Source organism: Onychomys torridus, chromosome 2 (assembly GCF_903995425.1).
Source record: "Onychomys torridus chromosome 2, mOncTor1.1, whole genome shotgun sequence".
Lineage (NCBI taxonomy): Eukaryota > Metazoa > Chordata > Mammalia > Rodentia > Cricetidae > Onychomys > Onychomys torridus.
In genome coordinates this window covers 163,426,300-163,555,257 of record NC_050444.1, presented here as the reverse complement: position 1 = coordinate 163,555,257, position 128,958 = coordinate 163,426,300, and the positions used below count along the sequence as shown (strand labels likewise).

The following is a 128,958-nucleotide window of genomic DNA, read 5'->3' as shown; positions in this document are numbered from 1 at the left end:
TTTGGCAGTCACAGTTCTTTTGAGTGGTGATGCAATGGTAGCTGGATGGATAGAGGTAAACGCAACTCTGGGAAAGGGAGCCTACACTTGGAAGACATGTGAGTTTTGCTTTGCTTGGTTTCAGGGAAGTGTGGAGAAAGAAACATCAGGGGTTTGCTAACTAACTGTCCCATACCTCCTTTCTGAAAGCATTCCAACCTCAGGCCCTGCCCATTGCGCCCCTAGGGGAGGCCAAGCACCTTAAAGTCAATCCTTTGTGATCCTTGAGCTGCTAGGTTGACAGCCTTGGCAGGACACATTTTGTTTTATTCCATTTCTAAAACCTTTCAGGCTTCCTCTTCCACTCAGGAACCTCACCTCCTTTTCCTCCGAGAATGCATCTGCTCTAAATTTCAAGGTCAGCATGGTTAACACAGATTCTAAGGACGAAAACATGCAGGTACCCGGGCAACCGCCTGTTGCCCATAGAAGGATTGTTCACACTGCTATTAAAGGCAGTACAGCATTCCTGGGCCCAGGAGCCTAGCCAATAGCTTACAAACAGAGGCCTTCCGACAGTCTGAGGAGCCAGGAAGTGGAATGCTGGTAGAGGGAAGTACTGCAACCCCTCGGAGTCGGGGCATGCTATAGTTCAGGACTGAGTGTGGATTTTCTGTCCGAGATAGAATCCAGGGCCTCAAACACTCAAGGAAGGCACTTTATCCTCTGAGATCTCCTCCTCTGCTCCCCACACTCCTAACATCAAAGGGCCAGCCTGCTTATGTACCCTTCAAGAATGATCGGTATACTGAGATGAGAAGACGTGCTTGTGTGCATGCTAGATCTATCCAGTCAGATCACACATAGTGGGATCTGATTATACAAACTGAGCCTTCTCTGTTCTTGGAGTTTCTCAGGCTTGTGCTTCATTATTATATAGCTATATTAGCAACCCTAGATTTCAGTTTCATTTTGAACTTTTGTGTGTTGGATGTGTGTTCATTCATGTGCCACAGTGCTTGTGTACATCAGAGGATACTGGCCTCAGGTGCTGACCCTTGACTTTACCTTGCTTTTCTTTGAGTCAGGGTCTCATGATGTAACCTGGCTGGCCTGGAACTCACAGAGATCCACCTGGCTCTGCCTTCCGAGTGCCACCACCAACCAGCCTGGACCAGGCCTTTAATCCCAACACCCAGGAGGCAGAAGCCGGTAGATCTCTGTGAGTTCCAGGTCAATTTGGTCCAGGCCATCCTGGACCACCAGCCCCCAAAACAGAGACCCATTATCAATGATGAATGCTCCACCTTAGCTTAGGCTTGTCTCTAGCTAGCTTTTTTTTTTTTAACTTAAATTAACCCATTTATATTCATCTACATGCTACTCTGAGACTTATTTACCTCATCTATGTACTGTCCATCCTCTTTCCTGCTTCCTCCATGTCTGTCTGTCTGGCCCCTGGCTGGCTCCCCTTTTCTCTCTGCCCTCCAGTACCACTTATCCCTCTTCTGCCTAGCTATTGGCCATTCAGTTTTTTGAGCTGAGGATCGAACCCAGGGCCTTGTGCTTGCTAGGCAAGCGCTCTACCACTGGGCTAAATCCCCAACCCTTTTTTCCTTTTCTTTTATCAAGACAGAGAGTTTCTCTGTTGTAGCCCTGGCCCTCCTAGAATTAGCTGTGTAGCCCAGGCTGGCCTTGAACTTACAGAGATCTGCCTGCCTCTTCCTTCCGAGTGCTGGTAAGGCTTGTACCACAACACCACTGCTCTTTATTAGACCAATCTGATGCCTTAGGCAGGCAAGGTGAAACAGCAACATGTATTTACATAGTTAAATGCAGCATAAACAAATGAAACACATCTTTACATAGTTAAACAATTATTCTGCAACAAATGAATACAACACATCTTTATTTAGTTAAACAAATATTCTATTCCACAACAGTCTACATAGCTAGTTCCACAACAGGTAAGGTTACAATGAGACCTTGTCACAAGCCTTGCTCCAGACAAATGCTCACAGACCCTCCTAGTTCCTGAGCTGCTGTCTGTTCTGGGGAAGTGTAGTATCACTCCTGTAAGAAGTTTCCCTTTACAGAAAATGGAGAGTATCCCAGAAAACTAGACACAACACAGAGATCAGTAGCAGGTTGTGGGGAGCCCAGCCGACTGTACAGCTAAATCACAGCTGGGGAGCATCCTAGAAGAAGAGGCAGGGGGATGTTAAGAGCCAGCACACAGGAAGTCAGCTGTCAGTGTCTCCGAGGAGTGGCTACGTCAACGCGACTGGAACAGTGCGACAGGCTAATATGGAAAGGGGAAATTTCATGGGGTCTGATTCTTGGACACTACAGGAGCTGATGGTGGTTTAGAATTAGTCCTCCCCAGCAGTGCCATGGTGACACACGCCTTTAATCCCAGCATTCTGGAGGCAGAGGCAGACAGATCTTTGTGAGTTTGAGACCAGCCTGATCTGCAGAGCGAGTTCCAGGACAGCCAGGGCTCCACAGAGAAACTGTCTCAGAAAAATTAAAAAAAAAAAAAAAAAAAAAAAGGAATTAGTTCTTCCCAGGGATGGATGGGCCCTGTTAACTGGTTGTCCAATACAAAAGTGGTCAACCCTGAAACCATATCCACACAATCAACAAAAAACAGACTCAACCAGTCGGTGGTGGCGCACGCCTTTAATCCTAGCACTTGGGAGGCAGAGCCAGGCAGATCTCTGTGAGTTCCAGGCCAGCCTCATCTCCAAAGTTCCAGGAAAGGCACAAAGCTACACAGAAATCCTGTCTTGAAAAAACAAAACAAAACCCCAGACTCAGCAGGTTGTTACATTCATGTATTTTTGCATGCAGGTGCACACACAAACCCACACACCAATAATAACCAAAGAGGAGGCTATCAATTTGAGAGTAGGGGGGCACAGGAAGTTAGAGGGGACATGGGAAGATCTGGAGGGAGGAAAAGAAAGGGAAAAGGAATATAATTAGAAAAATTAGGGGCTGGAGAGTTTACACAGTGGGTAAGAGCACTGGCTGTTCTTGCAAAAGTCCAGAGGTCAGTTCCCAGCACCCACATGGTGACCCACAACCATCTCTAGTGGGATCGGATGCCTTCTTCTGGCATAAAGGTGTATGTGCAGATAGAACGCCATATACATACAATAAATAAAAAATCTTAAAGAAAACCAATATAGTTGGGTATTTAGCTCAGTGGTAGAGCACCCTGGGTTCGATCCTCAGCTCAAAAAAACAAAAACAAAAACGAAAAAGAAAACCAATATATAAAAATTAATTAAAATGGTTTTTTTTTTTTGCCAGAGCTGAGGACTGAACCCAGGGCCTTGTGCTTGCTAGGCAAGCACTCTACCACTGAGCTAAATACCCAACCCCTAAAATAGTAATTTCTTAAAATTTTGTTATTAAGTATGTACAGTTTTGTTAACTATATAGGACGTTTTCTTTTTTGTTTACATTTTTATCAAACTTATTCATTTTATATGTTTTGCCGTCATGTCTGTCTGTGCATCACGTACTTGCTTGGTGCCTGAGGTGCTCAGAAGAGAACATGAAACGCCCTGGAACCAGAGTTACAGGTGGCTGTGAGCCACCATGTGGGTGGTGCTGGGAACTGAACCCAGCTTCTCTGAAAGAGCAGGCAGTGCTCCTAACTGCCCAGCCAACTCTGCACCCACACCCTGAGTTCTGAGTCCAGCCTGGGATATATATATAGTGAGACCTTGTCTCAAAAATAAACAAAAACCCTTGTGACTTGTCTTCCTTTGGCTGCAGTGCTAGGCACTGGCCTGCAGGCCTTACATTTAGCTGGACAGCATCCCTACTGAGCTCCACCCATAGCCCTTTCCTTTTCTGCTAGGAAGGAAAGTCATTAAGTAGCTCAGGTTGGCCTAGAACTTGTGTACTTCCTACCTCTGATGGTCAAGTAGTTGATATTATAGACATCAGCCATTACTATTGGCTGAAGCTAACATTCTCAAGATTTTTAGGTCTGGTTTTTTTGTTTTGTTTTGTTTTTCGAGACAGGTTTTCTCTGTATAGCTTTGGAGTCTGGCCTGGAACTCACTCTGTACCCCAGGCTGGCCTGGAACTCACAGAGATCCTCCTGCCTCTGCCTCCTGAGTGCTGGGATTAAAGGCATCACCACCGCCTGGCTTTGTTTTTTGTTTGTTTGTTTTTGTTTTGTTTGTTTGTTTTTGAGATAGGCTTTTTCTGTGTAACAAGCCTGGCTGTCCTGGAACTAGCTTTGTAGACCAAGCTGACCTCACGGTGCACCACCACTGCCTGGCTTAAATCTGTTTTTAAAATTATTAACAGTTTAGGGGCTGGAGAGATGGCTCTGGAGATGAGAGCACTTGTTCTTCAGAGGACCCACATGATGGTTCACAACTGTCTGTAACTCCAATCCTAGGGATCTGATGTCCTTTTCAGACCTTTGAGAGTATCAGGCAAACATATGGTACATATATATTACATACATACATGCAAGCAAAACAGTCATACATACCAAATACTAAATAAATCTGAATCTTTTAAAATAAAAAATGGTGACACCCTCAACTCCACAGGCAGGCACTTGAGACCATCCAAGTCAGTGCAGGAATGCGGTGAGAACAGAAAGGCCCAAATTTAGACCCATCAGCTGTGTATGGAATTTTGAATGGCTTACTAACCCAGGCATGCTAGCTGGTTCCTCCTCCTTCCTTGGAGGCTCAAAGGCTCAACATGGCAAGGTGGGACAGTCTCTCTGTGCAGTGTAACAGTGACATCACACAGTGAGACTGAATCTGAGGCAATGCTGGGTTGTACTAAGGTGATTTAGACCCCTAGTTATCCAGCACCCCATGTGTTGCAGGCTCCTGTTTAGAGAGAAAGGTGTTAAACTATCAGATAAGCAGGACTTTAGACATTTTTTTTTTTTCAAGAACTGAGGACCGCACCCAGGGCCTTGTGCTTGCTCGGCAAGCGTTCTACCACTGAGCTAAATCCCCAACCCAAAGATTTATTTATTTTATTATGTATGCAGTGCCTTTACACCAGAAGAGGGCACCAGACCTGGTTACAGATGGTTGTGAGCCACCATGTGGTTGCTAGGAATTGAACTCAGGTCCTCTGGAAGACCAGCCAGTGCTCTTAACCATCTGAGCCATCTCTCCAGCCCCGAGTTTAGACATTTTAAAATCATGAAAATTCTAGTTCATTTAGAATAAAATAAAAATAATAAAAGATAATAAATTTAAAAAGTACAGGGCTGGGAGTGTATTTTTCAGTGGGGAGAATGATTGTTTAGCATGCATGGGCCCTGGGTTCAATCCCTAGTGCTGGGGGAAATTATAAGAGCAGTCTGTCCAGACTGCTGCTGCCTTTTCCTCTTTCTTTCTTTTCCTTTCTTTTTCTTTCCCTTTCTTTCCCTTTCTTTCTTTCTTTCTTTCTTTCTTTCTTTCTTTCTTTCTTTCTGTGTCTCTCTCTCTCTCTCTCTCCCTTTCTTTTTTTTTTTTTTAAGATAGGGTCTATGTAGACCAGGCTAGCTTTGAATTCATAGAGATCTTGCCTGCCTCTGCCTCTCAAATGCTGAGATTGAGGGCATGGTGCCCCCATCCTCCATACCCCAAACACTCACTCATTCACATACTCTGAACTTGGAGCTCAGCGCAACCTGCTTGGCTGGCAATCCCTGGTTAAAAGAAAAATAAACCAATAAACCACTCCATTTCGGTGTTTGAATTCTTTGTTTGTTTGGTTTTTGGTTTCTTTTAGAGACAGGGTTTCTCTGGGTAGCTTTTGTACCTTTCCTGGGACTCACTCTGTAGCCCAGGCTGGCCTTGAACTCACAGAGATCTGCCTGGCTCTGCCTCCTGAGTGCTGGGACTAAAGGCGTGTGCCACGACCACCCTTGAATTCTAATTTTAGATAGGCAAGAAGTAACCTGGGTCATTGTGAAAACTGTTATCTTCATTTTTTTGTCTCAAATGTTTATTTTTTTAAAAAAGGGTCTCAGTTGGGCGGTGGTGGCACACGCCTTTAATCCCAGAACTCTGTAGGCAGAGGAAGGCAGGCCAGCCTGGTCTACAGAGGAAGTTCATGGACAATCCAGGCTACACCGAGAAACTGTCTTGAAAAAGAAAGAAAAGAAAGAGGGTTTCCTCATTCAGTCCTGCTTGGCTTGGAGGTAGACCAGGCTGTCGCCAAACTCACAGAGATCCCCTTGCCTAGGTCTTCAGAGTGCTGGGGTTAAAGGTGTGTGCCACCAGCAGCTTTTTTTGTTTTTTGTTTTTTCTTTTTTTTTTTTTGGTTTTTCAAGGCAGGGTTCTCTGGGTAGCTTTGGAGCCTGTCCTGGAACTCACTCTGTAGACCAGGCTGACCTTGAATTCAGATATCCGCCTGCCTCTGCCTCCTGAGTGCTGGGATTAAAGGTGTGAGCCACCACTGCCCGGCTTTTTTTTTTTTTTTTTTTTTTAAGGGCTGGAGAGACTGCTAAGTGGTTAAGAGCACTGGCTTCTCTTTCAGACACCAAGTTTGACTCCCAGCACCCACATGGCAGCTCACAACCTTCATTACTCTAGTTTCAGGGGATCTGATACCCTCTTCTAGCCTCCAGGAGCACCAAGCACATGTGGTGCACAGAAATACACAAATACAATACTTATGATTACACATATAATAAAAAATAATTTTGTTTTTGTGCATGTGCATATTGGTGTGGGTTGGAGGAGGCCAGAAGAGAATGGCAGTCCCTGGAGCTGGAATTACAGTGTTGGGAGCCATCTGATGTAGGTGCTGGAAACTGAACTCTAGCCCTCTGTAAAAGCAGCAGCTTTGAGTCACCTCTCCAACTTTTCTATCTTTGTAGTCTACTAGTATGAACCTAACGTAAAGAACTGATTTAATTTCTCTATGCCTGTGAAAAAGCTGATGAGGCAGTTTGCAAAGTACTGATTTTAAATTATTCACAGACACTCTCATCCTGTAACCCAGGTACAAAGCTAAAAAAAAGTATGATTGGGATGAGTCTATACCTACATCTACATCTACATCTACACACACACACACACACACACACACACACACACACACACACAATCTCTCTCCTGAGCAAGACAGGCAGGAGGATTCCTAAAAATGTACTTTAGCTGGAGCAAGTACAGAGCTCAGAGAACCACCATGGGCAGAATAAGCCGCTGGTAACATTTACGCCCACTCCAATCTCACAGTAAAACGGAGCAGAGAGTCTTCCCCCAAGTGAAGGTATTAGAGTAGTGAGATCCAGGTAGGTGAGGCTATACTTGGAAACAAAATTAAAATAACCACATCCTGAAATGACTGGGAAACCCGGGTATTCCTAGTATTTGAACTTGTCACAGCCTGGGATAGTGTTTGGTCTCTTCCCCCTCTTTCATGAGCACTTACAATTGTCTGAGAATTGGCATTCAGCAAGCAGACATACGCCCCTGCCCCCACCAGTAGAAAACAAGAACGGTGACTCGTGGATCTGAATACATGACTAACATTGCTACTCAAGGAGCTCTAGGTCCTCTTGTCCATGGGAGCCAAGAGTAGTAGTACAGTACACCTGAAAAAAAAGGCATGGCAAAAAGCAGACTGTTTCCCAGAGAGAATGAGCCTCTACCACAGCATGGCAGTTTGGGTCAAAACACTTAAAATAAATTTAGGGAACTGAGATGCAGCTCAGTGGTTGAGAGCTCTTGCTTGGCTGGCAGAGGACCAGGGTTAGGTTTCCAGCAACCGCACCCTCTCCTGACCTCTAAAGGCACTGTACACATATGGTGCAGATGTCCATGTAAACAGAAAACACCTATAAAAGTAATTTTAAAAGGTTTAAAATATCTTTAGTTAGGCCGGGTGGTGGCGGCGCATGCCTGTAATCCCAGCACTCGGGAGGCAGAGGCAGGTGGATCTCTGTGAGTTCGAGGCCAGCCTGGGCTACCAAGTGAGTTCCAGGAAGGGTGCAAAACTACACATGGAAACCCTTTCTCGAAAAAACAAAACAAAACAAACAAACAAACAAAACAACAACAACAACAAAAAAACCCAACCAAAAACAAAACAAAACCCAAAAAATATCTTCAGTTACATGTATGTACCTGTGTGTGGCTAAGTACATTGTGTGCACACGCATGCGCACACACATGTATGCAGATATTCATGGTTGTGGACGTCAGAGTTGTGAGCTTCCTGCCTCAGGTCCTTACTCTTGACCACTGAGCTGTTCTTCCAGTCCCTAGGATGTATGTATGGGTTTGAAAAACTTCAAGCAGTTTTTAGACATGAACATAGGATTTTATTTCACGCATACTAGGAAAGTACCAAGGACCTACATCCCGAGCTAGAGACCAGGGTTTTGAGACAGCATTTTGCTTCGTAATTCAGGCTGGCCTGGAACTAGGGAAATTCTCCTGCCTCAGACTTCTCAGTGCTAGTACTTTGGTGAGCCACTATGACAGGCTGAGAACCATTTATCCACTTATTTTTAGGCAATGTTAGGGATAAGCTCAGAGCTTTCTGCATGCTATACTGCCATCTAATAGACAACAACTTCCTGTTTATTCTCCTTGAGAGGGAGGGTATGAAGACAGCCTCAGTATGTAAATAGTCCAAGCTGTCTCAGAACTTCTGACTTGTTTCCATTCTCCCGGCTCAGCTTCCCTAATGCTGGGATTATAGCTATGAGCAACCACAACTGGCCTCAACTAATTTTTTTTTTCCCCGAGACAGGGTTTCTCTGTGTAACTTTTATGTGAATGTATGTATGTATGTGTGTGTGTGTGTGTGAGTGTGTGTGTGTGTGTGTGTGAGGATGTCCTGGAATGGGAGTTAACAGACAGTTGTGAGCTGTCATGTGGGTGCTAGGAATTGAACCCAGGTCCTCTGGAAGAGCAGCCACTGCTCTTAAGCACTGAGCTCTCTTTCCAGCCCCCTAATTTTTTTTTTTTTGTTTGTTTGTTTTGTTTTGTTTTTCGAGACAGGGTTTCTCTGTATGGTTTTGGTGACTGTCCTGTATCTCACTCTGTAGACCAGGCTGGCCTGGAACTCAGAGAGATCCACCTGCCTCCCGAGTGCTGGAATTACAGGCGTGGGCCACTACTGCCCGGCCCGCAACAAGTGCTCTTAACCACTGAGCCGTGTCTCCTGCCTCTGGTTTTGATTTTTAAGAGATTTTATTATTTTTTTTTTTTTTTAGGTTTCTCTGTGTAACCCTGCTGTCTTGAACTCACTCTGTTTTTTTTTTTTCCCCCCTGGAGCTGAGGACCGAACCCAGGGCCTTGTGCTTGCTAGGCAAGCGCTCTACCACTGAGCTAAGCTAAATTCCCAACCCCTTGAACTCACTCTGTAGACCAGGCTGACCTCGAACTCAGAGGTCCATCTGCCTCTGCCTCCTGAGTGCTGGGACTGGAGGCATGCGCCATTGCCCAGCTCTAATTTGATTACTATTAGAGACAACATAATAGCTCTAGTTGGCCTCACATTCACAGAGATCCACCTGCCTCTGCCAATAGTGCAAGATTAAAGATGTTTGCCATTTAGGTTTACTTTACTATTATTTTATTTATTATTTATGTTCTTTTCAAGACAGTGCCTGCCTCTGCCTCCCAGTGCTGGGATTAAAGGCGTGCAGCACTAAGCTCCACTTATTCCTACTTTAAAATATGTGCATATGTGTGTTTCTGAGTGTGGGTTTGGCATATTGAAAGTATTACCTGTGGAGGCCAGAGGAGGGTTTTGGATCCCCTAGAGCTAGAGTTACACTCAGCTGTGGAGTGTCTGATGTGGGTGCTGGGGACAGAGACTGAGTCCTCTAGAAGAACAGTACTTGCTCTTAACCAATGAGCCATCACTGCAGCTCTTCACCCCTTTTCAGGATATGAGAATGGCTTGATATGAAATATTTAACACAGGAATAAAGGTCAGACATATTCAATTACTTGGTTTGTTTTTTGTTTTTGTTTTTTTTTGAGTTGTATCTGTTTTGAGATAGGGTCTTGGTCATCCATGCTGGCCTCAAACTCATTACATAACCACGATCGACCTTGTTGTACTGCCAATTTGTCCTCTATCTTCCAAACTCGGGGATTACAGGTGTGCATTATGCTAGTACTGCTCTCTCTTTTAGATTTATGTGTAGGAGTGTTTTGCTAGTATGCATGTCTGTGCACTATGTGTGTGCTTGGTGAACTCTGAGGTCAGAAGGGGTGTTAGGTTCCCAGGAATTCAAGCTGCGGAGGGTTGTGAGAGCCCATGTGGGTGATGGGAATTGAACAGTCTTCTGCAAGAACAAGGAATGCTCTTAACTGCTGTTGGTATCTTTGAACTACCAGAGATACCACATCCTAACCTAGGGCCTTGCACATTATAGCTAGGCAAGTGCAAAACTTCTAGCCACAACCCTAGGTGCCCTACCCCCAATCCCTTGACGGGTTTCCCTAAACTGTTCAGGTCAACCTTAGGATCTCTCTGTAACCTAGGAGGGGGTTTGAACTTTAAGCAATCCTGCCTCAGCCTCCTGACTGTGGAACTGCAGACACCACACCTGACTCTTAGGTGTTTTATACAGGAAAAACTAAGTCACATCAGGTGAGTCTGACCATGGGCAAAACTAGTCAATCTCCAGACATTTCTCTGGACACAGATTATGTAACATCCTAATTCTTTATCTACTTGACCACTCTGAAGGAAGTTATTAATGAGGTCCTATGGGCTAAGCCCACATTTCCAATGTAGTAATTTCTTCTGTGCATTACTTCAAGGCATCACTTCTGGGGAGCCCTCAGCAGGGCTTCAATATTGCAGAAATCAACAAACAACAACAGTAAACTACCTTTATTGAGTGAGTCACTGTGGCAGATTTAGGTTTAGAGAATTGAGGCTGGTTTCTGAGATGCACTCCGTTTTTGTTAGGGTCTCATACTGCTCGGGGTGGCCTCCAGTTACGTAGTAACTCCGTGTCTTTCCTTCCTTCCCCCTCCTCCCTCCCTTTTTCACAAAGTCTCAGTATGCAGCCCTGACTAGCCAGCAGTTCACTGTGTAGACCAGGCTGGCCTTAGGTCCCTCGGGCTCCTGCCTGCTGGGTAAAATGGGTTACCACACCTGGCTAAACCTAGTCTCTTAATCGCTGTTTACATCAAAGTTAGCTTAGCCACGGAAACAGCAATGAGCGCAGATAGAGCTATCCACAGGCTCTCCATCTCGCCTTTCTCATGTGGATTTAAAATGTTATGTCGCTCTTTTGACAGCTTTTAAAGGCACCACATAGATTACGGAACGAAGTGCAGTCTGCACATGTCCCTTTCTCCTTCTACAGGATTATTAACGTGATATAACAGTAACAGCCTTACGGTAGTGTCACGCAGGCACTCCACGCGGCGTTCCGGGTCCATCTTCCACACCCGCTCTGGTCTCCGTGCACTGCCCACTCACCCAACAACACGGCCCCCGGAGTCGGCGTGGGCACCACGCACCTCGCGCGTTCGCACCGCACCCGCCGCCTCTCGGACCCCAGGAAAAGCGTTTAACTCCGGAGGGCAGCGAGGAGGACAACAAAAAGCCGGCGCGTGTGTGGCGGCGCTGCGCCGGCCCGGGGCTCGGGTCCGTCTATGGCTGCGCGCACCGGGTGCCCACAAGTGACCCCTCCAGGCCCAACGCCGCGCTCGCCCGGAACCTCCCGCTAAACGCCCGCGGCCACGAAAACAAGTGCGCTCCGCCCCCGCCGACGTCAGCGGCCCGCCCCCATCCCGCCTTAGCCGCCCGGACACCCCCGCCCCACAAAGGCCGAAGCCCAGGCCCCACGGGAGAAAGCGGAGCTCGGGCCACCGCCCTCCGAGACCCAGGCCGCTGCTCGACCCCGCCCCCGCGCAGCCCGCGGGCTGCCGCCCCTCCCCCACCAGCCGGGAGGTGGGAGCCCCCGCACCTCCCCCCGTCCTGAGGCCTCGGGAGTCCTGTCAGCGCCGCCCCGCACCCGTCCGCTGCCGCAGAGCCTCTTGGGAGTCGGAGTTCTGAGACAGCCTCCATCCGCCGTCGCGCCGCTCTAGGGACTACGATTCCCACAATGCCACGCGCCGCGCGCGCCACACCCCCACACTGACGAAGTCCAGCCACCCCGGACTACAGTTCCCGACGACCCTCGCAGCGCTCCCGCCCTCCCTCCCGAGACACGAGCCGAACTGGGCGTCAGGTCGGGGAGCCGGTCGGGTTCCCGCTCGCTGTCGCCGCCGCCGCCCCCCTCAGTGTCTCTCCCGCCTCTCCACAGCCTCGGTCGTGGGAGCTGCATCCTCCACTCAGTTCGCTGTGGAGACTCCGGTCCGGGATCGGCGAGCCTGCGACGCGACACGCCGACACCCCCGTCACCTCCAGCCCGGGCGACCCCTCCCTGGACGGGTCCGCCCTCGCCCTCCGCGGTGCCGGAGCCCCCTGGCCCCGAGCGCCCTGCGGGCCCGCTCTCGCACTCCGGCCGGCCTCGGCACTCCCACGGCCGCCGCCCCCCACCCGGAACATGGACTCCGACTCCTGCGCCGCCGCTTTCCACCCCGAGGTGAGTGCGAGCTTCGCCTCGCCGCCCCTTCCCCGGCCGAGCGGGACCCCGGGCCGCCGTCTCGAGCCCGGCCGCCCTCCCTCCCTCCCCCGCGTTCGCCCGGCGCCCCCAGCTCGGGCCCGCGCTTGTGCTCCCCGCCGGTGCGCCCCGGGCGCCGCGCCCACCCTCCGCCCCGAGGACACGGCCCTCCGCCGCCCCGGCTCGGGCTCGCGGGGTCTCCCCCGGCTCCCCGGTGCGGCCCGGCCCCCTCGGAACGGCTCTGCGCGCGGCCCCGCCGCCCCTCCGCCGGCCAGGCCGCGCCCCGCCCCCACGGCGCCCGCCCCCGGGGTCCGCACTCGGAGCCGTCTCCCGCGCGCCCCTCCCCCTTCCGGGGAGCGGCCCCCGCGCACGCCTCGGGGCCGGGGTCGGAGTGCGGGGCGAGCGGCGGGGCGGGGCGGGCCGCGGGGCCGCAGCTGCGGGCGGGAGGCGGCGGGGCCTGCGCGGCGCCGGGACACTCACCCGGCCCCGCGGGCGTCCCGCACCCCACGGGTGGGCCCCGCACCTTCCGGGGCCTGCGCGGGCGGCGGGCGGCGGGCGGCGCGCGCCATCTGCTCCGGGAGGGAGGGCGGGTCCGTGGCCTTGGCGGCACCGCCCGCACTCGCGTCCGCGGCCCTCGCCGCCCCCCCCACCCCCCGGCTGCGATGTCCCTCGGGGCGAAATTAAAGTTCTCCCGGAGTTTGGGGCCCGGCTGCGCGGCCTGGTGGCTGCCCGAGTGCCGGGAGCGCGCGGCCAGCTCTGTCGCCTGCGGGGCTGGCCGAGGGGCGGGAGCGAGCGGCCTGCCGGAGCAAGTTGGAGCCGTGTTTGAAAGTGCGGCGTTGCGCGCCCCTTTGCGGGAGGCTTTCGGGGGTGGGCCCCGTGCCCCTCTTGTAGGTGGCCGAGCACCTGAGCACGGGTGGGGGTGGTGACAAGTTGCGCGAGCAACCGCAGGGAATGTTCCCGGAGCCTTCCATGCTCCGCCTTCTGGGGAGAAATCCCTTTCTGTGGTGGGTGCTCTGTGGCCGTTGAGAATGGCCCCTGAGCAGGCCGATTGGGCATTTGTCTTAAGTGCAGCACCTAAACGGAGCAGTACGCTCTCCGTTCTGACTCGGTGCAAGGGACACTTGGGTGTCCGGCACCCGCCCCTACCGGGAGAGGAGGATGCCTCCCTCGCTGCCTTGGCCTCATGGGAGCCAGGTTTGGAGACCAAGGAGAGATTAAGCAGCTGGTTTTTGAAATCACTTAATTTTTGTTTTGAGCCACAGCTGCAGTTTGTTTTCAAAGTGGAAAATCTAGCAAAAATGTAGATATTGGAGCTCCTGATAGGCCTGCAGGGACAAACAGATAAGGCGAGTGCCAAAAGGTGGACTGTAGACAAGCTTTTTATCTTCTAGCTAGTTTCCCAGTGTTCTTGGCACAGAATCTTAAAACTCCTCTTTCTTCCTTAAGAACACTTTGTTGTTTCTTGACCCCAACTCACCTTATCTTGTTTCTAGACTGTAAATTCTGCAGTGTTGTGTGAGTTGGCAATAAAAGTTGCAGCTTGCTTTGTTTTGGTCAGCTTCCCCCCCTGGAGGCTCCTTCACATACCCTTTGTTCCCCTCTACAGGAGTACTCCCCCAGTTGTAAGAGGCGCCGCACTGTTGAAGACTTCAACAAATTCTGCACCTTCGTCTTGGCCTATGCTGGCTACATCCCCTATCCGAAGGAGGTAATTACTCTAGATTTGGGAGCATCAGACACCAGCACCTTGGTTTCCTGATACAGGTGCTTCACCAGTAGTGGGTCTGGAAGTGCTTGGTGCCAGAATCGGGTGGTAGCCTGGCTTGAATCAGTTCTTTGGGGGCCTAAATGCGCTCAGGGAAGTGATTCCAAAGCTTTAGGAAGCTTGTCTAGAAATGATTTAACAAATAGATTTTTTAATTTATTTATTTATCTGGGTTTTTCAAGATAGGGTTTGCTTTTGTCATCCTGGCTGGGTGCTGGAACTTGCTCTGTAGACCAGGCTGGCCTCTGGCTCCCAAATGCTGGGACTAAAGGTGTTCCCTACCACACCTGGATTTTTTTTTTTGTTTTGTTTTTTGTTTGTTTGTTTGTTTGTTTTATTTATTTTTCAAGACGGTTTCTCTGTAACAGTTCTGGCTGTCCTGGAAGTCACTTTGTAGACCAGGCTGGCCTAGAACTCAGAGAAAGATCGCCTGTCTCTGCCTCTTTGAGTGCTGGGATTAAAGATGTGTGCCATCACTGTCTAGTGATTTAACAAACTTACAATGTTCATTTACATTCACTCTAGTACTCCCTACACTCAGAAAGATGAGGCATGGGAGGTTTGTTTAAAAGTTTGGAGCCAGCCTGGGCCACATAGTGAATTCCAGACCAGCATGACTTAAGAGACTCTGTTTCAAATAGTAAGCAACAACAAAAAGGTATTTGTAAAAGCTAGGGTTGGTTGTGTGCCTGTGTTTTTTGTTTTTGTTTTGAGGAGGGCCAATACTTGAGTGACCAGGCCAAATGTCTTTAGGAAGAATGAATGAAGTGCCATTCTTTCTCCCCTCTGCCTTGAAGATGAGGACACCTAGGCCACAGAGGGGACAATCTCTTGCCCTAGGATTCAGATCTTGCCTAGTTGCTGGAAATACCAGACAACTGAGTCTTGAGAATGTACATATTCCCCATATTCTGTGTACATGGAGGATTTTTTTTTTCCTTGCCAAGGAAAGGCAGAAGGGGAGTGGGTATGTCAGCCTCTGTGGGGTTCAGACTGCTGGGATCCTGTGTATATCACACTAAGCTACAAACAGAATCTGGTAATTGGGGAAATAAAATCATGGCATGGATTTATTCTTACTGTTGTACAATGCATACTTTGTACCACATAGAATGCTGCCAGTCTTGGCAAATAATTGAATGGTACGAACTGCAGCATTTAGCTTGCTGTTTGGGGGCACTAATTATCTACTTAGGTTTTGCAATATTTTGGGATGTTTCCAGGGTTTTTTTTTTTTTTTTTCCCCTTGTTTTTCCAGATAGTTTCTCTGTGTAGCCCTGGCTGTCCTGGAACTCAGTCTGGAGACCAGGCTGGCCTTGAACTTAGAGATCTGCCTGCCTCTCTTAAAGGCGTGTGTCATCATGCCCAGCTGTTTTTGTTTTGCTTTTAAAGAAGGTCAAAAGTTTGAAACTAACTTAAATTCATTTAATTATAAAAGTACCTGTTGGGAGCCAGACATAGCAGCATACACCTTTAATCCCAGCACTCAGGAGGCAGAGGCAGGTGGATCTCTTGTGTTCAAGGCCAGCCTGGTCTACAGAGGGAGTTCTAGGACAGCCAGGGCTATACAGAGAAACCCTGTCTCAGAAAAACCAAAAAAAAGAATCTGTTGGGAGGATAAATGCAGGAGTACTTTTGCTTCAGGGAAGACTAGCACTGAGTGGGTGTTGGTAGCAGTTTTTGTAGGCTCTTGGAGGGTGGGAGTCAACTCACGGCCCCTTGCATGCTAGGCAAAGCACTCTGCCACTCCAGCCCCCAGTTGCTCCTTAGCCTTTAACTGTGACTTTGTCCTGACTCTGTGCAGGAAACACTCAGGAGGGAAGGTGTGTCCTCCTGGTCTGCTGGCACTTTAGAGTTGTTACTGAGGTTGTACCAGTTTGATGCTGGTTAGAGCCCCCGGTCCAGTTGTACTTGATCAGTGCAGAAGGACTGATCTCCTGGGGGAGGGGGCTCCTTGCCTCGGAGACTGGTTAAGTGACCAGCCATGCCCTTGTTGCTCTGTTTCAGGAGCTCCCCTTGAGGAGCAGCCCTAGCCCTGCCAACAGCACTGCTGGCACCGTTGACAGCGATGGCTGGGACACTGGTTTCTCTGACATTACGTCCTCAGTGCCCCTGCCCGTATCCGACCGCTGCTTCAGCCACCTGCAGCCTTCCCTCCTGCAGCGAGCAAAGCCCACTGACTTCCTGCTGGACAGGAAGAAAACGGACAAGCTGAAGAAGAAGAAGAAGAGGAAGCGAAGGGACAGCGACCTGCCTGTGAAGGAAGGGTACAGGGGGGCCTTGCTGAAGCTGGAGGCTGCAGACCCGTGTGTGGAGACCCCCACAAGTCCCACCATACAGGGTATTCCCCAGGCCTCTGCTGACCCCTGCTCAGGCTGGGACTCTGACACTCCCTCCAGTGGCTCTTGTGCTACTGTGTCCCCTGATCAGGTTAAAGAAATAAAAACTGAAGGAAAACGGACTATTGTCCGGCAGGGAAAGCAGGTGGTCTTCCGAGATGAAGACAGCACCGGCAACGATGAGGACATCATGGTGGACTCAGGTGAGTGGTTCAAGCAGAGGGCTAGGCCCTGGGGGTCGGATCAGGGTGGTTTGGATCTTTCAAAGGAGAAAGTGTGGAAGGGCAGATAGGTGCTTTTCCTGAATACCAGGTTCCTTTGTGTAGCCCTGGCTGTCCTGGAACTCATTCTGTAGACCAGGCTGGCCTCGAACTCAGAGATCCATCTGCCTCTGCCTCTTGAGTGCTGGGGTAATAGACATGCGCCACCTCTGCTCAGATAGTTGCTTTTAAAAGAGTTGTTTAGCTCCTGAATACAGCCCAAGACTTCTCTACAAGTCTGAGTGCAGATATGATGTAGCCCCCCACAGGGATCTCAGCATCATTTGGGATGCAGTCACTGCCTTCAGAGAGAAACACTAGCTCACCTAGTTAGGCTGGGGTGACGGTTTGGCCACACTCAGACCATTAGTGTTCTGAATGTGCAGCTTCAGGTAGAAAGGCCTCAGGAGGTCCCTACATCTGAACTGTTGTTTCCTTCCAGATGATGATTCTTGGGATCTTGTCACCTGTTTCTGCATGAAGCCCTTTGCTGGTCGCCCCATGATAGAGTGTAATGAGTGCCACACCTGGATTCACCTGTCCTGTGCGAAGATCCGCAAGTCCAATGTTCCGGAAGTGTTTGTCTGCCAAAAGTGCCGGGACTCGAAGTTTGATATCCGTCGTTCCAATCGTTCCCGAATGGGCTCCCGGAAGCTGTTTCTGGACTGATTTGGAGCTGGCAAGGAGAGGCGGGACTGGAAGGGCCTGGGCTCTGTGGCCTCCCTAGTTGAGCACAGAACTCCTGGCTCTGGTGCGGGCAGACCCTGCCACTCAGGTGCCTAAGCAAAAGACTAGCTGTCCAGATAAAACTGTACATAGCCAGTGAGCAGATAAAATGGTGGTCAGAGCTGCTGCTCCGGCTGTGTTCTCTGTTGGAGGCAGACTGAGCACCAGGTCTGCCTCCGCTAAGAGTGCGGGCATAGTCATTGTTAGCCAGCTCCCACTGATGGGAGCTGCTGCTAGCTGTCAGTCCCGCGTCTCCTCTGTGCTCGGGAGTGGTTCTGTTTCCCTGGCCTGTGTTTATTCTCCAGTGTTGGTCTTTTATCACAAGTGTCTATACAGCAGCCGTCCAAGTTGCCTGCCCCTTTGTGATCTTACTGCCCCTGCCTCGTACTTGCTGGGCTAGGGAGCTGCTTCCTTAGTGGTCTGGTGTCCCCAAGAGGAGCCCTTGGTGGTGGGTGAGTGGTGAGTCTTTTGGTTTTTCACTGTTTGTTTGAAGGGACAGTATGTAGTCACTTCTCCACAGAGCAGGGGTTGGGGGTGGAGGTGTCCTGTGTTCATAACTCAGTTTCTTGTTTTGCACGATGTAAAAAAGCAAACCATTTTTTCCGCACGATACAGCCCAAAGTATTGGCCAGTGTCTTCCTAGATGCCCTTTCTCTGCCGTTGCTCCATGCCCTAGGGTGCCCAGCGCTATCCTCTGGAAGCCCTTGGTTCTCTGTTCTTCAGCTGCTCCAGTAGCAGCCTACAGATGAAGCTGTCCTCGGGATCTATGTGCTGTTCATTTAGATAGTGGTTCAAAAGAGACCGCTCTCCACACAGGCTGGCCTGCTGGGTTCCTGGGGCAAGGCAAGGGTTTGATACCACTGTATGTCTGCAGTCTCCACAGTGTGAACAAGAACTCCAGCCTGGTGTAGGGCTGCCTAGGCTCCTGGGACACTGGTGCTCCTAGGGTTGAAGGAAGAGGGTGCTCTGGCTCTGCAGTGGTCTCCTCAGCAGGACAATGCAGTTCTCAGGAGAGCTTGACAAAGCAGTGGGTCCTGTGTCTTTCCCCTGTGTAGCACCTGTGCGGGTCATCTCTCCCACAGTCTCTTAAGACCAAAGGAGCTCAGACTAACTGCTAATCAGAGCCTGGGGAAGGGTGGGGGGAGTGTCTCAGTATCTTTCACACTTGCCCAGTTTAAGTAACTGTCTTAGTTCTTTGTTTGTTTTTAAAATCCTGTTGCTCATATTAAAGTACAGAGAAATACTCATTGCTGAAGCTCTGTTGGTCCCACAGACCTCAAGGGAGAACTTTGCCATAGAGAAGGAGCTGTTTCAGAAAGTCCTGTCCCCAGGCTATTGTCTGACTCTGAGAGGAATAAATACCTAGGACAAGTTAGAGGAAATTGCCAAAGACCTGCCCCATGACAGTACTTGTCCAGTGTCTTCACCTTGACAATAACCAAAGTCCAGTAGTTGTTTTATGTTTTTAAGTGCATTTAACAGTACGTGGTTTTGTTGTGGACCGGTGTAGCTGGCCGTTGTTATGTGTGCTCAGAGATTGATGTCTCTGAGATACATGGACTCTCATCTCGGTCTGTTTGCTTGCTTTGTGTTTTTAAGGGGCTCTTTCCCTGTGGGTGGTGTGCAAAGGCAGACACCTTGGCTTGGGGGTGGATTGAGCTGGGCAGCTGGAATCAGCTTCTTTATGCAAACTGGGTATGACCCTTCTAGGGCTCCTGGTTGATGGCTGATGATGTGAGGGGAGGGAAAGGTGTCACCCCCAAAGTAGACCCCTCCCATCGGCTTTGGCCAGGCCAGAAAACATCGTTTACATGGTTCTGTGTAATTATAAAGTTTATGTGTATAAAGCAAGCTGTTTCTGTGAAACTGTATATTTTGTAAATAAAGATATTGCTACTTTGAGGTTTGTGTCTCCTAAGGTGTCCTGTGCTGAAGGACACGGGCTCTCTCCAGTCACCAGCCCAGGTGGTGGCTCTAACAAAGCTGAGTCAGTTTTGGCATTTGGCACAATGAAAAGGATCATGACCCCTGGCCCACTTGTCTGGTTAACTCCTAGACCCCCGTGTGCACTTATTTGAAAGGCTTCCTGTGTTCCTCAGTCACACTGGCTCTGCTCAGGTGTCTTGCCCACCCCTGACTGATCTGTACTCTCAAAGCCACAGCTTTTAGGCCGCGAGTTTGGGGTTGGGACTTTACTTGGTCTTGGCATGGTGACAGGCCTTTAATCCCGGCAGAGGCAGACAGATCTGAGTTTGAGGCAAGTTCCCAGTTCTAGGAATCTTCTGTCCACCAAGCCAACTGGTGGTCAAGTGCGTACCTTATCTGGGAGGCTGATGGAGCAACCTCATGAGTTCAGGCCAGCCAGGCTCTGTTCCCGTCCTTGACCCAACCCCTACCTGCCTATCACCTCGGGGAGCTATAAACTATTTGCCGAGGTGGGGGTTGACACCTTTTTTAGGTTTCTTTCCAAGGTTCATTGGGTTTAAACTCTTGGAGAATCCCTAGGCTCCAACTTCTTCAGGAAGCGGAGTAAGCCAGGTCCAAGCACCGGGAACCTTGCAGACCCCGCCCCTCAAGCTCCGCCCCTGAGGCCGCGTGCCGCCATCTTTGTTACGGGCAGTGGGCCCATCTCCGACATGCCGAAGTCGTGCGCGGCCAAGCAATGCTGCAACCGCTACAGCAGTCGCAGGAAGCATCTCACCTTCCACCGGTGAGGGATGGGAGGCCGGGACCCGACATTATGGCGCTCTCACAGGCCCCAGTGCACCGGGTGGGAGCTCCGGGAGGCCCAGGGTGTGCGGGCGAGGTGGACCGGGACTGCAGGGAGGGGACGTCCAGGGTGTCAGCGGTGCTCTCGCAGCCTCAAAGCCTGAGCCCAGTCGGATCCTCTCGGTGCAGGCTTGGGCTAGCACATCTCTCCTGGAAGCGTTAGGTGCTCAGTGTGAACAGGCGGAGAGTGGGTGGCGTCTGGCCGTGTCCCTGCTCGGGCACATTGCTGCCTGCGTCACTTCGGGGAGGCCCAGGGAGGTACATGGTCTGGAGGAATGGGCGCCCTCCAGGATGGCCAGGCCTCGTGGCGGGGACTTTGGTCGTGCGAAGGTGGTGGATACCCAGGCCTGTAGTGCCAGGCCTCCTTTCCCAGCACAACTCGTGCGTAGCCCCTTCCAAAGAAGCACCCGTCAAGGCTTTCAGCGGTGTGCGCGCCTTCAGGCCTGGCAGCCTGCTCGCACCGGGTGTTCTCCACACATCAGTTGGCAGTCCACAGCAGACTCCACTGGCAGCCACTTACAGCCTCTTCTCACCTGCCCGCAGGGAGAGAGCTGTGGCCAGGTTTGCCTTGAGTAATGGAATCACAGCGTGTGCTTTCCTTCCTTGGGACACTGTTGTCAGAGTCCCATCCTTGCCACCACCCCCCCCCACACACACACTCGAGTTCTTTTCTGCCCAGTAGTCCATTGAACACGTGTCAGAATTTATGTCCTGCAAATTAATGGCCTCTTGGTGGCTGCATGGGCAGCCAAGGGACCTGTGTCTTCTGGTTATGTTTCCATATACCCTGGCATAGTCACCTCTATTCACTCTTGCTTTTTGTCCTTACCTGTTTGCTTATTTATCTGTGTGTGGGCACAGATGTCACAGTGCATGAGTGGAGGTCACAGGACAACTTATAGGAGTTGTTTTTATCCTCCCACCATATAAATTCTGGGGATCGAACTTAGGTCATAAGGCTTGGCAGCAAGTGCCTTTTCCGGCTGAATCATCTTGCTGGCCCTAAAATGTGTTTATTGACATGTAGTTACTGCACATATTGCTCGGCTTCCTAAGGACATTTTTCATGTGTGCACTTTGTGCCTTGCCTGCTCACCTGTGTCCTTTTCCCCAGGCAGCGTTGCTCCTACTTTTTTGTGTAGCCCAGGCTGGCTTTGAACTGGACCCTCCTGCTGGAATCTCAGGCATGCACTGCCACGTCCAGTTTTCGCTTGTATGGCCCTGTCATCTGCCTTTGTCTTACCTGACTGCTCACTAGCTTCTGACCGCACTGGTCTTTTCCCCATGTCCTGGGGCACATCTTGACCTCTCTCAGACTCCCTGTCCTTCTCCTTTGCCGAGTCCTCTCTACTTCCTAAACATGCGCTGACATGTTCAAGATGGAGCCATCCAGAGCGTATCCAGAGTGCTGAAGGCTCCCAAGCTGTCAGGTTCTGTAGGGACGTCCCCAGGCACGTGTGCCCATCTGCCACTCCTGTACTTGGTAGTCTGAAAAGCACCCTGAACTTGACACCTAACATTTCAAACTTCTCTTCACCCAAACCTCCCCTTCTCTATGGCAAACACGAAACTCCTTTTCATTGTCCCACAAGCAAACCTTGACACCTGGCTTTTCCTTTCTTTCCTCTTTTTTGGGGCAATTAGGGGGAAGAAGAGTCCTTGCCTGGCCTGGAACTTGCTGTGTAGATGAGGTTTGGAACTCATAGAGATCCACCTCTCTCTGCCTCCTGAATGCTGTGGTTAAAGAGTTTGCCATCACACCTGGCCTTTTTGTTTTTGACACAGTCTCATTGTGGTACACCAGATTGCCCTTGAACTCAGTTGCCTCAGCCTTCCAAGTGCTAGGGTTGCAGAGTCAGCATGTTCTCCTGCTCAATCCTGGTTCTCCCTGCAGCCTGGGTGGACACAGGCCCTCCCTTTCCCTTATCCAGAACCTACAGAGACCATCTATCTAAAGCCCTGCGTCATGTGGCCGGGCCGGTCCTTCTTCCTCTAGGTCCCTCCCTCGTACCCATCCTCTGCAAAGGCCACAGGGTTTGTCTTCCACTTGCTATTCAAATGTTACCTTGGCCAGCTCTAACTACCACAGGGCCCCTCCCGCTTCAGCCCTCACAGTCCATCACCGCTTGGTTTGCTGCTGTTCAGGATGTAGGCTCCTGAAGGGCAGGGACTCGGTGCTGTCCACTGCCATGTTTTGGAAGGAAACCGTGGCTTGGGAAGTGGTGAGTGACTGCTCCTGCACGTGCTCTGGAAGGATAGCCTTCTTGGGCTCTTTCACCATGTTCATGATCTTGGGCTTCATCTATATGCTGCTAACAGCCATGTGAGTGTCTGGATGTTAGGTAGGAGTAACAAGGTGGATTACTGAGTTTACAAAGCTGTGCCTGTAGGTTCCCATTCAGCCGCCCAGAGCTGCTGAAGGAGTGGGTACTCAACATCGGCCGGGCCAACTTCAAACCCAAGCAACACACAGTTATCTGTTCTGAGCACTTCAGACCTGAGTGCTTCAGTGCCTTTGGGAACCGCAAGAACCTGAAACACAACGCTGTGCCCACCGTGTTCGCTTTCCAGAACCCCACACAGGTATGGTGCTGGTCTGACTTCCAGCCAGTGGGACTGTGTGTGTGTATGCTGAGTGAGGAGCTTGAAAAGAAGTCGGAGCTGGGCTGAAGGGGTTGGTGAGAGTACTGGCCCACAATGGAAGCAGCCCTGGGTTCAAGCCCTCATACTTGTAAACTATGGTGGTACTGTAATGTGGAGCCAGAGGCAGGAGGGTAAGGCCAGCATGGGGTACATGAGACCCCTCCCAAGAGATTTAAAGCTCCATTAACACTAAAGCATGTGTGCTTGGGCCTGGGATTGTTGTTCCTTTGGCAGAGGTGCTTGCCCGGCATGCACGAAACCCAGAGTTGGATCCCCAACAAGATCTGGGCTGTGTATGTGTGCAATCCTGCCATTCCAGAGGTAGAGGTAGGAAGAGCAAAAGGTCAGTCATTCTTGGGGTTTGAGGCCAGTTTGAGGTATATGAGAGCCTGTCTCAGAACAAACCAAAAAAGCCAGGTGTGGTGGTGCACGCCTGTAATCTCAGCACTCAGAAGGCAGAGGCAGGATTGCTACCATCCCAGCCTCAAGTGTATTTGGTACATTCTAGGCTGTGCGAATAGTGACAGTTCCTTGGTGGGAGAACCAGGGACAGTGGACAGGGGCTGGAGAGGCCTGAGCAGGTTTAGGAGGTTCAGGGCTTCACTTCAGTCCTCAGCGCCCCCCCCCCCCCAAGGCTAAAGTGGCATTAAGAAGCTGCAGATGGCCACTGTGGGCACAGCCAGCAGCTAACAGGGACTTCGGATCTGCATAACCTTCTGATTACACGGCGATGTAGGGCCAATGTTCACTGAGGATGGTTGCTAGTCTCCAGGGTGAAACAAATGATTCAGGTCCTTTGGAGCCATGGGGATTATATCTAGTGAAAGCAAGAGTGGCCAGAGCTGGATTCAGTTGATAATGTTAGGTGTGCCCCACTTCAGGCTGAGCAAAGGGACTTGGGTGTCCCAGGCCACTGTCTGGCCCAGTGTTAGGTCCCACTGTGTCCTGCCTGAACCAGAGCTGTCTTGCAGCTGGTGAGGGAGGAAATGCTGGGCGCACCAGCTCTCCACACATCCCAGGGTTGCTGTGGAGGGCAGCCTCCAGTCAGGCAGTACACTCACAAGCTTGAGTTTGGTGAACTTGGAGCATCTAGACAAAGCAGTGTTAGGTTTGAGTTCAGAGGGAAGCCGTGGCCTCAGGCTTCCGTTCTCTGGCGTCAGACCTCAGTGGGTCACAGGCTGGAGTCCTGGAGTAGGTAGGAGGATGAGACAGGGCTCTTACTGCGGATGCACAGGACTTGGCTGCAGCCCCCATGCAGGGATTACTCAGGGATGGACAGTGGCAGCTGTGCGAGGATCTGGTGTCTGCCAGCTCAGCCATCCTGACTCCGCCTGCTGTTCCCAGGTTTGTCCTGAGGTGGGGGCTGGTGGGGACTGCACACTGGAAGAGTTTCAGCCTCCAGACACCGAAGGCCCTGTGAAACAGGTAAGATCCGGGGTATAAGCTGGTCTCTGAAGTGCCCCCAGAGGACCCCAGAGAGTAGGAGCAGAGGGATAGGTGGCAGACTTCAGAGTTTCTCCTGAAACCACCAAGACGGTGGGCAAGCACCACCAGGATTTCACAAGGGAGTGCGGGCTGGGGCTCAACCTGAAGGGTAATGGGCATTTACTTGTGACCCCAGCTCAGATGCCTTCTTGCTGGGGACACTGGGCCACCTGGACAGCTTTTCCTTGGCACTCACTGACCTCTGTCCTCAGGTCTTACCAGAGAGAGCAGAAGCAATGGAGGTTCCTGGACTGCCAGCCAGCCCCACCGGGTTGAGAAGGCCCCCGCTGGGACAGCCCTCTGATCACAGCTATGCCCTTTTGGACTTGGATACCCTGAAAAAAAAACTCTTCCTCACACTGAAGGAAAACAAGAGGCTCCGGAAGCGCCTGAGGGCCCAGAGGCTGCTGCTTCAGAGGACATGTAGCCGCCTGCGAGCCTACAGAGAGGGACAGCGGGGACCACGGGCCAGACGGCCAGCACAGCGGAACTGAGCCCAGGCCGGCTCTGGGATGTGCGGATGGTGGCAACACCCTGGCAGGAAGCGGTTTTCAGCTCTGCTGTGCACATTCCCACTCGCTGCTGATGCTGCAAGGTGCCTTGACTGGTGGGATGGGATGCCATGACAGGCAGTCATCAGGGGAGGGGCCGGTGCTGGGGAACGGGAGGCACAACCTCAGGTCTGCTAGGCTGAAGATGGCGGCCATGGGGCCAAATGTTAGGAGTTGTCACGGTCCTGCCAGAGATAACTCCGAGGGAGAGGTGGCCATTCTTGCAGCCCACCTCAGCCTGTATTTCTGAGTGACTCTTTTTGGCTTGGTTTGTGTAAACATGGAATAAATTATTTGAACTCTCAGTTTAGGAGTGCTGCTTACACTCTTTCCCTGATTCAGGACAGACAGGGTGCGACCACTGCTTTACAGAACTGACTTAAATAAATAAATATGGGGTATGGGCTGCAGAAACATCTCTCTCTTTTTTGGTGTTTCAAGACAGGGTTTCTCTGCATAGTTTTGGTGTCTGTCCTGGATCTCACTCTATAGACCAGGCTGGCCTCGAATTCACAGAGATCTGCCTGGCTCTGCCTCCCAAGTGCTGGGATTAAAGGCGTGAGCCACCACCGCCTGGCCCAGAACCCCCCCCCCAGCTGGGGATCGAACCCAGGGCCTTGTGCTTGCTAGGTAAGCGCTCTACCACTGAGCTAAATCCCCTACCCAAAACATCTTCATGGTTAAGAGTACTTGCTGCTCTTTCAGAGGATCCAGGTTCAGTTCCCAGCACCCATATCATCACATGTATTGATGGCTTACCACCATCTGTAACTCCAGTTCTAGAGGATTTTCCTGCCCTCTTCTGATCTCTGAAGGCACCATGTAAACATATGGTGCACACATGTAGGCAAAATACCCACACACATGAAGAATGTGTTAAAAAGTGAAAACAATAAAAATATCTGAGGAGAGGCACATACTTGTAACTCCAGCACTCAGGAGGCTGAGGCAGGAGAATCAGGATTTCTAGGCCATCTTGGACCACACAGCCAGACCGTTTCCTCATTTTGAGGTTCTGTATCTCAGGCACATACTTAGCACAGAGTGGAACCACAGCTTCAAGCTGCAGCCAGTGGTCTAACTGAAGCAGCAGGATGGGAAAGGCCTGGGTCAATGCGGCCATCTACTGTCCCTTCCTAAACACACACACACACCAAAGCGCCTCAGCTTTCAGGTCAGGTTTATTGTTGGGCAGGGCTGCCTCAGTCAGCGTCACACAGAAGGGGCAGCAGTGCCGAGGGAGCCACAGCACTGAGTCTGGCTCATGCAACAGTTCAAACTGCACATCAGTCTGTGGGGCAAAGAAACATCCTCTTAAAAAAAAGGGAGGGGGATAAGCACTACAGAATTGAACTGCTTACAAACTGAAGGGTTACGAGCCTTCAGCAGTGACTGCTGTGGGGCCAGGTGCAGAGCTGAACTGCTGGTGTCACACCTGCTCAGAGGGGTAGAGCTTGCAGCGACAGCTAGCAAGTGTGCAACAGAAGGGCTGGGAACTGAGACTCCTTAGAAGGGACCCTGGGAGGGCCTGGCCCGGCTAGCAACAGCGCCACCTGCCGGGCACTCACTAGAGGTGCAGGCACCTGGGCCAGCCTGGGTCCACACCCAGGATTTGGCAAACTTGCAAAGTTGCCCTCCTTCCAACACCGTCTTCTAGAGGAGCGGTTGTAGGCAAGGCCAGACAGGTGTCTCGTGGTGTGGGGTGAGGGGCCACTGGCAGCAAGGTCTCTTTTCTTAGCAGTGTGGGCAGTGTGCCTGGACAGTGCACCCTGAGACCTGGGGTCTCCCCATTCTGTCCCAAGCCAAGGCCTGGGGGAATGATTAGAGAAGTTCTGAAGTGGGAAAAAGAGACTAGTTTCCAAAGCCGTTTTTCTCAGATAAAAACAAGTTTTATAAACCCACACTCCTCTCCAGTCCACTCTGTAATGTCCCAGAAGAGATAGGTGGCTTGTGGGGAGTCTACTGAGCAGCACGTGACACACCTTCCCTCCTTTCCATGTTCCCCATGTGCAGCGTGGACTTCAGGAAGGACAGTCTCAAGTGTGAGGGTAGAATGTTCCAAACACCTCCAGAGAGTTGCTGTGCATGGCCACTCATGGTGAGGACCAGGACTGGGTGACCTGAAGAGTCAGCTTGGGCCCTGCCCTCCAGGAACATGATCCTTGGGGAAAGATATGGCCGTGCTGTGGTCTGGCCAGGGTGGGGCTCCTCAGTCCTTACCCACAGTACCCATGAAGCTAGGCTGCCTGCATGTCCCTTCACATAATTGATACAGTGCCACCTTCTTGAGGAATAAACTATAAAACTCATGTCTGGGTTTTCCCTGCTTCCAAATTTGTAGACTCCCAGGAAAGTATTTCTGTAGCCTTTTTGCTCAGGTTCTCAAGTAGTTTATCCATCTGTATCAATCCTGTGAGCTGGAAAGAAAAGCACATGTCAGGGCAGCGAAAGGCCAAGTGAGCCTCCCCCACACCTCTTCCACCAAGGCTGGGCTAGGAGCACCTGTGGCTGAGTTTCCTAGGTTTTGAGGCAGGGATTTTCTATGTGGCCCTGGCTGGCCTGGAGCTCAGAGCCTGCCTATCCCTGCCTGCCACCTCCCACTACACTCAACTTGAAGCACCTGCTTCTGTACCCAGGAGGTGCCACTCCCACACAGCTTTTCTTCTTTCTTTCTTTGTTTTTTTTTAAAATTTAATTATTTATTACATATACAGTATTCTGCCTGCATGTGTCCTTGCAGGCCAAAGAGGGCACCAGATCTCATTACAGATGGTCATGAGCCACCATGTGGTTGCTGGGAATTGAACTCAGAACCTTTGGAGGAACAGTCAGTGCTCTTAACCTGAGCCATCTCTCCAGCCACCCACACAGCTTTTCATAGCTGTGTCAAGAATGATCCTCCTACCCTGTTTACAATTTCTGTGTACTAGTGTTTAGCCTATATGTATGGATGTGCCCCACATGCATGCCTGGTGCCCATGGTCAGAAGAGGGCGTCAGGTCCCCTATAACTGGAGTCACAGATGGCTGTGAGCCACCATATGGATGCTGGGAACTGAATCTGGGTCCTCTGCAAGAATAACAGGTGCTCTGAACTGCTGAGCCATCTCTCCAGACTTTTTGTTTTTCAAGACAGGGTTTCTCTGTGAAACAGTCCTAGCTGTTCCAGAACTCACTCTGTAGACCAGGCTGGCCTTGAACTCACAGAGATCTGCCTGCCTCTGCCTCCCGAGTGCTGAGATTAAAGGTGTGCGCCACCACCACCGCCGCCTGGCTAGACTTGCCTCACTATGTGGCCCAGGCTGACTTTCACAACCTCAGCTGTCACTGATGAACTTGGAGAGGGAAGCCGACACCAAGGGGCAGCTACTTACACTGCTTTGGTATCCTCAGGGCCTCACTGTCGGGCACCATCACCTGATGCAGCACACCTCGGAACTGGTAGAGCACTCGGAGGCTCTTCTCCTCCCCAACACATGGGTCGTAGAACCCTGGCAGCCCAGCCTGCAATAAACAGAGGGTCAGCCCTCAAAGCCTGCTCTGCTCCCCTCTGCCAACAACTGGGCACAGCATGGAGGAGGAGACGCACTGCAGAGCTGGATGAAGGACGGAGGCTCGTTTACTCAGGTAGTGCCAGACTGGCCCTCAGGGCCCTTTCCTCATGTCCAGATAAGTCCACACCCTCTTTCTGGAACTTGCAGACAAATGAAATGCAAGTGCCAGGAAGAGAGGTGCTGTTGCTTGGTGGCACCTGGCAGCTCAGTGGAGGACACTTCTCAGGTGGATCTCAGGGTCCATGGAAGCAGTGGCCCCAGCACAGAAGCCATCCAGACACTCTAAGGAAATGGCCACTGCGGGCCTCATTGCCCTTGGCACATGGAGCTGGAGCCCAGACTGCTTCTGCTGTGGATCCTGGGAGCAGGCAGCCTTGGTGAGCCATCTGTGTACCTTGGAGGCCTCAGTGAGGATGAGCTTGGAGTCCTTCACCAGGCACTGCAGCGGCACAGTCACATCGATCACCTTCACCTTCTCGTTCCTCCTGCTCTTGTCATTGACAAATTTCCCGTACCAGGCGTTCACAATGATAAGCCCTGTAGACAGAGCAGCAAGGGCTGCCACAGCTCGTCCGGCCACTTCGCTTTGAAGATCTGAGACCCCCCAGTGCCCAGCCCAGCCCGGAGAGGGTGCGCATTCTCACCCATTCTGGACTCCTCTGCTTCGATTATTCTTCGGACAGATTCCTGCATCAGTCGAACCTTTGAGAGAAGACGAACATGTCGGGGACCCTGGACTTGTTTTGGTCAGAGAACGACAAACATCCAGTTTGTGTCCGTGTCAAGATGCCTGCTCAGGGACTGCAGGGAAAGGAGCACATGCCTTGAGCTCAGCTCACCCATCACAAAGTTTGAAGCCCTCAGCCCTACTTGAGGTAGTGTTGGGGAGTCACCTGACAAGGCACACCCCCACACTGTGGTGATACACTGTGTACCCTAATAAACTTGCCTGAGGATCAGAGGATAGAGCCAGCCACTAGGTTAGACACAGAGGTCAGACAGTGGTGGCACACACCCTTAATCCCAGCACTTGAAATCTCATGCCTTTGCTTGGAAAGCATATACGCCTTTAATCCCAGGAAGTCATGTCCAGGCACAGAAAGGTATATAAGGCATAAGGAAACAAGAACTCTCTCTCTCTCTCTCTCTCTCTCTCTCTCTCTCTCTCTCTCTCTCTCAAAACTCACTTGGTAGCCCAGGCTGGCCTCGAACTCACAGAGATCTGCCTGGTTCTGCCTCCCGAGTGCTGGGATTAACAGCGTGTGCCACCACCACCTGGCAAATTTACTCTCTTTAGGTTGAGGATTTCGTAGAGGTAAGAACTAGTGGCTGGCTGCTCTGCTTCTCTGATCTTTCACTTTCACCCTGATATCTGGCTCTAGGATTTTTATTAGAAGACCATCTAAGATTCAAAGACCACCACATGATGACCCCAGAGGAAGGGACAGCACCTTTCTCCCTTCTCAGTGATTCTGCACATGCAGGCGATAGATGAGAAATTACAGAACACATGGTCAGTATTTAAGAACAGAGATACATAGTGATGAATTTCAAGGCTAACTTGGGCTACATAACAAGTATGAGGTCATCTCTAACCCATAGTAAGATCCTGCCTTAAAACAGACACTTCAAGTGAGCAGCTGGAGACCCTACTTTTTTTGAGAAGGACCTGTGTTCTTTGTGGGGAGGGCCATGTGCTGGCCCCCAAATGAGCATGTTTGCCCGGGGACATGCATGGCCTCGTGTCAGCCATGTGCCTTTGCAGCCTTTCCTCTGGTCACAAGAACCCCACGGCACCCTGCTGTTCAGCTGGGACACTCTGCTCCCTCAGCTCTGTAACAGGCAGTACAGCGCGGGAGGGAGGGAGGGAGAAGACAATGCCTGCTGCACTACAAAACCTCGCGAGGCCTTCGGAGGCTGTGTTCATCTCCAGGCACAGACCAGGCTCCAGAATGTGCCCCACAGGTCCCAGAAAGGCTGTGAAATAAATGAGGCTGTTGGAAAGAGAAGCCCTTAGGCTCTGGCCTGCACCGCGTCAGTGGGACACTCACAGCAGCTTCCGCCTCTTGCTTCTTCTGCAGGATGTCACTGGCTGTGCTCTCCCTTTGCTTCTCCAGCTCCCTTTCAGAGAGAAGCAGGTACAAGTGACTCTATGGTGGACGCACTGCGCCCCCTGCTGGACTGAGCCCAGTGTGCAGTCTGTGATGGTAACTTCCAAAAACAACCCCAGGCCAGCCTGCACAGCTTCCTTTAGTTTGGGATTCCCTTCCCTGTCCACCTCCTCCCTGAACTTCCTGAACTGTGATCTCCTTGGGAGAAGACTCCAGCAGGCAGACAGCTCAGACTACTTAGGATGCAGAAATACCGGCTCCTACAGCCAAGGGAGGGACTCAGGGTCAGCCCACAGAGAGCTGTCAGATGGAGCACATTCTTTGCTCTAGGACTTAAACATCCATGGAAACTGGGTCCCTACACTGCAGTAATAACAGAGGTCACAGGCAGCTCCCAGGCTAACAAAGGGCCTCTCCATCACTTGGGTGTGTGAGGGATGCTTGGACTCAGTTTTGTCTGAGGGGTTCTCTACAAGAAACTTCAAAGCTAGGTCTGTTCTGTGGTTTCCATGACTACAGTTGGTGTGCATCACAGAACAGACCCACTCCACTTCAAGTCCCGTGCCAGGGTGATGTCTACGAAGGAAGAGAGGGAGGCGGCACTTGTGCTGGTCCTGTCTGAAGCCGATTTTATAAAGCAAATGGAGTCATTTTTGGGGGGTGGGACTGGCTGGCCAGAAGGGAAGGAATATAGTTCCCTGCTGCTGCAGCTGGCTAACAGTGACTAGGACCTGTCAGGACCTGGACGCCATGCTTAGCACTTTCCCAGCATTAACTTGTCTTCTTTTTGCAGGGTAGACCCAGTCATCTTTCCAGTTTAGAGGAGACCAAGGTAGAGGTTCTTAGTGCAAAACTCACTTCTCCTTCTGAGCCCTGAGGTATGGTTTGATGATTAAACGGTGCATTGCCAAGTAGATCACCAGTGGCCCCACAGTGGCGTAGAATACGGCACTAGGGAGCAGTTGATCCGTCAAGTGAATAGGGAAGAAGTAGGTCTGACTGGCCCTGTTCAGCCTGTGGGAAGCAAGAACAAAGCATACAGGGTGTGTCAAGACTCCCACAGAGGAGTAGTGGGGTTTTAGCCACTGGGAGCCACTTCCAGAAACCAGCACACCAGCTCCAAAGCTGACCTCAAGGGCAAATGGAGAGTGAATGCTCAGCTGGAGTCAATGTCCCTATAGCTGTGCTTTGCTCCAGGAGAGGAAAGCAGCCCTGGAGACAGCCTGTCTGTCTCAGTAAATGAGGTGTTCTAAACAACCCCAGAGACTTTAGAGGCCGAGGGGTTCCTGATTAGTGGCTCCACAGAGGACCCACTTTAGTTTCCCAGAACCCCACACTGTACAGCTCACAGCCGCCTTTAACTCTAGCTCCTGGGGACCTGAGGCCCTCCGTTGACCTCCAAGGGCACCTGCATGTATATCGACATATATACAAGACATTCACATATAAAACATATAAATCTTAAAAATAAAGTTACACGACTTTATTCATGTTTTGAGATGAGGGACAGGGAGGAGGTTTGTCTTACCACGTTGCTCAGACTGTCCTTGAACTACTAGGCTCAAGTGATCTTCCTGCTTCAGGCTACCACAGTCAGTACTACCATGCTGGGCCTCAGATTAGTGTTTATTTTATTTTAAAAAAAAGTGTTGTGGAATTATCTTTTTGTACACTGTGAAGATGTGTCACTCTGATTAGTTTAATAAAAAGCTGAATGGCCAATAGCTAGGCAGGATTTTCGGGCAGCGAGGGCACTGGGAAGAAGGCAGGGACGCCTGGAGACGCAGAAGCAGCAACATGGGTAGTACAGAGTAAAGGTAACTGAGCCTTGAAAAAGATATGGGTTACGATGTAACAAGCCATGTAGATTAAAAGATGTGGGTTAAGTTATAAGAGCTAGTTAGTATCAAGCCTAAGCTATCAGCTGAGCATTTATAATTAATGTCTTGGCTCGTTTTTTTTGTGAGCTGATGGTACAGAGAAAGATTCACCACAACAAAGACACTGAAGCATTGACCAACGGTAGGACAGGTGAACATGAGCACACGGGACTGGCATGTTCCCATTGTATTCCCGGGGCCTTGTGTGTGTTAAGCACATGCTGTCCCATTCAGCTACCACCTCATTCAGGTATGAATGCATGAATGCATGAATGCATGAATGCATTTGTTTAAGACAAGGTTTCCCTGTGCAGCTCATGCTGGCCTAGCAGTATGCAGCCCAGGCTAGCCTTAAATTTGTAGCAATACTCCTGCCTCAGCTGGGATTATAGGCATGAGACACACTTGGCTCAAGCAGTATTCATCTTTCCTTTCTTCCCTCCCTCCATCTTCTGGGCTTATTGTGTATTCGTGGCTGGCCTACTGGAACTTGATATGTACCTGCCTCTGCCTCCTAAGGATGGGATTAAAAACATGCACACATCAGCAAAAGCAGAAGCATGCGACAGCACCATGCACAATTAAGCAACACACTCCTAGTGAAACTAGAAAACAGCTTGAACTAGACAGTGAAAATACAACATCAAATTTGTAAGATGAAGTAGACTGTAAAATGTTCTTATTAGAAAGGACTCAAGTGTGGCATGGTGAAACACTCCTTTAAGCCCAGCAGTGGGGATACAGAGGCACTCGGATCTTTTCGAGTTTGAGATTGGCACTATCTAGTAAAAGCCCTGTCCTTAAAAAAATAAATAAATAAATAAAGGTGGGAAGGATGTACCTTGCCAATAGGGTGACCACAGAGGACAGGCAGGTAAGAGGAAGAAACCAATGCTAAGAAGTTTCACCCTTAGAGAAAGAGATACACTCCTTCAAACACAAAATAGCCAAGTTGACAGAGGTGAAATAGAAAATTCTTAAAGCTCTATGTTTGTGAAAGAAACTGAATTCATTTAGATTTGGGTCCTATCCCCAAGACTCCTCTTTATATACAAATATTTGAAAATATGAACTCTAACATTTATGTCAAGGGTAAGGGACATCCAACCAGTATAAAAATTTAGTTTGAAGGAGCCAGAGAGGCAGCGCAGTAGTTAAGACCATATGGAGGACATGAGTTCAATTCCCAGCACCCACATCTGGAGGCCTACAGCTGCTCCAGGGGATGTGAGTGAGCCTCAGGCCCCTCACAACACTAGCACTCATGTGGACAGACCCCCATATACTATTAAAAACAACAAATCTTTAATAAGTTTAGTTTGGGCAGCCTACTACTGTCACAGAAAACACAGGGGACAGGGGACATACCGTCCCGGAGAAGTCAGTCGTCATCACAAGTGCTCAGACAGAATCTGGCAGAGCAGGGGGCCTCGGCCTCATCAGTGCTCTCAATTCAGATAAAAGAGGATTAGAGTGCAGGTAATCACCGGTATCCAGGAATCCCAGCTCAGAGGTGCAAAATGGTATTGCGTCTGCAGAATCCTATGCAATCTCACCAGTATTATATTTAAAAAAAATTATTTGATTAATGTGCATGTATGATTGTATCAGATGCATACAGTACCTGCAGAGGCCAGAGGGGGGCACTTGATTCATTAGAGGATTTAGTTCTCAAACTTTTTGGTGGATACATGTGCACATGGAGGTCAAAACAACCAAGTGTTTTGTGTTGTGGAATAATCCTTCTGTACACTGTGTGACTATGAGTCACTATAATTGGTTTAATAAACAAGCTGGCTGGCCAATAGCTGAACAGGATAAAGTTGGGTGGGAAAGCCAAACCGAGAATGATGGCGTATGGAAGGGCCGAGTCTGAGGAGTTTCGAGCCAGATGGAGAATGAGTAAGACATACAAAATGAGACAGAGGGCCTCAGTGTAGTACGTGGATTAATAGAAATAGGTTAAGTTGTACGAGCTAGTTAGTAATAAGCCTGAGCTATTGGCCAAGCATTTTGTAATTACTATAAGCTTCCATGTGTTTATTTGGAACTGGGCGGTCAGTACAGAAAAACTGTACCTGGGTTTACAGAGTTGTTCACATTTTTGTTTTCTTAGACAAGATCTTTCATTGGCCTGGAAGTTGGCTAGCAGGCTAGGGTGGGTCCGCCAACAGATCCCAGGAATCCGCCTGTCACTGACTTCTCAGCACTGGGACCAGGAATCTGCTGCCACACTGGACTTTTCATATGGGCTCTGGAGTCAAACCAAGTCTTCCTTGTAAACACTTTCCTGAGTCATCTAGTCCCAGGCCTCCCTGATGCTAGGATTACAGACCTGATTGCCGTGCCCACAGATTTAAATACCAGCTTTTTATCGTGTCTAACATGAATGCTGTATAACACAGCTGCCTTACTGCACTGTCTGTGTCTGTGCAACTTTTCCTCCATGATTTCTGATTCAGGGTGGCTTAAATCCACACACGTGATATCCGTGGACAGAGAGGGGACACCTGCATATAAACTAGAGATTTAGGAAGTGGCCAGGATGAGCCCTTAAGGCAAGGCATTGGAAATACAGTACAGCCATTTCTTGGGAGTCATGGAGCACAGGTTCTAGGACTCCATCCAGATACCAAAACCTGCAGATGATGGGACTAGGGCCAGATTGGGCTGCTGTGGAAGAGCCTTCCCAGACAAGGTTTGTGCCTCCCCACAGAGCTGCTTCTGTTTGCAAGGCAGACAGAGATAGCTAGGAAGAAAAGCACAGCTCCAGTGGGCTGTCCAAGAAGCCCAGCACAGAGAAGCATAGGGTGGGATGGAGAGGCAGAAGCTATCGACTCCAAGGCAGAAGAGGACGGACAGCTGCCCTCTGCCGAGAAGGAAGAGCCAGGTGGTCAAAGGCCTCTGGAGAGGGCTAGAAAGAGGCCAACTGCACTACAACAGAGAAGCAAGCAAATCTAGATGCCAGATGAGTCCCAGATGTGTCCACGTCTGAACTCTCAATACCGAGGAAACTGAGGCAGGAGGACCCAAGTCTGAGTTCCAGGACAGCCTTGGCTATGTGAGAGAGACTGTATCTGAAATGAAACATCCATAGCCCAAGCACTCAGACAGCACTTCTGAACAAGGAGGCAGCAGAGAGACAGCGTGAACGTTGACATGCTATTAGACAAGAAGGAATCTGATGCTGTGGATGCCTATGGTGGTCCTGGGTAGGGACAGGGCCACTGGACAGGGCTGCTGAGGTGTGAGGGACCCAATGATCAGCACATTCCCAGGGAAGGTGGGGCAGAAAGCCTAGGCCTCCACCAACTCACGGCTAGGTTTATACTCTCCTTGACCTCTGCTCATGCAGCTCAGAAGCAATGGCACACTCAGGAATTAAACCTCAGCCCCTAGTTAGCAAGAGTCAGGCTCAACTTACTTGACTTTGAGAGACACACCCTGTGGGACGCCAATGCTCACAGCAGCACCCAAGACACTGTGTCGGGAGATCTTCCTCTCAGCTCCATACTCCACTATTGTCCCAAAGAAGCCTGCCCTGTGGGGGCAGAGCACAGCTGCTGGTACATGTTAACCTCCAGGCCACTAGCCCACACACAGGAGCTGCTTGAAAATAAAGTCAAGTCCCTATGCCTCCCCCTTCCCCCGCCCATTATCCATGGGAGCAGATGCCATGATGCTTCCGTGGGTACCAGTGGCTCTGGGACATCGTGGAGGTTCTTTAGCAGCAGAGCCTCTCAAGGCTGGCTACAAAGCAAGGGGCAGCCAGGAAGCATCCCAGGAGGACAATGACAGAGTGCCCAGCATGAGGGTCCACCCCGAGGGTCTTCCACAGATCTGGCTCGTCTCTGTTGAGCCAAGCTGAGACTTACTTGAGGGATCCTTTCACACGTGTCTGGTCATCATCCTGGAACTTGTGCTGATAGCTGATCAGTGCAAAGGAGTGAGGGATCCCCAGCTGAGGAGAGGGGAAAGGGAGGCAGGTTCAGCCTTATCATCTGGAAGAACGCTTGCAGTAAGCTTCATCAGGGCAAGTGTGTGAACATTTACCAGCAGCCAGTACAGCCTCTATTGTGTAATGACATGCTGAGAGATGATAGTGATTTGCAACTGTGTGAATCCTGTACAAGAGATTCCAGAGAACCACAGGGTGACATGGTCTCACTATGAAATCCACCATTAATAGGAACGTTATGAAGCACATGACTATAAAAACCCTGAGATTTCTGAAAATGAAGTTTACTAGCCTCTCACGAGAAACAGAAATCTCCGGCAACACTGAGCTAGGACAAGGAGCTCAGGAGCAGTCACTCTCAAAAGACCTGCTTCCCACCAGCTTCTCTCTCTCTGCCTAGCCACAGTACCCAAGAGCACCATTCTGATATAAGGATGTGAAAATGCTACTTTCCTTTCAGATGATCGGAACACAGCCACCTGGGTGCCTGAGAACACCCTCCTTCCACAGTGGAGCCAAAGTCACTGCTGGTGTACCCAGAGCTGCTCCGCAGGATGGAGGTTATGAGACAGCTGCCTTGAGATCATCTTCAGGAGACTGCAGCTCCTTTCCTCACCTGCAGGGCCACAGTGAAGTGGCAAGTCTTAGTGTCCCGGACGATGCTGGTGTTCATGGCCGACTGGATGCCCCACCGCCACTGCAGGTAGCCCACGGTGTTCTTGTCCAGGTTCCGAGCTAGGACAGTGGTAAGGCCGGGCCGGATTCCGCGGGATGAAAACTGCAGAGCACAGTTTGTCGTCACAAAGCTGGGGACAGACAGAAAGGGTCCAGCTGACAAAGGCTCTGAGCGGTTCTACTGTGTCCTCTTGCCAAGCTGAGAGTCACTCCAAAATCTCTGGGCCGGCTCTCAGCAAGGAAAGGAGCAGGGCAAGGGGAGAGAGGGGAAGTCTGTCTGTCTAGGACCCTCCCTGGTGACTCCCACTCCCTGCCATCCACTCTACTGGAGTACCTAAATGCTGTGTGCTAAGCCAGCAGAAGGCAATCTTGGTGACACTTTCAAACACAGTGCCTCAGGACAGTGGTCCCCAAACCCCGCTGAATGCTGAAGTCACCTGGCTGATCTGCAGCCACTGACAGCTGGCTCCTATGCCAGGCATTCCAGTTTCTTGAGCACGGGCTTGGAGCATGAACAGCCTCCAAGTGCTATCAACTCAAACAAAGAGTAGAGCCACTCCCTTCAAGCATATACCAGACAGGTCAGAACACCCCCACCACACACCCCCACGCACACATACACTAAAAACCATTTATGGGGTTGGGGATTTAGCTCAGTGGTAGAGCACTTGCCTAGCAAGCGCAAGGCCCTGGGTTTGATCCTCAGCTAAAACAAAACAAAACAAAAAAACCCACAAAAAACAAAAACAACAAACAAAAACCCCATTTTCTTTTAGTATATGAATATTTTGTCTACAATCAGGTCTATGTGCCATGTGTGCGTCTGTCCGGTCCTCTGGAACTCGGGTTCCAGATGCTTGTGAGCTAATATATAGGTGTTAGCAATCAAGCCCAGGTCCTCCACAAGAGCAGGAAGTCCTTGTAAATGTCAAGCCATCTCTCTAGCCCTTATTAATTTTTTAAAAATGCCCAGAAATCCTGATGTTCATCCTGCTGTTGAAAATCAGCTTTCCAAGAAGGGCTCTGAAGTCAGCATCCAAGGAAGAGTAGCCCCACCTTCTGGTTAGAGAGAGCACTTCACCAGTGCCACCTGAAGGAGGACAAATAACTGGTATCTAGGAGATAGCCCAACATTCACTGTGTTGTCTAGTCATTTCCTTCTCAAATTTCTAAGCTCTGGAGATAATACTTGTGCCATTAAAGTAACCATGACACATCATCATCATCATCATCATCATTATTATTTTACTGAGACAGGGTTTCTCTGTGTAGCCCTGGCTGTTCTGGAACTCAGAGGACCAGGCTGGCCTCAAACTCAAGAGATTCTTCTTAAAAACATGTGTCATCATGCCCAGCTAACACACTGATGTTGTAGAATATTACTTTAAGGTGTGTTACTTTTGTTCATGTTGCATTTGTTTAACTCTGTGAAGCTGTGTTACTGTGCCTGTCTAAAACACCTGATGGTCTATAAAGAGATGAATGGCCAACAGTGAGGCAGGAGAAAGGACAGGTAGGGCTGTCAGGCAGAGAGGATATACAGAAGAAGAAATCTGGGAAGAGAGGAAGAAGGAGTGAGAAAAGGTGAGGAGGACATCAGGGTCCAGCCCACCCAGCCACAGAGAAACAAAGCTATATAGGAATAGAAAAGAAAAGCCCAGAGGCAAAAGATAGATGGGATAATTTAAAGTCAAGAAAAGCTGGGGGTTGGGGATTTAGCTCAGTGGTAGCCCTGGGTTCAGTCCTCAGCTCTGGGGAGGTGGGGGGGGGGGGAAGAAAAAAAAAAACTGGCTAAAAACAAGCAATGGCTGGGTGTTTAAAATTAAGAATAAGCCTCTGTGTATGATTTGGGAGCTGGGTGGCATGCACCACCAAAGAGCAAAAACAACTAACAACATTTTGGTACACTAACTTGTCGCTCCAATTTCCATACTGCCTGAGAAAGCTTAAAAAGGGGGGGGGGGGCACGGCTCCTTTAAGTGTTTCTGCCTTCTGCCCTTGAGCAGCAAGTATATTAAGTAGGAACAACAAGAAAAAAAACCTACGCTGGCGGTGGCACACGCCTTTAATCCCAGCACTCAGTAGGCAGAGCCAAATGGATCTCTGTGAGTTCGAGGCCAGCCTGGTCTACAGAGCAAGCTCCAGGATAGGTAAGAAAACTACAGAGAGAAATCCTGTCTCAAAAAACCAAAAACCAAACCAAAACAAACCAAACCAAAGTAAAAATGCCTGTCACAGTGCAAGCCCAGGCAGGCATTCTAGAGCTTAGGAAGGCTGAATGCAGTTCTCAGTCAGGAACCTCTGACCAACTGTGAACTTTGGGCTCATGACCCGAGAAGTCGGCAGAGGCAGCTGAGAGCCGCATGCAGAGGATCCAAGTGTAGGTTAGAAGTTTAAAGGTTTGCTTACACAGACCAAAAAGGCTAAGAAATATGCACTAAAAGAAGTTCAGATGGGAAAAACCTCTGAACAGGTTCCAGTGTGTTTTACAATGTGCGTAGACTTAACAAAGAATATGGGTACAGACAACTATAGAAAGAAATAGTCTAAAAATAAAGTCTTTAAAGAGAGAGTAAAAGTAATATAAAAAAGCCACATAAGATGGGAAACATATAGGGGAGTCTGGATCCTATATAGTATTGATTTTGAACTTTTTGATTGTTAATTAACAAACAACAGCTGCTAAGAGACAAGGGGTTGAAAGAGGGACTGAAGAAATAAACCAGCCTACATACATTAGGAATGCTGTAATTTTTAAAAAGTTAAAAATGAAAATCAAAAATGCTTTGGAGTTTTGTTCCCACAGGAGATGAGAGGCTGTGGATTCCTTCAGGGTTAATATGGATCAGGTTTGATCAGGCGAGACCTCCTGAATCTTGACAGGTAATATCTATCAGCAAAGGTTACTGCTGGTCTTCCCAGGACTTAGTCATTATCTCAAAATTTCCTCTCTGGAATCCTAAAGATACTTTGTCTACAGAGAGCAGGAAGTAGTTTGGAGACGTTATGGATGTTTGTTATCATTTAGGGGAATATATAATATTGATACAAATTTAAAGTTATTTTTGTCACACTGTATATGTATATACTGACAAAAATTTAAGGTTATTTTTGTTTTACAACATATTATGTTTCTATTTTTGTTTGAAGTATTGTGCCTATGCAGTTCACTGGAAATGTAAGGTGAAGTTCTAGTTTTTGAAAGCTATTATTATAAAGTATATAAGAGAATCAGGAAAGGTAGGTTAGTAGTTAGTCAATTATAACAATCAAAATTGTAGACATGTTAGGTATGCTTTCCAGATCATACAGAGATATATTATAAATAGACGGTCTTCAAACCTTTCAAAGAATATGGCATTTAAAATATTTTGTTAATATAGGCTTTTCATGACAATGAGACACACATATGGCTGGCAGCACCAATTTACTTCAGAGAAGATGATGGGTATTGAAGAAATCCCTTATAGAGTTTGCTTTCCCTGTGGCAAGGTTAGCCACTGGGCAAAGAAACTGCTCTTGCCTTTGACTGCTGACAATGTGCTGTGCAGACTGGACACACAGGAAAAAGACAGTTGAACTTTGTCAAAACAAGGCAGGACAGTCTTCAAAATTCCTGCTTCACAGAAGAATCTGCCAGACATTCTGCAGAACACACAGGAAAGTGACTGCTGAACTTTGACAAAACAAGGCAGGACGGTCCTTTGAATTTCCTGCTTCACTGAGAAGTCTGGCAGATACTCTAGGGCTGTAGGCTGAAGATGGATGCCCCAGTGTTGCAGAGGAACTCTGGGTGACTGTCCAGGCAGTCAGATGTCTCTGTCATTTCTAGAGTTTTTGGAAGCTGTTTGCAATGCACTTAGTAATATTATAATCTGGGTCTTTGATGGAGTTGAAGACTCGATAGTATAGTTGCAGTTTTCCTTAGTTATGATATAAATTATGTATAAAACTTTGGAGTTACTAAGATGAATGGATAGTGGAGTGCTTTCTCTGAATTTGCTAAATGTAAATAGACTGAACACTGGAAATTAATTCTTAATTGATAACTGTTTTTGTTGTATGTAGTTATACTATGTTAAAGTTAAAACTTTTCTTTTTTATTTAGACAAAAAGGGAGAAATGGGGACTGGAGAGATGGCTCAATGGTTAAGAACACTGGTTGTTCTTCCAGAGGACCCAGGTTCAATTCCCAACACCCACATAGCAGCTCACAGCTATCTGTAACTCTAGTTCCAGAGGATCAGACACCCTCACACAGATATACATGCAGGCAAAACACAAATGTACATGAAACAATAAAAATAAATAAATAAATTATAAAAAGGGGAGAAATGCTGTAAATATTGTTTAAGGTATGTTACTTTTATTTATGTTGCATATGTTTAACTCTGTGAAGCTGTGTTACTGTGCCTGTCTAAAACACCTGATGGACTAATAGAGAGCTGAACGTCCGAAAGCGAGGCAGGAGAAAGAATAGGGGCTGGCAGGTAGAGAGAATATACAGAAGGAGAAATCTGGGAAGAAAAAAAGGAGGCAGAGGAGGAGGACATCGGGGCCAGCCATCCAGCCACACAACCAGCAATGGAGAAACAAAGAAAGGTATACAGGAACAGATAAGGAAAAGCCCAGATACAAAAGACAGATGGGATAATTTAAAGCTAAGGAAAGCTGGCTAGAAACAAGTCAAGCTAAGGCTGGGCATTTATAAGTAAGAAAAATAAAAAGCCTCTGTGTATTTATTTGGGAGCTGGGTGGTGGGCCCCTAAAAGTAAAAAACAACCAGCAACACACTAACTTTTAATCAGTATTACTTTATACTCCCTTCTAGCAGCTTCCTCAGCCAAATGAGTGCCCAATGTCTCTCATTTGTCTGAGACTCAGCCATGCTAGAGAAAGGCTACATTTTCCTGCTTCATCTACACGAGCTAGGGGAGCCAGCAGGGAGGATGTCATTAGTGAAGTCCCCAGAGAAAGCTCAGAGAAGCTGAAAGACAAGAATGAGATCCCAGGTTCTGTCCCAAAGGCAGGGAAACAGTGCAGATAAGCAAGGCAGACACTGGACCAGAGAGATGGAGTCCATTCCACAGGGCTGTCTGCTTTTGGGGCCAGGGTCTCATGTAGGCCAGAGGTTGGCCTCTGACGTGCTATGCAGCACAGACTGGCTTTGAACTCCTGATCCTCCTGATTCTACTCCCTCAAATGATGGATTACAGGTGCTTACAACCATGCTTGCCTGTCCTATTTTCTTTTTGAGACAGGGTCTTACTATATTGTTGACACTAGTCTCAGATTTGTAAGCCTTCTGCACCAGCCTGCAGAGTAGTGGGATCACAGGCACATACCACTAAGCCTGGCTTTTCCATCAATTTTGTTTGTTCTGAGACAATAGTCTTCTGTATCCCAGAATGATCTCAACCTCTCCACAAGTAGCTGAGGATGACCCTCAACTTCTGATCTCCCAGCCTCCACCTACCTCTGCACCACCACATACCTGGCTCTACATAGCAACTTTAGGGCTGAGCTTTGATTGGTCCTGAGTAGAGACATGGCTGATCTGGATGCTGTGCACCAATGAGGACAGATTATCTCTGGCTGCCCTGGAACCTGGTATGTAACCAGGCTGGTCTCAAACTCAGAGACCCAGCTGCCTCTACCTCCTAAATGCTGGCGTTAAAGGTATGCACCACCACACCTGGCCTCTCTGTCCTGATTATATATGTGATGTGACCAATTCCCTCAAGGTTCAGATGCTGTGACTCCCACTACAATGGACTATGATCTGGAACTGTTTCCCTGTAGTTAGAGTTTTCCTACCTGGCCCAGAGTCAGGACAAATCTCTCTCACCCACCAGTCCCACAGTCTCTCAGACCCAACCAAGAAAGCATACAGAAACTTACATTGTTTAGAAACTGTATGGCTGTGGCAGGCTTTTTGTTATCTACTTCTTTTATTTTAAATTAACCCATTTCTGTTAGTCTATACTTTGCCACATAGCTTGTGGCTTACCAGTGTCTTTACAAGTTGCTTTTCATGGCGGCGGTTGGCGGTGTCTCTCTCCAACCTTCTACTTCCCAGAATTCTTCTCTCTTGTCCCGCCTATACTTCCTGCCTGGCCACTGGCCAATCAGAACTTTATTTACACAGAGCGATATCCACAGCATTTCCCTAAGTTGCTTTAAGCAGGGTAAGCTGTGTTACTAGCTGGGAAGAAATTAGGACCAAACCCTGGAGGGTGCGTCATCACTGCAGCTACCCAATCACCAGGTAGTACCAAGGCCCTGGGAGAGACACCAACAAATCCACAAATGGCCCCAAGTTGGAAAGCTTCTTCTCAGTACAGAACAAAGTCTGGTGGGGCTGGGCCTGCTTCCCAATGTAGAGCTCTTTCCAGCTTGCAGGCTGCCCACAGCATTTGTCCTATTGTGCCCACACAGCACAAGTAACTTCAAATGTCCACAATCACAAGAATTCACAGGCTCTACTATAAGTTATCAAAGATCACCAAAAAGGCACTGTCTCATATATTTACCATCTTGGTGTGAGATTACGGAACAGTTTGAGACCAAATAAAGGGCCCTGGAGGTCTCCAGCTCCAAACTCCAACTGTTTAGAAAAATAAACACAGAAGGCATTACTGACATTCTTTCTACAGCAGCAACCAGGTCTCAGCACAAACACGGCCAGGCTCTTAACAGAGAGCTGGCAGGTCCTAATGTCTCAGCATCACCACTGCCCCAGATTCACAGGCAGCCCAGACTGTAGATAGGGATTCCTCCAAAGACAACGTCAATCCTGCATTCTGATCTCCCTTGGCTTAGGCAGGAGAGGAAGGAGACTGGTAGTCCACACCCTCCCCACTGCAGAGCACCTGCTGCACGCTAGGTTTAGCGGCGCCCGGTACTGCTGACCCGACAGAAAGGTGGTCTGACTGCCTCGCTTATTACTAGTCTGGGTGACTAGCAGCATTCCCCTCAGGCAGTGATGGTTAGCTTGCCCTACAGGACTATTCAATAATGGGACCATGTACGGACACCAGACTCCAGCTGGTCTTACCTCTCCCCATCCCTTTGCAGAAGTAACTCGTCGGAGTGCAAAGTTAACAGAACCACCGCCATTGCCATTCTGGGTGGAGAGACTTCCGGAGAGGATGGCTGTGTCTGTAGCTGTCAAGGGTGCCTAAGAGAAGAAAGCCCCTGGTAGCAAGTGAACAGAGGCAATGGGGACACAGAGACAGGAGGCCGCCTCTCACTGACATCAATGGCATGTGGCCATGAAAGTAGTAGTTTATTTTACAAAAGTTTTTTTGAGAGGGTCTCACTACGTCACTCTGGCTGTGCGGCTACAGGGAGGAGGCTAGCCTCCTTGTGGGATGATGTTCCTGCCTCTGACTCCTGAGTGCAGGCATGTGCCATCATGCCCAGCCATGCATTTATGTGTGTATATGGCACTGGGGATCAAGCCCATGGCGTGCGATTATCAGGCAGATGCTCTACCTATGAGTTACCTCTTGGGCCCTGGAAGTTTCAAGGGGAGAATCTTCAAAACCCAAAGCTTCTCCAGTGGAGATCCCTACCATGTGCTGTCCTAGCTCACTACCCCCGCTGACACCGGGCTCTGGCTGTACGAGAGAGCTCGTCAAGGACACCACGCTTCTTGGCATTAACTCCATGGGGCAGGCTCATGCACTTGATAATAAATGAAGACGCTGTGGTGTCCTAAGTGGAACAGCCTGCATCCAGGGACGGGAGGGTGGTGTTCGAATCCCTGGCTCAGGACCAGAGCTGCTACTGTCTTCCACAGTCAAGTACTTAGAACTGAGAACTGTCTGCCAGCCAGGGCTGCTTTCTTTCCTAAAATCACTGTGACCTTGGGCATCTATACTTACACCATTAGCATGCCTAATTGGCAAGACCTGGGACCTTGGGAGTTGAGTGCCAGCACTCAGCCACATTGTGTGTAGGGGCAAAGCAGTAACAGACAAGGCCAAATGGAGCACGCTCGCATGTTCTCTCACCCTCCTTTCCCCCTCTCTCAGTGGCTAATTTGCAGCCAGCCTTTCATAAATAAAGATGAGGAGACCCCCCCCCCCACCTCCCGCCTCCCAGCCAACTTCCATCCAGCTGCTCCAGCACTGTGCCTCATTAACTCAGGCCCAGGCTGTACTTGGAGAGGGTGTCTGTGCTTTACCTCAATGGACTGGGATATGTGCATTTTATTAATCTCAATCTGCGGAAAGCCGCTTCCAGACACATCTTCATATTCCTCATCGTAGCGATCAAAAAGGTCAGTGGCGTCTACTCCAACGCTGATGGTTCCCTGGGGCAGAAGAACAGGCATCAGCACCAAGTGCTAGTGTTTTGTGTAGTGAGAACATTGAAGTAGAATGCTCAGGCATCCCACTTCACGGAAGGACAGTGCTCCATGAAGACCACGAAACATGGATGTCATAGTCCAAATCAAAAGCTTCAGCATGCCTGCGACTGTTAGAGCCAGAAAACACCAGCTCTATGGGAGGAGCCTGTAGAACTAGCATGCAACAGAGGAAGACATGGGAGAGAGAACCACATGACTTGACCATGCAGGGACCACACAGGACCCTGGCTACATCGCCCAGACATCAGCCAAGTGGACTAAGAACCTTTACTTCAAAACCACCTCTTCATCCCACAAGACCCAAGAGTGCCCTCCAGAGCAGGAAGCAGGTACATGATGTGCACACAGGGGATGCCACACACTGTTCTGCCTTTGAAAACTAAGTTGAGCAACAGAAGGCAGCATGTTCACACACAAGATACACTAAGCTAAAATTCTGCTGTCTTCATTAGGGTTCCTAGAGCTCTGGTGAAACACCATGTCCAAAAGCAAGTTGGGGAGGAAAGGGTTTATCTGGTTCACACTTCCACATCATAGTCCATCACTGAAGAAAGCCAGGACAGGAACTCAAACAGGGTGGGAGCCTGGAGGCAGGAGCTGATGCAGAGGTCATGGACGCACTGCTTACTGGCTTGTTCCCCATGGCTGGCTCAGCCTGTTCTCTTCTAGAACCCAGGACTACTAGCCCAGGGATGGCACTGCCCACAATGGGTCTCGTCCTCCCCCATCAATCACTAATTAAGAAAATGCTCTACAGGCCTCCCTACAGCCCAGTCTTATGGAAGTATTTTCTTAACTGGGGCTCCCTCCTCTCAGATGACTCTTGCCTGTCAAGTTAACATAAAATCAGGCAGCACATTGATAAAATCCTTCACAGAAAAACAATGTTTAATATCATTTTCTTTCAAAGTTCTAAGACTTCTCATGGTTACATATCTTAACTGAATGTATGTACAAAATCATGCAATTTTTATTAATTTTTCTTCAGCCTATTTAATATTTACTGGCATTGAATTTGAGGCGCTCCTTACTCTGTTTCTCAGGTGCTAGAATTACAGAAGTACATCGATGGATCAGCCCAACTCCATCTCAAGATTAAAAGCTATCTTGTTACAAGGTCAAAATAAGTTCATTCCTGATTTCTGTAAAACTTGGGTTTGACTGTTTCTTGACACTTTCTGGAATTTGACATGTTCCACGACCTCCACCCTAACCTCCACTGTGATGAAGTAAGATACTCTGCCAAATTATTTTGAAACGTTCAGCCAAATTCCTATATATATAAAATCAAAATTTTTCTGGAACCGCCCCCCTCCCCCAACTCAGTCCTGCAGTTTTTGGGCATATAGCTTATATAAAGCTTCACCTTTCCCTGTGTTTGATGCTATTTTCTCAAACACCATTTTAGGAAGACAGCCGTCTGACAGAAAATAAAGCTTGTCTAATTTGACCAAAGAAGTGAGGCAATGGTCTTTACTCTTGGTTGGGATTAATGAGCCATCCATCACTCCAGCTGTGCAAACCCCTTTCTGCAGGGTGCTTAGACAGAGTCTCATGCAGCTTAGTCTGGTTCAAACTCATTATGCAGTCAAAGGATGACCTTGAACTCCTGATCCTCCTGTGTCCACCACCTCTAGGGGCTACGATTATGGGTATGCTACCACTATAGGTATGCTACCACCCCTGCATGACCAATGTTTGGACAGATGAATATATTCCTTAAACAATGTATCAAGAAGTAATTCAGCCAGTTGTGGTGGCGCATGCTGGTAGGATTTGCTGAAGGAGGCAGAGGCAGGAGGATAACAAGTTTGAGGCCAGCCTGATCTACAGAGTGAGATCCAGGACAGGCTCCAAAACTACACAGAGAAACCCTGAAAAAAAAACAAAACAAAACAAAACAACAACAAAAAGTAATTCAGTGTCCCCAAGAAGGGGAGATACGCAAGCACAGACTTATGACAATGATGGCTTCAGGGGTACCTAATTAAGGAGCCAGAACAGAGGCCAGTAGGGGCTGAAGAGAGCTATTGTTTGGAACTGGAGCACAACTACAGCCTGATGCTGGGAGGCTAAGGCAGGAGTTTCCTTTGAGCCCGGAAGGTAACACAGTGGGCACCAGCCCCTGAAAAAAATGTCTGTCCCTAGCTTTGTGCTTTCAAAGTGGGGCCTAGTGTGACTTAACTCCACTCTCTCTTCTTGGCTAAAAGGTAAAGGTCTGCTATAGGATGTGCTGTTATAGGCCCCCAAAGAAGCTTCCACAATCAACTCTGGACAGATTGTTCTCTTCCTTTCTTTCTGAGACAGGGCTCTGCTTGCTATATAGCCCTGGCTGGCCTATTACTTGAATGGCAGCCAGGCAGTCTCAGAGGGTATGCCACGTGAAGTTTGTCTAGGACCATACCACCTTCACCTTGTTTTTGTTGGCTTAGCTATTAGCCAAGATTTCCCACACAGTATCATCAGCAGTAATAGTTGCGTTGAATCAAGTTTCCAGAGTGGGGGCTGGCAAAATGGCCTAGAGGGTAACGCGTACTGGCCACCAAGCCCAACTATCTGAGTTCCATCTCTAGAATCCACAGGACAGAAGGAAAGAACTGACTGGAGTGAATCACCCTGCTTTTCACACCATGCACCACATCCTCTCTAAATAAAGTTGTAATTTAAAAGGAAAAAAAGACAGCAGAGTGGGTCTGATGGTCACCCTCACCTCTGCATTCGTGGACAATGTCTCTCCCATCTAATACGCAGGGCCATGAAATGCCCAGCAAGGGCCTCACTCTTCTCCTATCACCACTGTCTCTTGGCTTTAAAAAGGTGTTTATTTATTCATCTGTGTGGCCACACATATGCATGCACCTGGTCTCTGCACATGAAGAAGCCAGAAGAGGGCATCAGGTGTGCGTCCACCTCTATTTCTCTCCACCTTCTCCTCTAAGGCAGGGTCTTTCCCTAAGCCCAGGACTGGCATTTTTTTGGCTGAGCTGGAGGCCAGCAAAGCTCAGTGACCCTCCCCTTGCTATCCTCCTCAGAGTTGGGGTTACAGGCATGTTCAGGATACCCGGCTTGTTATATGGGTGCTGAGATCTGGAATCCAGTATAACTTTGAAGCAGTGCTCTTAACCCCAGCCATCTGTGATGACCCATAGAGGCTTCCTAGTGAGACCTTACTCAAGGTCAGAGAATCTGAGCTTGCTTTATCGGGCAGGGATGCATAATGGGATAATTTGGCCACAGGAGTGGGTACCAACTGTTTTAAAGGATCTACACTTGGTTGTACATTGTGCTTTGATCTTGACAGGGAGAGGTCTTTTGCCTCTCCCCTTGACATATTATAAAAAGGCCTTTTGAATAAAGCTTGGCCCGGCTGGGTATTGACCCAGGGCCCTCCCGAAGCTATCTTGTATCTCTCTCTTTCTTATCATCTCTTTCTGCCTTTCTACCTAACATTTCCTCATTCCCCTTTCCTCCCCTCAAGAACCCTTTGACAGGTTGAAGCTGGTCTCTGACAGGTTCTCTCCTCCCATCTATTTCAAGATGAAATGGAACAGCATGTTCTTGCCTCAGATGGCCCACATGGTACTGGCCCATGTGGTGCTTACTGACAAAATCGCTTGGTACAGCTAACTGCTTTCAGGCTCAGTGGGTGGTGGGCAGTCTTAGATGTGCCTACTGGGTGGCCAGTATGTTAGCCTGTACGATGCAGGAAGTTGTCAAGCTACTGTCAGCCACAATCACAGGACAGTGATGGTAACTGCAACAGGTGGGCAATGAGGGTGGGCTTGCTCTGCAGTTGGACCTACCACAGTCTATTTGTGATCTGCGGATGATGTCATCAGGACTGGCATTTCCAGTGAAGGGCTGGAGTACGTAGTATTTCTGTGGTTTAGGCCACATGGCTGCTGTCCTCAGTGTTCCATTATGCTGTGTTGTGAGAGCAGCAGATAACAGCAAGTAACTGCCCGTGGCTCTGCTCCAAGAAACTTCTGTCCATGAACCTTGCAGCCTCAACTGCACACAATTCTTATATGTCCCTAAGCAGCAGTCTTTTTTGTGTGTGTATTTTTCTGACAGTTTCTTACCTTGTAGGCCATCAAAAATAAATAAAAGTCAGCCGGGTGGTGGTGGCACACGCCTTTAATCCCAGCACTGGGGAGGCAGAGGTAGGTGGATCTCTGTGAGTTCGAGGCCAGCCTGGTCTACAGAGTGAGATCTAGGACAGCCTCCAAAGCTACATAGAGAAACCCTGTCTCGAAAAACTAAAGTCACTAACTGTTTTGTCAGTTCCTGAGAAACATACAGGCTTTTGCCTTTTGGCAATGCTTGATGTCATGACTGTCGTGACACATTCTTCAGACAATGATGTAATAATCAAACTGTGTTTCATTAAGAAGAAAAACTAATGGTGGTAGCACACGCCTGTAATCCCAGCACTCAGGAGGCAGAGCCAGGTGGATCTCTGTGAGTTCGAGGTCAGCCTGGTCTAAAATTGAGTTCCAGGACAGCCTCCAAAGCTACAGAGAAACCCTGTCTCGGAGGAAAAAAAAAAAAGGAGGAGGAAGAGGAAGAAGAAGAAAAACTAAGCATCTCATTTCCGGTTTCTCAGAAAGATGTACTTACAAGGCCTCTCTCTTCCTTCTCTCTTTTCTAGTACATTCGTGGCAAGTTCTCTACCACTCAGCTATACCTCAATACCTTGGGACATTTTTCAAGACGAGGTAAGTTGTTCAGACTGGCCTTTAACTTTTGGTCCCTTAGCAGCGCCTCCTGTTTCTTCTTTCCAAGTGCTGAAATTCGAGGTGCTTGCCCCAAACCCCACTATTATTACTGTTGAGGTGGGGCTCTCACTGCCTTGCTCAGGCTGGCCTAGAGTTCCTGGTCAAACAACTTTGGCCTTTGAGATCAGTGGTGTGTGTACACCACTCACTCAGCCCAAAGAGCTCACCAGCCTTGAAACACCAAAGGGATTGTAGTCACTGAAAGTAAAGGGACATCCCCAGATGCATCTGCTCATGAGGGAAAACCTAAACCAAATATGTTCTCCAATGGTCTCAGTGGTGTCTCCACATCTACTGATGGCCTTTTGGCATGTCAACTTTGGAAGGTGGAACTGGCATTTTCTCAATTAGTTAAACTTACATACTCCATTCTGGAGTGGAATGGAAAGGCTCCAGGTTTAGTGTCTATACTTGATGACACACTGAAAAAATCAGAAATACAATTTATTTAAAAATCATCGAAGACAACAGGGTGGTAGTGGCACACACCTTTAACTCCAGCACTCCAGAGGCAGAGGTAGGTGGATCTCTGAGTTCAAGGCCAGCCAGCCTGCTGTACACAGGGAGAGTTCCAGGACAGCCAGGGCTACTCAGAGAAACCCCACCTTAAAAAATAAAAATCAAAGATTGTTCTGAATGGAGGCAAAAAGAAAATGCCCATGAGCAACACCTCCATACTATAATATGAAGAAATTTTAAATGGAAAAAAAAATTTTTTTGAGACAGTTTCATGTCACCCATAATGGCTTTGAATTTATGTGGTTGAGGCTGGCTTTGAACTCCTGATTCTCTTGCCTTATCTTTCAAGTGCTGGAATTACAAGTGGGCATCACCATGAGTGACACACATATACCCCACCTCTCCAGAGCAACATATCCATAACCACGATTTAAAAATCAGAAAGAGGAAGGAAGGAGGGAGGGAGGGAGGGAGGGAGGGAGGGAAGGCATGGGTGATGGTGCTGACTTCAAGATCAAGTCTGAGAAACTGATTCACTTGGGTCTCTGGACTATCCATTTGGGGAAGACCAGCTATGCAAATCAACGCAACTACCCAGGGACTTATCTGTTGGGAGGAATTCCAAGCTGGCTAACAGCTTCTTGGAAAAGCTATCAGGCCAGGGCATTCTGCCAGCTACCCCAGCTGAAGAGGGACTTACTTGTTTGCAGAAGCTAATGTCCATGGTTTGAATGCTGGAATACTATCACTTTGGAAGCTGAGGCAGGGGGATTGTTCTAAATTCCAGACTAGCCTGAGTTACATACTGAATTCAAGGCCAACCTGAGATACCTAGGAAAACCTCTGCTCAAAAACAAACAAACCCAATCAACCAACCAACCAAGCTTTCTTCAACACCTGGCCCAGTAAACCTCTGAACGTTAAGACCCAGCTGCCATCGAACTACACCTGAGGGAGGTTGTCAGTCTAGAGCCAGCCAGCAGAGTCTAGTCAGCCTCAGAAATCATGAGAAGATTCAAATTGTCTCAGGCTGAGGATGTAGCTCACTGATAGATCCTGGTGTGCAAGGCCCTGGTTCCTTCCTCAACAATTCTACAACAGAAACAGGTGCAGGCCAAGTGTGAGGACACAACTTTAATCCAGCACCATATCTGCCTCTCAAAGTTTTGTAATAGTAAATATTCAGCAAGGGATACAGGAGGATCACAAATTCCAAACCATCCCAGGCTACAAGCAAGACCTTTCATAAACAAACCAACAAAGCAATGACACCAACTCCACCAGACAACCAAGTGATTGCCTCAGCAAAGGACAAGTGGCCACTGCAGATCTGAGACGATGGTCTGGTCATCACTTTTCAACCACCCCACTGGTTTTTTTTGGTTTGGTTTTTCGAGACAGGGTTTCTCTGTGTTGTTTTGCGCCTGTCCTGGAACTCACTTTGGAGACCAGGCTGGCCTCGAACACACAGAGATCCACCTGCCTCTGCCTCTCGAGTGCTGGGATTACAGGCGTGCGCCACTACTGCCCGGCCACCCCACTGTTTTTTAAACAAGGCCACACTAACTGAAAACTCCAATGAGCCAGTAACTTTAGACTCAACAGCCTTTGGTTGACCAAATCTATGGAAAATAACTAAACCGGAACGGTGACAGTGAGCCAAGGAGAATGCTGGGCTCCAGCAACAATTCGCTTGATGAAATTAACTGTCCTGAAAATGGCTGGTCAGGTCACCCTGAATTGACAAGGGCATTTCTTCATTTCCCGGAGGGTCCAGATGCCACCTTCTGCTGCTCTTCTCTCACTTTGGAAAGTAACCATTTGCGGATGGATGGCCAGCTATAGCACCAGAGTAGGATTTCTTCCCTATGTGCCCAAAGGCTGGCCTACAGTTTAACAAGAATTATTCACCTTCAACACCGTATGTTCTCTTACATGAGATGTCATATCTGAATTCTGACAGAGACTCCGACACAGAGCTAATGCAAAGTATTGGTCGCTGTACACACCGCATGGCTCAGGTTAGCTGAAGCTCTGACGAGTGTGTGTGGGTTCTCTCTATTAAATGTCCTACAGCACACTCACATAGAGTGAAACAGCATTTACCCTTTAATCTCCCCCACCAACTCTAAATCACAGGTTTGGTTCTCTACAGCTCTGGCTGTTTTCGAACTCAGAGATCTGCCTACCTCTTCCTCCCCAGTGCTGGGATTCCTCGCCCAGTTTTGGTAATTTTGTTTGTTTGTTTGAATGGAGCCCTAGCTGACCTGGAAGGCAGGGTTAATGTAGGCTGGCCTTCAATCTGTGGAGCTCCTTCAGTCTTTACAAGGCAAGCCATAACTGCATTCTGTCTTTCTGACTACCAAGCTTCCATCTGCTTCTCACGCTTTCCCAGAGTGAAGGTGTCACACTTACTTCGTAAAGAGCAGAGAGTCAATCTAGGCACTCACTGGTGAGACTGAGCACTGAGCTCTGGGTTATAACCAAACCAGGCACAGATGATGTGGCCTGAGTGTTGCCAAGCTCCAGGCAATCCTTCACTCGATTGTAATCTGACTTTATGTGTTATTCTTACTCTTGGGCTCACACTGTTTAAAGGGTTGCAGTGTGCTGACATGCTATAGAGCCCCCAATTCTGTCTTTAGTGTCTAAAGAGGGCCACCGGAGAAACCATGACATGGCCGTCACACAGCAGGAGGGGCTACTGGAAACTGGCCTGCTGTGCGGTGGGTAGCTCCAGATCCCCGACTCAGACCTCCATGACTCTGGGTGTGTATGTCCACAGTAAGGACACTTGGTTCCCCGCTTTCTGCTGGTGATAACTAGACTACAGGACTTCACCCAGTTTCCTGTTTATTAAGTCAAACCACTCAGAGAACAGATGAGCACAGGCAGCCCAGAGCGAGCTTCTTTCACGGCCACATGGCCCTGCTTCTTTTCCCCAGAGGCACCACTGACCATCGCAGTCCCCAGACTTGTAATGGTCCTCTCTTTTTCTCATTAATGGTTAGGGGTAAAAAGCCCCTCCCCTTTTTATTCCTTTTTGAGACAGAACCTTAGAATTTCAACAAAGACTCTTTACTAACCGGATGTCTCCCCCAAAGGCAATGTGGTGGTTTGAAGGAAAATGCCCGCCACAGCTGGGGCAATCACACACTCGTCCCCAGCTGGCTGCACTGTTTGAGGAGGATTAGATGGTGTAGCCTGGTGGGAAGAATTTAAAACCTCATAAGACTCCAGTCTGCCCTCCTAGCTTCCTACTCCAGCCATGCCCAAGCCCTGCAGCCAATACCTCCTGTCCTCCGTGGACTCTCATGCCTCTAAAACCACAGACCTAAACAAGCCCTTGTTTCTCTGAGGTGCCCTGGTCTGCACGGTTTGTGTAACAGAAACAGCCAGTAAGCAGTGCAGGCAGTTGAGGGTGATGAGACACTTGTCTTTTCTGCACTAGCCTCAAGACAGCTCTTGTGGTGACGAGAGCAGCTACAGAATCGGTTCATTTATCTGAGAACCAGGATATAGACTTTACAATTCTAGGGGGAGCAAACTGGAATGTATCAGCATTTGAAGACTCTCAGCCTACCGCAGCCTTGAATTCAGGTCTTGCTGACAATGATTCTGCACACACAACAGCCCTTCATCAGATATGTGGCCTAGGAACAGCACAGCTTTTCCAAAGCTCAGTTCTTCATTTGACGAATTCCTAGACGGGATCAACCAGGCTTCTTCCGTCCCTTCTCCACCACGGTCCCATTTTCAGCTATAGCCTACTTCTGCGGACCCTCTCTGGCCCTCTGCATCGAGCACAACAAACATATGGGTTCTAATGGGTTTCCTCCTGTCCCATCCTGTAGCCAAGGAAGGTCAGCTTTATGACTCTAAAACCACTTCCACAGACAGACTGGAGCCACAAAGGCTCACTCTGATGGTTTTGTTTTGCCATGGAAACCTAAACATTCACTTTAAACTTTCTACGTATTTAGTTTGTGTACGCATGTGTGCTCATGGATGTCAGAAGGCAGTTTTTGTGAATCAACTCTATCACATGGGCCCTGGGGATCAAACTGAAGTTGTCAGGATTGGCAGCTAGCACATTTACCCCTAAGCCATTGCTTCAGCCCCACAAAACAATATCCTGAAAAATCTTTAAAAAAAAATAAGTGAGCAGGCCAGGTGGTGGTGGCACACACCTTTAATCCCAGCACTTGGGAGGCAGTGCCAGGCAGATCTCTGTGAGTTCAAGGCCAGCCTGGTCTACAGAGTGAGTTCCAGGACAGCCAGGGCTGCACAGAGAAACCCTGTGTCAAAGAGAAAAAAAAAAAAAAAAAAAAAAAAAGTGAACAATGTATTCATGTTCTTAGGAAAGCATTCTGGGATCTAAAAGTATATGGGTATATATATCCCTCGATATAATTGCTATTCAAAAGTTTTCTGATGAAGATGAATTATGTTTCTAAGCCATTATGTGTGTGAAGATGATGGAGCCTTTGTAACTAAGAAAGGATGATATGCTAGCTTGTGTCAGCCTGTGTAATATGGAGAGAACTGAATGGACTAGAAGTGATTTAACACTCTATGTAACATCTATGTCACAATCTATACAACCAGGGTCAAAAAGACAGCAGCCTCAGCCCACAGAGAGTCAAGCTCTGCAGGCACCAGAGGTTCACACAAACTTGTGGAAGAGGCAGCAAGAGCTGCTGACCACAATGGCACAGACAAGAACCAAACCAGCCCATACGACAGGAGTACAACAACTCTATTCCAGACTCTCAGTCTCTACAACCAGTGTAGTGGATTATACAAACGAGAGACTCAAACCAGGAAGGAGGTGCAGAGTGCCACCAGTCCATGTGAATGACCTCATGACCTGCTAGCCACAGCCCCCTCTTCTCTACTCTGGCTCATTATGAAGGGGCCCAGGGACACATGACCCCAGCACCAAGTTTTAGTTTTCTCAGTGGGAAGTTACAAACACAAGGTTTTATCTGAAAAGGGCAAATTGAAGGCGGGTACAAGGCAGTGAGAACTGGGACCATGAGATCCAAAGACACAACTCCATAGGATGGATCTCCAGGAAAATCTCCCATTTCACACTGGAGATAAAGTCCTCTTCATACTTTAAGGTCTTAAAAAGCAAATGCTAGAAGGAACGTGACCAGAAGTTCACTGGACTCTGCTTCCTAGCCTCAGCTCATAGTGTTCAACAACGAAGATTTAAGAAAAACAGTGCCTCTATCACCAGCATGGCTTCCTTCCACCCACACTGCTGAGAGGAGGCAGGCATCCCAAGAGGGGATGGGAAGGCTACCAGCTTCTTATCATGACGGGGACAGGCTGTAGCAGGGCCATCTAGACACACCCACCCTGAACAGCAAATTGTACCCAGTCACTGCTGGACGGGACCAAGACATTCAGTACAACAGGCACCTCAAACTTCAGGAGATACCCATTTGCCTCCTGGCCAGGGCACAACTCAGAACGACCTCCTGAATAGCAGGAAAGACTGGGGGGGGACGAAGGCAGAGCCCCCCATGGTGCCATCTGGATGTGCCCTCCACAGTCTAACTGCATAGGGGACCACTGCCTCAGTGTTGAAGCCATTAGCTGGGTGTCCTTTCTCACTGACCCTGAGTGCCAAGGGCTCAGGAAGTTTAAGACGGAAGGTCTTGGAGAATCATGAGCCAGGGCTGTGCAAACCCAAGGCTTCCTCTATTCTTCCCTGCACAGGGTTTGAATGCTTGTCTCTGGCTGTAGATGTGCTGAGCAGCAGGAGGTCTCACTCTCCAGAAAAACACTGCTCAGAGGTAACAGCAAGGTTCTGCCCCACCCAGTTGTACACTGTCATCTGAAACCACTGGATTATCTTCACTCTGGCTCCTACCTTGGGGTTGGTTCTCTGCTGCAGTCTCCGTTCCTCCCGCTCTCTCTGGAGCCTCTCAAACTCTTCTCTGATCTCAGCTGGAGTTCTCTTTCTTTCCACCACCTGTGAGCAGAATTGAGAGAGACAGATTAGGGCCCAGGACACCTAGAGAGCTGGACTCTAGATTGACATGCATACAATAGCCAGGGGCCAGCTGGGCGACCCCTGGGCTCCAAGAGATCCAGAAGGAGCTGCAAAGAAGTTCCTCCAGCCCTGCAAGGAAAGCAAGGCTCTGCTGGCCTCTGGGATCTCCAAACACTGACTTTATTTTAGTAACCTCTCAGAGGCTGTAGAAACCTCACAAAGATAATCCTACAGTTCAAATTTTCTTTTCTTTTCTTTTAGGGGGTGGGCGTGGGGTGGGTTTCGAGACAGGGTTTCTCTGTGTAGCTTTGCGCCTTTCTTGGAACTCATTCTGTAGCCCATGCTGGCCTCGCAGTTCAAATTTTCTATTGAGAAATCAACTGTCAATGAGGTACATGTCGGGTGGTGGTGGTGCACGCCTTTAATCCCAGCACTTGGGAGGCAGAGCTAGGCGGATCTCTGTGTGTTCAAGGATACAGCCAGCATGGCAACACACGCCTTTAATCTCAACACCAACCATAGAAGACCGGAGGTCTGTACAGACAGGCAGTGATGAGGTCATGTGGTTGGGTTTACAACCAATGAGAAGGCAAAACAGAAAGTCTATACAAAAGAGAAAAACACAGGAAGTAGGTCTCTTGCAGAAAGGAAAGACAGAGCAGCAGTGAAGGGTAAGGTTTTCAGCTCTCAGCTATTGCTCTGACCTCTTGGCTTTTAACTCTGTAATTGGCTCGGTGTTTCTTATTTAACAAGATGGTTATATCTACAGAGAAACCCTGTCTCAAAAAACAAACAAAAAAATGAGGTACACTATGGGGTTATAAAACTTGGAGAGATGGCTCAGAGGTTAAGAGCACCTACTGTTCTTCCAGAGGTCCTGAGTTCAATTCCCAGCACCCACATGGTGGCTCACAACCATCTGTAATGAGATCTGGCGCCCTCTTCTGTGTATATAATAAATAAACCTTAAAAAAAAAAAAAAAAAACCGGGTTGGGGATTTAGCTCAGTGGTAGAGCGCTTGCCTAGCAAGCGCAAGGCCCTGGGTTCAGTCCTCAGCTCTGAAAAAACAAAACAAACAAACAAAACTTGGGATCTGGGGCTAGAGAGATAGCTCAGCGGTTAGGAGCACTGACTACTCTTTCACAGGACTCGGGTTCAATTCCCAGCACCCACATGGTGGTTCACAACCATCTGTAATGAGATCTGGCACCCTCTTCTGGTCATACTTGCTGTATACATAATAAATAAATAAATCTTAAAAAAAAAAAAAAAAAGTCTCTCTAGTGGCTGCCGCTCTGCCTCTCTGATCTTTCAGCTTTCACTCTGATATTTGACTCTTGGCTTTTATTTATTATTATTATTGTTTTTTTTCCAGCACTGAGGACTGAACCCAGGGCCTTGCACTTGCTAGGCAAGCGCTCTACCACTGAGCTAAATCCCAAACCCGGTTTTTATTATTAAAACCAATTAAGATTCCTGCTACTGGTCCTTCCTCCCAGAATGCTGTTGACACTTACTGGGCAGCCATAAGCCTATGCCCTCAGGGCTTCACCTGGCATAATCAAGTTCGGATGCTGGGGTGGTCCATATGTGGGAGTCTACAACTTTAGCTATGTGCTGGATAACCCCTGCTCTGCACCCCTAGAGTGTATCACACACAGCCTGTGAACCCACAGAAACCTAGTTCATCTGGACCAGTCACCAGTCACCCATCCTGGGCTAGTCAGGAAGACTGACCTCATGAAGAGAAGTGTTATGGAATAATCTTTTTGTACAGTGTGAAGATTTGTCACTCGGATTGGCTTAATAAAAAGCTAAACTGCCGATAGCAAGGCAGGACTGTTGGGGTGGAGAGGATGCTGGGAAGAAGGAGGGCAGAGAAGCCAGCCAGACGTAGAATGAGTTGGATATACAAAATGGGAGAGAAGTAAATGCCACATGGTAAAATATAGATTAATAAAAATATGGGTTAAGTTATAAGAGCCAGTTAGAAATAAGGCTAAGCTATTGGCTGAGCTTTCATAATTAATAAGAAGTCTCTGTGTGGTTATTTGGGAGCTGGCTGGCATGACAGAAAGAGTCCCAACTACAGGGAAGGATGGGTCAGGTGGGGGATAGGCAGCTCACCTCCAGGGAGAATGTCCACAGTTAAGAGTCCTGGGTGTTGATGGGTCTGAAAAGTCTAGGATCCTGAGTCAACTTTTTTTTTTATTTTATTTTTTCCCGAGACAGGCAGGGTTTCTCTGTGTAGCTTTGGAGCCTGTCCTGGAACTTGCTCTGTAGCCCAGGCTGGGCTTGAACTCACAGAGATCCACCTGGCTCTGCCTCCTGAGTGCTAGGATTAAAGGCGTGCGCCACCACCGCCCAGCTTCAACTTTTTTTTAAAAAAACATTCTGAAACAAAGTCTCTCTGTAGCCTTGGGTGTCCTGTATCTTACTGTGTAGACCAGGTTGGCCTCAAACTCAGAGAGATCTGCCTGCCTCTGCCTCCCATAGAGTGCTACTATGCACCACCATACCTGGTTTATATTAACATCCTTAAAAAATACATTCTTTTTAACTTTTAAAATTTTGTTTTATGCATAAATGCATATCTGTACCACTTGTGTTTCTGAAGCCTGTGGAGGTCAGAAGAGGGCATCAAGTCCTCCAGAGCTGGAGTCACAGATACTTGTGAGCCACTATGTAAGTGCTGGGATTTGAACCTGGGTCCTCTGGAAGAGGCTTAGCCATCTCTCTAGCCCCAATGGCAGCATCTCAGGTGGCCATGGATCAGGTGGTCAAGGCTATCAGCACCACACACTTCTACTGGCCAGATCCAGACGTTTCAGATTTTGTGAGTTTCCCACTGACATTTCCTCCTCATACTGCCAGTTGCCTCTGCTCTGCAGCAGTCTGAAACCTCCTCTCACGATACTGGCTGCATCACTGCTTTTCACAGAGGTTGATTTTTTTAGACACTCTCTGCACAGGGCCACAGACTGCAGCTGACTCAGCCAAGGCTGTGCCTGTGAGCACAGTTTGCAGGCAAGCCGAATGGTGTGCTTTCCACTCCACCTGGCAGCCAGTAGTGAGAGCCGAGACTGTTAAGAGTTCAGTTTGACTTTCTCAATTCTAAGGAAAAGATAGACTTCATTTTCAACATGGGCACCGGCATCAACACTGCCAGCCAGCTCCAGGCACTCACATGACTGGGATCACAAGCTGGGGGTGCTCTGTTAGTCTACACAGCAAGGCAAGTTCCAGGCCTTCTAGAGCATCATAGTGGGACCCTGTCTTAGGGGGGAAAAGGCCCAATTTCATTCCTAACATCCTCTATTAAAGGGAAGTGGCATTACAGCTGAGACCCAGGTGCTTTGAAGGTACTATACACACTCTGTATCCACAATTACCTTCATCCCTTATCAAACTACCTAGATGTTTACTCAAGGAACAGGCTGTGACAGATAACCTTCAGCCGCCAAAGACTGGTATTCTGTAAACATTAGTAACATGATGAAAAGAACACAGTGAATACAGTGTCCTTCGTGGCAAAAGCTACTACTGTGGAGAAAGAGCCCATGGAAACACTGACTGCAGCCCAGCCATTCCTTGAAGGATCATGGGAAGAGTTCAGACGTCCCATGTGCATTAAGGAGCTGGCGTCCTGCTGCATGTCTGGCACTGTTAATACCTGAAGATGCTTTAATTTTTGATTTGTCTGTTTTGCTTTTTCAAGATCCTCTGGGGCAGTGGTTCTCAACCTTCCTAATCCTTCGACTCATCTTTAATACAGTTCCTCATGTTGTGGTGACTCCTGATCACAAAATTAGTTTTGTTGCTACTTCACAACTGTAATTTTGCTACTGTTATGCAATGTAATGTAAATATTTTTTTGAAGCCGGGCAGTGGTGGCCCATGCCTTTAATCCCAGCACTCGGGAGGCAGAGACAGGCGAATCTCTGTGAATTCCAGGCCAACCTGGTCTACAGAGCGATATCCAGGAAAGGCACAAAGCTACACAGGGAATCCCTGTATCAAAACACACACACACACACACACACACACACACACACACACACACAAAAAAAAAAAAAAATTTTTTTTTTTTGAAGATAGAGGTTTGTTACAGGGATCAAGACCCACAGGTTGAGAACTGCTGCTCTATGGAGCCAAGGCTGGCTTGGAACTCACTACACATCTTAGGCTGGCCTCCAATTAATGCCACTCCTGGTTCTGCCCACCAAGAGCTGGGATTACCCCTGTGAGCCATTATACCTGGCTGGTTTACCATGCAGACTTACTGAGAATTTTATTTCCTTAAAATAGTTTCCTAAAACTACGCACATGAAGTTTACCCACTCACCACTTGTGACTGGCTACATCCTATACAATTGCAGCTGAGTCTGGCTTTGCTTCATGCTAGTGGGAGACAGCCTGCTTTGGTGAGAGGTAATCATGTAATATTTTGCCAGATGATCCCACCATTCCAGGAGAGCTGAAACAATGCCAGAAACCAAAACCCCAGTCTGTGATGAGGGTTAGCTAGCCAGTGGCCCTGACTGCAGCGCTCAACTCTGGTAACGAATCTAAGTGGTATACAAAGTCTATGAACAGTCTGGACACACAACTGAACTTGTTTTTCCATCTGGGTAAACAATGCTAAGTGACAATGAAATAGTGAGATTTCCAGTAAGCTAGAAGCCCTAAATCAACACTCTACGAGCCAGGCAGAAGACGCAGAACCTGCTGCAACAAGGGCCCAGTGACAATATGGAGTGGAGGGAATGGGACAAAGTGTGAACACAGCCTAGTTCAAAGGGCAGGGCTTCCTCAGAGCTGGCAGCTACCTCACAAGGGGACTCAGGTCCAGTGCTGCTAATCTGGTGCTTCAGACGACAACTGTTGGACATTCACACAAAACCTCCTAGGCTTCAAATCTTAGCGGCTACAGTTCACTGTGATGTGTCCATCAAAGCATGGCTGCAAGTGGAAGGCGGCCCACGAGCCCCCACCGGAACTGGTCAGTTCTGCTTTCTTCCCAACACACCTCAAGCCTTTGATGAACTTCATGTTGGGGACAGACACCACAAGAACTTTCAGGGGAGTTCTGTAGGATGAAGGTGGGAAACTGGCACCCTCTGCACATCTCTCAGTAACGTCTGATGGGATCCCACGGCATTAGCACATCCGTCTTCCAATAAAATTAAGTAACAACACCTACATATTCTATAGTAATTTGGGGTCTTACCATTAATTTTCATGCTCATTTTTCTACACAACTTCATTTTTCAGGTAACATGGAAGCACAAAGAAGTGAACGGCTTGCCACACTTCTGCTACCAGGCAGGGGCAGAGCGGAACGTGCTGATGCCACAGTGCATTACAGCTAGAAGGCCCATCCCAGGCCCCAGGAGGCTAGCCATGGTGCGTGCTTCCTCACATGACTTGGTTTCTCTTACCTCCCATCCTTCCATCTCCAGCCCTCTCTTCCCATAGATGTCATAGATGGCCCTTGTCTGGGGATCACTAAGCACTGCAAGGAAAAAAAAATCAAGCATGTTCACTCAGCACAAACTCCCTTCAGTCCTGACAACCTGGTGTACAAGGCCAGGGTAAGTCCTCCTCTGCCTTTCCTTCCTAGCCAGTCTTCATGGAGACTGTCTTTCTTTGGCTGCATCTTCCTAAGGCTTTCTCCTTCCATCAGAGGCATTTAGAGGCTACAGACAGGAAAAGCTGGGCTTCTCCAGGGTCCAGTCTGCTCTGGCAGCTCTAAAAGACAGTGGGTTTTGTTTGGCTTTAGGTTTTAGTTTTCTTGTAGATGTGGCTGGCCTTGAGTTTGCTATGTAGCTGGGGGTGTCCATCAACTTCTGGTTCTAATGCTCCTACCTGCTGAGTGGGGAGATGCTAGGGGCAGAGCACTGCGCCTCTCCCCGCCCGCCACGAATGGCCTTCTCTAGAGGCTCTGTAGTGTGCTCTACAGGACACCACACCAACAGCTGACTTACTTGAGCACTATTAACCAACCCCAAGACCTCTGTTTTTAGTGCACTTCTCTTTGTTTGTACTTTTTTTTATGCAACCCAGGCTCATCCCAATTCTCCTCCCTCTACCTCTCGAGTCCTGGGATCACAGGTGTGAGCTACAACACCCAGCTTACACTGTTGGCCACATCACCTAATGAGAAGATTCCTCAACAGGGAGAACTATTCCAAGGTCCAAACTGTGAGTGAGACCGACAGTCGCCCCTGCACCACTCCGAGTTCTGTGGGATCTTTGTATACTTTCTCCTCGGAGGTCCCTATATATTTTTAAGCCTAATTAAAAAGTGATGCAAATGAGTCTATCCATATTCAAATCTAGTGGAGAAGAAAGAAACGCTGACCATTAGAGAGCCAAACTTGTTGAGCTAAACTGATTTGATAAGAAAAGCCAGCACTTGCTGAACAGAGTGCGGCCAGCTCTGCTGCTGTAGCGGTCCGACAGGGAGACAGGCTTTCTGTCCACACTACAGAACAGAATGGACTTTGGTGACCACGCAGCCTGTCTATCATGTGCCACTGCCCACTTTTTACTGGTCATTAAAAAATAACTTCTTGGTAAAAACTCAAGGTAAAATATGCCACCTGCTATCCTGTCTGCAGTGAAGAGGCCCGTTATTTCATAGAAAGGCACATTATCTAACTTTTGGTCTCTAGTCAAGGAGCAGATCACAGGAGTCTGATTTTTCCTAATCTATAAATCTCAGAGTGATTTAATGTTTTTGCTTTTTTATTTTTTTTTTATTATTTTTTAAAATTTTTTAAATCATGACAAAACATTTTACCATTCCAATCACTTTAAAATGTCCAACTTGGTAGCATGAAGCTCACCTTCACTCTTTCTAGAGCCTTCCACCTTCCCGAGACAAACATCCTATGTTTTCTTCATTTATTATATGTAAGCCATAAATCTAAGCTCCTGAACGACAAGGCTGTACTTCCCCACCAAGCCCTCACACCAGCTTTTGTAAGCCCTTTCTTTCACCGACTGATACAAAACCAATAAAACCACTAAGGTTAAAAAAAGTCTTTGTAGCTTCTCACAAAAAAGGGAACAAAGAAAGCGGCTTTGTAAGTATCAGCCCCACCCCCAGAAGACACTGGGACCAGCTGGAGCTCCAGAACCCAAACCTGGCCCATTTCTTCATGTGGACTCTCATTTTCTTCTTACTGGACATATATTGATTTCCAAAGCAAAATACGACTCTTTCAAAGGGCTCTGTCCGTACAAAGTACCAAACCAAGCACCTCTTTTATATACCTCTAAGGACTCCATCTCTCTACTTCTACAAATCAAGTCTCTTAAAAATCGAATGTCTGCGCACATGAAGCCAAGGCCTCCACCAACCTTCATAAGCCTGGTGAACAAGGTTAAAGAGCCGTTCTGCTTGTGATTTGAGCTCCGGGTCCCTGTGCTTGTCCGGATGGTAAAGCATACACAGCCTCCGGTAGGCAGCCTTCAGCTCTTCAGAAGAGGCCTAAAGAAAGAGACATTCAATTAGAGGACAATCAATCGTACTTAAACATTGTCAGTATCAGAATCAGCCTTGAAATGGGAACCTGCCAGCCACATTCCACTGTGTCTGCCCTCTGCACAGGACATAACCAAGTTATGCTTTATTCCCCAATACGGCTTCGTTTCCACAGTTAACAAAGTGATCAATTATGTACATCGATAGCAACTGGGTTTGCTGTGGACACTGCTATCTGAGGGAATTCAAATGGCTGTCTTCACCCTGGCTCACCATGGTCAAACACCAGACCCCCACTTACTCCTGAACCCAGGTCAACTAAGTCACCCACACCAAACAGCACACAGGAGGCAGAACAGATACATGCCACAGGCACAAGTGATGTCCACTGAATCCATCTTTGACAGAGAGGGCTTAATTCTTGAAAGCCAAAGACAAGGCTGTAAAAGAAACACACTCCTAACCTGGCCTCTAAATGTGAACGTGGAAAATGCTCCATTAGCTTGGAGCAACCAGGAGGTTATACAGGAAATGCTGTACACAGAAGGTCGTTCCTGACAGACCTGTGGAGACACAGGCTTGGGCTGCAGGTACAAGGCCAGCATAAACACCTTATCCTTGGCTAACAGCCACCAAAAGCCCCTTCAGGGTCCTCCAGGGCCCTGGGAACACTGTCTGGCTTAGCTGGTTGTTGTTCTGTCTTTGGGAAGACCTAGAATCGGCATCCAAGACCAATGTGGTCTATCACAGGTGATGCTGAAGGAGCACCTCTCCCCCATTCGACAAGGGAACCATCCTGTGGGGTCACTGACAATATACAAGAAGGACCTGAGAGATCAGCCATTTAGGTGGAAATGGGTCACCAAGGATGACCATGCTCTAGCGTCAGGTATTACGATGTAGGTATTCAAGAAGTCGTCACAGGACACAGTGAGCTCAGGGGTAGTGATAAAGTCACATGACATTTCTCTATGAGCTATCAAGAACTTTCCATTCCAGAACTAAGCTTTCCCTTTTTCTTTTTTTCTCCTACCCATAAAGATGTGAAACTGATCTCTGTGTTAGTAATCACCTCTAGTATGACTTTACCCATTTCCCATCAGCCCCACCAGGCAGGTGCTGAAAACCAGATCCTGATGCACCCCCAGAGGGAGACAAGGTGCTGGGAAGGTGTGCAGTGGGCCCAGGGCTGGCTGGCCCAGGGCTGGCCTCCCCAAAGCCGGATGGAGCTGTTACTCAGAAAAGCAGCAGCGAGGCTGAAGCCTGCAGCTTGTCCTTTAGGCTAGCCACAGAGCCCAGCTGTCTGTTGGATAGACTCTGCTGTACCACTGCCACTCTGAATCAGGAGCTGCCGAAGGTTCCTAGTAGCTGCTCCATCAGAGGGTCAGGGGTCTCAAGACTGAACACTCGGCCTGCCCCCAAGAACCAGGCAGATGTCTTCCCTGCTGTCACTCGTTTCTACCTTCTCTCTAGGGTAGCCTTGAGAATGCGCTGTCCAGCAGGTCTTAACCGACTGCCTCTCCCCCGCCTCTGGCTGGTTATCTCTAATTTACTGGGTGGCTCTATGCTGACCTTCCATTCCAGTGGCTGAGAAGGCAAGCTTAGGAGCCCAATGGCCTGTGTCTGGACCCAGGAGATGCCACTTCCAAGCCCTGTGATCCTGGGCAAGGGACCTTTCTGATCATTAGCTTTTCCTCTCAGGGTTGGTGTGACATTGCAGTGAGACGCCGCACAAGGGCTTCCACACAGTGCCCAACACACAACACAAACTTACAAAGGGTGGTGGCTCTTTAGAATCCATTTCCACCCAGTGAAACCTGAAGACAAGACTGTCCTTAACTATGGTGGGTATACACCAGCTCCACTTCCAGATCCCTCTGCCAGCACTGGGATGGTCAGAGGGGGCACTCACTGACAAAGTGGACCTACACCACACCCACCCACTGTGCTTAGACCTCAGTGGTCCCATTGCCGAGCCTTCTCTTGCTTCTTCCTGCCTCCAGCTTTTCCCCTGCTGACATTAGTCAGGCAACCCATTTCTAGCCACCTGTATGAAACCCTGGTACTGACTTACAATAGCCACAATAGGAAATAAAGCATACACCCTTCTGATAGCTCGATGCTTTCATTTAAAAGGAGCTGTTGTTTCCTAAGCAGCAGTTACACATTAGCTTCTTCCTATAAATATTTTACTTCTTAAAGATTATTTATGTGTATGTGTATACACATGTGTGTAAGGATGTCCATGGAGGCCAGAAGAGAGCATCAGATCTCCTTGAGTTACAGATGGTTATAAGTCACCTGACATGGTTGCTAGGAACTAAATTCTGATTCTCTGAAAGAGAAGCAAGCACTCTTAACTAGCGAGCATCACTGCAGGCCCTGTATATATTTGGGGGAAAAAATGGTATTATTGTGTACAGTGTGTTTCTACATATGGTATGTGGGTACCACAGTGCACATGGAGAGGTCAGAGGGTAATTTTGACATGGATTCTAGGGATCAAACTCAGGTTGTCAGGCTTGTAAGGCAGACGCCATCAGGGTCTTCCTGTGCAGCTGAGGCTGGCCTCAATATGACCCTCATAGGCATCGTCTTGGATTCTAGGTGTGTGCAACTAAGTCTGGCCTTCTTCCTGAAAAATTTCATTGTTATTTTTTGTATCTTTTTTTTTCTCAAGATTTATTTATTTATTTTGTATACAGAAGAGGGTGTCAGATCTCATTATAGATGGTCGGTCATGAGCCAACATATGGTTGCTGGGAATTGAACTCAGGACCTCTGGAAGAGCAGTCAGTGCTCTTAACCTCTGAGCCATCTCTCCAGCCCCCTTTTTTGTGTCTTATAAAGTTACCAGCACAGGATTAAATGAGTTTGAGTGATCTAAGTTAGAAGACACTTCCTGGTTACTAAAATTAAGCCAAGGGTCTGGAGGGGCGGGTGGGGGCGGGGCAGAAATCTAGTCTGCAATATCACCTTTAATCATATTAACAAATGGCTTAGAGTACTATTAACTGATGGAAATGAGAAGTTTCATTTTTAATAAATATCACATTCAATAAAGGTTAGATTGGGCCTTTCATCACAACTGAATAGCTAAGGTCACTGGTTCGATATTTCATAAATGATAACCTTTCCCACTACCATTCAGCTTTTGACACTGTTCAGAAGGTAATGAGATCTCATTAAGAAGGACACTTAAACTACACATTTATCTCAAAACTTCTATAATAAAGTCCACATGTCCCAAGTTTAAAATCTAAAAGTTTTATTGCCCAGTCAGTCATCCGAAGAGAATGCTGGGCCACAATTAAATCTCAATAGATCTTTTAATAAGATTTCTATAGTGTGTGTGTGTGTGTGTGTGTGTGTGAGAGAGAGAGAGAGAGAGAGAGAGAGAGAGAGAGAGAGAGAGAGAGAGAGAGAGAGAGAGGGAGAGAGAGAGAGAGGTGTACAGTGCCCAGAGAGAGAGAGAGAGAGAGAGAGAGAGAGAGAGGTGTACAGTGCCCACAAAGGCTGGAAGCAAGCTAGGGTGGCAGTGTGTTGCCAGCATGGTGCTGGGAACTAAACTCGGGGCATCTAGAGAGCGGCAAGCCCCCTACCCAGGCTCTCAACAGATCTTCAAAGCTGGACACTACACAAAGAATTACTCCTATCACACTGCATGAAATTAGAAGCCTATTACAGGCCAGGAGTGGTGGCACATGCCTTTAATCCCAGTATTTGGGAGGCAGAGGCAGGTGGATCTCTGAGTTCTAGGCCAGCCTGGTCTATAGAGTGAGTTCTACGACAGCCAAGGCTACACAGAAAAATCCTGTCTTGAAAAACTAAACCAAATCAACCAACCAACCAACAACAAGAAGCCTATTCTGGAAGAAGCCTGGAAGCCCCCAAACCTGTAGCTATTAAACCACACACCACTCAGCCATTGGGATCAAAGGAATGGCAAGGCAGGTTAAATACTTAAAACAGGAAAACAAAACCCCAAATCCAAAACCTACAGAACAAAACAAAGGCAGTGTTAGCGGAGATATTTGTAACTATAAACCACCACATTAAAGCCTGAAGTAGCACTGGATAGGTGGTTCAGTGGGTAAGAGAGCTTACTGCTCAATCATGAGGACCAGGGTTCAGATCTCAGCATTTGTGTGACAAGCGGGTCATCCCTCCCACCCTCTTGTAGCCTCTGGGAGCGCACAGTACATTTACCAATACTCATATGTGTGCATACAGTCACATAACTAACTAACTACCAAAGCCGCCAGGCACGGCAGGATCCCAGCACTCAGGAGGCACAAGCAGGAGGACTGCTGCAAGTTCAAGGCCAGCCTGGTACACATAACAAGTTCTACCAAGCTGGTGTTATACAGACAGACTTTGTGTTAAAAACAAACACAAAAAAAAACAAATGAACAACAAAGCAGGACAGTGCTGTAGCTTGGTGGTGCAGAGTGTGTCAGTACACAGTCCTGGTCGTGCGCCCCAGCACCACAAGAGGCAGTACCAACAGCAAACCATGTTCAATCAGTATCTGAGTTACCATTTAATGCCATGGTTTGGCTAAGGTGTAAGTGTGTCTCCAAAGGCTCATGTGCTAGAAGCTTGGTCCCCAGAGCTGATGTTAAGAGACTAGCTTGTTGGAGGTCATGAGGTCGCTGTGGCATGCCTTGGAAAAGACGAGGATCCTGGCTGCTCTAGCTCCCTGTGATCACCTTCACATGCTCCACGTTTCAATGCCATTCGCCATGAGGCCTTTACCAGAGACAAGAGAAGCAAATGTTATGCCTTTTCATCTTCCCAAACATCGAGCTATCACAACTTTTTGTTCTTTATAAAGTCCCCAACCTACAGCAGCAGAAAATAGACTAACACAAAAACTAAATATAGAAAAAAAATTTTTAAATGAAATCACAAACTGAAAATTGGAATAGGCTCACAACTAAATATTAGAAAGGAGATAGAGCCAGAATCAAAGTTGCCCCTCTCCCCCTTTTTGGTTTCTCAAGACAGGGTTTCTCTCTGTAGCCCTAGCTGTCCTGGAACTTGCTCTGTAGACCAAGCTGGCCTTGAACTCACAGAGACCTTCTTTCCTCTGCCTCCTGAGTGCTGAGATTAAAGGCATGTGCTATCATCACTGGCTAGAAACCAAGGCCTCAACAGCCAGGCAAGAGGCCTGCTATGAATTCTGGGACAGCCTGGGCTACAAAATGAAACCCTATCTCAAAAGACCAAACAGTATCCCTCAAACAAAAATCACACAACAGAGAAGAGCCTGGACATCACAGGTTAACTCTTCCACACAATTTCTTCTCAACATTTTTAAAAATTGAAAGGAAAGAACACTTAAACATTCTGTAAGGTGGTATTCCATGCCAAAGCCTTCTCCAAAGAAAGCTGTGTGGGCGGCAGCACTCATCAGCACCCAGCACAAAGACACTAAACGAGAAAGGACGAGGTAGCTCCGTGGTGAAGGTGCTTGCTATATAAGCTGAGACGTAGCACTTGATGTCTGGAGCCCACTAAAGGTGAAGAGAATCAGCTCTGAAGGGTTACTCTCTGACTTCCACATGTGCCTGTGAGAGGGACACACACACACACACACACACACACACGGACACGGACACGGACACGGACACCAAACACACACACCACACCTCTAGGATCTGAACCAAGGCATGGACATCTTCGGGTTAAAGGATTGGAAGTGCTAGCCAGGCAAGATACAGGAATACAGACACTCAATTAGAAAGAAAAGATCAGCTGGCTTTGGGGTGACATGTGCCTACACATGGAATAGTCCCCCAATTAAACAGTCACACAACCTGTTACAACTAGAACACAAATTCAGTACAGTAACAGTATACACAAAACCAACCCACAAAAACGACTTTCATTTTCACTGATGAATAAGGATAACCTGAAAGAGGAAATAAACGACACAGAGAGATAATGCAGTAAGAGTCAGAGGATATCGGCCACTAACACAAGCAACTACAGAGGCGGCACATGCCCCTTCAACACAAAACAACACTTTGAGACAGCGTCACACTGTACAGTCCAGGCTGGCCTCAAACCTCAAGGGCTTCACCCCTTCTGCATCTGTGCAGGCAGGATCACATGCCATGGAGCACGTCTATGAGCCAAGAGCCAAGAGCCAAGATGGTTTTCCATCTTTACTGCTTGCTTGCTTCCTTCCTTCCTTTGAGATACTTGAACATCTGAGGCTCCGTGTAACATATGTCACTCCTACTCATGACAGCCTAGAACTAATAATGACATGGTCTCCATATACCAAACAGGCACCAGGAAGTGTAGTTCTATAAGTGCCAGACAAAGAGCCAATAATACTTGGTACAAGGTGCTTATGATAGCCATACTTATGCTCTTGATTCAATCCTGCCAAGGCTGAACAGAGCATGCTCGGCATGGTCAGTCACTCTTCAATCATAGAACACTTGAGGAGAAATCTTGGAGGAGAGAAAGAAGAAGCCAGAGAAGGAGGATAACTCCAGGGATAAGTAACCCAGCTATCCAGCAAGCCACGGAGTAAGAAACAAAGGTATACAGGAATAGAAAAGGAAAAGCCCAGAGGCAAAAGACAGGATAATTTACGTTAAGGAAATCTGTCAAGAAATAAGCCAAGCTAAGGCTGGGCATTTATAATTAAGAATAAGCCTATGTGTGTGACTTATTTAGGAGCTGGATGGTGCCCCCCACCAAAAAAGGAGCAAAATCAAACACCAGTATCCCTACTAAATAGGCACAGTTTACCTAATCCCCACAACTGAAGACACATCACTGCCTATATGCTCCACGAGACTCTGATGGGGAAAAAGCACAAAGCAAAAAACTAAAACCAAACACACACACACACCCCAGCTAGTAAAGGTCTGTACATTGGAAAACAATCCTAAAGGGAAGAAGAAGCTGACTTGGAACTAACGAACACCATGCCAGACAGGAGCTGCTACATCCAGAAAGAGGCCGCATCTGACCATCACTAGCAGATCCTAACTGTTGTCAGGGCTGGGAAGAAACCTGTAGCTGGACATGACACATTCTCTATTCCTTCTGTAAAACATACTCTACAGCCTCACCCTTTACACAGACCCTTCTCACACACAACCTTACCACACGCTGACACCATGTGCCAGCTGAACACAGCCTCTTTTTCTCCTTTCCTTTCCTTCTTCCTTCCTTCCTCCCTGGCTAGAACTCAGAGAGCTGTCTCTTTCTGCCTTGGTGAGATTCTACTTCCCTGATTGGTTCTCAGGGAGGGACTTATCCACAACCAGTAACATCCTAACCCAGCAAGAGGGAACATCCTACGCACAACCAGACAGCCCAGACCTGCTACCTGGGGTCTGTGAAGGGCCTGTCAAGTAGGAAAAGATGGATGGCGAGGGACTAGCCTCTCTGCACTGCGGAATGTAGCTGTGCCAACAAGAGAAAGTGTGCACAAGAAAAGACCCCTGCACTGTGCGAACTTGTTTTCTTTTGCAGACACTGATACTGGTACTGGTGCAGAGATGACCAACAGGCACCTTCCTCACGGAAACAAAGAACCAGAGAGGGAGACAAATCAGTATCTGCCAGATGGAAAGGCCAAACGCAGTAGGGAAGAGCTTGTCTCCTCCCCCAGGCACCCTTCACAGGCCTGCAGCAGGATGCCGTTCTGGGGCCAGCATCACTGTGTGTGAGCATGCCCTTTCCTCTGACTGTCGGCAAGTGCTGTAAGTAAAAGCACAGATTTACCAAAACAAAGATGAAGAATTTCCTTCTGGTAGCCAGTTCCTCTAGAGTAGTGGTTCTTAACTTGTGGGTCTTGGCCCTTACACAGGGGTTACATACCAGATATTCACATTATGATTCATAACTGTAGCAAAATTACAGCTATGAAGCAGCATTTTATGGTTGGGGTCAACACAACATGAGGAACTTACTAAAGGGTTGAAGCATCAGGAAGGCTGAGAAGGCTGAACCTGCAACTCATATCTCAAGAACTAGAGATGGCGTAGTGATGTGGCCCTTGCTGCACATGTGTGAGAACCAGAGTTCAGATTCTCACACTACATAAGCCCGTAGGAGGGTGTGGCAGTCCTCAGGAGACAGAGACAGGACTCCCAGGGCAAGGTGGCTGTCTAAACACCCGGCTCAGGAAACTCAGGGCTTTAACAACCAACACCAACCCCAGGCAACAACACACCCACATGCACATGCACAACAAAATTCCAAGCAGGGGGCCAACAGATGCACACTGCTGGGGATGATTGATGTCAGCTAGGTTCTAGGAACCACCCAAGACAAAAGAAACACACATAGTCCCTACCCTCAGGAGACAACAAACTAGATGTGTTCTCACTTTTAAAACCTATGAACAAGGGACGAAGAGATGATTTAACAGTTAAAAGCTTGCATGTACTGCTCTTACAGAGGACCCAGGGGCAGGTCCCAGCACCCATCCATGGCAGCTCACAAACACTTGGGACTCCAGTTCTGGGAAGATCCAACCCCACATATTTAAAAAAAAAAAAAAAAAAAAAAAAAAAAAACTTAAAAGGAAAAAAAAAAAAAAAGACCCCCACACATCACACATACGGACTTAACTAGGCACAGGACTGCTAATGTGAGGGGCACAGAAGTCAGGGTGGTCAGAAGGCAAGGAAAAGAGACCTAAATGGGACATAAGATGACTTTAACTCTCATCAGGTCTTTGAGAGGCTGAGGTGTACCACCAGGAAAAAGGCCAGAGGTTGCAAGCCACTAGGAAGCAAGTGCTGCTGGGGATGGAATGCTGAGGAGCACAGCGGGAAGAGGGAGGGAGGGAGGAAGTGGGCATGCAGTTCATCTGGACATCTGTCCATTCTTTAGCAAACATTTGTTATCATCAGTCCTGCACCGTTCAACAACAGGGATGTTGTCGGGGAAATGCACTGTGGCAACTGCATCAGCACCCAAACATCAAAGCATATTCTGACAAGCTAAGATGGCTAGTGGCGTCTTCTGGACGGTATCCTACTGCGTGCAGGGAACACCATGGTGACAGACAGATACAGTCACTGACCACAGAGTTTCCTTGCAGTGAAAGAGGTAAAATAGAGGTAAAATGTCACATAAAACATGGTTTATAAAACGCTTTAAATATTTCAGAGGCCAATGAGATGGCTCATTAGTAGGGACTTGCTGGGATTAAAGCTGTGCATTCTTTTCTCTTTTTGAATACACACACACACACACACACACACACACACACACACACACACACACACACTCGTGCCAGCTGGCCTTATCCTCACAGCAATCCTCAATCTGACTCAAGTGTTGAGATCACAGGTTACTATCACACCTAGCCACCTCTCTGCACAGCCCAAGCTGACTCTGACTCCCCTGTGCTGGGATTCTAAGGTGTGACACCACACTCAACTCTCTACAAGGCAGGCAGGCTGGCTTATGAAGAGCCATATGCCTATCTCCACAAGAAGTATAGGATAGCACTACACTTCTTTGCCTTGCAGACTATAAAACTGCCTGACTTTAAGGATGAAGAGGTTTAGACAGGGTAAGTTGTCTCCCCAGCTGAGGATGCCTTACATCACACTTGACCCCATGCTGGAGACTGTCTTCATTAAAGCCAGCTTGCCTGCATACCCTTTGAGGCTCAACTGCAATCTGTGGCCACTTCAAGACATCTCCAACAAGTGCACAGAGGAATTCAACCTGCAAAGTGCTGGGCTACACCATCAGACACCCTTTCCTGTGTCTGAGCTCATCGCCAAGGCAGGGGTCTAGTGGACATAACCAGAGCTCACATGTCTTTGGAAGTCTGCCTCCTCAAGCCACTTCAAGACTTGGATCAGGAAACCTAAGAGCTAGGGAGAGAAACAGTCAAACCATGAAGGAGAAAATGATCAAGGTAGCTAAATAGATTGACCAAACAAACAAACCTCGGCCTGACAAAAACTGTGGCTCTGGATCCCATTTAACAGTTAAAGGAAACCCACTGAACCCCTGAGACACAATACCCTCTAGACAGCAACACAAACTCTTAAAACATGACCAGGTCATCAGTAATGAAAAATTCTAAATAAGAAATAAAATTCAGCCGGGTGGTGGTGGTGGTGGTGGTGGCGGCGGCGGCGGCGGCGGCGCATGCCTTTAATCCCAGCACTCGGGAGGCAGAGCCAGAGTGAGATCCAGGAAAGGCGCAAAGCTACATAGAGAAACCCTGTCTCAAAAAACAAAACAAAACAAAACAAACAAGCAAACAAAAAAGAAATAAAATTCTCTGGGCCTGGTAACACAAGCCCGAAGTCCCAGCTACACTGGAAGCTGAGGCAGGAGGATCAGGCACAGCTGCACAGCTTGCTAAGACCCTATCTAAAACTAAAAAGAGGACAAGGGTTAGGGGAAGTTCAGTGGTAGAGACACACTGGGTTCAATCCCAGAACTAGAAAAAGTTGGCTTAAAAAATGGTTTTTAAAGGCAGGACACACGTGACCTATAAAGTTCATGGACAGAGGGGAATCCTGTCCTCCAGCAGACTTCTGTTCAGAGCAAATGGACCAAGGGGCAGAAACCGCCTTAGAGAGAGACCATTCCAAGGACAGAGGAAACCCCTCTCTACTGTGACCCAACTTGGGTTTCATTTTTCCTCCTGGTCATGCCTCCATGTTACTCTGATGCCTTGAGACACCGCTACTAACAGGGCACAGTCTTTTGAAACATGCTGCAGATCTCCCATGGAACTCCTGGGTTCCAGAAAAACTGATGGTTCAGATCCTATTCCCCTTAGGAATTCATCTGCCTGGCTCACTCCTGCTCCATCCTGCCCACCCAGGCACACTCCCAGCAGTTCATCTGTTTTAGCCTGGCATTTTCCTTTGGGTGAATTCTCTGGTTTCTACTCACAGGGAGGACACACTGTACACTCCCGACACATAGGAGTAGTTCCCACAGTTCAAGAGCCTTAAGGTGGCTGCTCCTTTCAGAGCGGAATCAGTATGGCCCTTACAGCAGCAACATTCCCAGTGGCCGCCTCTTTTAGAAATGTGCGCCTGCTCCTCTTTAGAACGGGTACAATTTATTAATCTGTTTGTTGTTTTAAATCCTTATTTAAACAAAAAAGGTATAAATGAAATAAGTAAAATTAAAACAGACACTTAACGGAAGTAAGCACCAAACTCCACAGCTCAGCAAGGCGTGCTGCCCACAGGTCCATGTCCTATTTCCTACTGTTATATTAGCCAAGTCACAACACGCACACTTCCGACACACATCTGAGAGAAAGGAAAAGTGTTTAGCTGCATAATACAAAACCAGAGTGAAAATTCAAGAACCGACTGCTGAAGTGCTCAAAGCAGGAAGGTATTAAGTAGCATATGGTTCATTTAACGAAGTAAATTTAACTTTGTATTGTTGGCTAATTACACCAAGACGACACTGAACCTGGCCAAGCATCCTCCATGGCTCTCTCCCAACTCCACAGGCAGCCTCTCCTAGCCACTCCCATGCTCCTCACTTCCTTTCATCTTGCCCATCGCTTCAGAGCATCTTTGGGTCCCTCTCTATTTCTATCTCAGACTCCAATTTCTAGTTTACCCTCTGTGGTATACATTTTGTGCTCATGCAGAACCACCCACACCCACCCCAAGTCAACTCTGCAGGAAGCACCATTCAGAAGGACAGCAATGCTGTTTAAAAAGAATAAACTCAGCATTTTGGACAGTACAGAAAGCTCTAGGCACTCAGAACCTAATGCTTGGTACACACTCTGGCACAACTTCTCTCTTGCTGTAGCACTGGAGATGGAGCCCAGCCTTTGTGCACACAGGGCAGGCACCTCCTCTACCACCAAGCCACGTCTACAGCCACTGATTTTCGGTGGTACAGCAGATGAACAACTCAGCATAAGGCACACTAAGGCTGTCTATGTACACACTTTTTTTTTTTTTTGGTCTTTTGAAACAAGGTCTCACGTGGCCCAGTCTCCTCAACCTCACTATAGAGACAACATGGACCTTGAACTCCTGACCTCCAAATGTAGATCAGAGGTGTGCTTCACCATGCCACGTGTATGTCTTCACAATCAGCAGACCCTCACCCCATCCAAAGCTGATAAATACTAACTGGATATTTATTTATTTATGTTAAGCGCCTTACACAAACTACCCACAGAGTTTACAGAAAGTATTTAATACATGTTATTATTATCTGTTCACTACTTTATTTATTTGAGACAGGGTCTTACTCTGTAGCCTTGGCTATGTAGGACAGGCTGGTCTGTTTCTGCCTCTGGAGTGCTGGAGTTAAAGGCATGTGCCACTATACCCAGTCTGTTAAGCTACATCTTTGTGTCAAAAAAAAAAAAAAAAAAAAAAAAAAAAAAAAAAAAAAAAAAAAAAAGCAGCCAGGCAGTGGTGGCACACGCCTTTAATCCCAGCATTCAGGAGGCAGAGGCAGGCAGATCTCTGTGAGTTCGAGGCCAGCCTGGACTACAGAGCAAGATCCAGGACAGGCACCATAACTACACAGGGAAACTGTCTTGAAAAACTAAAAAATGAAAACAAAAACAAAATAAAAAACCCCAAGAGTGGCATGTAAGACAGCTCAGTGGGTAAAGGAGCTTGATGTCAAATCTAATGACCTGTGTTCTCACCTGATGAAAAGACAGAACTGACACACAGAAGCTGTCCTTAGGCCTCCACATGAACTCCACGACGCACATGTATACATACAATAACCAATACATGTAATTAAAAATAAAAATAAAATGGCAGAAAGGTTAAGCAGAGCAACAGAACTCCCAACAAAAACATCAGGGGAACACAGGGTAGCCACTCCAAAAACCACACTTCCCAGGTTCCTCTAGCTTCAAAGGCTCAGGTACAGCACGGTTATCTCCAAGGCTAAGCACTTGCAAGTGAGCAGCGGCAGGCAGAATGGGCTGTAACTCCTTAGGCTGACAGAAAGAATTCTAGTTGTGGACAGCCAGGCCTGACCCTACATGCCCAATGTAAGTACTTACTCACAATTACTACTATGAATGTTACACTCTGAGCATAATGTACGTGAGACACTCTTTACTTACCTCGTGAAGAGGAGAACCACACGGCAGCAGGAGACAACCAAGTCCTGCAAGTCCTGCAAGTCATCCTCTGACCTTCACACAGACACCAAAGCACACAGACACAACAACTACACGTTACCAAAAACAAACCAAAACAACAAACCAAAACCCAAAACAACCCCCCCCCCCCAACTAAAACCTCCAGACAGCCTTGAAAAAGAGGTTGGCTGATCTACAGTGATTAAGACCAGTGAGGGTTTGTTTTAGACAGGGTCTTGTTATGTATATAACCCTGGCTGGTTTTGAACTCATGATACTCTTACTGCTTGGCTAAAATGAAATTCTTTAAAGTATAATAAGACAGTGATAAGGAAAGAATCAGACTACATTATTTAGGAATAAACTAGATTTAAACCATATCAGTTAAGAATTCTATAAAAATCAGCCACAGAAATAGCTCAATGCTTAAGTGCACTTGCTGTTCCTACAGAAGACCAGGGTTCAGTTCCCAGTACCTCATGGTAGCTCAACTATCCACAGGAATGCAAGTGCTGAACATACATACACTCACGCATAACACCCATACAAATCTAAAAAAAAATCCACAAAAAGCTTAAGGATCAATAAATCAAAGCTAATTTGCTGTCAAGGAATCCATTCTCCAAATAGTTTGGAAAAATCGTCCCAGACAGTAGATGAGTTCAATTTTAGGCCCAATCAAAGCCAACCTGGTTTTGGTGAGCTCAGTGACTGGTAAGTCACCACAGATAAGGGCACCACTCAACACTAAAGGGGCCTCACTGGGGCCATGGGTTTTGTTTATAGCAGGATCTGGTGGTCCTGGCTAGCCAGCTACCTCCTGGAACAGAAATTCAGAGATACAGTGTACAGTTTAAAACCTGAGAAGGGAGATTCTTAGGAGATTTTTTTGGCATTTCTTCATTATTTTAGTTGTTTAATTCTCTTATTCATCTAATTTTTATTTCACTTTTTTGAGACATGGTCTCATGCAGCCCAGGCTGGCCTCAAACTTACTGTGTAGCTGAGGATGACTTTGAGCATCCAAACTTTCTGCTTCTACTCCCAAGTGCCACCATGCCCAGTTTGAATGCAGTACCTGGTATAGAACATGGGTCCACGCACGTTAGACAAACACTCTACCAACCAAACTCCACCCCAGCGCAGTGCTTCTAACCTGCCAAAAGAACGTCCTGTTCTGTAGAGATGCCTCCACTTGTGACTTCTAAGGGAAAGGCTGAACTGGATGGAACACTGAGCATTCTGAAGATGCCCCCTGAAGGTGCTTCTAAGTGCTGGTAAAGAGGAGTGCCCTCCTACGGTACACTTGACTAGGGTCAGAACTGACAGCAGATAGAGCAGCTGCTTAGACACACATGCACACACACAAAAATTAAGATTCCTTCTGTTCTGTTCTCCAGCTAAAGCATGTTATTTTAACTTCAAGTTTGAAAAAAAACAAACAAAAACTTGTAGTAAACACCAGTGTCCTCATGTTTAAAGCCTTCTTTCCGGCAGAAGTCCAAGCCACAAAGTCAGGCACTCAACACTGTTGACAAAACCAGCACCAGGCAGGCTTGCTTGGTGAGGATCTCACCTATGGCTAAATGAAGGAGTGCCGCACTCACTGGCAGAGGCAAAGCATTCCTTTAAAAGAGTTATTAGGCTCCTATCCTAGTCTAATAGCAATCAAAGGCCCTAAAATCCCAGGGGGTTCAAATGTCCTTCTGAACACTTACGGCTACCTAGGTTCAGTAGACCTGGCACACAGGTAGTGGCTGTTCCACTACTAACAGCTTGGTCCAGTTAGGAGTGTGAGGGGTTTAAAACAAACAAACAAACAACAAACAAAAAACAACAACTGGATCCCAGAAAAACTGGTTTCTTTTACCACTTTGCTTCCTCATGGACCTGGATATGGCCATGCATCGTGGTTCTTGCCTTTAATCCTAGCACCTGGGAGGCAGAGGCAGGTGATCCCTGTGAGTTCCAGGGCAGCCTGTTCTATGCAATGAGTTCTAGGCCAGCCAGGGCTACACAATGAGACCCTGTGAAAACAAAACATAACAACCCAGGGTAAAATTTATAGCTTCATTCAACTGCTAAGGGACTAAGAGTTAAAGGAACAATTTGTTCAAAGTTTGAGGGCTATTCAGCTATAAATCCTGGTGCTTCACCGCAGTTTAGTCTGAAAATCCCAGAGACATTTCATGGAGTGTTTTTATAGTAAGCAGTGGTTGATACAGCTGAGAAATGCATACTCAGGGTGTCCAAGAGCATTGCATCAGAACAAAGAGCTTTGTAGTATGTGGACTGGTAAACTGAGGCAGGAGTACAGTTTCAAGAACTGGATTTCTGGAGTTGGAATGCTCAGGGATGAATTACACCTGTCTGTTCCCTCGAACAGAAATAATGGATTGTTGCCATGTACAACTTTGGTCCCAGCACTTGGGAGGCAGAGGCAGGTGGATCCCTGTGAGTTCAAGGCCAGCCTCGTCTAGATCCAGTTCCAGGAGAGCCAGGGTTATAGAGAAACCCTGCCCATCCGTCCCCCCCAATGCAAGCAAGCAAATAAATAACTAAATAAAATAATGGATTGTATGAGGGCAGCTATGACAATCTGATGAGACGTTAACCTCATTTAGAGTTCTTTCGGCAGGTGGCAGGGCACAAAACAAACACTCAGAAAAGAGGCTGGTTATTAGCACGCAGACCAGCCTTGCTGAGGATAGTCCTGTTCGGTTACTTTGATCACTACCAGAAAATTTGAAAGATAGGACTGTCTGGCAGGGCTGGACCCAGCAGCACAGCCATGTCTAACCCTGACCTGACCTTGGAAGCCTTTTCCGAAACTCTTCTCCGACATATCAACTGCCGACTAGCCATTTCGAAAGAGAACCTACGAGAAACGTACAAGTGCCTGACACTGCGGGCCTCTCGGGTTACTTTTTATTCTCGAGGTGACAGCGTGAACACACTTGACCTGGACGCTGAAGTCCCAGTCAGAGCGCCGCTGCGTGTCTGGCCTAGCACTTCTTGCTCACCCTCGGCCCCTGGAGTCGAAGCTGGGGAGGTCCCACTTTCTAATATCTGGGCCGTGGCTCAAGGGGACGAAGGAGGGCACGAAACGCTAGTGTGTGAGGCAGATCCAACTTCAGTGGCGCCAGAGATTTAAGGGTTCGACTGAGTTCCAGGGAGGCTCCCAGGTGGCTTTGACCTTGGTGTCCCAGGACTCAGTCTGCCCGCTTGCTGGCTCAGGCCGCGGACCCTAACCCCTGGTCTCAGGCAGGTGTGTGTAGGGGGAGCGCGGGACCGGGTCGCGAGGACCTGGGAACCCAATGTAGCGGCTTCCCCGGGGCCCTTGTGCCCACCTCCGGCAAGTGCGTGGGCTCGGGCTCGGCCGGGACACGGTGCACGCCACGCAAGGACCGCGGAGAGCCGGGCAGACGCTGCACCTGCGCCAGGACGCGAGGGTCGCGGCGGTGCGGGCAGCTCCACGGCTGGCGGGCGCACACGGCAGCGGGGTCACGCGGCCTCTGAACCGGGCCGCGGCCTCCCTGGGGCGGCTGCGGGGCCAGAGCCGCCCGTCCGACCCTCCAGAACCATTGGGCCGGGCGTCAGCCCCGCCGACGCCGCGCCACGGGCCTCACCTCCCTGCGCACGTTCAGCAGCGAGTAGTAGTCTTCATTGTCCAGCTCCTCCTCGCTCAAGGCCGTCGCCATCTTCGCAACCTTTCACCCCGCCAAACCGGCAAGGCCGTACTCAAGAAGGTCCGGCGCTGCGCGGCGCTTCCCGGGCGGTTCCCGCTCGCACCACAGCGGCCCCTGGCGGCCCGGAGCCGCATGGCAGCCCGCGAGAAAGCGCCTGCGCACTACGCCCCCGTGCGGCCGAAGGCCCCGAAGCTAGGAAGCGGCGGGGGACCTTGCTTGTCTGAGCCAGTGGGCACACACACACACACACGTGTGTGTGTGTGTGTGTGTGTGTGTGTGTGTGTGTGTGTGTGTGTGTGTGTGTGTGTGTGTGTGTGTGTGTCTGTGTGTGTCTGTGTGTGTGTCTGTGTGTGTGTGTGTGTGTGTCTGTGTCTGTGTCTATGTCTCTGTGTCTGTGTGTGTGTGTCTGTGTGTGTGTGTGTGTGTGTGTGTGTGTGTGTGTGTGTGTGTGTGTGTCTCTGTGTGTGTCTCTGTGTGTGTGTGTTTGTGAAAGCCCCCCCAGACACACACAGACACACACACACACACACAGTTGTTATCCTCGGGTTCTGGGTGGCCCCGAATCAGGGATGCCTCGAGCTGCCTCCCTTGGTTTGGTGTTTGTTGCCAGGCCACCCAGAGCCCAGGCATTCATCTCACCTGGCTCACCCCCATGGAAGCTGCTCACGGACCCACCTGCTGACTTATGTGTGCTCAAGATACTTAAAATGATTGCCTACACCATTCTTGGTTCACAGAAGCCTTCCTTCCTGTTCAGAGAATGGGTCACCTCCATAGCCTTTTTTTCTTCTTCTTTTTTTAATGTGTTGCCCTAAATTTAGGAGCACCTGACCATTTTTTTCTGCTATGTAAATGAGGAGGCAATATCCATTTGGTTCTTAATTGTGTCTGGCATGCATATATACCTGGGGTTCCTACCTCAGAGCCACTCTGCTGTAAATTTCTCCCGTATAATTTAGCAGTGGAGTCTAATTGATTTCAACCCAGTGCCTGCTGTTTGGTGCATTATTAAAAACGTCTTGGTTACAATAATCTAAATAATTTAAATGTCTTTGAAATGATGTTATCAAGTGATGGGCAACTGCTTAGGCTGCCCCACCTGTTGGTTTGCATGGCCTGTCTTTTCTCAGGGTCTTTGTGGTTCCTCTCCACAGCCATCCGTTTGCCCTTCATAAGCTGGTATCCTGGGAAACCCTAGCACCTGTCTGCAGATAGGAGAGGTTGGTTTCTTTCTCTTCCTAATTTTTGGCCAGATGTGCACCATCTGGGACTGTGTAGCTTCCCTTCTGAGTTGCCCGCTTCTCCTAGGATCTTCTGGCTGGAGACGTCAAGGTGTGCAGAGTCAGCCTGCGGTAGGCTGTCGGCCCAGGTTGTAAATTAATGGCTTAAAGAAAAAAAAAAGGCTTGGTAGGCGTCCACAGCCATGATCCATCAGCTCTTCCTGAAGTTTTTATAGGCTTTTCTTTTCTCCCCTCCCCCCTCCTTTGCAGAGCTGTAATTAGGGCTAAACCACCTGCTGACATTTTCCTGGTCTTTGAGAATTTCATACAGAGGCTGGGGTAGAAGAGATACAATGTTGAGATATTTCCTTTTTCCTGCGTTTGTAGATGTTAACTGGGCTGCGGAGCTCACTTGGGCAAAGGAATTCTTTACCTCCCTCCCCTGCTTTGGAAAACACAGCTTCTAGGAGTTACATAAATGGAACCTCACATATGTTTCACTACACCCAGGTCTGTGTTTCTATGATTGAGAATGACCTGTTTTTATCACCACTCAGACAAAATAAATAATGACTCAGGGCTGCTCTGGGCCTCTCCTCTCCGGGGCCCACAGTATTTTTGTGGTTCCTTGGAAGGTGGCTGTGATGAATGGAGAGCTGACTGCCACACACCCCAGGCCCGGGAATGTGTTTATCCCAGGGCCAGCTGTTCTCCTTTCTCCCTCCCAAACCCTGGTGTTCTATGGGAAAAATAATGTAAACCGAGGGCTGTACAAATGTATAAGTAAAAAAACACACATCCAACACACTACTGGAGCCAGAGTAACTTCTAAAAAGCCACTGTCATTCAGGGCCTTGCACTTTCTAATGCAACCTGTAATTTAGGAGCAAGCAAAATCCAGTATACTTATGTAATAATTTTTGTAAGTATAAATACATACGTGATGTATTTTTAAAGGTTTATTTTACGTGTATGAGGATTTTCCCCCCCCATACATGAATGTATGTGTTCCACCTGCATGCTTTGTGCCTGAGGATGTTAGAGGATGGCGTCAGATCCCCCGGGACTGGAGTTATTATAGAGGGCTGTGAGCCGTCCTGTGGATGCTGGGAATCAACCTGGGTCCTCTTCGAGTAACCAGTGCTCTTAACCACTGAGCCAGCCCTCTAGCACCTTGTTTTTGTAACTATGGATACATGTGTCTGTTTTAAGCACACACAAAGCTATTCTGAGTTCATCTGTAGAACATGCAAGCACAATGCAATGGTTGTTAAATGCTTTCATTTTTGTTATTTGTTTTTATTTTTGTTTTCTAGGTTTTTCTTTTCTTTCTTTCTTTCTTTTTTTTTTTTTTTTTTTTTTTTTTTGAGAAAGGGGTTCACAAAAACCAGGCTGGACTTGAATTTGTTACATAGCAGAGGATGATCCTCCCACACTAACCTCCCCACATGCTGGGACTCCATTGTGACCACCATACCTGGGCTCCCATTTTCAAATAGTCAAGGTAAGGACACTCATCTCCAGTGTCACACATTCCGAGGACACTGGCCCTGAAGGGTGTGGTTCTCACTCAGCCGCTCTGTGGACACTCGGCGATAAGGCTCAATGAATGAGGGAGCTTGCTGCCAAGTCTGGTGAGCTAAGTCTGATCCTCAGAACCCACAAGGTGAAGAGAGAGTCCTGTAAGTTGTCCTCTGATCTCCATTTGTTTGAAGGCATGTATGGACACACACACACACACACACACACACACACACACACACACACACTGGTGTAGCGCCTGCCAAGTATTGATATCACATGGGGTGTATTCTGAATAATTGTTTATCTGAACTTCAAATTCAGCACGGCACTATAGTTTGGATTACAAGTGTCCCCAAGAGTTCATGTGTTATAGGCTTGTTACCACTGTGTTGTAATTGGGAATCACTGGGAAGATTCAGAGGCAGAGCCTGGTGGGCAGGCACAGGTCTTGGTTGGTATGCCCTCAAGAGGGATGACTGCACTGTGCTGACTACTCTTATGTCAATTTGACACGTTAGACTCACCTGAAAGGAGCAAACTCGGTGAAGGAAACGCTTCTATAAGATATGGACATAAGGCATTTTCTTAATTAGTAATTGATGGGGGAGGGTCCAGCCCATGGTGGGTGGTGCCATCCTTGGGCTGGTGGTCCTGGGTTCTGTAAGAAAGCAGGCTGAGCAAGCTGTGTGGAGCAAGCCGGTAAGCAGCATCCCTCCATGGCCTCTGCATCAGCTCCTGCCTCCAGGTTCCTGCCCTGCTTGAGTTTCTGTCCTGGCTTCCTCCAGTGATGGACTACAATGTGGAAGTGTAAGCCAAGGAAGCCCTTCCCTCCCCAACTTGCTCTTGATCGTGGTGTTTCGTCGTAGTAATAGAAACCCTAAGACAGGTCAGTGGGCTTTCTCTGACACATTCTTCTGCCACGATATGTGACAGGCCCCAAAAATGTCAAGGCCAATTAGTCATGGATGGAAACTTCCAGAACTCAGCCAAAATACCCTTCCCCTCTCTGTGCTTGTGGCCTTGGGTGTCTGTCACAGTAGCAGGAGGCTGACTGACAGACAGGCGTTCTGTGATTTGCAACCCTCCACCAGAGGCTCTCCTGTCCTTCCCCACTCTCATTAGTAACAGCCCCGAGAGGAGAGGCAAGCAGCCTGCCTGCCCTGCCCTTTCTGTAACTGGACTAAATCCTTCTTCTCTGTCTATAACTCAGGAGGAGGAATTACCTATAATCTTTTTATTATTCCTCTGTCATCGAGTCTGGGCTGGGATTTAGTGCGCGCTTGCTATTCACAGCCCATTCTTCCTGCCCCACACAGCACTGATAACCCTGTTAACTGAGAGATAGGGGAAAGCCTTAGCTACAGCAGAGAAGAGGGAATTTGCAGACACTCAAGAATTAAATTTTCTTGATGTTATCCGCTCTCTGAGCATTCAGTGACTTGTCACTGACATCTTTAGCCACAGTGATAATTGCAGCGAGGTCACTCAGAGGAAGAGTTGCACCTGTCTCTGCCAGCCACACAGAGAGGCTGAGCCACACTGGTTGAGAGTTTACGCTCAGTGGCAGTTTCAGTGGCTGTGGAGACATGGAATCAAGGCAGGGATAAGCGAGACACTTCCAGAGTAACCGGCTTTGTCATTTGCTATCCCAGGAAATACACACACTCTGGATCTCTAGTCCAGAGCCTCTGCCCTTGGGGAGCATATGATACCTGCCCTATCATTCATATGGTGTGTTCAGGGAATCTCCTTCCACCATGTGGGTCCCAAGGACTGAACTTGGGTCCTTAGACACAGAGGCACATGCCTTTACCCACTGAGTCATCTCACCAGCCCCAGTCTCTGCCACAGGCTTTTTTGGGCTGTCAGCCTCCAAATCATGACACAGAGACTTATTATTAATTATGACTGCCTGGCCAGTTCAATCAGTTGAGCTGAGTCTCACAGTCTCATGGTTGGGTCCTGGCCCCATTGGGCGCCACTTGTAGCTGGAACTTAGGAGCTGATTGACAGCCCCAAGAAAATTCCAACTACACCTGTCTCTACCTGTCCATCTATCCCAGTCCATCAACTCCCTCGGGAAGACCCAGCACCTTCACCTTTGGTCCTGTCCACCACATCTGTACCCATACATGAATTCTGTCCCTGTCATCCCCCTCTCTCCCATCCCAGGCTGTCAGGAGTAGCTACAGAATCTTGGCAAGTTGAAGTTCATGCTAGCTGACTTCTGCTGGGCCTGTGGTTACTTGACAACACTTGTATGTACACTTTTTAAAACCCTGAGTTCTCCCACAGCGTCTGCCCCACTTATCTCTAAGTTTGAAGTACAGAACGGACATCAGACTTTCAGCAGCTCACAGAGGGACGAGGTTTCTGTGCCTGTGAGTGAGTGAGTGTGTGTGTGTGTGTGTGTGTGTGTGTGTGTGTGTATGAGTGTGTGTGTGTGTGTGTGTGTGTGGATGTGGGTGTGTGTGAGTGTGTGTGTGTGTGAGTGTGTGTGTGTGTATGTGTGTGTGTGTGCGTGTACAGACAATAAACAAGTCAGTTAGTATGCAAGATGATTCGTGGTAGTAGGGCTCTATGCAAAAGACTACATGATGAGGCGAGGCAGATCATCTCAGGTCAGGGAGACGCTGGCTGAAGAGGGAATTTTGAATTGCCAACTTTGCATGACCTGGAGGAAGAATGTAGATGAAATTTTAAATGGTCTTTAGTAAATAAGAAACACAGAGCCTGCCAGGCGGTGGTGGCTCACGCCTTTAATCCCAGCACTTGGGAGGCAGAGACAGGAGGATCTCTGTGAGTTCGAGGCCAGCCTGGTCTACAAAGCGAGTTCCAGGAAAGGTGCAAAACTACACAAAGAAACCCCGTCTCGAAAAATAAAAACCAAAACCAGAAAAAGGAAAAGAAAAAAAGAAACACAGAGCCTAAAAGATCGGAGCAAGAGCCATGACTCCCTTCAGCTTACCACTCAATGTTGTCGCTTCCCCTCTGAGAGAGACCTTCTTCCTGTGTCCTGCCTGCCTTTTTTATTGACTTTCTGTTCTGCTTCCTCATTGGCTCTAAACCCAACCACACGACCTCCTCATCACTGGCTGTCCATACAGACCTCCAGGTCTCTATGGTTGGTACTGGGCTTAAAGGCATGTGTCACCATGCTTGGCTGTGTACTTGAACACGCAAGAGACTCTGCCTGCCATGTGATTGGATTAAGGGTATGTGCTACCACTGCCAGACTTCTGCTTAATGACTATGACCTCTGATCTCCAGGCAACTTTATTTATTAACATGCAAATAAAATCACATTTCAGCACAAATAAAATATCACCATAGAAGAACCTGCCTGGGCAGAGGCTCTGAGGAGGTGGGGGTTTGGTGAGCTTTGGGGCCAAGTGGAGAGCCAAGACACATGCAGCTGATGAGGAGGGGCACATGCAGCTGATGAGCAGGGACACATGCAGCTGATGAGGAGGGGCACATGCAGCTGATAAAGAAAATCACATGCAGCTGATGAGCAGGGGCACATGCAGCTGATAAAGAAAGTCACATGCAGCTGATGAGCATGGACACATGCAGCTGATGAGCAGGGACACATGCAGCTGATGAGGAGGGGCACATGCAGCTGATGAGGAGGGGCACATGCAGCTGATGAGCATGGACACATGCAGCTGATGAGCAGGGGCACATGCAGCTGATAAAGAAAGTCACATGCAGCTGATGAGCAGGGACACATGCAGCTGAGGAAGAAGGGCACATGCAGCTGATGGGGAGGGGCACATGCAGCTGATAAAGAAAGTCACATGCAGCTGATGAGCAGGGACACATGCAGCTGAGGAAGAAGGGCACATGCAGCTGATGGGGAGGGGCACATGCAGCTGATAAAGAAAGTCACATGCAGCTAATGAGGAGGGGCACATGCAGCTGATGAGCAGGGACACATGCAGCTGAGGAAGGCCGGAGGTAGCAGGAAAGTTAGCTGAACTAGGGTAGGTCATAAGTGGGGCTTAACTGCACTGATTAGGAACTGAAATATTGTTCTGACTGCAATGGGGAGCTTTTGATGGGTTTTAAGTTGTGTGATGACTGTGAGTTCTATCCTCTCCCCCACCTAAAGTTTTAGAGTGGGGGTATCCAACCTCTTGACGTTGTGACATGTCGTTACAAATGTATTGGGCCAAATTCATAGCCTTCTGTGAAGCATGCGGCCTATGTGTCATAGGTTGGACACACAGAGTAGAAGGACCAAGAATGGAAGCACCCTGTCACTCCTGTGCAGTGAGTATATTGAAGTGTCTTGGGGAGGGATGATGGTGGCCTTAGGCAGACACATGAGCCATGCAAATGGTCAGACATAGGCCATCCGCTTCTATGGTTTTGTCCCACAGTGGGATGATATATGGTGATATTTTATTTGTACTGAAATGTGATTTTATTTGTATGTTAATAAAGTTGCCTTGGGGTCAGAGCAAGCCATAGCAGAAGCTGGGTGGTGGTGGCACACGCCTTTAATCCCAGCACTTGGGAGGCAGAGCTAGGCAGGATCTCTGTGTGTTCAAGGACACAGCCAGCATGGTGACACACGCCTTTAATCTCAATACCAACCATAGAAGACCTGGAGGTCTGTACAGACAGGCAGTGATGAGGAGGTCATGTGGTTGGGTTTACAACCAATGAGAAGGCAGAACAGAAAGTCTATAAAAAAGACAGGACACAGGAAGTAGGTCTCTTGCGGAGAGGAAAGACAGAGCAGCAGTGAAGGGTAAGGTTTTCAGCTCTCAGCTATTGCTCTGACCTCTTGGCTTTTAACTCTGCAATTGGCTCTGTGTTTCTTATTTAACAAGACGGTTATATCTTGGGAGGGAACAGGTCACCTGGCAATACTGCTCCCAGAAAGGTCACAGCTCTTGTGGGGCATCAGTGAGTTCTGAACCTGGCCCCTCCCTCTCTTGTCTCAGGCCTCCAGTCTCAGCTCATGACTTCTGCTGTGAGCCTGTCTACCATGATATGACATCCCTGGAAGAGCCTCACCAGGGCCAACACTCTGCCCTTCGGATGCTCAGACTGTAAGCTATGCAAACCTCTGTTCCTTGTACATCACCTGGTCCAGGAGTTTGATTAGAGCAACAGACCACAGACTGACATCCCATCAGCTGCTGGCAGTGAGTCTGGTAATGAAGGCATGAGAAGAGCGCCCCACTCCTGCATTCCTGTTTGAGCCAGTTGGTAGCAAGGCCGTTTGTGACCTCAGGAAGCCTTGGCAGGAGGAGAACTTGGGAGGGGACAACCAAGAACTCAAGCTACGTGTTTGCACTTCAGGTGGCTATGGCTTTTAGCTGTGGGTCCTTGGCACCCACACTTTAATTCCGGGCAATCAGGAACTTGCCTATCATTTCACCTGTATGACCATCTGTGACGTCCTGAATGCCAGACCCATCTGAACTCCAGGCAATATTAACAATGTCACCCACCTCTTCCCCTTGGGACCACCAGGTGCTTGTTACCTTTCTCTCGCTTCTATGTTTTTCCTAAGGTTCCAGTTTCCCCCGTTGCCGTGATAAAATAAACACTTTGGACAGAGCAACTGTTGGAGGAAAGGGTTTGTTTGGCTCACACTTCCAGGTCACAGTCCGTCATGAGGGAAGTCGAGGCAGGAGCTTGAAGCAGAAACCATGGAGGACACTGCTTGCTGGCTCACTCTCAGGTCCCAGACCTCAGCTGCAGACGGTCCCGCCCACATCTAAGAAAGGCTTCCCTAAGTGACCTGTTAAGATGGCTGGTGTCCTAGCCACTGCATCCTGTCAAGCTGGCAAGCAACATTAACTGCCACTGGCCATCTGATTCATGTGTCTTTCGCACGATGCTCCCTGTCTGTCCTTCTGGAATCTTTGATTCCAGTGAGAGAATTTTTCTTTGTTGCTTATTTTCTGAATGCTCCCTGAACTTCTTTACTCTTGCTCCCGTGTTGAATTTCTGGGGTCATTGCCCTCAGCCTCAAAACTCCCTGTGGAATTCTCTGGGTGAGGGTTACTCTTGGAGAATTCTCTCACATTTTGCTTATCTGAAAAATCTTTTTCTATCAGTAAAGAATATTGAAAGGCAGAGAAATTTACGTTGGCTGTTATTTGGTTCTCCAGAACTTTGGCAATGCAATTTCATCCTCTTGGGCTTCTAGTACGGGCGTTTGAAAGTGGTTCTTTTTGGCTTTTGGGACCCCAATTAAGCATATTAGACCCTAAAATCCATTTATTCTCTTTTTCTGCCTCTCCCTCCTCCTTGTGCAATTTAAGACTCTCACAAATTTGCTTACTTTCCTTTTTTACTTTTACTGCTTTATTGAAGTATAGTTAACATGAAATAAAATGCACATTTTTTCTTTTATTATTATTTTACAATTTTTTTCATACAAGCTGGGGTGGTAGTACACACCAAGTAGTGCACTTGGGAGGGAGAGGCAGGTGGACCTCTGTGAGGCCAGCCTGGTCTACATAGTGAGTTCCAGGACATCCAGGACTATGTAGAGACTCTGTCTCTGTCTCAAAAATATGAAAGAAACCAGGTGGTGGTGGTGCATGCCTTTAATCCCAGCACTCAGGAGGCAGAGACAGGCAGATCTGTGAATTCAAGACCAGCCTGGGCTACAGAGTGAGTTCCAGGAAAGGCACAAAGCTACACAAAGAAACCCTGTCTCAAAAAACAACAACAATAAATAAAAACAAACAAACAAAAAACACTTAAAAGAAAAAAAAAAAGAATTAACAAAATAATCGTTTGTTACCAAATCTAGCATCTGGTAAGGTTCTGAAACTTATATTATTCCTGTTGAGCATCTTTGGTTACCAAATAGCCTATAAGGTTAAGTGGTGGTGTTCTGGGCTAAGGAGATTGGGGAAATACATTTTTTTAATTGTTGTTGTTTTGTTTTGAAAGATTTGTTTATTTTATATGTTATGAGTGTTTGCCTAAGAGTATGTTTGCATCATGTATGTGTAGTGCTCATGGAGACCAGCATAGGCCAATGGATCCTCTGGAATTGAAGTTCTAGACTATTGTGAGCTGCTTTGTGGGAGCTGGAAACCAAATTGGGGTCCTCTGCAAGGCAAAAAGAGCTCTTGATGGGTAGTGCTGGCACATGTCTTTAAACCCAGCGCTCAGGAGGCAGAGGCAGGTGGATCTCTGTGAGTTCAAAGCCAGCCTGGTCTACAGAATTCTAGGACAGCCAGAGCTACACAGGGAAACCCTGTCTCAAAAACCAAACCCAAACAAACAAACAAGCTCTTAACTGCTGAGCCTTTTCTTCCCCTGGTTTTGTTATTTTAAGACATGAGCTCCCACTCTAGCCCAGGCTGGTCTGGAATTCCCCAGGTAGTCCAGGTTGGCCTCAAGGTTGTAGCCATCTTCCTGCTTAATGTCCAGAGTGCTGGGAACATAGGTGTGCAGATTACATGTCTAGTGGGGCCTTCTTCCTCACTCACTGCTGGTTCTCTGTGTTCCTCACTTGGGGTAAGGAACCTCTCTCTCTGGTACCTTTTCTATAGGAACACTGATTCCATTCAGGAGGATTTCACCTTCATGACCCAATTACCATCCAAAAGCCTCAGCTCCTAAGTCCACCACTCTGGGTTAGAGTTCAGCATTTGACTAGGGTAGGCACAGATAGTTTGAAAGAAAATGATTCCCAAAGGGAGTGACATTATTAGGAGGTGTGGCCTTGTTGGAGTAGGTGTGGTCTTGTTGGAGGAAATGTGTCACTGTCAAGGCAGGCTTTGAGGTCTCATGTATGCTAAAGATACCGCCCAGTGTCTCAGACCACTTCCTGTTGCCTGTGAGTCAAGATCTAAGAACTCCCAGCTTCCTCTCCAGCACCATGTCTGCCTGCACACCATCATACTCCCCACCATGATCATAATGAACTAAACCTCAGAAAGTGTAAGTGAGCCACCTCAGTGAAACACTTTCCTTTATAAAAGTTGCCACATTCATGGCGTCTCTTCACAGCAATAGAAACCCTGACTAAGACAACAGACATTTGGACCATAGCAGTGACCTTCCTTCCCTACCCAGTGGGAATCCCAACTAGAAGCAGTCAAGGCAACTTTGTTGCTGGTTGAATGGAGACCTGTGTCATTCACCAAGTTAGGTCAGGTTTGAAGGGTTCTCTTTTAACTAAGTATCAACTTGAAAGAAAAACTTCCACTTTTTATGTTGGCTAATTAGCTTGTATCTTGATTTTACATATTTTATTTTACAAAAATTTTGGGGGGTCCTTGAAAGGAGGGAGAAAGCTGTTTAACTGGCCCAGAGACCATATATGCTGATGAATTATCCTGATGCTGGTCAGTGATGTGGACATACTTAATGCTGCGGAACGACATATTTACTGATGCCAACGGTGGCTATGGTGGCATACCCATGACCCCAGACAAGAGGACTGTGTATGTAAGGCCAGCCTGGCTATGAAGGAAGAATCTGTCTCCAAAACAACAGCAACAACACAAATACAAGGTGTTAAGATGGCAAACTTTATGTCCTGTATATTTTATTACAATTAAACATAGGGACTGATAGGGCTAGGAAGATGACTTGGCGGTTAAGACCACTGGCTGCTCTTCCAGAGGACCTAAGTTCAATTCCCAGCACATTCACGACAACTCACAACTGTCTGCAGCTGCATTCCCAGGGGATCCCTTATCTTCTTCTGGCCCCCATGGGTACCAGGCATGCAAGTGATGCACAGATGTACATGCAGACAAAACAGCCAAACACATAAAATAAACAAATAAAACAAAAATAAACATAGGGAGGCTGCTTAGTAGGTTGTGCTTGCCACCCAAGCATGAGGACCACATGAAAGTCAGGTGTGGTGGCTTGTGCTTATAACACCCGTGCTGCTAAGAAAAAGCAGAAACAGGTGGATATCTAGTGCTTTGCAAGCCAGCCTAGCCAAGGCAGCAAGCTCTAGGTTTAGTGTTTCAAAAAATAATGTGGAGAATGATAGAGATAGAGATGCCTGATATTGACTTCCACATGTGCATGCATAGAGGACTGCATCTACATTTGCATGTAGCACACACATGCATGCAACACACACACACACACACACACACACACACACACACACACACACACAGAGAGAGAGAGAGAGAGAGAGAGAGAGAGAGAGAGAGAGAGAGAGAGAGAGAGACAGAGAGAGACTAGTTAGCCAAAGAGGCCAGGCAGTGGTGGCACACACCTTTAATTCCAGCACTTGGGAGGCAGAGGCAGTAAATTCAAGGCCAGCCTGAACTACACAAGATTGATCAGTCTAAAGAGAAACAGAGCCAGGCAGTGGTGGTACACACCTTTGATCCCAGCACTTGGAAGGAGGAAACAGGAAGTGATATGGCTGGGCAGAGAGAGGAAGTAAGTGATAAAGTGGAGTGGAGAGAGGCGCTTGGTCCTTTTCAGTCTGAGAAATTATAGAGGTAGGAAGTTTCTAGTGTCTGCTGCTCTGCTCCTCTGATCTTTCAGCATTTACTCCAATATCTGGTTCTGGGTTTTTATTAAGACTAATTAGGATTCGTGCTACAAGCAGGATTTTAAAAGGAGACATGAGGCAGGGTGACTGATGAGGTGGTGTCTGTGTCCACTTCTGCTCTTCCTGACATGTTCTAGAACTCAGGAGTGTCACTTTTGTTTAGTATGCACCTGATCCCGAGTGCTCCCAGCTTGGGTTTGCTTTGGGGAAGTGGCTTTGGTCCCTCCCTATTAAAGATGATGATGTCTGTGGGTAGTGGTGGCACACGCCTTTAATCCCTGCACTTGGGAGGCAGAGCCAGACAGATCTCTGTGAGTTCAAGGCCAGCCTGGGCTACAGAGTGAGCTCCAGGACAGGCACCAAAACTACACAGAGAAACCCTATCTCGAAAAGCAAATAAACAAACAAACAAAACAAAAAAATGAAGATGTGTTTCCTAAGGAGGAGTGGGGTTCTAGCCCCAGCACTGCTGACCTTGAGTCCTGCATAAGCTCTCTGCCTTGTGATGCTGAGCACCCCATTTCCCCGCTAGACCCAGCGGCAGTGCTCTCCACTGAGGCACCCATGCATGTGTCCAGGAGAAGTCCGCCCCTGCATTAGTTACTTTCTCGTGGCTGTGACATAACCTGACAGAAGACAATTAACGAAGGGGCTGTTTTGGCTCACAGTTTGAGGGCACGGTCTGTCATGGCAGGGAAAAGCATGGTGGCGGGAGCGTGAGGTGACTGGTCACACGGCATCGACAGTCAGGAAGCAGAGAGGGATGAACGCTGGTGTTTGGCTTGTTTCTCACTTTAAGAAAAGATTTGCTGAGCTGGACATGGTGGCGCACACCTTAATCCCAGCACTCGGAAGGCAGAGGCAGGTGGATCTCTGTGAGTTTGAGGTCAGCCTGGTCTACAAAGTTCCAGGACAGCCAGGGATACACCAAGAAACCCTGTCCAAAAAAAAAAAAAGTTTGTTACTGATGGTTATGAACCACCTTTGTGGGTGTTAGGAACAAAACACGGCCCTCTAGAGGAGCCCTAAGTACTTTAAACTGGTAAGCCATCACCCCACCTCCTATTTCTTCTTTTTATTCAGTCCAGGGATGAAGCCTATTGAATGGCAATTCCCACATTTACGGTGAGTTTTCCCACCTCCGTTAACTTTAATCCCTCACAGAAATGCCCAGAGATTTGTCTCTATGGAGATCCTAGATCCCATCAAGTTGACAATCAAAGTTAGCCATCACCCTCCATACACACACCCAACTTAGTGTAACACTCCTGGGCTGGGGGTAATGAAGCTGTCCACATACCTCAGGAGCTTCTGTACCCATGTCCCCAACCAGTATCTCCTACTGTGTCTCCCTCTGACATTTAGGAAGTGTGTGTGTGTGTGTGTGTGTGTGTGTGTGTGTGTGTGTGTGTGAATGTGTGTGTATGTGTGGTACTGGGAATCGAACATAGAGCCTTGTGCATGCCAAAGCAGGCACTCTACCACTGAGCTACATCCCCAGCGCTCAAAAAGAAAGGTCTTGAAGTGCCTTATAAATAGCGTTTGCTATGTGCCAGGGGTTATGCTACTTGATTAATGATCTTGTTTAATCTTTTCAACAATTCTGATGTAATTATGAATGGCCTCATTTTACATTTAAGCAAGCTGGGCTTGGAGAAGTTAAGACCATGAGTAAGAGAACAGAGGAGCTTGGACCCAGACTTGGGTGTACCCTTTCCATTAGTGCCTTTCCAGATATTAATTTGCTCTCTTTTAGATTAATTTGTATGATGATATTTCAGAGGACTTTTAGCTGTTTTAGATAACGCTGGCTTTATTTTGTAATTTTTTGGGGTCTGTGATGTGGAAAGATGTTATCTATGACCCACTGAGGCAAGGAATCTTACATTGTCCATTCAACAGCTCCAACTCCCAGATAAAATCTCTGAGTTAGGAGATAAGGACCTTGTGCCAGGGAAAGAAGTTGATTACTGGGTCACAAAACCCCTTCCTGCTTGAGTGTCCCTTTACCAGCAGGGGGCAGACTTGTGGGTCCAAAGAGCAGAAATAGGCAAAGAAAAGCGCACGTGGAGGGTTAGTGTAGGGAGAAAGAAAGATTTGGGGGAATGGCACCCTTCTCAGCTGCTTGTCCAAAGAGGGACTATTTGCAGGCTGTGGGAACAATGTACGAGGGATTCTTAGTCTGCAGAAATTCATGTGGGGCTGGTGAGATGGCTCAGTGGGTAAAGTGCTTACTGGAACATGAGGATGTGGATTGCGATCCCCAGCACCTGCAGAAAAGCCACATGCCACAGCCTGTGCCTTTGATCTGACACTGGGGAGCCAGAGACAGGAGGCTCCTGGAGCTTTCAGGCCAGCTGAATCAACAAGCTCCAGGTTCAGGGAGAGACACTGTTTCAAAAAATAAGGTGCAGAGTGATAGAGGAGCATATTTAGCACTGACATCTTTGTGTGCACATGCGCGTGTATACACACACACACACACACACACACACACACACACACACACACACAAGTTCTTTCTATTGTGGGAGCCAAAGTTACATTTTCAGTTTCAATTTCCATTCCTAAGAGATCCATGAAACAAAAATGTCCCTGATCTGCAAGGCTCTTGCTCAAGGACATACAGTTCCTGAAATGCTGGAGCTATTGTTTATGGGAGATAACAAGCCACATGTTTTCACTCTTCTAAACAAGTTTGTGACCCAAACAAGTTTTGCTTGATCACATGTGGGCAGGAGGTTCACAGGCAGGATATATATCAGGATGTGTGTGTGCCCCTGATTGGACCTGATGGGAAATACTTAAGCTGCTGCAAACCGTGACTTGGGGTAATTTTCAGGGAACCAGAGATAGACCTGGTCAGAGCCCATCCACCTGGCCAGTATTTAATTAAGCTTGCTTCAAATTTGGCTTTGGATTGAAGTAGTGGTCTTTCTCAACCAGAGGAATTAACACTGTAGATCTAACAGGACATTAACCTTCTACCTTAACTTAGCTTTCCTGGACCTGGCTTCTAGTATTTAGAGGGTCAGGGCCTTATAGGGTCTGGGGCATTACAAGTATTACTGACTGGGAAGGTATCATAGGCCCTGTAAGTTACAGGGACAAAGGGTGTCTTTGCTGGGACAGTCAAGATGCAAACGGATTTCTTCCACATTCTTCTGACTGGTAGGTTCTCAGAGGCTCAGTGCCACAACTGGGAAGTCACCATGTGCTCAGGGCACAGTGTGTTACACAAGGCCCCAGCATGCTCCTGGAGGCACAATGCTGAGTCCCGAAGGCGATGATGGATGTACTAACAAGAGCTTGTCATCCCGGTTTTTATTTCACAGAGAAGGAAATTGCCATCAGGACCCTTAGCCAAAATCCTGTCCAGGCTGACAAACTGATGAACTTGCCTGAGGCTTCATGATCACCTGCTTCCCCACAGGAGAGCCCCAGGAAGGGCCACCAAAGTTGGGGCTTCTCCAAAATTATTCAGCTTCCTGGAGAAACGGCTCTCTCCTGCTGCCTGCTCCTTCTGCCAGCCTCCAGAACTAGATAGAGGCTTGGAAGAGCCATGTCAACCATGACAAGCCTCTCCAACAGTCGTTCCCTTCTCCTGGAGTATGGCACTTTCAGACTCTTCTGAATGAGTGGTGGAAGCTCTGGTAACTTCGAGAGTGCCTCTGCCTTCCTTTAGTTCTCCAATCCTCCTCACTCCAAGGGCCTCTGGTTATGTTGGGAGTGTAAACCAGTTGCTAGGCCAACGGCAGAGGTCATTTGAGGGGATGGATCCAAGAAGTCACAGATACATTTCCTCAAGGAGGGCCAGAGAGAGTCCTCACCCTGAGGTAGGCACACCCCCAGAATCAGTCCACCTGGCTGTTCTGAGGTTCTGGTAAATAGGGAAACAAAATAAGGTCAACATTTCAACATTTGGAATCACCATGGCAATGCTCAGGCTTCCTTGCCACATGGGGTCTTAGAATTGGAGGAACCTGTCTTATCATTCCTCTGAAATCAGCCAAAGCCTGGAGACCCAGAGGGTCATCCATGCATGCCTCAGGCTGCCAAATCATCAAAGCCGTCAGACAAAGTCTCCCCGAAGTCACATACTGGGAGGGATGGTGGTGCTGCATCAGTCCTGACCCCCAGGACCTGGGAATGTGATTTGAATTTGGGAAAAAGATTTGCAGCTATCATTAAAGGGCCTCAAAATTAAATTGCCCTGGATTTAGGGATGTCCTTAAATCTAATGATAAGGGTTCTTATAAGCAAAAGACCCAGGGATGAAGGCTATTTGGGAGCAGCAGGGCCTGAAGCCAAGGACACTTGTAGTCACTAGAATGAGGAAGAGATAAGGTTCTCTTCTAGAACCTTCTTAGGGATCATGACTCTGCTTGATTCCCAGATTGGGCCCAGGTGTGACCTCTGCCCATCCATCTTTCTGTGCAGACAGCCCTTCTCCTGTGGTCAGATAACAAGCTTTTTTAAATTTAAATCTTGAAAATACAGCAGAAAGGTACAGGCATGTCTCGAAGGGCTGCCTGGCTTTCCAGATTTTCAGAATTAAACCTAGAATGAATAAGCTGTACTGTTTCTTTGTGTTTTTGTCAGACTGACACAGATAGGGTCATAGATGAAGAAGGAACCTCAATTGAGAAAATGTCTCCATCAGCCTGGCCTGTAGGTATACTTGTAGGGGCACTTTCCATTTTCTTTTCTTCCTTCCTTCCTTCCTTCCTCCCTCCCTCCCTCCCTCCCTCCCTCCCTCCCTCTCTCTTCCTTCCTTCCTTCCTTCCTTCCTTCCTTCCTTCCTTCCTTCTTTCCTTCCTTCTTTTTTCTTTTCTTTTCTGTTTTTCAAGACAGGGTTTCTCCATGTAGCCTTGATTGTCCTGGAACTCACTTTGTAGACCAAGCTGGCCTCAAACTCACAGAGATCCACCTGCCTCTACCTGAGTTCTGGGATTAAAGGCATGCACCACCACTGCCAGGCTGGGGTATTTTCTTAATTTCTTTTGCTTTTTCAGGCAGAGTTTCTCTCTGTAGCCATGGCTGACCTGGAAGTTACTCTGTAGACCAGAGATTTGACTGCCTCTGCCTCCTGAGTGCCCAGCTTGATTTCTTGATTGACATGAGAAGGTTCAGGCCACTCTGGGTGATGTCATCATTAGGTCTTGGGTGCTATAAGAAAGAAAGCTGAGCAAGCTGTGAGGAGCAAAGCTGTGAGGAGCAAGTCAGTAAGCAGCATTACTTCCTGGCCTCTGCTTCAGTTTTGACTTCAGGTTCCTACTTGAGTTTCTGCCTAGTCTTGGCTCAATGATGGACTGTGATCTGGACGTGTAAGTCAAATAAACATTTTCCTCCCTGGGTTGCTTTTGGCCATGGTGTTTATCACAGCAATGGTAGCACACCAAGGTAGGAGCTCTGCTTGAGTCACAGGCTTGTCCTTGGTTCTCCCTTTGCCTAACAAGAGCCCTGGGTGGAGCTCCTAGGCCCCTGTCATCCTGCTACTCAAAGCTCATTTGGAAGCTAGCCTCCATTCTACTATTCCTTCTTCACTCTAGCCAGCATCCTCCTTCTGTAGCATCATAACTGGTTTCCATGGATACAAAAGGCTGGGGTAGAATGGTGTACGTGTAAACTCCAGAATTAAACGAAGGTCTATTGTTTGTTTGTTTATTTATTTTGCCTGTTGTTGAATCGCATTCATTGTGAGCACATCCCTGGGGACTTCAGAATGGGTATCTCTAACTCCCTGGTCTCTAACCACGTTCCCTGCCTGGCTAATGAAGTGTGGAGCCCGCCCCCAACATGCAGATCTTCTCACTCATTCTTCAGGCTCTCTCATAGTTTTGGCATGTGTGTGGAAATGTCAACAGGTGAGGGGAGATTTGCTGTGAATAAGCAGATGGTTCCCACAGAGCACACACTATCACAGTCAAGGTTTTTACCAATCTAGATGTGTCATTTGTGTCATGCTTTGGAAGAGAAATGGGACCCTGGGCTACTGTGTACACTCACAGCTGGGAGTGGACATCTGCCTCTGTCCATCATCTCTGGCTCAGGCTTCTGGTCATAGCAGAGGCACACTCTAGTCAATCCTTCTTGTTGTGATACAACACCACAGCCAACGCAGTGCTGTGGGATAATGCTTTTATACACTCGTTTAATAAAACACTGATTGGCCAGTAGCCAGGCAGGAAGTATAGCCAGGATAAGCAGACAAAGAGAATTCTGGGAAAAGGAAGACTGAGTGGGGAGACACCAGCAAGCCGCCCAAGGAGCAACAAGTAATGGAATGCAGGTAAAGCCACGGAACATGTGGCAATACATAGATAAATAGTTATGGGTTAATTTATGATATAAGAGCTAGCTAGCAAAAGGCTTGAGCCATGGCCATGCAGTTATAATTAACATAAGCCTCTGTGTGTTTACTTGGGGGATGTGAGTGGGAGAGATTTGTCTGGACCACCAGCAGGCCGGGACACAGGAAATCTTCTGACTACAAGGCAGTGTAAGGAAGAAAGTATTTCAGTTGGCTATAGTGTCAGAGGAACAAGAGTCCATGATGGCAGAGCAGAGGCATGGTGGCTGGAACAGAATGCTGAGAACTCATGTCTTCAAACCTCAAACATAAAGCAGAGATTGAACTAGAAGTAGGCAAGACTTTCAGCTCTTAAACCCTGCCTGCATCAAGATACTCCTTTCAACAAGGCCACAGCTACCCTCTAAACCTCTTCAAACAGCACCACTATTTAGGGACCGAGTTTTTATACATGAGCCTATTTCTAGGAACTAAGTTAAGGCAGAGGAGCTCAGGTAGAGGTGGGTCACTGTCTTAGTGTCCTATTGCTGTGAAGAGACACCATGACCACAGCAACTCTTATAAAGGAAGACATTTAATTGGGGTGGCCCACTGTTTCTGAGGTTTAGTCTGTTATCATCATAGCAGGACATGGTGGCGTGCAGGCAGACGTGGTGCTGGAGAAGGAGCTGAGAGTACTATATCTGCATCTGAAGGCAGCAGGAAGAGAGAGACACTTGGACTGGCTTAGATTTTGAAAATGCAAAGCCCATGCCCAGTGACACACTTCCTCCCACAAATCCCTGTCAAGTAATGCCACTCCCTGATGAGCAAGCATTCAGATCTATGAGCCTGTGAGGGCTTTCTTACTCAAACTACCATACTCCAATCCTTGTCCTCACACTCATCAAAGGTCTGTAGTTGGAGTTTTCCTGCCTGGCCCAGTCAGGACAAATCTCTCTTACCCACCAGTCCCACAGTTGCTCAGACCCAACCAAGAAAGCACACAGAAACTTACATTGTTTAGAAACTGTACGGCCATGGCAGACTTCTTGTTATCTACTTCTATCTTAAATTAACCCATTTCTGTTAGTCTATACTTTGCCACATGGCTTGTGGCTTACCAGTGTCTTTACATGTTGCTTTTCATGGTGGCAGCTGGAGGTGTCTCTCTCCAACCTTCTACTTCCCAGAATTCTATTCTCTCTTGTCCCGCCTATACTTCCTGCCTGGCCACTGGCCAATCAGAACTTTATTTACACAGAGCGATATCCACAGCAAAGGTCTTCATTTTTTATAAGAAATGCCACTTGGGGGCTGGTACGTGGGTAAGAACTTTTCTGTAAGAAATGCACTTAGTGACTGTCATGAGGACCTGAGTGTGAATCCCCAGAATTCACATAAAAGCTGAGATGGCGCCAGGCAGTGGTGGCACATGCCTTTAATCCCAGCACTTAGGAGGCAGAGCCAGGAGGATCTCTGTGAGTTCGAGCCCAGCCTAGTCTGCAGAGCGAGATCTAGGACAGCCTCCAAAGCTACACAGAGAAACCCTGTCTCGAAAAAAAACAAAACAAAAGCAAAACAAAACAAAAGCTGAGGTAGCAGTGTGTCATTAATCCTAGTACTTCTATGATGAAATGTGACAGGGAGTCCCCTGAAGCTCATGGGCCATCTAGCTGTGGCAGATGTAGATACGGTGGGTGTATGCCTGCATTCATACATATGGTTGTGTCTGCTGCATATGCGTGCGTGTGCATACACACACACACACACACACACAGTTAAGAGAGAGAGAGAGAGAGAGAGAGAGAGAGAGAGAGAGAGAGAGAAGCCCCCTGCAATTCTTATTTCAGAGAAAGTGAGCTCAAGGTGGGGTGACCATATTGTTACCCCAGCTGGAATTTTTAGAGTGAAAAGAACCGCAGTTAATCAGCCCATCACAGCAGGCATAATCTGAATCTCTCAGGAAAAGGAGGACATTCAGTGACACTAACGTTGGGCCATCTTGCTATAGACATCAGTGCTAAAAAGCCCTGGGCTGAGAGCCAGGTCCTGGAGATGGCAGTGACAGCAGTGGAGACAGACTAAATGTCACAGGATTGTAAACTTAAATGCCAGGAAGGGTCTGTTACTGCCCTTGCCTCCTGTTTTCTTTGACGTGTTCTAAATAAACTTAGTTTTTAAAAAGTGGTTATGTCAGGCATAGCAATACACCTTTAATCTCAGCACCTGGGAGGCAGAAGCATGTGGATCCGTGAGTTGGAGGCCAACCTTGTTTCTATAGCAAGTTTCAGAATAACCAGCAATACATAGTGAGACCTTGTCTCAGGGGAAAAAAAAAGGTTATTGGGGCCTGAAGATAGCTGTCAGCAACGTGTGAGGCTACAGAGTATGAGGACCTGAGATTTGATCCCAGCACCCACCCACATAATAAGCCTCATGGGTGCTACCTAATGATCCCAGTACCTAGCAGGTAACCAGCCAATTTAACCACATCTGGAAGCACCAGGTTCATTGAGAGATCCTGTCTCAAAAAAATAAGGTGGTTTTAGGGGCTGGAGAGATGGCTCCGCAGTTAAGAGTCATGTCTGTTCACGCAGAAGACCTAAGTTCAATTCCTAACATTTATGCGGTGTTTCTGGCTTCTGAGGGCAACAAGCATGCATGTGGTGCACATACATACATGCAGGAAAATTACCCATATGCATTAAAAATAAGGTGATGAGCAATTGAGAAGTCCACGCTGACCTCTGGCCTTGGCGCACATATGCACACACATGAACACACTCACAACATACCCCAGTACACAAAATACACTTGGAAAAAATGTCTAGAATGGCTGTATTCGTCAGCTACCAGTAGCCATCACCTCCGTGTGAGGGACCCGAAGCTATCAAAAGAGGGAGAGGTTTACCGTGGCTCACACCTCATTCTGCAGCTCTCATGTCACCACAAGGAGAAAGCTGGGGACACTGTAAGGTATTTTGAGAAAAACCATATTCACACAATTCTATAGCAGTGTATAATGTAGCTGATTTATTTTATAATTACTTGTGATTAATATTTTTCTGTGCTAAATTAAAAACTTTACTACATTTATTTGTGTGCACGAGTGCATACATGCCAGTGTTTTGTGTGGTAGCCAGGGGGCAATTACAGGGTCAGTTCTCTCCTTTCCCTGTGTGGGTTCTAGGGATTAGACTCAGGTTGTTGGTCTTAGCAGCAAGTGCCTTTACCTGCTTAGCCATTTCAGCCCCTGAGGGTTTTTTTTTTTTTTTTTTTTTTGAGACAGGGTTTGATGTTTCCCAGTCTGGCCTCTGACTTGCTTGGTGGAGTGAATGACTGAACTTCTGATGTTCATTCACTTCCCAAGTGCAGGAATTACTAATGTATAATACCACACCCAATACATACGGTGCTGGGGGTTCAAAACCAGGGCTTTGAAAAAGCTTGGTGAACACTCTACCAACCAAGTTGCATCCTCTCGTCTCCCTTGCCTCCTCGTTCCTTCTTGAGACAGGGTCTCACTGTGCCCAGTCTACAAATTAAACTTTTAAAAACACTTTGTTTTTTAGTTGTATGTGTATGAGTGTGGGCCTGAGTGTATGTACCTGCACCTCATGAACATGGATCCCAGGAAGTTAGGAGAGGGCTTTGTAGCCCCTGGAACTGGAATTACAGGCAGTTGTGAGCTGTCTACCATGGGTGCAACAGACTAAACTTGGGTCCTCTCCTGAAGCGTGAACCTAATTAGTCTTATCAATAAAAACCAGCAGTCAGATATCAGGTTAACAACCTGAAGATCCGAGAAGCAGAGGAACAGGCACCAGTGATGCCTTACCTCTCTGATCCTCCAACAGAAAGGGGCAAGATCCTGCCTCTGCCTCCCAAGTGCTGGGATTAATGGCATGAGCCACCACCGCCAACTTCTATGGTTAACTAGTGGCTAGCTAGTTAACCTCTGATCTCCAGGCAAGCTTATTTGTCAGAAAACAAACAAAATACCACACAACACTCTACAAGAACAGTAAGTGCTCTTAACTGACAAGCCATTTTTCCAGGCTTAAAAATTAAACTTTATACTATAGTGTAGATCTACAGGAAGCACAGGCTATGTAGATGGAGATACTGTGCTGTTTTAGGCACCCACTGGTATCTTGGAATATGGACAAAAGGGGACCACTGTGTCCTTCCCACCATTTCTTTGTTGACTCTGTTTCCCTGTTTCCTTCTGTCATCCTCTATTTAGGCCAGGCCTCCTGCTTTCCAGACACACCAGGGATGTCTATGGTGATATTTTATTTGTACTGAAATGTGATTTTACTTGTATGTTAATAAAGTTGCCTTGGGGTTACAGCCAGATATAGCAGAAGCTGGGCAGTGGTGGTGCACGCCTTTAATCCCAGCACTTGGGAGGCAGAGCTAGGCAGGATCTCTGTGTGTTTAAGGACACAGCCAGCATGGTGACACAAGCCTTTAATCTCAATACCAACCATAGAAGACCTGGAGGTCTGTACAGACAGGCAGTGATGAGGTCATGTGGTTGGGTTTACAACCAATGAGAAGGCAGAACAGAAAGTCTATAAAAAAGACAGGACACAGGAAGTAGGTCTCTTGCAGAGAGGAAAGACAGAGCAGCAGTGAAGGGTAAGGTTTTCAGCTCTCAGCTATTGCTCTGACCTCTTGGCTTTTAACTCTGCAATTGGCTCTGTGTTTCTTATTTAACAAGACGGTTACATCTATAGATGTCTCTGCCTTTGTTCCCATTCTTACAAGGCCCTTTATAGCAGCTGCTTTGTGGACTGAGGCCCCTTTCTCCCTAGACCTGTCCCATCTGAGTCCTTTCTAGGCCACCAGCTGGACACGTCAACATTGCCCCCTCCCAACACTTCACAGCCTTCTCATTTACTCATTTTTTTCTCATTCACACATATTGTAGCTCATTATACTATATATTTAAGGCAGCTCTTTAAGACATCTCCTTTGTCCTATGCTTTTCCTACAGTTCCCAGACCAACACTGACATATACTTGGTACCTGGAAAAGCTTATTGAATTGATGCATGTGTACAGACAGGCAGAGAACTGAGCAGTGTCTATTACTCTGATCACCTTGGACTTTCCTGGATGTTCTGTATTCTTACAGTGTTGAGAAACTTGGCCTACATTCCTGAATATATTTCACTGAGTACTGATTTCCTCTACTAGTTTGTGTGTGTGTGTGTGTGTGTGTGTGTGTGTGTGTGTGTGTGTGATTTTTGCTCCCTAAGAGGACATCTGGCAGTATATGGAGATATTTGAGGTTTCTATGAGGGAACAACATGGCCTACTGGCCTACTGGCATGTAGTCAGTAGAGATTAGAAATCCTTTTCCAGATTCCGCTATAATGCACAGAACATCCACCATAAGAGACAAATGTCAGCTCCATTAAGGTCTAGAAATCTTGATATAGCCTGATCATGTTTGGAGTTATATAATCTCATTTAATAGCATGTAAATTTCTTGGGGGCAGACTATTTTAGGTCAACTTGGGTCTCCCCAAATTCATATCTTGAAGGAAGTCCTGACACCCAGTGCCTGATAATGTTAGAATCTAGGACCTTTTAAGTAATTAAATTAAAATGAGGTCATTAGAGTGGGCCCTAGTCCAAACTGAATGGTGTCCTTACAAAGCAGAAAACTTGGACACAGACACACATAGAGAGAAGATGATGAGAGGCTGGCTGTGTGACAGAAGCCACCCAGCTAGAGGCCAAGAGACATTAGGCAACCACCAGAAGTAGAAAACACAGGAAGAACCATCCTGTAGAGCCAGAGAGAGCACAATTCTGCCATCACCTGGAACTGAATTTTCAGCTTGCAGAACCGGGAGAGAAGCAGTTTACATGGCTTAAGCCATGGCTTCTTAGACTTCTCCCTTAGGATTTCTTTCCATGCAAGAATTCTTTAAAAAAGTTTTTTTAAAAAATTTATTTATTTATTTATTTATTTATTTATTTATTTATTTATTTTGTGTACAGTATTCTGTCTGCCTGTGTCCCTGCAGGCCAGAAGAAGGCAACAGATCTCATCATAGATGGTTGTGAGCCACCATGTGGTTGCTGGGAACCAAACTCAGGACTTCTGGGAGAGCTGTCGGCGCTCCTAACCACTGAGCCATCTCTCCAGCCCTCAAAAAGTTTTTTATTAGCATATATTGATTATATACTGAAGCATTATTCTAATTAATCTGATCAATAAAAAAATCAGGAGTCAAATACTGACAGATCAGAGAACCAGGAGCAGCTGCCAGTTGCTTCCTACCTCTTCCGTTTCTCTGCCCAAGAGGCCTAGATTTTCTCTCCTTCCTGCTTTATCATCACGTCTCATCTCCTCTCTCTACTGTCCTCCAAACCTCTCTGGTCAGTTAGTGGCTAGCTCCTCCTTCTGACTCCAAGCAAGCTTTATTTGTCAGAACACAATTAAAATATCACACATTTCCCCTTTTTGTCTAAATAAAAAGCAAAAGTTTTAACTAATATAGTCAAACTATATATAACAAGTAAATAACTATACAAATACATACAGGCAAGAATTATATTAACAATGTCTAGCCCATTTGCATTTGACAAATTCAGAGAAAATACTCCATTATCTATCCTATCTTGGTGAGTCCAAAGTGTTGTACCTAATTCACTTTCTATACTAACTTTCATTACCAACCCAAAACTATCTTTTTATGTCTCTCAACCTTATACACTTTACACCTCTCTTGTGAGTTTCTTTTCTGAATTTGGTAACAAGGAAAAGTTTCGCTATCTAGTCTTCAGCCCCATCAGAGACATGAGAACGACATAATATCACCTCAGTAAACAAGAAGTGCTTTGCACACAACTTCCAAAATTAAGAAATGACAGAAACATCTGTCTGTTTGGACAGTCACCCAAAGTTCCTCTGCAACACTGGGGCATCCATCTTTGGCCTATAGGTCTAGAATATCTGACAAACTTTTCTGTGAAGCTGGATTTTTGAATGACTGTCCTGCCTTGTCTTCCCAAAATTTGGCAGTCCTTTCTTTTGTGTCCTGCTTGTCCATTTGGAGAGCATACTGTCAGCAGTTGAGTCCAGGGCATTTTCTTGCCCAGTGACTAACTTTTGCCAGAAAGAAAGTAAACTCCATGTTGAGTTTCTTTGATGCCCATCATCTTCTCTGAAATAGATTGGTGCTGCCAGGTACAGACATGACTCATTGTCATTAAACAAACAAACAAACAAACAAAAACCTTATGTTATGAAAACATCTTAAATGCCATATTCTGAGGATCTCTGAAGTGTTTGAAGACAACCTGTCTAAAATATATGTTTGATCTTGAAAACATACCTAACATGGCTACAAGTTTGATTGTAATAGGTGAATATTAATCTGAATTTCTTTTCTTTCTTTTTTTTTTCAATGCAGGATTTCTTTGTATCTTTGGAGCCTATCCTAGAACTTGCTCTGTAGACCAGGCCAGCCTCAGACTCACAGAGATCTGACTGTCTCTGCCTCCCAAGTGCTGGGATTAAAGGTGTATGCTACCATTGCCTGGCTTAACCTGCAACTCTATATTATCCTAAATAGTTTGTAACAATAACTTTCAAGGACTAGAAATTTACATTACATTGTTAAATGAGCTGTATAGGTACAATACTTTGAACAAGAGTAGAAACGTATGTACAGTATGTTCTAACAAAATTAACCTTAAATTTGTATCAATATACAAAAAAATCTTAAGAGTAGACACATATATACAGTTTAACAAAAAACTCTCAAATTTGTATCAATATACAAAAATCTAAACCAATGTAAAATATTTAAAACTAGTACTTGCTTTTTTTGGTTTAAGAGTAGATTCAACAATCTACTGTAGCTGAAAGTTTTTCTATATCCGGCTCCTGCAGCCACTCAGACCCAAATAAATACATAGAGACTTATTTTGCTTATAAACTGTATGGCCATGGCAGGCTTCTTGCTATCTAGTTCTTATATCTTAAATTAATCCATTTCTGTTCATCTTTAAGTTGCCATGTGGCTTGTGGCTTACTGGTACTTTTACATCTTGCTTCCTCTGTGTCTGGCTGGTGACTCCTGACTCAGCCTTCCACTTCTCAGCTTTCTCCTCTCTGCTTATCCTACCTATACTATACCTCCTGCCTGGCTATTGGCCAATTGGTAATTTATCAATCAATCAGAGCAACACATTCACAGCATATAGAAAGACATCCCCAGTAATCTCCCCTTTTATCCTATCATTTCTATATTATACCCTTTTTCTTTTCAGAACAATCTAACCTCCTTTGTTCATTTCCTGACCATTACCAATAACAACTTGCAACCAATCCCCTAAATGACAAATATTCATAACCCATGGAATGACCAAAAAAAAAACCATATGGGCATCATGTTCTTAAAATTACTTCCTGCTGTCTGAGGGCAATGGCATCTTTAGAGGATCCTGAAAAAAATTGGGCTAATTGTCAAGTCCTGGGACATCTGGCTGTATTATTTGTTGTTCAGTCTTTGTGTAATGGGAAAATGCAGGACTTAGCCTAGAGTAGTTTGTGAGGTTGGACCATCTCATTTAGCCACCTTGAAATCATCCTGAGCAGTTTTTGTAGTCCAAAGTCAATTTTTGGGTGGTGTTTGTTAGCTTAGGGGCATTATCATTGTCCCACTGTAATAGTCATTGTGGGGCCCCATCCTCCTTTTGAAGACTTCAAAGGTCACTGTTAGGCGTGGTTAAGCTCACTGTAGAAAGCTTAAACATTTTAAATATCATATGTAGCAGATCTTGAAGAGGTTAAAGGACCATAATTCGTTATCTCATCCAGAGTTACCTGATAGAGACTCAAACCCAAAATCATGTACAGGAAGCTAGATGAAGCCTATTTCTAGAATTAGGTAGTATTCTATATGACTATTAATATCATGACAAAAAGTTTTAAATATATATATTAATTTTATAAATTTTGAGATAATATTTATATCTTAAGAAAAGTTTTAAATAAAACCAAAGAATTATAAGATTAAGGGCAATATAACAGTCCCTTAATTTTGATTTTTCTTCTATACCATATTGGGTGGCTCTTCTGACATGAGACAGAGATTTTGAATTTTCTTTTTAACAAGCATGCTTGGGATTAGAGAGAGAGCCATGCTCCAACTGCAAAGCCAGCTTTAATTTTTAATTGAACTGGGAATACAAAAAGACCATTTGCATTATATGTCTGAAGAGAACAGCAGAAACAAACATTTGGGAAAATTTATAAAATTTTATCTTGTTGGAAATGTGATATACCAATAGGCCAATTTACTCTTTTTCTTGGGACATTTTCTCTGGACAATTCATCCTTTTTCTTCAGATTTCTCATTTGTCCATTGGTCTTCAGATTCCTTAGCTGGATGCCTTCATTCTCCTGGAAGGAAAAAAACAAAACTCTGCCCCAACCCTAACTTTGGGGAGTTTCCCTTTTGGCAAGTTATATCTGATCAAATGAAAAGCATTTGTTAGTCTTATGAGTTAGTTTAGATTGAGTGGCCATGCTGTTTGGTGGACTCTCACCTCTTCTAACCAAGAGGCCTCTCTTGTTCGAATCTAATTTTATAATATTTGCATTATGTTTCTTCCTGAAATTTTTGTTTTATCTTCTAAATCTGGTCTATCATCCAGAGCAGTATAGTTTTTCACAATAGGCATTAGGTTCTTTAATTGCTCTGGAGAGGAGTTTCCTCCATAGTGACAAAGAGGATTGAACAAAATTTGACATGGGGGTCTGCAAGAGCCCCAGGCCTTTCCTGATGGCAAAGGGTGACCTTGTCTGTCCTTCGTCGGTTTGCATCATTAGTCCAATGTCAGTCTTTTCTCTACCTTCTACACACTCCAGAGGGCAGGGCCTTCTATTTGGATCATTCCCAGAAAAACAAAACAAACAAACAAACAACAACAACAACAAAAAAACATTGTTTCTAGAAACACCCTGCCTACAATCGCTTTTTTTTTTTGTTTTTGTTTTTCGAGACAGGGTTTCTCTGTGTAGCTTTGCGCCTTTCCTGGAACTCACTTGGTAGCCCAGGCTGGCCTCGAATTCACAGAGATCCGCCTGGCTCTGCCTCCCGAGTGCTGGGATTATAGGCGTGTGCCACCAATGCCTGGCTATAATCGCTTTTAGGTGACATTGTTTACCACAATTAAAACATCTGACATTTTGATTTCTCTTCAAGCCTCTGGAAATCACCTCTTCCATTCAAGCATCATCATGGTTATGAAATTCAATATTGACTGTATCTTAGATCCATTCCTCTATGGGTGCTGATCTTGCCTTTAAAGGCCTAATTATCCTTTTGCATGGTGAATTATCATTTTCAAAAGCCAAAGACTCAATTATTATTTGTCTAGCTTCTAGATTTGGTATCATTCTATTTATAGCTGAAGTCAATCTTTGTAAAAAAAAAAAATCAGAGATTTCTTTTGGGCCTTGTATAACTTTATTAAATGACTCAGTTCTCTTTCTGACTTGTTCAATTCTGTCCCAAGCATTCAAAGCTTCTACATGGCATAGAGCCAAGGTGTGGCCATCATATAATGATTGTCTTTGTATATCAGCATAATCACCTTCTCCAAGAAGTTGGTCCTGGGAGATTTCCATACCTCTAGCCTTACTTCATTGTTCAATGGTCTTAGGCTCATCTTTCCACCATGTCCTCCATTGTAATTGAGGACCAGATTCCAATACTGTTGTAACCAAGTCTTTCCAGTCTTGTAGGGCATTTCTGTTAATAGTTGACCATGAATTTAACATCTGCCTCACAAAGAGTGAATGCATACCATATAAGACTATCACTTCCTTAAATTTCCTCAAGTCTAACATTTCCACAGGAATCTGGTCAGCTCTTCCACAGCCTTGGGGATACCTATCATTTGGCAGTTGTTCCTGTAGGGTGACTAGAAAACTTAAGTTATTTATTTATTTATTTATTTATTTTTTATAACCTTTGGCTGTTCCTCTCTAATTTTATAAGGTAATAGTGAGGCTTGTTCTCTTTTAAATTCCTCTGTCTTTGTCTGAATATCTTTTCTTTTAAAGGCCGGAGCTGAGGACTGAACCCAGGGCCTTGTGCTTGCTAGGCAAGTGCTCTACCACTGAGCTAAATCCCCATCCCTGTCTGAATATCTTTATTATTGGTTTTAGTAAGTTTTTCTAAGGTTTGTAACTTATCAGTCAAAATTGCATTATTTTCTTTAGTAACCTTTTCTAAGATCTGTGTCTTGGAACTCATAACAGCCAATTTTTTTAGGGATAAAATAAGAATTACCAAACTGATAATGTTTATAATTCACATTATATAAATCCCAGCTTAGTATCCACTCATTTAATTGTTCCATTTTTAAGCCATCCATTGTGGAATCATACAGAGACCTAACTCCCTCCATTGTAATATTGTTTCCCATTTTCTTTTCCCAAACAGGGTTTCTCTGTGTAGCTTTGTGCCTTTCCTGGAACTCACTCTGTAGACCAGGCTGGGCTTGAACTCACAGAGATCTGCCTGGCTCTGCCTCCCGAGTGCTGGGATTAAAGGCATATGCCATTGCCACCTGGCCTGTTTCCCATGTCTTAATGTGGTAAAAAAAATTCTCTCTCTCTCTTCTTTTTTTTTTTTTTTTTTTTTTGAGACAGGGTTTCTCTGTAGCTTTGGAGCCTGTCCTGGACTAGCTCTGTAGACCAGGCTGGCCTCGAACTCACAGAGAGCCACCTGCCTCTGCCTCCCAAGTGCTGGGATTACAGGTGTGCATCACCACCTCCTCGTCTCTCTGTCTCTTTTTAACTAATTCCTCCCTTTAATTATTTCAAGTTGGACGGGCAGTGGTGGTGCATGCCTTCAATCCCAGCACACATGAGGCAGAGGCTGATGTATGTCTGTGAGTTTGAGGCCAGCCTGGCCTACAAAGCTAGTTACAGGACAGCTAGGGCTGTTACACAGAGAAATCCTGTCTCAAAAGAAAAAAAGAAAAGAATTCCAAGTTGTTTCACCAAATCCGGTGACGATGACAGTGAAGTGTAAGGTTGGCTCTCTGTGTAGCTCGTCTGGGCAGAGAACACAGGTGGTGCACAGCCTGGCTGAGGACAGCTGCCACAGATCTCATGTCAGCGAAAGCCCACAACCCACTGGGAGACGGAGTGAACGCTCTGTCTGTCTGAAAGGCAGACATGAGAGCAGCACTCAGGACTGGCAGGAAGTGAGAGCACAGAGATGCCTGAAGGCAGAGCAGGCTGATGGTGAGGGGCTAATTCCTGCAGGATTTGGATCCCAGGTGCTTGTGGAGTTTGGCACTTGTGGAGATTGCAGGAGAGAGGCTGCAATCCCAGACTCACTCAGAAGGCTTGGGGAAATAAAGGAAAAGCCAGTAGTGTGGTGACTCCAGCTGGTGCAGCTCCTGTGTGCAGCTGTAACAAAGCTCTGCAAAGCCATGGCAAGTGGCTATTTCATGAACTCGTGCCCTAAAAATTGGGTGCCAGAGGAAGCATTACTCCAATTAATCTTTATCAATTAAAAATTCGGAGTCAAATACTGGCGTAAGAACCTGAAAGATCAGAGAACCAGGAGCAGCCACAGTCACTTCCTACCTCTCTCCATGCTCCAGAAAGGGCCAAAATCCTCTCTCTTCCCTGTCTCACCACTTTCTGTCTCCTCTCTCTACAGTCCTCCAAACCTCTGTGGTCAGCTAGTGGCTAGCTCCACCCTCTGACTCCAAGCAAGCTTTATTTGCTAGAACGCAATCAAAATATCACACAGCTATACACAATATTAGATTTCATTATGACAATTTCACGTGTACATAATATATTTTAATCATATTCATCCCCACCCTCTCTTGTTCTCTCTCTCTCTCTCTGTATGTACACCATTGAGTTTAATTGAGTTTACTTATAGTAGTGTGGGTGAAGGGTTATTTACAGGAATATGAACAACTTACCAGTGGCCACACTACTAAAGAAAATGTCTGTCTCTCCCAATAACTATTAACTGCCTATAGATCCTTAGGGTGGGGTGGCCTTGTGAGCTCCTCTTTTCAATGACAGAATGTTTATGGGTCCAATCTTTTTAAAGAAATTAGATCTATCTGTCTGTCTGTCTACTGTCTGTCTATCTATCTATCTATCTATCTATCTATCTATCTATCTATCATCTATCTATCATCTCTACTATGTGAGTCCTAGGGATCAAACTCAGGTTGCCAGGCTTGCTAACAAGTATCTTAGCATACTGAGCTATCTTGCTGGCCCAACAGGCCCCATCTTGTGCAGACTTTAATGACAGTGTTGATAGTTCAAGCATGCAAAGGCTACATTAGACCTGAAAGACAGTGACACTCAACACCATCTTTGAACTCTTATGTTCTTTCCAAGCCCTCTTCTGCACAGTGCTCCCCCAGCTTTGGAGGAGGTGATGTAAATGCCCCATTGGGGCTGAGCATTCTGGGGGTAGCTGGGAAGTTTTTATATGATCCCAGGTGGGTAAAATAGGTTATGTAAATCAAACATTTATGAATATAAATCATAAAGACATTTATTTTAAATCTATCTACTTACTTAATGGGTATGAGTGTTTTACCTACATATATGTTTATGAACTACTGCTGTGGATATTGCTCTGTATAAATAAAATGCTGTTTGGCCAGTGGCCAGGCAGGAAGTATAGGTGGGACAAGAGAGAAAAGAATTGTGGGAGGTGGAAGGCTGGGGCAGAGAGATACTGCCAGCTGCCGCCATGACAAGGAAGATGTAAGGTACTGATAAGCCACAAGCCATGTGGCAAAGTATAGATTAATAGAAACGAGCTAAATATAAGAGTAAGAGCTAGACAATGGTAGGCCTGAGCTAATGGCCAAGCAGTTTAAATAATATAAGTGTCTGTGTGTTTATTTTATAATTGGGTTGTTGGACTAACAGGTCTTGGCGGGGCTGGAGAGAAGGTCTCCAACTACAAACTACCTGCATGCTTAGTACCTGTGGAGAACAGAGGAAGGCATCAGATTCTCTGGAACAGAAGCTGTGAGCCACTATGTGGGTGCTGGGAACCAAACCCAGGTCCTCTGCAAGAGCAACAGATGTTCTTAACTGCTGCCAGTTTTCCAGCCTTCAAGACATTTATTTGAAAATAATTCTTCAGTATACATATAACTTTAGCATTTATTAGAGATAAAAGGAGATTTGTACACTAATGATAGGGTTGTACTTATTTATTTTTACATAAAGAAGCCATTGGCTGGCTCTTCGATACCACAGGAGATAGCATGTCATCAGTGTTCTTCAGAGCTATTGATTGTAGCTAGAGTTTTCTCTTTGCAGTTAAGAGTTTTCCTGCCTGGTCCATAGTCAGGACAAATCTCTCTTACCTGCCAGTCCCACAGCCTCTCAGTCCCAACCAAGTAAACACACACAGACTTATATTGCTTACAAACTGTATGGCCGTGGCAGGTTTCTTGCTGTCTAGTTCTTCTATCTTAAATTAACCTATTTCTATTAGTCTATAAGTTGCCATGTGGCTTACCAGTACCTTATATCTCCCTTGTCATGGTGGTGGCTGGCAGTGTCTCTCTGCCTCAGCCTTCTACTTCCCAGAATTCTCCTCCCTCCTTGTCCTGCCTATACTTCCTGCCTGGCTACTGGCCAATCAGTGTTTTATTTATTAATCAATTAGAGCAACACAGTTAACATACAGAACATCCCACAGCACTTCCCCTTTTCTTTTTTTTCAAAAAGGAAGGTTTAAACTTTCATTTAGTAAAATTACAGATAACAAAACAATTATCAAGCAAGAATTATAGTTATAATATCTAGTCTATTTATAATAACTAGTGTATTTTGCAAAATTAAAGAAGATATCCTATCTATCTTATATTTGTGAGTCTTAGCTTTCATATCTAACTTATCTTTTATCATAACTAAGGAAAATTATAACCATCTCTAGTCTTCAACTATATCAAAGACCTCAGAAGGATATAATATTACCTGAGAACTGGGAGAAGGATGCAAGCAACTTTCAGGAGTCTTGCAAGAGTAGACAGAGACAGCTGGCAGTCTGGATAGTCATCCAAAGTTCCTTTGTAAAGTTGGGGCATCTGTCTTCAGCCCAAAGGTTTGGAGTCTCTCAGTCACTCTCTCTGTGTCCTGTATTATGTCTGGCAGTTTCCTCTGTGAAGCAGGAACCTGAAGGACCATTTTGCCAAGCAAAGTTCAGTAGTAACCTTCCCACGGGTCCTGCATGTTCAGTCAATCAAGCAGTCCAGGCAAGAACAGTTTCTTGCCCAAATGGCTATTTTTGCCAAGAAGAAGATAAATTCTATATGGAGTGTCTTCGATGCCCATCCTCCTCTCTGAAGTAAATTGGTGCTGTCCAGAAAGTCTAAATTTTTAAAAATATTTTAAATGTCATATTCTATAGGTCTTTGAAGTATTTGAAGATTATCTATCTATAATGAAATATATCTATATTATTATGTTATAACTTAACATGAGTATAAGTTTGACTACCATAGAAGAATAATTGTTAATCTGTATTTCTTAATTATCTATCACTATCTAAATGAGATACATAAAGATAATACCTCAAATGAGAGTAGAAATATATATACAGTATAACAAAATTAACTTTAAATCTGTATCAATAAACTAAAATCCATAGCAATGTAAAACATTTCAAACAAGTTGTTCTTTAAAATTAGGTTCATTAATCTATCCTTTTATCCTATCATATCTATACTATCCCCCTTTTTTTTCTTTAGAAAGAGATTACATTTATGTTTTAAATAAAAATATTTGTTTTTCTCTGTCTCATACCAGAGGGATCTTCTGATATGGGACACAAGAATCTCTCAAACTTTTGTTTTAGGAATATGCTTGGGTTTAGAGAAGGAGTGAGCCAATTCCATCTCCAAAGCCAGCTTGATAAATTTGGGAATTTGAGCATAGCTTTTCTTACTACTTCCTGCTGGAGGTGGTCACTGTATCTTATGGGGACACAAAGAAAATTGTAGGATTATGGAGTGGTCTGTGAGGGTGTATCATCTAAGCCAGTTGCCTTAAAACCGTTCTGGATGTTGGATCATCTGGGTCATGATATCATCAGAGACCTTTCAGGGGGTCTTGGCTGGTCAAACCTGAAGTATCTTAATCTGGAACAAATCCATAGCCTCTGGCTTTCTGTGGACACAAAAGCAGAGCCTCCTTTCCAAAGCAACATATCCTTATATCCAAATTTTGAAGTCAAAATTTTACATATTTGTTTAACTCAGCAGCTTTTATGGTCAAATCTTTTTCTGCAGTTAAAAATCCCAGACAACACAATCCAGATTCTGTGTGTAATATCCATCTTTATGTGGCTTATTTTTTATGCTACCTTTACTGTCTCTTTTAAGACTTTATTTTCAAAAACTATGTATTTCTTTATATAACTGCATATATTCCTTTTTCTTTCTCTTCCAAGCCTATGTACATTTTTACACACATTGTAAAGCATTTAAAGTCTTGTTTCATCTGAATCTACCTTATTGTGTAACTATTGCTTTAAACTGCAGCATTTGTAAGACCAAAATGGCCACTGTGGCTGGTGGCTCCACCCACCTCAGCTTCCCAACATAGCGGTGGTAAGTTTATCATCAGCTCTGGGAGCCATCAACTCTTAGAAAAAGTGGGTTTATGCTTTTATCAAAGCAGTGTGTAGCCCAGAAACTTTTTTTTTTTTCGTACTAGCAAAGGCTAAATCCACCACGCAGTGTAATGTGCCCTTGCAGATGCCTCATTCCCGCCATACTGCTGGTCATGTCATACACACCAGGTACCCGCCAACTTGAGAGAGACAATTAGGAAGCTGTTTTGAGCTCCATTTTAGAATCTTTTTTCTCAGGTTTTAGGTGGAAATTCTTGCCCACCCATTGGGTGCCATTTGTAGCTAGAGTTTTCTCTTTGTAGTTAGAGTTTTCCTGCCTGGCCCACAGTCAGGACAAATCTCTCTTACCTGCCAGTCCCACAGCCTCTCAGTCCCAACCAAGTAAACACACAGAGATTTATATTGCTTACAAACTGTTTGGCTGTGGCAGGCTTCTTGCTGGTTAGTTCTTCTATCTTAAATTAACCCATTTCTATTAATCTATAAGTTGCCACATGGCTCTTGGCTTACCAGTACCTTATATCTCGCTTGTCATGGCATCGGCTGGCAGTGTCTCTCTGCCTCAGCCTTCTACTTCCCAGAATTCTCCCCCCTCCTTGACCTGCCTATACTTCCTGCCTGGCTACTGGCCAATCAGTGTTTTATTTATTAATCAATTAGAGCAACACATTTAACATACAGAACATCCCACAGCAATTGATGCTTTGATTGTAACTATCAATGCTGAGAACCCTGCTTTGCATAAATATATAGCACAAAATGGCAGAAATATGTTTGGAGTCATTTCAGAAAGGGTTGAAAACTCCACCCTAACCTCAAACCAAAATCCATCGAACATTTATTTTTTTATGGAATTTAAGTCAGCCATGCAGACAGCAACTTTAAAATCCAGCACTCTTACAGTCTAATCCAAGGACACACTGATGTGATGCTTTTGTGCTGAGGAGCACAGCAGGAAATGCTGAAAAACCTGGCTCTGCAATTAGACTGTTCTGTCTGTATACGGGTTGAAAACCTTGTATGTGAGTAAAAAACACTACTGCTCACAGTGTATAGAAGCTTAGAGTCTGAGCTGAGGGGTCTCAGCAGCGTCCTTTGGCTTTGGGTGGCATGATGGTTGCTTGAGTGGCATGATGGTTGGTGGCATGATGGTTGGTGGCATGATGGTTGGTGGCATGATGGTTGGGTGGCAGAATCAAAGCTACAGTGAAGTTTTGAGGTGTGTAGATGAATTTCTAAACAGTCTTATTAAATAAGAAACACAGAGCTAAATACAGGGATGAGAGCTGTAGACATCAGGGAAACAGTGAGAGCCACCTTAGCTCATCATGTCACCGTAGCTTCCGTAGCTTCCTGAGAGAGAGCTTCTTCCTTTCTAACCTGCACCTTTATTGCCTGGCTGTTCTGCCTTCTCTGCCTTCTCACTGGCTCTTAGCCCAGCTACCTCACTTCCTTGTCACTGCCTGTCTGTACAGACCTCCAGGTCTCTAAGGTTGGTACTGGGATTAAAGGTGTGTGTCACCACTCTTGGCTGTTCCCTAGTGTGTCCTTGAACACTCAGAGACCCTGTCTGCCATGTGATCGGATTAAGGGCGTGTGCTACCACTGCCTGACTTTTGTTTATGGCTGGCTAGGTCCTCTGATCTCCAGGCAAACTTTATTTATTAACGTACAAATAAAATATCACCATATTTCAGCACAAATAAAATATCACCACAGAGGTATGATGTAGGCAAGCCAGAAATGCCCCAGATTCATTGTGTGTTTGAGTTGGAATTTATTTTTCGGTTACTGTTCAGAAAACCTTTGCTGTTGCCAAGTCTGATTTTTGTTTTTCTATATTCAGTTATGGGACGCCATGTAGGATCATGGTACACAGTTTAAGAAATTGGGGTTTGAACTTCCAAGTTTCTTGTACTTTTCGAGGACCACCCAAGAAAACTAATACAAGGGCAGAACCAATTGCTAAATCCGACACTAATGAGCTTGATGCTTTGTGACAATTAAATTAGTTTCTTGTGAAAATAAGATGCTTTACCAAGAGGTTGGTTAGAGGCCCAAAGGGGAGGAGATGTGTAGTCTTTGACCTGTCAAAGCTTCATCCTGCCTGGAGTCAGCTAGAAATGCTCATAGAGTATATGTTCAAAGCCGCCAGTCACAGGTTCCTGTAGTGGGAAGATGACCCCAGTACAAAGTGATTTTTGCTAATATTAACTTGGGTTCTGTTTCAGATCAATGAAGGCAAAAACAAAACAAAACAAAACAACAACAAACCCCAGGAGATTCCATAAATCCCACTGAGACTGTCTTCTCTGCCACATTATGGCCTGGCATAGCTTCTGGTGGCTAATGCCATGGCCATCACCCAGCACAGAGGTAAGGAAGGCTGTAGAGAGTGTCACCAAAGAGACACTGTCACACAGAGTCACCTGGGGGTTCTGTGGCTCTAAGGAAAGATGGTGCTTCTTACCATGACTGTCTCTTTAAAAAAATTATAATGACAATTTCAAAATAAACAAAGATTTGGGTTTAAGAGCTACTTATTGTCCCAGGACCAAGATTAATGTTGTCTGTTGAGTTTTTGAGGAGATCCTATGTAGCCCGGTTAGCTGGTCTGGGTCTGCAGAGATAATGCCTTTTCACATTTAGGAGAGGCCATTGATTTCCTGTTCGGATTAGCCTGACAATGTGCCGTGTGTACCTGTGTAGCAAAGACAGTCTTCCATCACCGGCTTTATGGGAAGAGAATGGTTATTGTATCCTTCCCCATAAAATATAATCTCTTTTCCTCTTTCAGAGTCCTCTCCCCACCTGGGAATTCCCACTTGTAATCTGTGAAAGTGAATTGATTTTTTTATTATTATTTTTGCATGTGCCAGGCTTTTTATATTTGGCTCCTCTACATTTTCTCTTTTCCTCTGGAGTCTGGCGTTTCTAGGTTGTTATTGGAGCTATTCTAAAAATAAATAAATAACTCTCAGTCCCATTGAGACACATGCACGCAGCTTCTTACACAATGGTGGATGTCAAGTTCTCTGACTGGACTCCACTGAGGCGCCTCTGCTTTGCCCCTTTGTGAGGCTCCCTAGTGTGTTCCAACAGGATTGCAGTGCATAAGCCAGGCGCTGGCTGCAGAGAGACCCGCTGCTGGCTGAAGTGCTTGGTGCCTTCAAGGCAATTTTCAGGATCACTCTAGATACAGGGTAAGGAGGCAAGGATGTCACAGTCTGTGATCTCAGCACTGAAAGGGTGGGGGCTCAGGAGTTCAAGGTTATTTTGTCTACATGTGAACACCAGACACAAAACAAAACAACTGGACAAGGGCTGGGGAGATAGCTCAGTGGATAAAGTGCAATGTCCAGAACTCACATTAAAAAAAAAAAAATGGACATGATGGCAGGTACTTGAAATCCTGGGGAGCCAGAGACAGTGTCCTGGGGCTCCCTGACCAGCCAGTTCAGCCTATAGGGGAGGTCCAGGCTGTGATGACTGTCTGAAAGATGGTACTTTTGAGAATGACACCCGAGGTTGGCCTCTGGCCTCCACACAAACGTGTGTTCCCTCACAAATAACATACAACACACTTTTAAAACAGAGGAAAGGGGAGAGGGCTGGTGAGGTGGTTCAGAGGTTAAGAACAATGGCTACTCTTCTGGATATCCTGGGTTCAATTCCCAGCAACCACAAGGTGGCTCACAACCATCTATAATGACATCTGGTGCCCTCTTCTGGTGTGCAGGCATACATGTAGGCAGAACACTGTATACATAATAAATACATAAATCTTAAAAAAATAAAATAAAGAAGTGTGTGTTGGGGGTGGGGTGGCTGGAGAGATGACTCAGCAGTTAAGAGCACTGGCTGCTCTTCCAGAGGACCCAGGTTCAATTCTCATTACCTACACTGGGTGGCTCACAAACACCTGCAATCCCCATAGACACACAGCATACAGATATTAATGAGAAAGGAAGAAAAAAAATCCATCAAACCAAAAACAGGTGGGTGGTGGTGGCACACACCTTTAATCCTAGCACTTGGGAGGCAGAAGGTGGATCTCTGTGAGTTTGAGGACAGCCTGGGCTACAGAGTGAGTTTCAGGATAGGTAGAACTAATTCATAAAGAAACCCTGCCTCAAAAACCAAACCAAACCCAACCAACCAACCAACCAACCAACCAAACAAACAAAAACCCAAACAAAGAACAACAAAGGGTCGGTGGTGGCCCACGCCTTTAATCCCAGCACTGGGAGGCAAAGGCAGGCGGATCTCTGTGAGTTTGAGGCTAGCCTGGTCTGCAAAGTGAGTTCCAGGAAAGGCGCAAAGCTACACAGAGAAACTCTGTCTCGAAAAACAAAAACAAAACAAAACAAAAATAGCTCCAGCTTGGGCTGGGGATTTAGCTCAGTGGTAGAGCGCTTGTCTAGCAAGTGCAAGGCCCTGGGTTCAATCCTCAGCTAAAAACAAAACAAAAAAACAAACAACAACAACAACAAAAAAAACCCCCAAAGATACAAGGCAGAGTCCTGCATTATAAGGTAAAATTGTATGTATACACATACATATTTAAATTTGTTTATTTATTGTATGTATGGATGGATGTGGGCATGTGCGTGCCTATGTGGCGAACAACACCTGGGAATCAGTTCTTGTCCACCATGTGGGTCCTGGAGATCAGATTCAGGTCATCAGGTCTGGTGGGGAAGACCTTTAGCCCTGTCCAGAGCCAGAGGCTGCATTTTTAATATCATGCTCCGGGCTGCAGCTGCATAGTTGTTAAGGCCAAGCAGGGCAGTCATGTCCAGGGTGTCTGAGAACTGCTTGCCACAGCAGCTCAGCTGTGAAAGCCTGTCTTTGGGGGGTTTCTGCCCTCCTGTTATTCGGGCCACCCCTCATTTCTCCTCTCTACAGTCTCTTAACCCCCTGGTGGCCTCTATCACGCCTGCTTCCTTTTCCCCCTTTGACTCCATGGTCTTCATCAGCTGCAGCACCCTACTAGCATGTGGTCACAGCACCCCAAAAGCATGCAGCTTGGCCCCAGCATTGTGTTACAGCTTTGCTGTGAGTCCTAATCTCCAGTTCTCTTTCGAATGCTCCATTTCCACACCATGCCTGGGGCCAGACAAATTAGTTTTCTACTACTACCAGATCAAAGGCTGTGGGCTCAGCTATGGTGGGGGGCTTGCCCAGTAAGTGCAGATGCTTGGGTTTGGTCCTTAGCACTGAAAAAAAAAAATAGAATCATGAAAACGAACAAACAAACAAGCCCAACCGACCAAATAAAAAACTAAATAGCAAAAGACAAGGAAACTGCCATGGTTACTCGAGGATTTTCTTTAAAAAGCTATGTAATGGTGAATCTTATATATTATATGACAATGTATTTAACATGAAACATAACACATGTGATGATATAGTGATATATAATTATATATGCTATATTATAGATGATAATTTATATATCTATATGCTGTGGGATGTTCTGTATGTTAAATGTGTTGCTCTGATTGGTTAATAAATAAAACACTGATTGGCCAGTAGCCAGGTAGGAAGTATAGGCGGGACAAGCAGAGAGGAAAATTCGGGGAAGTGGAGGACTGAGGCAGAGAGACGCTGCGAACCACCGCCATGACAAGGAAGATGTAAGGTACCGGTAAGCCACAAGCTACATGGCAAAGTATAGATTAATAGAAATGGGTTGATTTAAGATATAAGAACAGTTAGCAAGAAGCCTGCTGTGGCCATACAGTTTGTAAGCAATATAAGTCTATGTGTGTTTACTTGGTTGGGTCTGAGCGGCTGTGGGACTGGTGGGTGAGAGAGAATTGTCCTGACCATGGGCCAGGCAGGAAAACTCTAGCTACATCTATATATTAATAGCATTCTTGATACATAATACGTTATAGCATGAGTGTATAAATATAAATGCCAAAATTCATATGTTGATGGGACTAGAAAGATTGTTCAGCAGATGCTACTCTTGCAGAGGAACTGAGTTTGGTTCTCAGTGCCCAGCTGGCAGCTCACAACCACCTGTAACTCCAGCTCCAGGGGATCTAACACTCTTTCCTGGCTTCTGTGAGCACCTGCACTCATGTGTGGGTCCCCTGTAATTGTAGTTACAGATGGTTGTGAGCCACCCTATGGGTGATGGAAGGTGAACCCAGGTCCTCTGGAAGAGCAGCATGCATGTTCTTAGGCAGTGATCTGTCCCTACAGCACAAGAGTACAGTGTTTACTGAAAATGTATTTCTTTCATCTGATCATAAGGGTGGATGAGTCTGTCATCTTCCAGGACTGGGAGTCTAAGGCAGGAAGATTACAAATTCCAGGCTGTAACATAGCAAGATCCTATCCCAGAAAGTCAATCACACGCACATGCACACTCACACAGACCTATGTGTGTGAATCCCTTGCCAAGGCTAGGCCCTAGGAGTGATTAGGCAAGGACTATGAGAGTAGATACGGGTTGTGTAAGGCTCCTGGACAGCAGCACACACAGTGGTGTGGGTGAACCAAACCAGCAAAGCCACAGAGCCCAGAGATAAAGTCAAGGGCACATGTCTTTGCTTGGTGTTCAGAACACCCACGTCCTTTTCCCATTCCACATTCCCAGACCACCATCTTCCTCTCAAGTTACAATCTCTTTCAGTCCAGAGATCAACTCCAGGCTCCTCACCCACAGACTTGCCCCACTTGGACTCTGCTGCACTGTCTTCTTGGGTGGCTTTTTCTTTCTCTCCTTCCCAGTCCTCCCTAGTTAAGGCCAGCCAAACCAAGTCCTGCTAGCCCATAAATTATGAGAAGAGAGCTTTCTTGCAGGTTCTGTGGTAGTTTTCAAACTGGGTTCCCCAGGCCAGGGCCACTGGTGTCATGGGCTGGGGATGGTGGCAAGGGCTCAGCAGCTCCTGCCCACCTAGGCTGCATGGCTGCCTGGCTCCTTCCTGGGTCGTTCCCTTATTTCCCCTCCCCTTCTCTCATCTATTTCTTTCTGTAGCATCTGATGTAGCCTAGGTAGGCCTCTAACTTGCTGTGTAGCCAGGGATGACTGAATGTTTGAGCCTCCAGCATTCTGGGATTATAGGTATGGGCCACCCTGCCTGCCCTGTTTATGTGGTGCTAAGAATCAAATCCAAGACTCCCTGAGTGCTAGGCAAGCCTTCTTCCAACCAAGCATTCTTCTAACCCCTCGATTCTCTTCTTCCCTCCCCTCAGGCCCCTCTCTCTAACAGGGTTCTGCTGGGCAGTTCAAGTTGGCCTAGAATTTGCATTATGTAGCCCAGGCTGGCCTAGAACTTGTGATCCTCCTGCCTCTACCTCCCAATTTCTGGGATGACAAGCGTGTACCACCATGCCTCACTTTTTTGCATATGATTTTGAAATAGTGGCACTCGGGCTGGAGAGCCACACTGAAGTCCTACCCTGGCTATAGCGATGACAAACTGTCCAAAACCAGGCCACAGGAAGCTAATGGTCCTTGCTCAGGAAACACTTAGGCAAACAAAGCCCATCACACTCTTATCTAGGTTTCCTAGAATTGTGCTCATTGCTAAGGATAAACTCAATTATCAAAGTCACTGACTCAGAAGATGGGACCTCGGAATAGCGGTGTCTGCCGTTCAGGCAGCTGCTGCGCCACACATGCGGCCCCTGCTCCCTGCCTTATTCATCTGTTTCTGAGGACAGAAGGATGATAGTTTGAATACTTATAGCAGATGTGGGCACTTGCCAGGTCACATCTGGCCAGAGGCTGCCTGCTCCATGACCTCATGAAGAAATCAATTCCCGTTCCCTTTGGCTGACCTTGGAGCCATTGTTGCAGGCTTGCCTTTTCTCTGTAATTCGACTTTAGTCTGTGATTTATACAGTCCTGTTTCTTTCAGGCATTATCACCGAGGTCCCAATGAAGCAAGGAAGGGAGTTCTGTCATTGTATCCACCGTAGAGATGGCAAAGAAAGCTGGGAGACTGGCTCTCTAGTCTGGTCCTCTTGTGCCCAGGATTGCAGATGATCCTCGCGGCCATGTTAGAAACTTCAAGACGAGAAATGTCCATAGGTCAGGCTTGGCTGGTGTCACATAGGTAGGTGGTCATTGTCTCTACAAAGTCTCTGATAATTGAGTTAGAGCGTTTCTCCAAAGCGCTCTGTGTGTGTGTGTGTGTGTGTGTGTGTGTGTGAGAGAGAGAGAGAGAGAGAGAGAGAGAGAGAGAGAGAGACAGAGAGAGACACACAGAGAGAGACACACAGAGAGAGACAGAGAGAGAGACAGAGAGAGAATATGCATGGGCAGAGGCCAGGGATCACTAGGGGTTCATTCCTCAGGAGCTGCCCACCTTGTTTTTTGAGACAGTCTTTCACATGGCCTGGGGCTCTCTATTTCACTGAGGTTTGCTGGCCAGTGAGTGCCAGGTATCTACCTGTTTGTTTCCACTTCCCTAGGCATTATGAAGTGTACTACTATGCCCTACTTTTCTACGTGGGTTCTGGGTTTCAAATTCAGGGCCACGAGCTTCTGTGGCAAGCGCTTTATTGACTGAGCTATCTCTCCAGCCTTTTCCCAAAGTTTGGCGCAAATTTCCTTGGATTTATGCAATCTTGGTGGAGGAGCCATTAATGGCCAAGGGGATGAGCAAACCGTGAAGGTGGGGCTCAGCTCTCCCCATGAAATATGCCAGTGTTTGCTCATTCCCGTGTCCCTGCCCACCCCTCATGCTGCCAAGACACAGCCTTTGGCTTTCAGATCTCGGCTGTTTTCAGGGAATGTGAATTCCTTAGAGTCCTGTGTGGGACAGAATCGTGCAGCCCTCCTGGGGCTCTCTGAAGACTCTACAGCTAGATTCCTAAGTCAGGGTCATCTGGTCTGATTATCTGTGCCATCGAGGATCCGTCATGGATGTCCTGTCTCTGATCGGTTTCCATGGATATCACTCTTGTTATCCTAGTATTCTCTAAGCAGAAGCTGTGCTTTCATGGGCTTTACTCACTGTGAGAACTAATCTGTGCAAAGCTCTCAGGATAAACCTTGTTTGTTTGTTTTAAATTCTTTTTTAATGGCGGTAGAAGGATTATAGATCCAGGGGAAGCGGTGGGGAGGGGAACAGAAATAAATTTACCATATGTTTGTTTATTATCAAACATTTGCATCCCATTTTCACTTGAATCATAAATTTGAGCTTTCAGTTTAAGTTTGGAGACACTTGGTTGTGAGGTGGCCACAGCAGGGGCACCCCTCAATCAATCCTCCTCTGCCCTGAGCATGGTAAGGACTTGCCTTCATGACTGCCCCGCTGCTGTCCCCACAGCTTCCCAGAGTGGCTCAGGGCACAGAGAGCCCACCATATGTGCTGGATGAATGAGTGGCTATTTTCTTTTCTTTCTTTTCTTATTCAGCTGAAAAGAGCAATTAAGTTTAAGATGCCTTGTTTAAGACAAGGCTCTTCTGGTTGTAAAAAGAAGAAAAAAAAACACTCAAGGAACTGGGGATGGGGTGGGGAGAGACAGACATCCCAAGGAAAGCTGGATGTGTAAGAATTGGAGCAGTGCTGGTTGTGATGGTGCATGCCTTTGATCCCAGCACTTTGGAGGCAATGCCAGGTGGCTCAGGTCTACAAAAAGAGCAAGGTCTACAAAGAGAAACTCTGTCTCAAAATAAATAAATAAATAAATAGGAGAAAAAAAAAACAAGGAAAAAAAAAGCCACACACACACAAAAATCAACCCTGTTATGTATCATTGCGGGGCAGATCCTTGTTTCTGGCTCTCTCTCTCTCCTTGCTTCTCACCTGTCATTCAACATCTTTTCTCAACATCAATTTAAAAAAAAAAAATTATTTCTTTTTATTTTATGTGTATTGATTGATGTTCTGCCTGTATGCATGTCTGTGTGAGGGTGTCAGATCTTGTAGTTACAGACAGTTGTTAGCTGCCATGTGGGTGCTGGGAATTGAACTCATGACCTCTGGAAGAGCAGTCAGTGCTCTTAACCGCTGAGCCATCTCTCCAGTCCCTCAACATCAGTTTTTGAGCCAGCCTGGTCTACAAAGTAAGATCCAGGACAGGCACAAAAGACTACACAGAAACCCTATCTCGAAAAACCAACCAACCAAACAAACAAACAAAAAACTAAAACAAAAAACAAAAAACCCAAGGGAAAATAAGGAAACAGTTAAGTTTACTTACCAGGGACAACCAAGGTGGTTATGACTCAAGATGGCTATGGGTATGACAAGCTGTGTCCATACAATGCCATGGGCTCCACATTTCTTCTTCTTCCTCATTACTTGAGTTGCACAAGGCCCGCTGTGTCCTCTCTGGAGTCTTTCTTCCCTGTAATGTTTAAATGTCAACTGCCAACATTAACTGTCCATTTTCTCAGCCCTACAGGGCAACACACAGTTCGTGGATAGGCTGTCTCTGGGTTAGGGTCCTGTGGGTCAATCCGATATAACTAATAGCTAATGTCATATGCCACAAATGGCTCACTGGAAGTTCCTGTCAGGCAGAGCATGGAGTGGGCTTTTATGCTACAAAACTTTTCCTGGGGAGATGCAACACATCTCAGATCGGGTGCTCACAACAGACCAAAGTACAAATACCACTAAAATTCAATTTGGTGAGCCAATGACTTTTACTGGGGTTATTTACAGGAATATGGGTGAGGGGTCACTCACAGGGGCAGAAATGACTCAAAGACAGCTGCATCACCAAAGTCCACCCCAGCATGAGTGACAGCTCACAGAAGCTGGGAACCTGGAGCACACTGCACAGCCCGCAGTCAGCTCAACAGGTTGGAGAGTGTCTTTTCCAGGTGCCTCAGTTTGTCTATACCCCTTCCAGGCAGCTTGGCTGGTATCTGTTTCTTTCAGCTAGCTGGCCTGGTCTCAGAGTCTTCTTGGAGGCTCAGCTTCCTTCTGTCTGAGGAGGACTCTGTTTTTATCGCTTACTCTGCCAGGGAGGGGCCTAGTAAATCTGGTCAGTTTCAGGGACATCCTAAAGTTCCTCATTTGTTTACTTTCTTGCTTAAGGACTTTCCCTGCAGGATGGAATGTTTTCATCTGGGAGGAAACTGCTATCCAGCGGCATCCAGTCACCCTTGCTGTGCTCTGCATTTTGGAACACAATGTGGTTCTGAGTCTTGACCCAGCTGGCTGTGGTTGCAGAAACCAAGGAAGGTCAGTTCTGCTCCTTCCTCTAGCACATTCCCAGTGAAGCCAGCAGTGGTTTCCCACCCACAGCAGTATTTCCTCATGGGCACTGTCCAGTTTAAGGGAGGAGGGGTTTGTTCTGTCTCACAGTCGGAGGCAAAGCCCATCATGGCGGGGAGGCACAGCCACGGGAGCCTGTGGCAGTTGGTCACATTGCATCCACAGTCAGCAAGCCGACTTGTGCTCAGCAGGTTCTACATGACTACCTGGGCCACCTACTTGTGAAGCTGGCCTGTCTCTGCAGGATTATTAGAATTTGAAACACATGACCTACGCAGTACCTTCCCTCCTACCAGCACCTCTATTGTGCTTTCAGCAGATTAGAACAGCTCCATGCAAACTGGCTTGAACAATAAGGCAGAGCCGTTGATGTCAACATTCCTAACAGTTTTAAACAAAAAACTTGTATTTTCATCTTATACCAGGCCCTGCAAATGATATAGACAGACCCACTCATGCCCTGGACCATAGAGAACAGGAACTATGCAAAGCTCCAAGAAAGCAGTCTCTCTCTCTGCCTCCCAGGTATGTGCCACCACATCCAGCTAAAATATTTTTTAAGTTTAGCGTTTGTATATGTGCACCTGTCTGTGTGAGTACAGGTGTCTTCAGAAGCCAGAGAGTCATCAGATCCACTGGAGCTGGAGTTTGTGAGCCACCCAATGCAGGAGCTGGGAACTGAACTTGGGTCCTCTAGGAAGAGCAGTAAGTGCTCCTACCCATTGAGCCATCTCTCCAGCCTGATGTATTACTCTCAATAAACCTTTCATTTTTGCAGGGACAAAGTCTTGTGCTGTGGGTTTTCTGCTAAGAAAGCTGCACTTCTTTTTACATTGTCCAGCTCTGTACTACTTGATTCCAATAACCTCCTTCATGGGCAGTGAGCTCAGAACCTCTGTGTTCCCAGGGGAATGTCCAGAGAGGTGGAGAGTTCATTATTGATTTTGTTTTTGTTTTTGTTTTTTGTTTGTTTGTTTGTTTTGAGACAGGGTTTTTCTGTGTAGCTTTGGAACCTGTCCTAAAACTTGCTCTGAAGACCACGGAGGCCTCAAACTCACAGAGATCTGCCTGTCTCTGCCTCCTGAGTGCTGGGATTAAAGGTGTGCACCACCACCTCCTGGCCTCATTATTGATTAATAGAAGAATTTTTGTTTTTGTTTCTAAGATGTGGGAAATATTTGACCAAAGTTAAGGTTTAAGTGTTTAATTAACAGCTAAACAAGCTAAGCAAACACTCACACACACACACACACACACACACACACACACACAGGCACACACACACACACACACACAGGCACACACACACACACACACACACACACACACACACACACACAC

General features: G+C 47.0%; 3 protein-coding genes across 5 annotated transcripts; 2 read left to right on the top strand and 1 right to left on the bottom strand.

Annotated features, from left to right (window-relative positions):
- The first annotated feature begins 12,158 nt into the window (after positions 1-12,158).
- Positions 12,159-19,548, top strand: Phf13 (PHD finger protein 13). Its single transcript, XM_036179902.1, has 4 exons — positions 12,159-12,538; positions 14,163-14,264; positions 16,329-16,863; positions 17,363-19,548. Exons 1-4 carry the CDS (start codon positions 12,500-12,502, stop codon positions 17,587-17,589), a joined length of 903 nt encoding a protein of 300 aa, XP_036035795.1. The 5' UTR covers positions 12,159-12,499; the 3' UTR covers positions 17,590-19,548.
- A 698-nt stretch (positions 19,549-20,246) lies between these two features.
- On the top strand, positions 20,247-25,399 carry Thap3 (THAP domain containing 3). 2 transcript variants are annotated; one of them, XM_036180019.1, is made up of 4 exons: positions 20,247-20,356; positions 22,806-22,998; positions 24,403-24,483; positions 24,756-25,399. In XM_036180019.1, the coding sequence occupies exons 1-4, from the start codon at positions 20,283-20,285 to the stop codon at positions 25,035-25,037; spliced, it is 630 nt and encodes a 209-aa protein (XP_036035912.1). In that variant the 5' UTR covers positions 20,247-20,282; the 3' UTR covers positions 25,038-25,399. The 2 variants fall into 2 exon arrangements, with proteins under 2 accessions (XP_036035912.1, XP_036035913.1); XM_036180020.1 differs by lacking the exon at positions 24,403-24,483.
- Positions 25,400-26,257: 858 nt separating this feature from the next.
- Positions 26,258-81,219, bottom strand: Dnajc11 (DnaJ heat shock protein family (Hsp40) member C11). 2 transcript variants are annotated; one of them, XM_036178738.1, is made up of 16 exons: positions 81,120-81,219; positions 64,262-64,391; positions 62,335-62,408; positions 56,770-56,871; positions 45,463-45,591; positions 44,329-44,451; positions 43,805-43,878; positions 37,213-37,402; positions 36,514-36,599; positions 36,063-36,179; positions 31,617-31,772; positions 30,699-30,768; positions 29,292-29,349; positions 29,042-29,184; positions 28,468-28,597; positions 26,258-27,511 (listed from the first exon to the last, which is right to left on the bottom strand). In XM_036178738.1, the coding sequence occupies exons 1-16, from the start codon at positions 81,189-81,191 to the stop codon at positions 27,486-27,488; spliced, it is 1,680 nt and encodes a 559-aa protein (XP_036034631.1). In that variant the 5' UTR covers positions 81,192-81,219; the 3' UTR covers positions 26,258-27,485. The 2 variants fall into 2 exon arrangements, with proteins under 2 accessions (XP_036034631.1, XP_036034632.1); XM_036178739.1 differs by lacking the exon at positions 81,120-81,219 and adding an exon at positions 80,841-81,110.
- Between the last annotated feature and the right edge of the window lie 47,739 nt (positions 81,220-128,958).

What these genes read in the sequence shown, in the direction of transcription:
- Phf13 (XM_036179902.1), top strand. Translation starts at nt 12,500, where the DNA reads ATGGACTCCGACTCCTGCGCCGCCGCTTTCCACCCCGAG. An exon ending in CCGCCGCTTTCCACCCCGAG is followed by an intron (nt 12,539 to 14,162) that starts GTGAGTGCGAGC and finishes TCCCCTCTACAG; the next exon opens with GAGTACTCCCCCAGTTGTAA. An exon ending in ACATCCCCTATCCGAAGGAG is followed by an intron (nt 14,265 to 16,328) that starts GTAATTACTCTA and finishes GCTCTGTTTCAG; the next exon opens with GAGCTCCCCTTGAGGAGCAG.
- Thap3 (XM_036180019.1), top strand. Translation starts at nt 20,283, where the DNA reads ATGCCGAAGTCGTGCGCGGCCAAGCAATGCTGCAACCGCTACAGCAGT. An exon ending in AAGCATCTCACCTTCCACCG is followed by an intron (nt 20,357 to 22,805) that starts GTGAGGGATGGG and finishes CTGTGCCTGTAG; the next exon opens with GTTCCCATTCAGCCGCCCAG. An exon ending in CTTTCCAGAACCCCACACAG is followed by an intron (nt 22,999 to 24,402) that starts GTATGGTGCTGG and finishes TGCTGTTCCCAG; the next exon opens with GTTTGTCCTGAGGTGGGGGC.
- Dnajc11 (XM_036178738.1), bottom strand. Translation starts at nt 81,191, where the DNA reads ATGGCGACGGCCTTGAGCGAGGAGGAGCTGGACAATGAAGACTACTAC. An exon ending in AGCAGAGAACCAACCCCAAG is followed by an intron (nt 45,592 to 56,769) that starts GTAGGAGCCAGA and finishes CTTCTGCCCCAG; the next exon opens with GGAACCATCAGCGTTGGAGT. An exon ending in CGTGTGAAAGGATCCCTCAA is followed by an intron (nt 36,180 to 36,513) that starts GTAAGTCTCAGC and finishes CTGCCCCCACAG; the next exon opens with GGCAGGCTTCTTTGGGACAA.